Genomic DNA, 143,396 nt, shown 5'->3' with positions numbered 1-143,396 from the left:
TTGAAAGGCTCCTTACACAAAACACAAAAGAGCTTTTCTTCTCATCAGTGTTTTCAGGAGACAAAAGAAAACACATTTTCTGAAGTGTTCCTTGGAGATATTTTGTTTTGAAGTGGTTAAAGAATTTCAAATGTGAGATAAGGGGGAGACACTGGCATGGAGTGAGGATAACAGCTTGTTCCTCCGAGGGCTGGGATTAAATTGCAGGGAATACTGGCACTCAGCCCAAGCTCCACTTCCCTGGCCCCAACACTTGCTTAAAAAGGTAGAACTTGAAACATGTGCTTTGCACTCTCTTCTTATCATCACCCTCCCAGCTTCAACCATTGTTCATGTGCTCTGGCATTCACAAAGCCTGCATCTAGGTTTTGCTCAGGACAGCATTGATAAGCCAGATGATGAATGTGGAAAACTCCTCCCTGAGAGGGTTTGACTGGGGCTGTGTTTGAAATTGCTGGAAAAAGACTCCCTTCTTGTTTTTTGTTCTTCTATACCAAGCATAGGGACAGTCTCATTTTGCAGAAGGCTGCATGACGTGGAATGGAGATGCTCCGTTTGCAGGTGACTCATTATCAGGTTGACAGTGGTTATTGCAGGATTATGTCAGCTCTTGTTTTGACATGACACAACCCAAGATCTGTTCCATGTGCAGTTCCCACTCTCTCTCCTTACCTGCCATTGCTCTTTTTTTCACCAGCAAAAACTTGCTTGCAGACGTTTACAGTTTAGCATTATTTGAGCCAGAAACTCTGTGCAAATCACTCACAAAGTCCTCCCCTCTCAGTTTGCAGGTGTTGCTGACAGGTACGAGATGTTTCACCTGTCTAACCCTCAACACACATGTTCTCACAGCAGATGGGTAAGTGGGGATTTTCATGTACTCTAAGTCAGCGTGGAGTTGCAGATTAGCCAGGTCTGTGAATCAGAAAATACTGCGAGGCTCTTTTTGTGTGCTGACAGAGAGTGTCAAGACCTGTGTTTTCCTACATCCATTTATCATGGCTTGGTATGTTCAAAAATGTTGTTGTTCTTCATTAACTCTTTCATCTTTAAAAGGCCAGGATCTTCATGCTGTCTTTGCTGCCACATTCCTGGGTCTCCCAGGTTAATTGATTAATGAAGTGGAGCTGCTGGTATCTGTGGAAGAGAGTGCATCTTGATTTAATGTGATACCATAGTGATGGTCACTGGAGGCCTGAGGTAAACACAGGGACCTGGTATGCAAAAAGAAAAAGACAGTGCCCTGAAAATCTTATGTGCTAAATAGCAAGGCAGAGTAGCATTTTACCCTTTTAAAGGGAGGAGGTTGGAGGCGATGGGAATGAGGGCAGGAAATACACAGTGACTTGTCTAAGGTCATACGAGGCAGCGGTGGGACTTCTAAGAACCCAGGTTTCAGCCATGTCTCTTAGCCACAAAGAAATCAACCTGCAAATTTAGATGGATATGTCTTGTTAGGTATGTGACCTACGTGTAGACTGCTGGCTTACTCATGCTCTCCTGGTAAGAAATGATGAACAGTCCTGTCCCTAATCAGGCAGAACGCAGTGATGCACACTGAGCCATAAAGTTTTCTGGCTGCCTGCTAAACCCAGCCACTGTAAGTGGGTAAACTTTGTGCTGCTCCCTATCTTGCTCTCCAAGAGCAATTCTGGCATGCCCTAGCCTGTCTGGGTTACAGGTGATTCTACGTCCATGACTCTGCTTTGTCCCATCGTCAGGACAAGTCCCAAATCCAGCATATGTATGCACAATCAGTATTACTGCATGGCTTAGATTTCCCCCGGGAATAAAAGGGAGTTGTAAAGCCTGTTTCCACGTAGGGTGCCAGAATGTACTGGGACTGGACTGGGGAAACAGATGCCCCATAAAAAACAGAAGGGTCAATTTGAACCGTGATCTCCCTATGGTTTGGAAAGAGACTGCTGTGTGTTTTGGGTTGTGTCAGTTTTGTTTTATTTAGGATTTTTGGAGAAAAAACATGGATTTTAGCCTATGTATTTAAAGTAGATGTATCATAGAGTTTGGCCTGTGTTGTCTCTGACATATTGTATACATGCAGCTTTATTTAAGTAACAGCTGGGATATATGCACATATGTCATCTATCAAAGATTGGAGAGGGAAATGCATGAGCTGATGCATTTTTGTATACTTGCTGTCATCACATTCATGTAAAAAGAATTAAGGCTCAAAGAAAAAAACTTGTTGCTCCATGTGACCATGGACATCTTCTTCCTTTAACCTTATGCCCTACATGGTTGAGCAACTAACTGTACAGAAAAGTTTAAGTGGATAGCACAGAGATCAAAAGAACTCCTTCCCTTATAAATTATTTGAGTCTCTTGCACTTCAAAAAAAATAAGTCAGGTTCTGTTTGTGTTCTTGTGGGTTGTTGTTTTAACCTGTTAGTATTTGTTTCTTTAAATTCTTATTTTGATGCTGATTTTGCCCCTCATCCAAAACCTAAGAAAATCATTAAAACAGGGGTTGTAAGCTCTGTGGAGCTAGGACCCTTCATTTGTGTCTCTTGGCATGGTGGGTAGCTGCTCAAGGGTATAAATAGAAGTTAGTGATTTTGGGCCCTTTCATGGATGGACAACCCTTAAGGGACCAAAGTCCCTAGGGAAAACGGTGTGTCTCTATTAAGGGTTTTCCGAAGGTATCAGAATCCCACTTCCCCAGGTAATGCGGGTGATATGGGTGTGATACAGGTGACAGGAGGTCACAGCACACCTTTGTGGGATGGATGAAATTCCACTTGAAGCGAGATGGTGCCTGGCTTTCAAATGCGTTGTTTTGGTAAAATCACCTCTCAACAGAAGCACAAGATCCAAATACCAGTTACAACTTTCTTTAGCCCCTCTCAGATAACAGAAGCAGCTGGACTTTGAAACACTGAATCCAGGTTTGGATACCCTTTGTTCTTCATGCCACATTAGAGAAGTCAGTGAGGCGTAAGGGAAAGACATGAAAATTGTATTTATCTTCTGCATATCTCATCTACAGATCTACAGATTGTCTTCCCCCATCCTCAGAATACAGAAGCTGACATTTTAGAAAAGACCCAAAGCTGATCTAATCCAGTATCTTGACTCTGACAGTAGCCAGTGGCAAATACTTGAGATAACTGCATTAAATCATGACTGCAGGCAAATTTGAAATAATCTTCTCAGAATACTCATCCTGCACTGTAACAGTGAAGGAATGAATTCAGCTCTAAACAAGAAGGTGTACTATCCCTTGAAGTGTACCTGCTGTTGTGATGTGTAATTTACACCTGGGTATCCTTGTTATTGCTAGGAATATATTTTTTGGAATACAGCTAAGCAGCTCCCTGCAGCAGTGAGTGCCTCATGCCTTCATGTGTGGTACCAGGAGATGTTGTTTCCTTTTATACTTACACCAGTTCCTCTGAAAGCCACAGTGCTTTTGTGTTGTGAGTTTGGAGAAATACCTTAGGATGTCTCCCAGCAACTTAACTTCTACCACATTTTCTCGTATTTACCTCGTTTCTCACTTGATACGACGACTGCCTTACATGAGCCCCTCCAGCTTGAGGAGCTTTGCTCTTAGGAACATTCCTCCCAGCAGGGAAGGCTCATATGCATCTCAGCTAACTTCAAGCATCTCAGCAAACTGACCTAAGGAGATATCTCCAGAGGGCAATTGAGATGTCACAGTCATGACCCTGGAAGTGCCATGTTTTCTCTGTGGCTGGAGGGAAAGTTGAGGTTCCCAGTGCCAAGTGTCTTGAGTCAGGGGGGATCAAGGTATGTCCGCTGTGAGTTGGCCTACAACCACCCCTACCTGCAGTCCAGCTGCATGTCGTCTTCTGTTCCTTGTCTTGACTTAGTGGAAACACCATGTCTAACCACACTCTGAGAGCAGGGACATTTCAAAAGGTGGCAGGACTTAAAAACATACAGTAAACCAGTTACAGATTACATTCAGATTTGGTATTAAAACACTGTAAAGCCCAGCAAGTAATACCAGCTGAGTTTTGCGTTCACAACCTTCTTGTGTCCTGAAATACAGCAAGTGACAGATCATGCCTTTCCCTTTCCAAGCTGCTGGGTGGAAGGAGAGCTGTCATGCTGTTCCCCATTAACACCACCACCAGTCTGCTCTTCACACCCAGACTTTCTCACAGAAATCCAGTGCCTTGCATGAGCTGTAGGTGGATTTCTAAGACCTAAATTTCCCTGGAAGCATTTTCATTACTCATAAACAATATTTTCCACAGGCCTATCTGTAACTCGCTCTTTGAAAAGACTTGACACGGATGCCACGTATCTCCACAGGCTTGTTCCTGTCCCAAGCTTGTTTCTGGTAATCTGCTACAAACAACATCATTTCACTTGCGTGCAAGACTCTTCAGCCAAAACCTTAATCTGAACTCACTGCACTGTTTCTGAAGAGCTTCCCCCTCCCTTTCAGCATGTTGGTTTTAACCTCCTGTATGGAAAAATGCTGTTAAACCCATATGGACTGATTTTGCCATCACCAGTGCTCTTCCAGCCTTTATCCTAGTGTGAAATGCTGCCAGATCAGGCCACTGGTGTTATTCTGTCACCCTGCCTGCAGCAACTGACAACACCGGACAGGCAACAGTTCCACGGTTCATGTTTAATTTAATCTGTGATTGTCAAAATTACCAGATACTATCAAAAAACAGGAAGAAAAGAAAGCAAAATCTTACTTCCACAGGGCTGTGGTCAACTGAGTGTTGAAACTGGAGTAGTTGAAAGAGTCTGGATGAGGGAGCATATAAGTAGGAATTAAGAAAAGAGAGGATGGCCCAGGTCTGCTGTGTGTCCCACAGTCCAGGCTGCAAAGCAGAGCTCCTTACAACATTAAGAGAGCATCAGATGAGCAAAGACCTGGGGCTCGGGGCACCAGAGCAGGCTAAGCTCTGCTCAGCTCTGCTCAGCTCTGCTCTCCCAATGGAAACGATGTGGGCAGGGATGTGATATGTATTTCTGGCTCTGCCTCTTGTTGTAGCTAATGTGAGACTTGTGGTAGACTAATGCATTTTGAGGAAGAACCGCTCTGGTTTCTAGCTGAGGTCCCCTTTTGCATCCCTTAACTTTGCTGGAGAAAGCGAGATCCATGGGGTGAAACACTTTGAGACAAGGGGCATATAAAGCCATGCCTATATAGTATGGCTATATATCATCTTCCATACCATGCACAGACCTCAGCATGCTGTAAGCAGTTTTATACCTGTACCCACCCTCCGAAACGTGCTTCCTCATGGCTTTTTATGTTTTAGCAAAATGTCTGGGCAAATAGTGAGCGATGATTTCCTTCAATTGTTGCCGCCATCCTCCACCCTCAAAATTATTCAATCTAAAGGAAATTTAAAAAAGCTTTTGTTTGAGAATTCCCTCCCTCTAATTGAGTGCATTGTACAGAGATCAAAGCACTGTTTTTAGTGGGTCTTGGTAGACAGGAGTTTCTCTGAACACACTCCAAGCTTTTGGTGTAGAATGGGTCAAAATGACCTTTGCTTTCCCCCCCTCCCACATTCATACATTAGTGACTGCTAATTCACATTAGCTGGCATGGACTAGACTTAGTTTCTAGATCAATTATTCTTACAGCCTTATGGTTTTCACACAGGGTGGAAGAGCAAACAGTGCTCCTAAGTTGCACATATTTAAATCTTAGAGTGTTGCTCTAGGAGGTAGAATATCCCTCTCAAAGGCTTTTTAATGGGTACACTTCACCTCTACCAGCTTTCCACTCATAGGATCAGTGGAGGGAAGTAGAGGGAAGACCGAACCTGCAGCAAGCTGCCATCAAAGCAGTCCAGATTTCATGTGTGGGTGAATTTCCTGATACAGTACTCTCATAGGTGGGCAAAGCAAATAAAAGGTCATTTGAAGATAGAACTCAAATGTCAAAGCTTGGCAGAAACATTCATCACAATGAGGAACATGGACTGTTAAAGACCTAAAAAAAAATAAACAAGTAAGTTTTATACATCACCCCTGGGGAAAACCTCCTCCCACACACAAGTGTCAGATGCTAGTCTTGGCTTGACTGTTGCCTGAAATGCTAAATAACTAAAAAGGGAAAGGAGATGGCCACCTTAGCATGACTGGTTTCAAAGCTTTGTGTAGCTAGTGACCTTTGGACAGAGCCATTTGTCACCTGCAGGAAGTCCTGCACTTAGAAAGGCCAACGGCTTATCAGAGGAAAGCAGCAGTGGAGAGAGAAGTATTTAATGGACAAGGACAAAAAAGAAGAGCAGAAGAAGATAATGTGCGGGTTTATTCGTAAACAGATACATTTCTCTGCTGCCAAATCAGCAACCTTACTAATGAGGGTTTAGAGAGTCTCTTGCCAAATAACTAACATTACAGTGTGTGAAAAAGCTCAGGTTTTCTATACGCTTGCCTCTAAATCTCCAGCCAAAACCAGCTGAATGCTTCCTCATTTAATACTCAGTAAAATGTTTTATTTAAATGTCCCACAATGCATTCAGTGTTTCTATTAGACTGAAATGTAATTTGTATCATTTAAATCCTGAAAATACCGCCACTTTGCAGGTTTGTTCAAGCTACCAAATACATCATGGTGCCCACCATTGCTATACTGGGGAGTATTTTGAGGAGAGTATTCATGTTACAGTAGTTTCCCTGTCTCAGAAAATTTTTTTCCCTAATTTTCGAAGTCTGCAACAATCCATCTGGAATTTTACACCCATGATCTTCTGGAAGAACAGGCCTTTCTTTCTGGAAAGTTTGAAGTAGAAATGGACAAAGCGTCTTTGAGACCTGGAGGTTCAACAAATGAGGTGTTTTCATTCTTGGAAAAGTTTCCCAGTTTGTGTTTATTTTGGCTCATCTGATCATATATGGCTAGAGCTACGGACAACCGGGAAGGATCAATGCTTTTCACCAGCTCTTAGTAATGTTGTTTAAAGACAAGGACTGGAGGCCTGGCCTAACAGACGCAGTTAAAAAAATGGGCCAGTATGCTTGAGTTTAAGGCTGAAAATCTTAACATGGAAGATCACCAAGTCCAAGAAGCAACTAAATTACATTCGCCTAAATAGACAAGGTTCCTCATACGGTACTCTGTGTTGGTTTGAAAAGGAGGAAGACTGTCAAACTCAAATTAAACGCGACACAAATTTTCCACTGGATCACTTAGATCTTGCAGAGCTGTCTCCTGAGGCTGCGGGAGATGTCCTGCTAGGCTGCAGCTCTTCCCTTAGTGCAATCTCGCCTTCCCAGCAGTGTAGTTAATGTTCTGCCTCCACTGCAGATCCCCAGCTACACCCACAACCTACCTTGGTTTTCTTTGTTTTTATACCTATTTTCTTCACCTCGTGACTCATTGGGGTCAAATCACTTTTGGCTTTTTTAGCAATTGGAAGTCCATTTCTGCCCCACCAACCATCTATTTGTGACTATTCTAAGCATTGTATATTTACAAAGATGCAACCGGGCTGAGGAAGTCTCTGAACCACAAACTGCTGAAGCTTGTTGCACGCTTACCCTTTTCCTATGTACTTTCTTAGGCGTCTGTTACTGGCCAAGGCTCAGAAACAGGACAGTGGGCTACCAGGGTGCTCTTGTGCTCTTATGCTGTGCTATAGTAACTGCAAATATATGTATACGAGTGATGAGGCTGTATTATTTTCAGGAAAAAGGATGTTTCTTCTTTTAGGTGGAGCACTGATCCATGTGTATTTATACGCTATTCTTTCTGTCTTATCCACACAGGAAGTGAATTTGGGACTGTCTACTCAGCAAAAAGTGTGACCGCAGTCATGATAGCTCAATCTAGGCAGGCTGTTACCAACAGCACTGACAATATGGTGACACCGGCTTTCGCAATGGCACTCTGAGTAAACAGCACAGTCCCAGGAGTGTTCATATGCTGTCACGAAAGCTCTTGCTGTGGGGTCTTTGCTGCTACTGCAATTTACTCCAAACATGTACCGTCTGATTCAATTTTCTGCTGGAAAGCTGGCGGTAAGGACTCCTGCTTTCCCAAGCATCATACCCAGCGTGAGCCTGAACTAAGGGCATCCCAATGGCCAAAGCTGTTCTACACTTTATACAACTTGGTTTCGGGACTGTAGCCTTAACTCAGCCTACAGGCACTGGAAAAGCAAAAGCCCTGCTGAAGTCATGCGATTTCACTTCCACAGGACCGCAACAATCAGCCTTGAACTTTGAAAAGCCCTGTGTCCTTTGTGATGCCAAGATGTTTTGGAGGAGTCACAGGAGGCTGAACCAATTCCTCACCCTTCCTTGCCCCCCTCTGCCAGTAAACAGACAAAAGTTTGCTGTGTCATATTGCCCAAACTATTAAAGATGAGCATGAAATGACACATGGCAAGTGTCCCCTCCAGCCAAAAGATTATCAACATGTAATCATGCGAGATTTGTGTAATGATAGGAAAAGAAAGCAGATACTTTTCTAATGAAAAATACATGTATGCAGCTACACTAATAATGTTTGCCTGACCTTGGCCAATCTGCTTCAGTAAATATCTAGCAAAGTGCCTCCTAGGAAGAGGTCAGGACAGCGAAGAGTTTGGAAAATGCCTAGGATAAATCATAAATAAAACAGCCTGCCCTCCAAATTAAAAGCCAAGCTGATGGAGGGGTACAGTTCCCGAATGCCACGCTCCGTGCTCGCAGGGTCGCCTGTGTTCGGCTGTACACACAGGAGCACTGGTCAAACGGCAAACCGATCACCATGAGAAAACAATCATTTCAGATCCTGGATGGGAGGGTAGATGGGAGAGGAGCTGTATAGTCAAGGCCTGTGTCACTTGATCTGCCGCCTTCTAGGCAATGTACGGCTCTTTTCAATTTACCGCATAAGCTGCCTGGATAAAGAAGCTGTTTCTCGCAGCGCAAGGGTACTCTCTGTCTCTGGAAAGTCTCAGTCACTTGGAAACAGAAGTGGCAAATGCTGGCAGTGTTAGCACAGTCATTTTTCCATCACCCATGCTGAAAGTTGTTTTCTGTCTCCAATCTCCTTGACATGAATGGTCTGATTTTGAAAAAAAATGTGTGTACGCAAAGGGAACCGCTGAATGCAATACCAAGAAAACATGTTTAGTGTGCTCACTTGGGTGCTGTCATAACCTGGGAACTTTCAGGGTTCACAAGATGCCCACTACATAGTTGAAAAATCATATATAAAGCCCTTCAAAATCCTGAGATCATTTTAAAAAATCATGAGATGGTTGAAATATTAGCAACAGATTTTTCCTAATTTGAATTCTAAAGATTGAAGTATCATGGCTCATATTCTCAACCTCTTCTTTGCAACAGCTGCTTGTATTTTTGTTTTCATTAAAAGGTGAATTCTTGTGTAGTTGCCCATAGGAAAACAGTCATAAAAAAATTCATAGAGGCTAGTGATTTTGATTTCATCAGATGCTTACCCAGATACATACCGACAAAAATGTCATGGTCTTACTACATACAGGTCTCGCAATGTTCTGTGTTTTTGCTGAAGGTTCACCAGCTAGAATAAAGTCTCTTTATGTGCATGAAAATTCAGCTTTCAGCTAATAAAAAAATTAACAAACTTCTAGGCATTAACATTACAGAGGAATATTCATATGTGTGAACCTGAGAGTCAGATGGTAATTTAAATCTTAAAGGTATGACTTTTACAGTGGGATGCCACAATTTCCAAGCAAGTCCCTCGGATATGAAGGCCTGGCTCAGGGGTTAGACCATGGGGTTGGGATGTTAACAGTATTCCAAAACACTCAGCTGATCCGGGGAAAATCTGGTCTGGAGTTAGGTGCACAGGCAGGACACTGGTTTATACATGTGCCTCTATTACAGGAAGGAGTGTATAAACACAGACCTATCTGTGCCTAAAAAAAAACCCCTATGTGTTAACAACAGCAAGTTCTGGGAGCATTGAGAAGCGAGTTCCTCCCCAGTCGCTTACACCACCCTGAGGGTGTAATGCAGTGGTGCTGCCGCTCGCAAACCTGGGACACCACGGCCGCAATCAAGAAATGCACAACCTGGATTCCTCTCAAGCAGCTGGGACCTCTGAATCCTCAAGCTGCCATGTGAACAGCAGCACATGGAGTGAGTTCCCAGCGGGACTGGAGCTGCAGCAAACTCCCTTCCTACAAAGCGGGGGGTCCTCAAGCCTCAGCAGGTAGGATTCAATCCCAAATAAAACAGTCTGGACTCAAACTGGTCCTCCCAAGTAAACAGTTTGGCTGTTCATTTCTTTGCTCTCAGAGCCATCCTGCTCTTGGAGGGGGATCCAGGCTTTACACCTTTGAGCCTTGCTGTTTGGAAGGTGACTGTAGGAAGCCAAATTCTGGTGCTTTCAGAGCATCTGGGGGCACCCAGACAAAATCACCTCTCAGCGGAGTCCCAAGCCCAGGTCTTAAAGTAAGAGCTCACGCTAAAGTGGCAATGATAAATCAAAGGCTAGCACATGAAAGCTGAGATTTTGTGATGTATGAATGAATACTTTAAGATCTCTGAAATCTGTTTCCTTTTACCACTCGTATGAGCCACTAACCAGGTTTAAACCTGCAGCCTTTCAATTCCTCCACTGTAAGTACCTGCTCCGTGAGTTATGGTGCAGGTAGCATCTGTCCCCAGTCTCCCCACCAGCGCAGGATGACACAGACATCTGCTCACGCAATTAATTGCAGGATGCATTATGGTGCCAAGCACTGTGATTTGGAATATGTCTCACCATATCAGTGAGCAGCCTACGGACAACCGGAGCGGTGCCTTTGCTTGGTGCCTCTGCTCAGAGGAAACAGGCACCACCTCATCTACAAACACAAGCTAAAGAATTAGCTCTTCTGCGTCAGTCGCAGAGAGAGATTCGCCTGTCTGTATGCAGCATGAATATGGGTATGCAGACCGACGCCAAAAGAAATGTCCGGCACCAGGCTCCTGAGGTAGCAAACTGAGCCCGTGCTTTCCGAAATCTATGGGACAAAGTGGATGAGTCTGGCTATGGAGGGTCAGACCTTTGCTCAGCCCGCAAGGACCTCAAGCAAAGTATCTGCTAACTTAGGTGTCAAATGAGTGAATGATGTGCAGCTCCTCCACAGGGCAGAGGCATGAGGTCATGGCTCTTAACACAGCTATGAACAACACATCGATATTCTCTCCAGGCTGCAGAAGTGCTGGGACTTGTACTGTCTTTGAGCTGGTCCATGAGCACATTCCTCCCAGCTACAGCGTGGCTCCGAAGCCTCTTCAGACGCAGGCTGGAGCTCCCCGCGCGGCTGCAGGCCCGCCAGCAGCAAAGCCAGATCCTGCTGCCGAGGAGGAATGCAGTCAATAGCCTTGGGATGGAGCAGCCTGAATCCATTTTCCCAGATTTTTATTTGGGGGATGTTTTTGTTTATCCAGCTCACCCATTCGCATTTGCGTCTTTGCTATTTCATCTCATAAGAGCTTGCTAAGCAATTCTTCAGGGCTGTGAGCGTTGGCAGGGCGCGGGCTTCCACCAGACGTTACTGGGACTTTTCTCCAGCTCTGCAGTGAGTCACTCCAGCACTCTCCTCCCCGCTTTTCTCTCTCCCTGTGCGCAGACACAAAAGGATAAAAGTCCTCCTGTGAATTTCTGGGTGAGTGCTGACACTTCTTGCCACGCAACTGATAGGACTGAGTTTATAAAAATAAAACTCGACAATAAAGAGCTCGGGAGATTGTTAAACTAGAGAAGAGCCATTTGCTCAGCTGGGGAAGTCTGTCTGGAAACCACCCCCCCAAGGGATTTCACCCTGGTTTCCTTCTTTTGAGCCAAATCACTTTTATTTTGATCAAAGCATGACTTCCAAAAAGGCTTTTAGTGCTGATTTGAAAATGCCTTGTTTCCCCTCCATAGTTTGTGCTAAGGGTTAATCAACCTTGCTGTTTTAATTATTTCTGACATGTTTTATTTCCCCTGTGAATTTGACTGCCTTTAACTTCCAGGCTGAGCTTCTTCATACTGGTTCTTGTTGTGCTGCTCTCCGGTTGAATTTGAAAAGCCTTTGTAGTGCCCGGTATCTCTGGAATGTACTTGGACACTTCATCAAGTCAACTGGTTGTTCAATCTTCCTTTTATTGTCCTATTTATCTGGGGGACAGGAGGGAAATCGGGCCTACAGTGACCACCCCAGGGAAATCACAGGTAGCTGGGGCTGTGTCCAGCTCTGGAGGGATTACCCCAGCAGGTCACAAGCATTCACTCATGGTTTTCTCTTTGCAAGGCAGAAGACCCTGGGGACCCTTCTGGTAAGGACTCCTTCTTCAGTGCCTCCCTCGGGAACCCATCCCTGCCCCAGAGAGCATGTAGGTGGTGTTATAGGGGAACAAAGTGACATGATGGCACAGAGGGAGGACCATGAGCCCAGCCCAGTAACCAAAGCACTCTACCAAAACGTACATTTATTTGTTTTCATGACTTCATTCCCCTTCACATGGTCAATCAGCTTTGCATTGGCACCTTTAACCTCAAGGTCTGTTGTCTTCAGTTTCTTGTCCTTTCTTTCTGATTCGTAGATTACAGACTCCTGGGAGAAGGATCACAGTCTCACTACGTCTACACGGCACCAGAGGAATATGCTGCACAATGCGGCAAAGTCGTGTTCCCAGCGTGAGTCTTGCTGCTCATCGGTGGATGTGGGCCACCAGCCCTTTGCCAGTGCATAGTTCTTCACACAAGTCTGCTTCCTGGCTTGCCCAGAAACTTTCTGTGCAAGCTGAAGTAAGGGTCTGTGCCTCAGTTTCCCCAGCTAGTGAGAGCATTTCAGTGCAGTTATAGTTGTTATTCATGGGGGCACACACTCTCGTGATGGGACTGGGACCAGATGTCTGGTGAAGAGGTGCACTAAGTGGTAGTGCTGAGATATGAAATTGCTCTAGTAGCCTGCAATCCCGCTTTTTATTCTTTTGCCCATGAACTGGTTGTTCCTTAAATTTCACAGGGAAAGGAACAGCCCTCACCAGTGGCAAAAAAAAAGGCACTTTTAGCTGCAGATGCAGAAAGCTCCCATTTTGCAGCCTATCGGCAACTGAACTTCACATCCTTTCGCTCTGAAATGGACCTAGGATTTCTTCCTTCGATTCTTCCTGCCTCGAAATCCAGGTTGGTTTGTTGAAATAAGAAGTAAACATAATGACTTTAATGGGCTGAGCTTGCGGGGCTGTTGGCTGACTGAGGCCACCCAGCTAGAGTTCAGTGTGAGACAGCCTGCACCTTATAAGGCCAAGAGATGAAGGCATTTAAAACAAAAAAATAAAGGATCTGAACATGTTATTTAAATCATGGTACAGGCAATTTTTTTCCTTTTTTTTTTCCCCTTCTGGTTCATGACAAAACCTGAAATATGCAAGTGAATATAACATCTAACATTTGTTAAACCCAGACTGAAGGCCAGCCAGATAGCACTGAAAACAAACTGTGAATATTTTAAATGGAGTGAGATATACATGACGAAGTAAATAAAGGGCACATACCACATAAGAAAAATTGGACAAAGTTCAAATGCTATTCATCTTGGAGAAAGGCTTTCGAGCAGAGCAGCACAGCTTGGAAACATTTGCTCGTGCATTAGGGTCCATTATGGTCAGCCAGCTTCAGGGGGCAAGGGGAGTGGAATCATTAAAAATAAAAAGGGAAGAAAAATTGACATCCCAGGTATTGCGTGCTATTAGGTAATCATGACTCTGAAGAGCTAGGAAAAGAGAATAGGGGTTGTATTAGGCAATAGATGGAAGTGATCCAACATGTCAAGAGTTCAATGCTACTTCTAGGTCTTAAGTGCTAATAAAATAAGCTCCTCAACTGCTGAAGGCACATGTCCAGCCCCACATGCTTTCCAGTTCCTTAGCAGCTATTATTTTTTCTGTCTGGTATAGCATTTTTTACTCTACTTCCCCAAGCCCAGAGACAGTCCCAAATTTTGCTTGTTTTTTCTTTCTTTGGGTGCTTTTTTCGTTGACACCGCTTTGGAAATTGAAACTATTGCACTGACATTCCTGCTGTGAATAATGCCCCTTTCCCAATGTTGAAAAACCTATCTCGCTGTACTTGTGGATTTGGTGTGAATCCCAGCTATGAAAAAAGGCAACATACACAGCACATACAAGATAGAAAACATTGGATGTCATTTACCCATAAATCAGGAGTTTGCTCTGTGCCCAACTCTATGACTGAAGAGAAGTTGTTCACAAGAAAAAGAACTATCCTTCACACACGTGGAGAAGGATCTGAGAACAAAATTAGTATTTTTGGAAACGTTGGGACTGGGCTTTGGAGCTGTCGCATAGAAGTAGTAGCTCAACACCCTGATACCGCTGAAATTTTGAAGCTCTCAATAGAGTTGAAACAAGCTGTCTCTGGAAGTTTGCAAGGAAGTTTATTCTTGTGGGAGCTGGAGACATACTTGCATGTCAGCAGGAGAGTTAACAAAACTCTACCCGTGAACCCCTGCTCCTGAGCCATCCTCGCAGCCTCTTCCCAAAACCTGGTGCATCAGCCTTCTCCCTCAGCCAAAAACTGACAGCTCTTGGCAGCCCAGCTCAGCGTGGCTGTTGGTTTTAATCACATTGCTTAATTTCTGTTTTCACTTCATGCTCATGTGTCTGTTGCCCGTGAACTCTCATTTTAATAGCAGCACTTCAAAAGAGCTGTTCAGATCCACTTTCGTGTATGAGCAGGGAACGCTCATTTGTCATCTTCCACAATATTGGACATCTCTGGCCTGTTTGGCTATCTCCGCGGGACCTGTTTGCAAGGGTGGAAGGCGACAATATTTTTCCAAATACTCTTCTCTCAAACAAATGACAGGGGTCTTTGTGCTTCCTCATGGGAGTCCCTCTCACCCCACACTGCCCTTGGAATAAAAAAGCAGAGAAGCACACTGTTTAAATATGCATATAAAGCTCTGCTGCACAATAGATTAACTGCCATCAGCTTTCTATTTAGTGCGAGGAAAAAACAGTAGAGATTTTTAATTGATAATTCAGAAAGACACCCCATTGAATGGTGTTAATAATTACATCTGCCTATTCTGAGCTCTTCATCTACGCAGGGGTAATAGAGCCTCGTCCCTCAGGGACTGGAGCCCAGCTGAGAAGGCGGGACACCAAGCAAAGGAGTTGTAATTTGTATTTTGTCAACAAAAGCTGCTTAATCCTCCAGAAAGGCATCCTTCAGAGAGGCAAGTCTTTGTCCCAGGGTTTTCAGAGTGTAGGGGGAGGATGGGGAGGGAGAAAAGGGAATTACTGGCCACATGTAATTTATGGTTGAAAAGGTTCATTTATAGCTATCCCACTGTTGTATGCTTAGCCTGAGACCCTACTAGCTTCTCATTCTCTCATCAAGTTTGCCTTTTGTGGCTATACGAATGGTAATGATTTGAGGAGAGGTTGGTCATGGTTGTTAAGAGTCATCTAGCGCGATCAGAACTGAAGTCTCAAATTGATATTCATGTTTAAATATATTTCACCAGCATGAAATTTGGGGTCCCTGCAATAATCGTCTAGGAGCAAGTAATCATGATGCAGTCCTATGCATATATGTATTTATTAGCCACATTTCAGTTTGTTTTCAGTAAGTTTCAGATGACACAAAGGGTCTTTAACATCTGGTAGAAACGATTAAGTGTATATGTGGAATAAATAAATAATAAAAAGATAAAAACTGGAGTCCCAGAGCTGAAGCCCTCTGAGCCCTGGTGATCCAAACACACAGTCTGGTTTTGCTTTCAGGTCAGATCCAAACCAGAAGACACCTATTTCTCACACTGTCATCTGGGTAGAGCGAGAACCCCCTGAAACATGGAGCGGCAAGCCCTGTCACTGCGGCCGCTGCGAGACACTCACACCGTGTAAGGCTGGCACCTCATGGGAATGGACCCTGAAGCAGCAACAGCCTCTTGCCCCACCTGACTTCCAGCCCAGACAGCGTACACAGGTTCCCATCCCAGGAATAAGACACAGTGGTCATATACCCCCACGGCAGGTGTATCAGTGGGGTGGCCACAGGCCAGCAACACAGCGGGATGCAGCTGTAGCTCTGATGTGCTCACCCTGAGCCTTTGCAAGGTGTGATTCCCCACGCGTGCAGCCAGGCGCATGCCCAGACCGGTGCGGTGAGGACCCTCTGCCCCAGGAGGCTTGCTCTGAAAGGTGGAAAACAGCCTGCAGCCACTAACCAGGGAGTGACCGGCAAAGAGGCTGGGCTGCAGCCAGAAAACCCTCTGCCATCCTCAACTTAAGGTCAAGGGCCCAAGTTCTTTCTTGTTGCACCACTTCAAAAGAGCTGTGTAGACGCACTTTGGTATATGTGTATCATCGTATAACATGCCCTTTTTTGCAGTGGGCTCCTCCTGGCTTCAAGCACAAGTCAGAGAAATGCCCAATGGATAAAGGTTGAAAGAGGAAGATCCTCCTTCTTCAGTACAAGACAAAAAATATATTGGTAGAAAGGGAGGTCCATATAGACACGGGGCAGTAGTAGAAATAACGTGCACAGGATTTGATTACAAAGCACAGCCTGGCCAGCAAAGCGTTTGCTCTCCTCTGTTCTCAGGAGGACAGTGATGTGTTCTCCAGGAGTTCAGAACAGGGTGTATAGAGATGTGGCTTAATGCTTGTTCAGGCATTCCATTATTTGAAATGTGATGCCAAACTGCACGTCTAAATAGACCCAGATCTGAGGACACTTGAAATCCAAATGTGCAGCTTGATCTGCATTTTGTCACTGGGTTCTGAGTCGGTGACTGACCCAAAAGCCTCATCTCAACATATAACCACTTCACACCAGGGAAATCAGTCACGCTGAACTGGGCTGGCACTTTGGTCAGCCAGGCTCCAGAACGGAATCGGAACTTGACACTCATGATGAATTCTTACATATTTTCCTTCCCTCCAGCTTTCTCCTTTCTTCCTTCTTCTTTCCTCCCCTCCTGTCCATCTTCCCTCCATCTTTCTAAATGACATGGCACACTCTGTCACATTTCTAGACAATGACTTGGGGTTTTTTACGTCAGAAGCTAACTGCCATAGAAACTCTAAGCAATACGAAGTCACCAGCCTAAGTTCAAGAGTAGTTTGAGGGTTTCCATTCTCTAAAAGAATTTCATTTTAAAGGATGAACAAAAGCAGCAAGGGCCTTTCTGGGACAAAAAGAAAAGGGACTTTATCAACTAAACCAATAAGTATTACTGCAACAGCCTAATCTTTAATTGATTCACATGGTATTTTATCAGTGTACCTGTTCAACAGCAAACTCACCGATCGGGCAGTTATTCTCCTCTGTATAGTACACACCACGGATGATTTTTTCACTCAAAGGCACTCAGTGTTCGGGAGATGGATGGGACTAAGCAACTGTCATGCCACTCTTATTGCACCACCTTCATTGAACCTCTCACTCTCAAAACCTCAGGGACGTACCTGATCAGTACCACCAGTGCTTCTTTACGTCCTGACAGCTACCCAGACTGTAAACATGTTAGAGTGCTTTTTCATCTCACTTTTTAGCAAGTAGAGAGTTTAAGGCCATTACCACATCTCTATATTCTGTCTAGCTTTTTCTCAAGTTTCAGGGCAGATCTGAGTTTCATAAAGGCAAACAGGGACAAATAATAGTATGTGCATCTGGACAGGGCAAAAATCATTTCTGGAGTGAATCCACTGAAGGCAAATACTAATGTAAAATCATTACACAGGTAATGAATTTATTCCTTCTGCATTATCCCTGCTAATATGTGCAGTAAATGCCTCTTAACAAATGTCTCTTAGCGATGGGTTGTCGCGCACCTGTAACTGCGTTTTAACACAGCGGCTTCCTTGCCCGTGCCTTTCCAACCACCTTTGATCTTGCATTGAACCATTAGGGCTAGATTATTACCTGGTTGCTAATCTTGGGTCTGAGTAATTTCTCCATGGCATTACCGGCGTTGACGACTGAATCGTGGAGGGGGGAAAAGAGAGCATGGTGCATCACGTAACCAGGGTGGACTCCTGGGGCGCTTTTGGGTGGCTGAAGTACGTATGGTATTAGTTATGGTACAGTATTGACTGATATTGATGTATGCTTGCGTTGATACGCTGTAGTCGCAGCACCAGGGGTTACCTGTCTATTTAGAGGCGTCACGCTTTGTTTAGTCCCTTTGGTCGTTCGGTAACTATTTGCATTACCTTTCTTTGCCTTATTATTACTGAAGGGGGACCAGTATGTTCTTAATTGTAAAAAAGAGTTGGACAGGTGCCTGAGAAACCAGAAAATCAGGATAGGAACAATGTATTGAGGGAAACTTTCTGCACTATTCTACAGTGACTCAGTAGAGGATCTGCTGAGAGCGGGACCAAGGCCTCCTCCCAGTTATTTCCCTCTGTATTGCCATGTCTCCATGAAGTATGAGAGGTTTTCCTGGTCTGTAAGTAAAACCAGAACCAGAGACCTTTTTTTTTTTGCCTCTCATCATTCACAAGATGCCAACCGAACATCAGATCACTTGAAAACCCATTAAGCAAAAGCCTTTTGCTCAGGCAGGAACAGGATCAGCTTGACCAAAACGCTCTGCTCTGAGCCCATGTTTGCGAGAGGATGACTCCAAATAACGCTTGGGGTTTACTCACAAAACAAAAACAGCTAGTGTTTCTGTTGAGCCAAAGCCTGTTTAAGAATTTCATATGCAGCAGACCAGCTTCAGCCGGAGAGACCGTGCCAGACTGCTGAATTCGCTTAAACTTTTCAGTTTGTCTAAATCAAAAGGGAAAAAAAGGCACTTTCAGCAAGAGAATTAACTAGCTGTGCTAATTTACCCTTACCCCATGTTCCTCAGGCAGTGTCTGAGGGGGAGAGGGGAAGTCTTTGCCCATGTTTACAGTTTTGCTCATGGGGAAGGTAGGAGGAAGAAAAAGCTAAATTCAGCTACATTTATCCTTTCATAACTTACCAAGCACTGTCTGCTCATTGCTAACAACGGAGGTGCTCCCTTTCCAGACTTACAGGGTCATGTTCTATACAGTGTTTCTGTACAATTTCTACATTTCAGTGAAGAAAATTCATATTGTCATCAAGAAATAAGGTTTAGGGCCATTCCCAGTTCTGCTATCTGCTTCTTATATTAACCAGATAAATCATTTTATTGCTACCACACATTTCATTATCTGTTCTTATCTTGTTGGCTGAAATTTTCTCACTGGTTATTTCTGTTCCCTGAGAAATTATTTTCCTCAGAATCAGCATTTTCCCAACAAACTGCCAGCATTGTTACAATTTTCCATCTTTTTTCCTTCCACCCTCACTTGTTACAAAATATTTGCACTGACAGATGAAAGTGGGATTAGCAGGGATGTCCCAGGGCTCTGAATTCGGTCCCCTGCTCTCGACGCATGCCATCCGGGCCAGAAACTGCCCAGCACCGCGGGAGCTCAGCCCAGCCCTCGCTCCCTCCGCTGCTGCTGGAAGCCTGTTGCAGAGCCGTGCTGCTCAGGTGGCTGGAAAACATCTTTTAATTTCCTGACTATGTTTATTAGTGACCAGTTTATATCCATTTGTTCTTGTGCCAACCCTGCCTTTTGCTTTAATAGCTCTTTTCCCTCCTTCGTATTTACTTCCCTGATGTATTTATAGACAGCAATCATGTTCCCTTCATTTTGCTAGGCTTAACAAGCCAATCTCTTTTAGCCCTCTCTCATAAAACAGGATTTCCAGGGCCTGATTATGCTCCGTCCTAGTCACTGTTCTCTGCACCTGTTCCTGTTTGAATTCATCTTTTCTGATAAAGTCAGAACAGTTTAAAATCACCTAAATATCCTACTGACTGAAGGACTGGGTTTGATTGTTTTTCCAGCCAGAAGCATTATAATAGATCTCAATATTATTTCATAACAGTTATGAACAAAGGTTACCCATTTTTTTAGATTCAGGTATAATCTAATTAGTACTTGAAGGACCACGATAGTTAATAAAGTGGCTGTTGTGACTACCCAGGAGACATGTGGCCATGACTGGCATGAAGCAGATGCTTGCTCTGCCTGCGACACGGATCTATTCAGTGCTGGGGGAGAATCTATTTATTTAACTCTACTGGTTAACCTTTATTTTTTAAGGTTTGCCATATCATCCATCAAATTTGGAGGATTGCTTTTCACAGGTGCAAATGAGTCATCACGTGTTTGCCAGCTTGGAAAACATTTAGAAAATTAGGGGCCAGAACTTAAAAAAAAAAAAAAAAAGGAGAGAGAGAAGAAATTACAGTGTCTCACGGCCCTTGCTGGGATGCGGCTGACCTGCAAGAAGTAGAGATGGGTTTTCTTCCACCACCGGTTTACTGCTGGTTTCTGAGATCCTTGTCAGCAAACGTCAGTGGCTCTAAAGCTCAGCCCATCCCGCAATGAAACAGTTATCCCAGCCTTAAAGGCAGGATTAGCTACCCGAAGTGGGGCAGAGAGCCCCTCTGCACTTTTTAACACCTCATGAAGAGATCTGGCTGCCAACAAAAGGAAAATCCTAATGTGTAAAAAATGCATAATAATAAGGACTTTGGCTGAGTGGAATTCCATCACGGATCAGATGAAATTGCCTTGTGCGACTTGCTGAGGGCTTCATGCTATGCTAAATGACCTTTGTACCATGTAAAATGGGCACTGCTGCAGGACGCAGGGAGAACCAGGGGCTGGGCTGCTCTTTTCTTTTCCCCCCCTAAGGAGCTCAAGCTTGTCAAGAATACAACAAAAACGAGAGGGAGAAAGAGGGGGAAGAAATGTCCCATTGAATTTTTCATGAACGATTTTTGTCAGAGGAGAAGGAACATCTGTGTTTATGAAAGGTCCGGGCAGGAGACACAGCGAAAGCAGGATGTGGCTGTCTGGTCCTGCGTACCCAAGGACGCGTGCAATGCCTCACGCAAATGGTAAAACCCAACCTGTGCTGCAATTTTTTAGGCCACAACTGAAAAGTGCCCTGCCTTTGCCCTCTGTGCTGCCTGCCTGAGCTACCCGCTTTGCACTTGTGAAGGGGCAGTGATTCCTGGGAGGTGTCGAGGCTGAGATTTTGGTGTGTGCTGATGCTCAGCGCTCTAAAAATCAGGCCCTTGTTGCCTCAAAATGATGAAAAATCCATGGGCGCTCCATTCATTGGTGTGTCCAAGGAAGGGCTGTTGAGTGACCAGGCAGTGTCATGTCCCTGTCCACATGGGACTGATCGTCACCCAAGGCTGTTCATGGGTACCTGCAGAACTTGGAAGGAGCTTTTATTTCTCCTTTTTTGCTGGAGTTTCCTCACCTTCCTCAGAGGCACCTGACAAGAGCTGGAAAGGGGAAGCAGGGAAGGACATAGGGACTGGTCCTCCTGGAGGTGATAAATACTCCCGGGATGACAATCATCTTGGATCACACACTCGGGGCTACACTTGGCACCAGACTTGGGACCAGGAATCAGTCTCCCCCGGCTCAGACTGGCAGGAGCAGTGGGGCTTTTTCCTTTTGTTTGCAGGAAGGGCTGTGACCCTTTTTGTAGAGTCAAGGGGGAATTTTACTTAACGATTTCCTTCCCATGTCATGACTGAAGACGCTCTTGAGCTCCCTGCATCTTACAATGCAGCTGTGAATCTCTGACTGTAAGTCTGAAGTTTGTTACAGGCAGCAGGGCAGCACTTTTTGTCTCATGGAAGGTCAAGGCATGTGGTATAGCTTTTCAGGCTTTGGGGCTGGACACGTGTTGCAGAGCTGCCCGTAGTGGAGGAGGACAGAGCTCAGCACCAGCGTGCGCATTGTCAGCTCTGCCTCCATCCTGTTTACTCCACTAAGGACTAGTGCTAGGAGCTGTACAAACACAGTGCAAAAGCTTATCCCTGCCGACCCAGAAATATTGCACAGAGAAAGTGCCACTAACAAGTAAACAGCACAGGATGCTCCCTTAATAAAATTTTAAAAAACAATTAGAAGCCAAAGATAGCTCAACAGCCATGTTATATATGTCTACAGAAGTGGGATAAGGACATATGTTGTCATACACTCAGTGGCTTTTTATTTGATCTGGCTATGCATGAAGTTTCAAACTTCCCGGGAGCTCACCACTCAAACTGTGGTCAGATTTCAAAATAAATGTTTTTCACCAGAGCTCACCAGGTCAGCAGCCCCTGAAAGCTTGCCCAGAAGGGTGATGAAGGGCTCTGAAAGAAGCAAGCTGACTGCAGGTACAGAGCGCCCGAAAATCAGCCCTTGAGTTGCTGTCAAGACTTGTATTTCTGATGTTGCCTTCTGCTCCCAAATAATCCCATACTGCCCCACACATGCACACCCACATATCCCGAAGGGTGAACAAGCCTAAACAGGCAGAGATGAGTATCTGCTGAATGGCATTAGATACCTAAAGTGCTTCAGTCTCCTGACGGCTCTCCATGCTGCTTTACAGCTCTTCAAATAAAGATGCCCCAAGTAGAGACACGAACCTCGCAGTACAGCCAGTGTTCCTGAAGGTCAAACGGCCCAGGGGAAGCACAGCCAGAGGGGACAGACAGACCTGGACTGCTGGGTTCTTTTTTTACCCACTCCAGTGCCATTTTGCATAACTTGAAGCTGTTTATTTACTCTACCTCCAAATCTCTTTTCACCTATCTGTGGAATTCATACCGACCTGCCAGGAATTTTTCATGAGTTAATTTGGTCTGGGAACATTGGAAGAGCTGCTACTGAAATGCAAAGGGGATTTTTTTAAATATTATTATTATTTTTATTAAACCTTGTTCCTCCCCCTACCTCTCCCTCCACCCACTGCCCATGGCCAGGAGGTAACTCTGCACCTTCTGAGAGGATCACAGAGCAAGTGCTTCCACAAATCTCCTTGAACTTTCCTCCTGAAGGGCTGGTATCAGATACTGCCAGAGACCTGATCCATCTGGAGATAACAGAAGTAATTTATCCTTTGCAGCAGTTCATGTTCTTGCCAAGACATCTTCAGTGCTGAAGCAGGGTGGAGTCTCCCTCGGAGGACAAGCAGGAGATGCCTCTTTTGCTGGTGGTATCAGCAACATTTGACACCGGTGATGTTCGATGCCCCTTCCCTAGCTGAGATGGCCACTGAGCGGACACAGGGAGCACATGCGTTGTCCTTGCAGCTCTTCCTCCCATGCTAGCATCCCCTTGGAGAGATTTTGTTCTTGATGCAGAGGTGGATCTCTGGGCAAAGACTAAGGCTGATGGAGGTCCCCTATGCCCCATCAGCATTGCTCATGGCTGCATACCCACCATACTCAGTGTGGTAGCACCAGAGTGGCTGAGCAAGGTCCCTCCAGCTCCCGGTCCTGAGCAGCGGCCATCATACCTCTTAGGAAGCACCATTCCCCAGGGCCGTTACTGGACATGCAGCCCTGTTATGCATTTTTTTGCCAGCGTGCTGCAAGCGTGGCACCATGCCCCACCGCGCAGCGTTAATGCTGCTGTTCCAGACCCTGCGACTCCGTGGGCATGGCACGTTTACACACTGCGCAGGGCACTTCTGCACCGCACCTTCCCCCATACCAGCCAGTCCCCGCACCGCAACCCCTTTCTTCTGCAGTTCAAAGTGCTCTGGCACTTCATCTGGAAAATCCTTTAAAATCTACATTACCTCTGCCTTATTTAATCTTTTCGGGAGCGCTGACATCCAGTACATGAAAAAGAGATTTTGGGCCGAAAGAAAAGCTGCCCCTGATCACTTCTTGGGGCTAAGTTTCAAACAGAGTTGGAAACTGGAAAGTGAAAAGAATATGTTACCTTTTAAGTGTCACATTTTCCTCTGCAAAAATGCCTTTTAACTAAGCTGTTGCAGAAGGAGTAGGAATAGCATCAAGCTGCTGCCTTAGATTTTGCACTGTGCTTTGAATGTTCCTAAACAGGTGCCTTTGGTATCTGGCTTTGGTTTTGCGGATATAGAAGCCACCAGGCACATACTCTGAATTTGGAAATCCCTCAAGCTGGAGAAGGTTTACATCCCTATGCTGAAGCACTGAACTGCAAGTGCCCATCGCTTACAACAATTCATAACATAAACCAGGTTCATCCTCAGCATCAGCAGCACAGGAACAGCCCTGGGCACACTGCAAATATCAGAAAGAAAAGCAAAGAGGAATTTGCAGGCAGCACCAATGTAGCTGAGCATCATAAATCTCTATTTATTATACCTGAAAGCTACGAACCACAATGCTGCTTGGAGCTTATCTGGTTTTAACTTGAGGGTTGCAAACTTTGTGTATCTATCTGAGTTGAAGGATGTGCAGCAATTTATTTTACAAACAGTCCCTCCATCCTGCAGCACCCAGGGCAGACAAAGCACTCACATGATCCTGTCTGGATCCCCATCAGCAGAAATATTTTAGGATGCAGTCGGAGAGGACGCGTCCTGGAGCACATCACCTCTCCAGCAGGCAGAGCTTCCTCCAGCTAATTACTGACCAAAACCTATTCGGGGTCACTGTACCCCCAAAGTGTCTTCCTGCATCAAAACATCTATTTACTTAGGGTGGAAAAAGCACCAGCTGGTCCCAGCAGGACTGTGCAGCCACTTATCCCGGTGGGTGTAAGGTTAGTAGGTGCCAGTGACAGAGAGGAGGTGGGCAAAGGTGCTGGGAAAGGATGGGGAGATGCACAGACTTGCTGTGCAGGACAAAGGCAGACAGAGGGACGAGAAAGGCTTGCTGAAAGCAGCTTTCCAGGGCTGTTTCTTCCCTGTGTGTCTCACAAATACCACCATCTTCAACCTCTTTGCCGCACTCACCTCTTCAGCCTGCACTGGGGTTGCCTGAGCAGGTTCGCACCCTCGAGGTCACCATGGGGAAGCTCCTACATGGTGGCTGTCCCCTCGGCCCTTTACACAGGCCACCCTGTCCTCACGTTTCTGAATTTAGCTTCGGACACACTTCTGTCACCCCCATTTTTTTTTTCCCCCAGGACACTCACCTGGGCTGGGACCCATCGATTTTGACAAAACTTAACTTTAGCAGGAATTTTGCCCAATTAAGAAAAAGGAAGCCACAGTTTCCCTCCAGAAAAGATAATCACTGTTGTTTGCGAGTCATCAGACTGTAGGCCACTGATAAGAGCAGCGTAACAGAATAAAATACTATTTATATATCAGACAGGCTGACAAATCCTGATTAAAATGTCTCCTTTCACAATCAAATGGCAAATATAAAGACATATTTTCTTATCTGTTAAGGAGCTTTCATAGCAGTCTAGTCCAGAAACCCTTTGATATTGTACAATACCCAGTAATGACAGCGCTCTTTACAGAAACAAGCACAAGCCTTTGTTGCAGGAGATCTTGGCTTGGTCCTTGCCTCTGACAGCGGCTTGATTTAAGAGGTCCTGTTATGGTTCAGTTCAGCTGCTTGTGCATAAGCATTTAGTGCTGTTGGACATGTCCTTCAGCGTCCCTCCAGCCTCTAGAAGGACACACATGGCCCAAGCCCTTCTGTTGGATGTGCGGGTCCCCTTCACGTGTCTCGTCCAGAGGCAACAGATAACCAGACCAGATCAGACTGAACCCCATGCATCAGGTTGCAGGCTACAAAACTTGAAATACCTTTTCCTCCTTGTTTTTTAGGACAGGCTGCAAGATCTGGGGATGGGCTCTACAGCAGGGCTCCCTCCTAAACAAGCACCATTACGTCCTTCCGTAACACACGTACCGAAAGCACCTCAGAGCAGAGCTCCTTCCCGGTGCGCTGATTAAAGGTTTATCGGCCTTTCTGGGGAGGCAGGTGAACTCCCCGTGTGCGCACCTCCTCCGCGTGCTGTGAGCCCACCGAGCATCAAAACAAAACACAAACAGTCAGGAACAAATTGGTTTTTATTTATGCAACAAAGTTAGGAGGCGTGCGGGGCAGAGGCAAAGGAAGCTCCGTCTCCGGCTGCTGAAGACCCACCCATGAACTCCAGATGGAGCCTGCCCTGCCCTCGGCCCGGGGGGGCTTTATCCCCACCCAGCGGTCCCGGGGAAAGCGCTGGGGTCCAGGGAGCGGAAGGGAAGAGGGGGAAGCAGGGGCTGTGTTTGACCAGAGAGCTGCGGCTGGCACCCAACTAGCTTGTGCGTTACAACCAGCGGCAGATGCACGAGCGAAAACTCAGGAGCAAACACCCCTCCTGAACACCGAATCACAGAATCATTAAGGTTGGAAAAGACCTTTCAGATCATCAAATCCAACCATCAACCCAACACCACCATGCCCACTAGACCATGTCTCAAAGTGCCACGTCTACATGGGGGTTTTTTGTTGTTTATTTTAAGATGCAGCCAGCCTGGAGCTGGCGATGCGCGTCCGCTACCAAACCCACGGGGCCGGGCTGCAGCCGGCGGCCGGGCCGCAAGGGAGGGCTGTGTGCGAGCAGCTCCATCGGAGCAGCCCCCGGACGAGTTCTGGTGTGGGCAGCTCCGATTCACCCGTCCTCCCGGCTTCGTCCTGGAGCAGGAGTGAAGCGCAAGCCCGCACCAGCCCCAAAAGAAAGGTGCGCGTTCCCCCACGGCAGCTGCGCGGGGCTGGGGGCGAGGGGAGCTGGAACCAGCGCTCGCTGCTCTCTGTCCTTCCCACCCCACTTCTTGCGTAGGAGGGATGAGCTTGGGGAGTCCTGCTCACCTCTGGACCTACATCCCAGGATACTTCACGGGGTGCTGGGTGGCAGCAGACCAAGACCAAGAGACTGACGGCACAAAAAGATGGAGGCGAAGCAGGGAGCAGAACATAGATCCCTTGGGGCAATTCACCCCCCCAGCAGGAGACCTCCCTTCTCCTCTGTAAGGGGGAGCACTCCAGCTGAACACCTATTTTTCCAGTGTTTATGCACACCTGAGTTTGCCATTGCCTCTCACCACCGTCGGTGCTTACCTCTCCCAGGGCACCCCAAATGTGCCGTTCATACCTGGAGCTGCCCGAGGGGGTACGGGCTTGGCTCTGATGCCGGGCAGACAGGTGAGCGCTGCTGGTACCGCAGCTCCTCCGGGGGAATGACTACCTGATTTATCTCCAGCCAAATCCTCCCTGATGTAAATTGTAGAAGCTCTCTTGGCAGGGAGCCCCATCCCCTTATATAAGCTGAAATATTGCCCTTTGAGATTTATCCATTACTGCCAGGCTGCTGAGCCGTCTGTCTTCAGCAAGGGCCCCAGAAGAGGAGAGGACAGTTGTGTTTGTACCGTTTTTGTCTGTGCAAGGTAAATATTGTTGCCTATTTTTGCCTGCGGCAGAGAGCCCAGCGCCGCTTGGACAGAGATGCCTCCGCTCTGTTGTGCTGATACACTGGCTCAAATGCTAGGAATTTAACTTGACCCTGTAAATATCTTTCGCAGTTAAATGTTTGATCTTGGTGGGGGGGCGGGGTGTACGCTTTTTGGGAGGACTGAAATTTATACACACACACAGAGGAAAGGATTCCTTGAGAAAAATTGAAAGAGGCAAATCACTGTGTGTATGGGAAATGGGTTTTCAGTAAACTGTAATCCCCCTCTGTCCTTCCTCCCTCCTTCCCACCCTGAGATACACGTGCACACCCCCCCCAACACCTCTGGTCCCCACTAGAGCCGAGCAGACCCCCAGCCCCTGCCCCGCTGCTCCCCCCCACAACCAGCATCTCTCCAGGCGACTGTGCCCCTGTTTTCCGGAGGCATCTGCTCCCCGTCCCCGCGCTGCCGCAGCCGTTGGGTTGGGCTGCCGAGCCGGTTGCGTTTGGAGAGCTGCGCGCCTGAACTGCCACAGAGACGACAAGCCCAGAGGAGGAAGGCAGCTATTCCCTCTGCAGAGCTCTGGTCAGGCCAAGGGTCTGCTTAACAGTCCTGGAGGGGCTGGTGGGCCCTGCTGAGTTTTGAAGTGCTTGTTACACGGCTGCAGATTGCAAAGAGAGCAAAACTTGTGCCCAAGCAGCGTAAACCCAGGGATGGCGACAGGTAGCCTGGAACTACATCGCTTGCCTCTAATTTCACGCAAGCTGCCACTTCCACTTAAAGCTGTTTCCTCGCACTGAAGTTTAATAAGTAAGTGCCCTGTGGCTGTTATCACTCCCGAATCCACCGGCGAGCACCGGCGCGAGGGGAACTGATGCAGAGGGGCTCTCCGGCGGGATCTTACAGTGGGGCCAGGTCAGGTCTTTCTGGCTCAGCGACAATTCGCAGCCCCGAGCAGCAGCACCCACCGAGAGCTGTTGTCCTGGAAGGGACACCTCTTCCCCCTCCGTCCTTGGCCTCCCCATCTCTTGCGGAAAGCTCCGTTTCAGCTCGTCCCGCCCAGCCCAGTGCTCTGAGCTCGGCTCCGCTCTGCTGCTCCCGCACGGCCGAGGCGAAGCGCTGCCTCTCCGAGGGGAAGCCGGCCGGGACGCGCTTTTCTCCGGCTGCAAGGGCAGCAGGGAAGCGAGTCGCCGGCGGTCACAGCACGAATCGCTGCGCCCCTTCCCGGCGCTTCCTCAGTGATGCCTCTCATTGGAGACCCCCTTGCCGCCGGGCTGCCAAGGGCCTCACCTGAACGCAAAGAAAGCAAAACTGGGATTTGAAGCATGAGATCCTGGACTAGGTAAACCCCAGCTTTACAGTAATGACTTACTGTCATTAGCCCCCCGTCCCCTTCAGCGTACTGGCGTGTTTCTGAAGGGCCAAGGACCATTGTTAGAGAACAATGCAGCGTTTTTAAAAAAGAGGAGAGCGCAGTTAATAAGTTCACTAACTGAGAAAAACACAGGCTTTTAATATCTCTCTTTGTGACTCATAGTGTGAGCGCCAGCTGTTACCACTGGAGTGAAATTCCTTGCTGATTAGTCTTTTAAAGGGCTTCCCAGATAATTAAATAATGATTTCTCTCCCCATTCATTCTAAGTGACAGGACAGCCTGGCAAACCCACTAAGCGTGGAAGGGCAGCATGTTTTCCCAAGCCTTATAGGAGCTTAGCTATTCTGTGGCTAATCCAGTGCTTAGACCCAGCCGCAGATCGCCGAACCAAGGGACGGCTGTCCCACCTTCGTGGTGCTCCAGGGGTGACTTGGGTTTTGCTGTCTGAAACTCTGAAACAAGGCTGTAGGCCAGGGCCATGTTTTCGGATGAAAATACGACAGGAAGGATGGCCTCACCTAGGCAGACAAACGAAATTTTTTGCCTGAGCTTCCAAAGAAAGCTTGACATTTCCAAGTCACGGCACAATTCACAGCAATTTGCTCGGGCAAGCATTTCAACCTTACGGTCATGTGGCCCCTCTGGGTACAGCTCCATTGGTCTGATGGCGTTACTCTGGATTTCCACCAAAGCGTAAAAGCTGAAGAAGGACCCGGGTATTCATCAGGTGTAACACCGTGGTATAGCTGACCAACACAGGATTCAGAAGCAGGCATGCCTACACTTGAGTAACTGCATCCTCACTTAGTTTCACTTGTTTGGCTTTTAGAGAGGCTTCATACCTTACTAAATCAGCAGGAAATTTCAGGACTCAATAACCTCTGGAATAATTAAGGTCAGAAATGTGTTACTTTCACCACCAACAGAAAAAAGACTTAACATATTTTACCAAAGAACAAGACTGGTTTGTAGCTTCAGTTATGCTGAAACATTTTTCCAGTGAGCAGATGCTTTTATTTAATTGAAAACCAATCAGAAATATCATCTGACACAGAAAAACATTGACCAACCATATAAATATGTGAAAATGAGCTTGCGAGGTTTGCCCATTCCTAATTGAGAATCTGTTCCCATGGTTAATTGAGAATCTGTTTAGGGGCAAGACAGGGGTGGGATAGATAGAAGGGAGAAAATATTTAAGAAGCAAGAGCTCTATCAGCAACATACTGTAATGAGAGTCTAGCAAAAAAAAAAAAAGTATGCATTTTATTTTTTTAACTAAGAGCCATCTGGCCATATTTGGCAAGAAGAAAAGATGCACCATTAGCAAAAGAGTCTTTCCGAAGAAGTTGTTCCATCCTAAGTGTAACCCACAAGGCATGTTCAGGCACTTGGAAATGTTATGGATTTGTAACGTCCCCCCAGTACCAGCACTGTTTGACCATTGAACTGGCAGGTAAACTGAGGTAGGAGGTGGTTGAGTGGCACTACTGTAGGACAAAACCTGTCAGTGGTAGAGGCAGAAGTGCTTCTCCTCTCTTTGCTCCGACACTGAAGGAAGCATCACCTGACTATATGCAACCTGGAGATGGAGAGAACTCTCTGATGGCAGGAGATTTTGCATGAACTGTCCCCAAACCTGCAGCCATGAAAGCAACGGGCACTGCAAAACTTTCCATGAGAGCCTGGCTGGGGGAGGATTCTCCTATAGAAAACTTGCATTTAAATAGCATTGAGCACTTAGCCTGACAAAAGGCAGGAAATTCAAAGCAAAGGGTGACACTCTGTCTTTAACTTACATTTTTATGCCTTTTATTCCTTTCTTCCCCACAGTGCAAACCAAGGACAGGGGGTCAAATTGATCCCTTTGGGAACTCCTTGCATTCAGCTGGTGTGCCACCAGAAATGTTTAGTGGCCCAAATCATCAGAGTAAACAACTTTCCCTGGGACAAGGAAACTTAGGCACGATCTTCTCATTCACAAGGCAGAAGACTTCCGTAGCCACCCTTGTCCCAGGGGACACAGTGCTGCCCAGCAGCGTGGGTCCCAGTCCCTTGCCCCTGGAGAAAAGGTTAGTGAGACAGAGGTGCTGGGAGACAGGATGAAGCAGGGGATGCTTTGTAAACCGATAATGTTCCCTTTGATCTGAGAAGAGTGAAGGAAGGCAGAACCTTTTTCAGATAAGCCCTGGAAAGAGAGCAGTCCAGAGCATGAAGGCTGAGCTTCAGCAGAGACTGGAAGAAAGAGGGATGTCTTGCTAAAAGATAAATGCTTCAAAACCCCAAAGCTGAGCTTCCTGGGCAGGAGATAGCTTCTCTACTGTCCTCTTTAGTTCAACAAGATATGTTTTTCACATGTGTTGAAACCATTTAAAAAAGTGTTTAAAAAAAACAGCAAAACTATCCCGAGTTCAGAGAATGAGAGCGCTCTGCCTGGATTCCCAAGCATTGGGAAGAAGTTCAAACTTAAGGTCAAAATGCTACCACCCCTAACTCCTTTTTATTAGCTGCGTCTTTAGAAAAAAAAAAGACATTTTAAGCATCACTACATCATTTGCCACAGGAGAAGTCCCTGTTGATCTGTCTGTGAGGTTTCTAAGGACTCCCAGAGCGAGGGCACGATGGGGGACTCTCCTGCCCATCTCACTGGAGCAGTTTAGGTCGCTCTTGCCCTCAGCCCCCTGCCCCTGCAGCACAGCCCTGACTCCGGTGAGCTGAAGGGAAGGGGCAGTGTGAGCACTCGTTAGCCTGCTCCTGTGCGAAGGCAGCCGCAGACCACCGTCCCTGATGCATCAGGAGGAAACTGAACCTTGCTGGCAGCCTTGTTGGGTGGCAGAACCAGCAGTAACCAACATCTGGGAACTAAGGCTGGCTTTTAGGCTCTCTGCTGATTGCAGATGTTCCCATGCCCTTGGAGTCCTCTGTGGGCAGACTTAAAAACCAGGTTGGGATGAGCCATTGCTTTACTCAGGGCTGAAATGGGACAACCAGTTTCCCCCCATGGCCTTACCCATACACTCTCTTTCTTCAGGGAGCTGTGAAGGAATCACAGGGCAGGTGCTGTGGTGTTGTAGCGGCGCAAAAGCAGGGTCATAAGGGTAAATATATCCAGGATATTAGGGGCAAATTTAGGGACTTTGAGAGAGAGGCTGGGGTTGCAATGCCTCTCCATTCCCTCCAACTCATGAGGGAAAACTGAGATAACTGCAGACCGTCCCATCCTGTGATCAGCCAGCACACTGAATAACACGTCAGAAAATCCCCACTATGCTGTGAAATGTGCACTGGGATGAAGTCTGTTCAGTCTCAACCACAAGACCAAATTCTCGTGGCAGGTACATGGGACAACCTCCTTGCTCTGAGCACAGAGTGCCGTTGGGCAACTAAGCAAGGTTTCACGGTTGTGCTGTTCTTGTGCACTGAAAAGTGGATTTTACCAGCAGAAATCTGCTCACCAGAGAAGGATGGATTTAGCAATAGCAGTTTTGCTGCCATAAGTGCAACGCCCTTATGGCACAAGCTTGGCTCCTGCACTGAAAGAACAACCATCAGTTAACCGAAGGGACTTTCACGCCAGCAGGAGAAGCCCTCAAAAGGAATTGCATTGCTTTTTTGAAGAGAGCCTCTGGGTCGATAATTATCCTAGGCTGAATCCTGGCCTTCCCAATCTTGACGGTGCCTTTTTAACGGCACCAGGAAGGCACAGCAGTGCCACAATGAAGCTGTTCATATCCAGATAACTCCACTTCTGTTTACCCACCAAGCGCAGCCCTGACATTGTGGCTGACACTAAAAGACTGATTTTTGGTGCCTTTGACTGCTCGTAGGAAGTCCCCAGCAATCTCAGCTGGAAACGTAGAGATAAAGTGGTGAAACCCCAGATGCAAGGAACAGGATCTACTTCAGCCTGGGGATCTAAGCTGGGTTTGGGCTCGGTTTTGTCTTTTTTTAACTACTAGGAAAAAAAATGATAGTTAAATCTCTCTGCCACTCTTAATTAGCAAAGGGAAAAAGCAGTGCAAGAAATAATTAGCAGAGGCAGCTCTCTTTTAATATGAGACTGCAGTCAGCCACCCCAGGCGATCCAAACACATCTGATCATGCAGGGGCATTCAAAGTCAGCTACAAAAGCAGAAGTCCTCCACATCCAAATGTTACTGCCCTCCTTATATTGCACTATAAAACCGGGGTGTCAAAAAGGCTAGAGATTTTACACTTAGTGTCAGTGTTTTACAGTCATTAGACTAATTATGTTGGTGTTTTTACCACCTTTATTCTACTAATTGGCCTAAAAGCCAAACAGGGACATCATTACTTTACACGAACAAGCAATTATTGGGCTATAAACACACCCTGGTTTGTGTTCCCTGGGCGAGGAGGGAGCTCCTAATGCTCTCTCTGTGGCGTCTGCCACAATAACAGGCATTACAGATGCACTTGACTTTAGCTCTGCTTACAGAGAGGCCTCAAAGCTGCTGATACACGAGAGAAACAGGATATTTGTTACACCCCTGCGAACAGATTAAAGAAAATGGCATAACTCCAGGTTCAGCCCGTGCATTGCCCTTTCAGTGCCAGGGTAGCTTGGCTTCATTTTTGATTGGGATTCATCGTGTATTTGCTTTCCTAGAAAGGGACGCTCGGTGAATGTGGCCAGAATAATTTATGAGACACCCATGAGAAATGTTTTATTTCCAAGAAATTTGGTCTCCTTGCAGGCTACTGGGTGAAGCATTAGCTATGACTTTCCAAACTTGTCATTGCCTTGAGCCCTGTGAAATACATCCGCTTTGTCCAAAAGGGCAGCGTCTTCCCAGGTTACACTCCCTGGCAGTTCCTCACCAGCTATTGCTCTCCCAGCTGGGCTGTTTCAGAAAATGCTTCCAAAAAACAGCGACTGCAATTTGTTCCTGCTTGCATTCCTGGGAGGGACGTATCTGCTGGCTACAGAATTTTGTTCTAAGGCTTGATGTGCTTCACGCATGTAAGCACTGCCTGCCTTTGAAATTAGACTTATTGGGGAGCAAATATTTGCAAGGGGTTAGAAGAGCTGGCAGCAGAACTGCTGGGGCTGGGAGACCTGGGCTCTTCGTCACCCACAGCAAAGCTTTTTGGTACTGTGGGTCCTCACAGAAACCCTACCACACCCATTTCCAGTGGCCGTGTGTGTAAGGGATGTTTCAGAGAGGTATGAAAAAACAAACGTGAAATCCACCCCAATGTTTCCACACTGGCAATATCAGTAGTATCTTGATCAAATGGTTTATTTTATTTTGCCTACAGGGAGCTAGCCCCTCTTCAGGCGAGGTTCTAAACTTGAATTTACCTTCAAGTAGACCAAATGTTGATCCTTCATTGACTTAAAGAGGCCATAGTGATTTTCTGTAAGCACTGAGATATCGGGGAAAGATTAGGACGGTTTGGAAGGGGGAGATTTATCTTCAGGCAAAGCAGGGAATGACCTTGCACCTCCTGAAATTCCCTCCCCCTGGGTGTGATAACCCTCAACACTGATAGTAAATTGAAATGCAGCGTTATTCTGAACCATTAAATAGTAGATGTGCTTCCTACGAGGGAGATCTGCTTGTAAATGTTGTTTGAAACAATCCGTGTGATTACTCTGAATTCGGATGTTGAACACGTCTGTGTTTTGCCCCAAAAAACATGCTCAGAACTGAGTCCTTTTTAGGTTGCTGAAGGGCTTTGAAATCCTTGTGTCCTTACCATGTCACTGGTTTTTTTAAGCCCTTTCCGTGAAGACTTCATCAAGGGCTCTCACTTCAAAACTAATGAAACAATATGGTCCATTAGAGTTAAATTACATATGAAGTGAAAGTCAAATGCTCACTATTTCGCAAATGTTTTCTGCAACACGACTCTGGCTGCTGTATTTACTGAACACATCAGTAAATGACTCTACAGTTTCTTAAACAAGCCAAGTTTTTGTTTTGCTTTGTTTATGTTCCATAAAGCCATTTAAACTGAGCTATAATGGTCATTTTTAAGCTATCTCTCAAATCTCTCTAAGGGACTTCTGTAATATCCAACAGAGCTGGCTCCTCTCCTTTAGAAATAAGAAACTGCAGCTTCAGTAAGTAACACTATCTGAACAAAGTCTTCTTTAAACGGCCCCCAGAAGCACTGCATTCCAACTCTAAAGGGAATTTGCATGTGTTTCAGCATCAAAGGTTGATACGACCCTATCACCTAGGGACTGTCATGTTATCTAAGTGCCCACATATCAGGAGCAGGATAACATTGTGTGGTTCACAGCTGCTGCAGAAACTACATATTTTCTGAATTAACCTAGGCTCAGATTTATATAAACTATCCCTGATAACATCTGCCTAGGACCCTCCTTTGAAAATGTGCAGAGATCCTACCCAGGCGGGCTTGCTTCTGCAGCTGGGAGCCTGCAGCATAAAAACCAAATCAAAACACCTCTCTCCCTGGAAAAGCCGCACTTGGTTTCACGATGCCCACCCCAAGAAACGGTGAAAAAATGTTTAGCGGCGAAGGTAGAACAATGAAGATGTCAAGCAGCTTCTTGGGAGCGAGCCGCTGTGTCTTGTCATGCTTGGACATGAACGGGGAAAAAAATGTCTTTATTACCCAGAACGGTAACCTTGAAGTGCACTGGCTGCTTGATCCTATAACTTTCCCATTAGAAGAGGGCGCCCGCAATCCTAATGAGGCACAATAAGTAGATTATGAGACTCCTTTTGTTTTGCTAAACAGCAGCTTTTTCTGCAGGGAGTATCACAAAGGTGTGCGGGGCCCTGGTTCATGGGGCCGCTGTGACTGATACGCTGATTTGTTTGGTAGGGCTGGGGAGAAGAATTGAAGAAGACAGCACTGATGTGCAGTAGAGCCATGGGGGGCGGGTGCCAGAGCTGCCTAAATTAGACTCATCAGTAAAGAGGCTCTGCCCATTGTATCTGGGCTATAAAGCTGTCAGAGAAGAGCCCATTTGAATGTTCCCTCACTCCTACCCTGGCGCTTCCTCCGCTCTCAGCAGAGAGCTGAGCCCCGGGATCTTTTGTTTGCATGAGAAACCACTGGCATCTTACATTTATAAGGACTTTTAAGGCTCTGCTATGAAAAATAACTTTGTCTTGAAAATACAGGGGATTTTGTTGTTGTTGTTGGGTTTCTTTTAATTGCATGCAAACCAGCTAGTGAATTTGTGTGCTCCTACGAGAAGTTATTTTTACAGAGAGATCAGTGGTCATTTAAGATGCAAAGGAGAGCACAGCTTTCTACCAGGCGGCAATCTTTCCACCTTGCATATTCATTTTGATGCCTGGAGGAGAAGACTGCTCCAGGGGGAAAAAGGAGGGATGGATTCCTGCTTCTGTGAAGGGGCTGGATCTGGTGGAAAGATAAGAGGGAATATCAAGTGGGCCCAACACCCCTGAAATGGGCTTTTTAGCAATGTTCCTGTAACCGTTCCTGTGCTGGATGAACATGGAGGGGGTATTAGGAGTGGTCAAATCAACTTGCAGGCTGAGATACAGCATGCAGAATTGCATTCTTCTTTTCTGTTGGTTTTAATTAGGCCGCCCAACCTTTGAGGATTGAGGTTGTGGAGTTGCAGGTCAAATGAGGACCCTGTAGCGTGGCTCTTGGTGTGAAAGGAGAAAGGCTGCACAGCCAAGCAGGATGTTTCATCACCGCGCGCTCAGATGTTAGTTGGCTGCTTGTCATCGCTCTGGTTGAACTGGAGATATATGGGGAAGAGTCTCTCCTATTCTGCTTTGGCCTCTCCGTGTGAATCTGGCAATAGACAGAGAAAATATAAATCTTGGGAAAGCAAGTAAAAGTAGCCGGGGTTTTGGATTTCTGGCAAGCTCTGCTTTATGTTACAAAGGCACTCCTGGTGCACCTTCAAGGGGGCAAGGTTGTCCTGGTCCCTGGACCTACCTGCCCACAAGGACAGGCTGTGCACATCTGTGCAAACCTTCACTGCACCAGCAAAGTCCTTGAGTGACTGGACACAAGGCATATGCAAGGATTTTCTCAAAATAGAAGGAAACTGTCATGCATTCAGTTCTTCTGATGGATCTGGAATTATTTGCTGGGGAGTTTCCCTGCCAGTCCTTGGTCTGGAATTGCATCTGAAATACTACTTTCTTGTGGATTTAGTAGGTTCTGAGTTTTGTAATTCTCCAGAACCAGTGTGAGTTTTTCTACTGAGCTGGAACACGAAGAGGGAGAGGAGGCTAATTCAGTTTGTCACTGCACGCTCCTTCTTGAGTATGATTACTACTTACTATTTTAATGCTACTATTAACATGTGAACATGTATGAGGACAGATGGACATTGGAAAGCTAGCTCCTTTGCCAGAAAAGGCTGATCCAAGGCACCAATAGCCAAACGTGAAGCCAAGTAACCAACTATGTCGCCACACTCCAAGAGCGACTTTTTCATATCTAGCCATTTCTCACAATCCAGGAAAGAAGATTCAGTTATGTGTTCACACCAGTCAACATCTGAATCAGTGGCTGGGATCTTCTCAGCCAGCTGAGATAAACTACAGTGTAAATGTAATGGAACCAATTAAAGTTATACCAAAAATGATGCACACAGGGAAGGATTTTAGATGTCAGATATTTTGAATCTTCTCCGTGTTTGCAAAAGAACCCAAAGCAATACTTTCATATCTGATCCAAGCAGCTAGTAGTGCTTTTTACCAACACTGAGACATGTTACAGGTGTGCTGTCGGGACCTACCAGTCCTACATTCATTTGCTGCAGTCTTGGTTTGGACCCAAGCTGTAATGATTGACTGAAAAAAGCCCTTCTGGACACATCTTTTCCTTAGACTGTATCAATGAAACTTGGAGGACTTTTCCAAAAGATTTTCTCTTTGATCTCCCAAATCTCCAGTTGATTTTACTTTTTTCCTCCCCATCGCCACCCCCTCCTTGCTCCGCACTGCCAAAGGGCTCTGGAAGCTGCGTCCTTCCAGCACTTGGATGAGGACTCTGCTCAGTCATGGCAAAGCTCCTGCATCTTGGCGAGCAAACCGCAGAGCATCACAGTACAGGCAACAGTGTTTTTAAAACCTCTCTTTCCATAGGATCCAAAAAAACCCATTGCAGCCTGATTTCTAAGAAACCAGGGAAGACCTCTGCAATGCTGAGCTGCAGGATGGATCAGAGAGGGGTGCCCAATACCATCGGAATGAGCAAAAAGGCATTATCCCACTCTCAGGGCTGTACATCCTTTACAAACCACTCCTGCGAGCCCAGCCTGGACTCCTTGGGGACAGCAACAGTTGTTGGGAAGCAGCTGGGGATGTTGCGGCACCAGCATCTTCCAACACACAAAATGCAGCCTCAGGCTGCCCAGTCGCACCCTGGATTTCTCCATGGAGCATCCAGGGATGTGTTTAGATAAAAGATATTGTTGAAAATAAAACTTGCTTTACAACCGTTTTTATTCTTGGCAACGGGTGGGCCATTGGAAAAGAGACTGTTAGAGAACACATCTGAATCTGTATTGTTGGTGAAGGCATAAAACAATTGTCCAAAATAAAGCATAAAACTTGTTAACAAGCAAAGCACACTATCAGATTCAATGGCAACAGGAGCAGGCAAAAAAATATGAAAACCTGCTCCAGGCGCTCTGAATGCAGCCCTTATGAACTAGAACCTTCTCAGAGATGTCATTTTATTTCTTTCCTCTTTTTTTTAAGGGCTTTGTTTTATTTTTAGCAGCAATCCTGTTTTTTCCTTTTTCTGATATTTTTCTGTAAATTGGTTCCTTTGTGGCAGCATTTCCACATCGCCAGTGGCGTGTAGTGCTTTCTTGGAGGTGGCAAGAAAAAAGGGAGTGATTTGTTTCAATGGGTTATTGTTCAGTGAATGCAAATATCTGCAGCCACTGGAGCAAATAGGAGCAGGGGATTAAGCGCAGGAAGCTGGCTGAGTGGCATAGGCCATCTGTCCCGGTCCTGAGAAAAGAGGAATCTCGTTTGCAGTGTATGTTAATTAGTTAGCTGATTGGCTCAGCTGTCACCTTTGCAGTGTGAAAGCGCACGGGCACAATTAAATTCATGTCCATATCTGTTTATCAAAGCACATCTTTTTAGACGGCCTTGGGTTTTAGGTGTAATTTTGTCTTCTCAGGGACCGAGAGGATTCCTTGCTATTGTGCCCACAAATGGAGGGGAGGAAAAAAGGAAGAAAGAAAAAAGAAAGAAGAAGAAAGAAAATACCTTAATTAAGACATGATCTGGATTGTTTGCTGAAGCGTCTCTGGCCGCATTCTTTTATGCACTTGAAATTACCCATTTGCATCAATAGGCGTTAGCTGAATTTATTTCCATTCAAATGTGTTCCCTTGATGTTTCTACAGAAGGTGGTAGGTTTGGAAATACATGTATGGCAAGTTTGGGCTCCTGCGGTGCCCCCATTCAAACACAATGTCAATATCCTACACTTAAAAGGGACCTGTTAGTTAAAGTAAAACACTCCCTGGTTTGGGATGGGTTTTGTTTTTGTTTTCATTACTTTGACATCTCCAAGGCAGCATCCCCAGTAACTTTCCTTGGGAAGAAGTTGTCTGCTTGCAAGCCCCAGGGAGTTATTTCCCATGGTGTCATTTCAATTATTTTTGATTTATTTGTTTACTGTCTTCCAGTCCTTGTCAATGCACAATGGGCCACGTCTCCCCCTCCACGGGCTCACAGGGCCCTGCCTGCGGGGCTTCGGGATGCTGCAGAGCACCGTAGGAGCCACGAACATCTGCCCGGCCACTCGCGCACTTCAGGGGCTAACGCAGAGAGGGCGGGCGGCCGAGGGGAGAGGGCAGGCTGGGGGCGAGGGATCCTCCCTGGCCGGGACATCGGCGTTGACCTTCACAGACAGGCATGAAAGAGCTGCAGAGGCTCCCGGTCCCGGGCTGGAGGAGCAGCCGGAGAGCCGCTCTCCTGAGGCTGCTTTGGAGCAATGGAAGAGTTTTTCCTTACTGGCCTCGGAGGAGAAACCCGTCACTCAGCCCACTTGGCTCAGGGGAGTCCTGGGGAGAGGAGCTGCCTCGAAATGCTCCGAACAAAACCAGCCCAGGGCCACGTCTTCATGCCCTGGGGAGATGCTGTGGCCCTCGCCTGCCTGCGCCTGCCTGCAGGGACTCCCCAGAGGCCAACATGTAGATTCACAAGGCAGGGAGGGAAAATAAAACACCAGGAACCCCCTTTACTGCAAAAAAAAAACCCCAAGCACAAACGCATTCAAAACTCCGGTGGCCAGCAGCAGAAGAGGAGACGTTTACATCCAAGAACCGCAGCTCCTAGTCGTGAGCCACGTAAAGGGAATACGCATCCCTGCGCCGGGGGCTGGCAGCCTGCCCAGCGATCGTGCACTCCATGTGCAGCCTGGGGTGAGGCGGAGGGGGGCATGGGCCACGGCAGGGCTGCTTCAGCCCCATGGGCTGTTTTAAATCCCAGCCTGTTTGAATGCTCGTCTCTGCAGAGATAAGACATCACCCGTGTGCACACAAATTGATAAAACATGTAGCAACCTCCAGGAAAATATATGTAATACCTTCTTGTCCTGTTTCATCAGGCTCACACCTTTTACCTGCTGAGGGTTTCCTCCCTCCCTCCCTCCCTCCCTTCCTTCCTTCCTTCCTTCCTTCCTTCCTTCCTTCCTTCCTTCCTTCCTTCCTTCCTTCCTCCCTTCCTCCCTTCCTCCCTTCCTCCCTTCCTCCCTTCCTCCCTTCCTCCCTTCCTCCCTTCCTCCCTTCCTCCCTTCCTCCCTTCCTTCCTCCCTTCCTCCCTTCCTCCCTTCCTCCCTTCCTCCCTTCCTCCCTTCCTCCCTCCCTTCCTCCCTCCCTCCCTCCCTTCCTCCCTTCCTCCCTTCCTTCCTTCCTTCCTTCCTTCCTTCCTTCCTTCCTTCCTTCCTTCCTTCCTTCCTTCCTTCCTTCCTTCCTTCCTTCCTTCCTTCCTTCCTTCCTTCCTTCCTTCCTTCCTTCCTTCCTTCCTTCCTTCCTTCCTTCCTTCCTTCCTTCCTTCCTTCCTTCCTTCCCTCTCCTTTCTCCTTTTTTTTGCCCTGAGGCACAGACCTCCAGCCATATGGCACCTCTCTGTCCCACTGGAACGGTGAAAAGCTGGGTTGGGCGAAACCGCTCTCAGAGATGCTGAATCCCACTAGGAGAGACACATGGACAATGTCACCAGTATGGCCTTTGATGGGTGACACGGGCTGTCTTGGAAGTACGTTCGGCCCCTGGCAAAGCAAATTAAACACACACGCACATTTAGCCATATTACTCTTCTACATGACTCGTGAGTCCCGGCCAACTATGATATTTCATAATACCTTTCATTGGCATCACAGTCTATGGGCTGCGTGTGTAAAAGTGTGTCTTTTTCCTTTTTAAGACAAAGCACTAAATCAGCTATATTTATAGAGGATCAGCAGATGGCCAGCAAGCTGTGAAAAAAAATTATATTTGTCAGGCTTATAAATCTGAAAGGGGAGTTTAAGCAAAACTCCACAGCACTTGATGCAATTAATTTCTGGAATGATGTTTTGTCTCTGCAAAATTATCCCAGGCCTTCAGTGCACGGGGGGTGCAAGAAGGTATGTGTGCCATAACGGCAGCATCTGAGTGCTCCGGGGGTGTCCTCGCAGCCCCCAGGGAGGCACAGCGCTGCTGTCCCCAGGAAACAGAGGGAGAAGGGCTGGGTCAAGCCTGTGCCGAGGATCCCGCAGCAAGAGGGGGACTGAACACGGGCCAGAGTTTGGGCTGGGTGTGAGGCAGGAGACGTGGCATGAGCACGGTCCCTTCCGTGCACCCATCACCAGGTGCTCGTGGCTGGGGCGGCACGTCCGTGCTGACTCCATGGCATTTCTCTCACTGGCTCTCCTGGATGTTAGTGAACATCCCAGGCCTTTGCAGGGGCTGCAGGAAGCCTGGGAAAAGCCCCAGTGTGAGAATAAAGAGAAAAGCAGGCGAGGCTGGGGAGGGCAGAGACAGTCTGTGGCTGTGGTCCACCAGCAAGGGAAAGGTAGGGACCCTGCAGGAGCCACCAGATGTGCTCCCAGCGTGGTCCCAGAAATGGCACAACTAATGCAAACCCAGAGTTACGCCTTTTTTCTTTCACCACTTTGCGAAATATAGCCAGAGATTCAGTGTTTTCTCTCACATCCTAGCTAACCTATAACCAGTTTTACTCCCTTCCACTACTGGAGACATAGAGTCTGACTAAACAGGGCTTAAAAATGCACATAATGTATTAGTGAAAGTTCCCAAAAGTCGTAATTGTCCTAACATCAGCCCATCAAAGCAACCCCTGGGATTTTCCCCTCAGTAAGACAGCAGGTGCGAAAATATAACTTGTCCCCTCTACAAAAGGCTTTAGGATGCGTCAGCTGAAATGTTTTTAAAATACACTTTTCCTTCTAATTTAAACCAGCCTGCTGCGTCAAGTTGCTTTAGAGTCTTAGTTTTTACAGGCAGAGGGTCCAAGATACTGTTTTACGAAAGGATTTAATTCACAGCAGAGCATGGGATGAAGAATCTGTTCGTCCGTCGGAGGAGGCAGAGCACCGCTGTGCCTGAGATGTGCTGTGCCAGGGAGATGCGCTGTGCCGGCAAGCATCGAGCACCCGCTGGTCCTTCCTTGCAATAACTCCTTTTCCACCGAAGAGAAAAAGTAAGTGCATGTACAAAAACAGCCTGTCCTGCATGGTCATTACTCTTAATTACACTATTACTTGATTCAGGACTACCACAAAATTATCCGGATTTGCCACTGCCTTACGCAGACATTTATACCGGCACAAATTGAGTGCTAAGTGGGTGTAAATCAATACCAACCCCTGAGCAGAGATTTCTGGCGTGGCAGCATTTTACATTCAATTTCTGCAGCAGTAAAGGACACCATATACAACAGTGGAAAATCAGCTCCTCCCTCCCTAATTTTACCTGTGAGACCTGTAAGATAGGGAGCAGCCCCCGCTTGCCAGACCATTCCCAGCAGTGAATGTTATATACCCGCACACGACTTTCCTTGCAAATCCTTGCTACTTCACTTTTTCAACCCTCAGCCCTCACATTTCCAACAATAAGTGACAGCTCTACATCTCCCAGGTAGTTTGTCTCCCGCAGGGATTGGCAATGCTCCTTGTTTCATTTAAGAGCCGCCTCGCAACAGCCAGAGTTTTCCTCTGAAAAAATAAATAAAGCTCCTTTCCCCACCCCTCGGAGAAAAACCCTCCCCAAAACCCAGCAAGAATCAAAGCTGAACTATCCAGTAAAGCTTATTCCTTAAAAAAGACCAGCGAAGTTATTTTGGAAGACAACTGCCAGAGGTCCTGCGTGAACATTGATATCCAAAGCTGTCATAATATTTGACCCGCAGAAAACAGGAATGTCCATCCCTTCGGTAAAATGGGATAATATTAAACGAGGAGAGGAAAAGAAAACACTTGTTGTCTTTCGGAAGAGGGATGCAGGGCTGCAGCAGCGCTCCTCTGCCGAGCGTGCAGGCAACACGGAGATCAAAAGCTGAGCTTCAAGTGCTTCCAGTCAGGAGCCTTTCATCTGCAGCTCTGCAAGTGTTTAGAGATGAAAGTCCTAGAGTTTCACTGGGAGTGACGAAAAACATTCCTTAGGACCTCGCTTGAAAGCGTGGCTGTCTGCAGAAGGGATTTATATTTGGGTTTTGCGCTCTTTTTCTTTTTTTCCCCATCCCTAGGACTTAAATTATACATGCTGGGCCAAACGCAGAGGTCTACCAGCTGCAGGGAAAGGAGATGGTGGTGGGATGCAGGCTCTGCTCCACTGGCTGTGGGTTGCAATCCCAGCCCCCGCAACCACACGTGTGCAGGTAGGGTGGCCCTATTCCCCCCAGGAAGAGGGTCTTGGATTTAACCTTCTCCCTCTGTTGCAGGTCTACAGAGACACGTGGCTGTCTCCAGGAAAGCAGCCGGGGAAGGAGGCAACCAGACTGCGGCTTCTGCGGAAAGCATCGGGTATGCAACTATTCAGTGAATTCTCGCAAATGACGGTTCTGTTCTCAGAAATCAGGATCACTCAGCATACGCTTCACAAACAGGGGGAAAAAAAAGGCAGGGGGGAGATAAATTCATGGGATAATTTATTCACGATGAATAATTCAACCAGGAGAAGTGACTACTCCAAAGAGCAGGTCAAAAGTTGAGTACTTGAATAAATGAATTGCCCTTTCACAAATATAAAAAGCAGAAATCTCAATATTTATCATTTGCAGACACACAAATATTCCAGAACAACATTTTCTAATGAAGTGGGGAGGGGTGTTAATAATAAATTCTATTGATAACGGGAGTTAGAAAAGCAAATAATAACTGACTGGAACATGTTTATATATGAAAAATGACCTTTCAAACAAACTGTCAACAGAGGGCTGCATTATAAGACTATTAGGAAATAGGAACTCTGTAAATAACTTGCCTACCCCAGCAACTACTGAACCTACTGCCAGTAAATAAGCATTACCTTGGAGCACGAACCAAGCTGTCACAAGCTGAGAGGCATATGGCAAAAGCACAAGCAGAGAGGCTTGGGAGGCACAGCTGAGACCAGATGAGCAGCTGACCAAGGGGAAAAATGGGAACCATTGGAGACCTCTCTTGGTGTCACACCCCTAGAGAAGTCACATCCTCTCCCTGGCTGGGTGCGAGATGGGTTTTGCAGCCACTGCTGCCCAAGGACTCTAATGTGTGCCCAGGCAGTGTCCCTGCACAGCCGTGCGGGTCTCCACCCTGGGGCAATCAGAGACACCTACCTCCAACCCAACCAGCATGGGCACTACATCCTTTTCAGCAGGACCAGACACATCAAGGTTTCTTCTGGTTGGGGCAAACACGTTCACCTGTAATGTGCCTGCCCCATCCGCTGCCTCTCTGCAGTAAGATAGAACCACAGAATCGCAGAATCATTAAGGTTGGAAAAGACCTTTCAGATCATCAAGTCTAACCATCAACCCAACACCACCATGCCCACTAAACCATGTCCTGAAGCGCCACGTCCACACGTTTTTTGAACACCTCCAGTGACAGTGACTCCACCATCTCCCTGGGCAGTCTGTTCCAATGCCTGACCACTCTCTCTGTAAAGACATTTTTCCTAATATCCAATCTAAACCTCCCCTGGCGCAACTTGGGGCCGTTTCCTCTCATCCTATTGCTAGTTACTTGGGAGAAGAGACCAACACCCACCTCACCACAACCCCCTTTCAGGTAGCTGTAGAGAGCGATAAGGTCTCCCCTCAGCCTCCTCTTCTCCAGACTCAATAACCCCAGTTCCCTCAGCCGCTCCTCATAAGACTTGTGCTCCAGACCCCTCACCAGCTTCGTTGCCCTTCTCTGGACACGCTCCAACACCTCAACATCCTTCTTGTAGTGAGGGGCCCAACACTGAACACAGGATTCAAGGTGCGGCCTCACCAGTGCCGAGTACAGGGGCACGATCACTTCCCTACTCCTGCTGGCCACACTAGTGCTGATACAGGCCAGGATGCTGTTGGCCTTGGAGGCTGATACAGAGGTAGGAGCTGATCTGGGCTTATCAACTCATTTCACCCAAGTTACTGCCAATCATGCTTGCTCATGGCTGATCTAAGCCATTGCAGGAATTCATGAGTCCTGGGGAGTCCTCTGCCACCTTGCTGGCAGCAGTAACTGAACTTCAGCCAAACCAAGGGGAATTTGATTCAGTGCAGTTTGGACTGATCAAAATTAGGGTGCAGGTCCCACCAGTTGGCTTAATCCAGTATTGAAGTCATGCCTTGAAATCACATTTGGAAACACATAGGCACGGGATGGAGAGTGAAATTCAATTTTTCCTTATACTGTGCATAGCTGTAGTGAGCAGAGCTCTCAGCAGAGGTTGGTCTCTGGCAAATGGGGCACAGGAAAAATTACTTAAGGCACCAACAGACGAAAAAGGGGGAAGGAGGTTGATAAGAAACAGAGGCATGGCTCACTGGGGTTGGAGCTGAGGTGCTGCTTTACTTTTGCAGTGGGGGTGCAGACTAAAAATGTCCCAAATACTGCCTTCCGATGATGTCCTTCACCTGCCCCGAAGAGCAGACATCTCCTCGAACTACCCCTGAAAACCAGCTAGGTGTTACTGAACTACGAAGAAGTGTGAAACACTGCCCAGATGGTTTGACAATGCAGCCAGGATTTATGGCCTGGAGCAGGGCAGCGAAGCAACTCTGCTGGGACGGGGAAGCTGGGAAGGCCGGTGTGCCGAGCATCACTTCGCTCCACTGCAAAGTCCTGCCTGCTGTGGCGAGCCGTGGGCCATGCAGCAATTTGGTGGCCAAGGACTCTTACCCCACTGCTTCAGAGTCCCCATCCTCTCGCTGCAAATGGAGCTCAGCCTCTCCATCTGACCGTAGACCCAGATTGAGAGAAAGTTGGCGTGACTGGATTTTTTAAGATTTTATTTCATTTCTGGAGAAAAAAAAAAAAAGGACGTTTTCAACTTGGCAACAGGAATAACAAATGCACAAGTACCAGAGCTGACAGCTTTAATTTGTGGTTACATTTCTACAGCTTCATCTCAACAAGGATTCTGGACGCAGGGGAGGCAAATAGTGTTCCTACCCTATAAAAGAGGTACAGGGGGGAAGAATGTGGTCCAGTAATTATAGAAATGGTCTGGAGTCAGGAGGACTCCACTATGAGCAATTAAAAGGAAAATTAACCGTAAGAAAAGGTTTTTTTTTGTTTTATAGCTAAACCCACAAATAGAAGAAATACTGTACAGTTGAACTCCAACAAACAAGCATGCCTGATTTTAATGAGCAAAATGAAGGGCTTGTTTTACGGGATATGTAATATAATAGTCCCATGGTAAGGGAGCCTATTTCTCCACTGCTCTGCACTGCATGCAGTTATCCCAAGTGGTGCAAAGTGGGTGTAAAATGCTACCAAAACTGAATTTCTTCCTTGTATCTTCCTTCAGTCGTATCCTACACCCCTTGAATGCATGTGTGCACCACTGTGCTTCGTGCGAATCATCAGATTAAAGAAAAAGGACTAGTACTGTGGTTAGGAAAGGAGGGGAAGGGAAGGGGGGAGGTTCTGGGCTCACCCCCTTGCCACAGACTTCCTGCATGATCCTGGTTGAGTCACTTAATTTCGGCAGAAGATTGGATGGCAGGGTTCTGGGTCCAAACGTCCAAATCACCGATGAAGGCAGGATGCCGGGGGCTGGCAGACTGTGAAGCACGTGTGCCATGGCCGAGCCATGCATCTTCCCACTTGCTGCCCCTTACATGCCTCTGTGGAGCTGTAACTCTGCTCAGGGATGAAACACCATTCCCCGTCCTCGCGGTCATGTTGCGTGCCTACAGCCGTCACAGCAGTCAACTACCCCTACAACAGGGCTGCACCTGAGTTTGTAGCCAAACTTTGCTGTTATTGTGGCAAAAGATACTGTTGTCTGTGCATATAGAGACGAAAAGTAAAAATATGGCAGCAATAAGGACGCAGCCTCAAAATTTCCCCGGGAGAGCTGCGGACAGCTGGGGTCTCTCTGCATGGGGGACCATAAGGACCACGGACGTCGTGTTTTTCCATGCGTGTGAGGGGCAGCCAGCACCATCGCACACAACACAACCTGATCCCTCCCCATCGCACACCCCTGCATTCACTGAGCTCCCTCTCACACCAGAGCAAAAACAAACTAACTATACTTATATCCCCACCACTGCCACCACCCTTTTCCCCGCAGACTAATCTGTTCTTACTTGCCCAAATGTACTGAAATAAAAAGGCAACTTGGTGTTTATAAATGCAAAAGAAACTATATGACTGTTTGCCAGGGAAAAGGTCTTAAGGCTATATAGCAAAAATTATTTCCAGTTGACTCCTTCCACCCCATCAGTTTCAAAGAACCAATTTGTTGGCTACTTTATTGCTTTATTCAAGAAAAAAAAAACTTCTTTTTTGTTTATTATTCTCGCTTTCATATTTCATGTCATTATTCTCGTGGGCGAGAGCAGAGCAGGGGCAATACCAGCACAGAGGAGAAGAGGGAAAGGTCTGACCAGCAGCTGGGTATGAGTGAAAGCAGTAATCTTCAAAGCTGGCTTTCGCCTCTCATAGTCCCTATGATATGAGACAGTGATCTCACCTAGGGTCATGCTCCTTCTCATTCTCCTCCTCCTTCTTTTCTCTCCATGTTGGGAGTTGCCAGGAGAGGCTGCCCTGTTAAGAAACGTATAACCCAGGGTTGCACCCCTTGGGGCATAACACATGGTGAAGTCTGCTGTGATGCTCATGAGCATCCCACGCTGAGCTTTCCAAGGTGGTGACATCCCAGGGCCTTTTACCTGAACGATGCATTTGGCCACACAGCGAGGCCAAATGGCAGGATCAGCTCCAGGCAGATTGCACCACAGGGCCTGAGGGACACAAGGCTTGTGGAAATGGGTTAAACATAATTATCACAACCTCATTTGTCCTACATCTGCCACCAGCAGCATGCTTCTTGCAATTTCGATCAAACCACAAATAGCTCCCACCTGTGTCTGGGAACATGGTTGGTGTTGAGGACGCACATGTTGTGCTGGGTTGCAAACCACATGGCACCCTCTGCCAGGCAGCAGCTGGCTCTGCTGGAACGGCCCCATCTTCTGCAAATGGCCAACGCAACTCCATGTGTAAATGCGTCGCACCAACAAACCCGCTGGAGCTGCTATTCCTCGAGAATTACCCAGCGATACCAAGCAACGATCTCACCAACTGCATCACCCTTCCTACATCCCTGGTTGCTCTGAGCCAGTGAGCAAGTCACCTTCCTCACCAGGTTTGCTGGAGGCTTGGACTGCTGAAGAGGAGGAGAGGAAGGCAACACTGATTTGGCACTCGCCTCCCAGAGCAAGGTAAAAACTGTCGTGATGTAATGATTACAACAGAGACTTCAAAGGCAGAGCTATCTACTGCCCGTGTCCTGGGCCAACAGAAAGTCCATCTCAGCGGTACCCAGCTGCTCTGCCCGCCCTCATCCGTACCACAGCAGCACCCAGAACAGGTACCACAGGGCATTTTTAATTTGTTTTTATTTGGGGTTTTTTTGACTAACAGAAGGTATGCCAGAAGTTAAAGATTTTGGAAGGTGAAATTCCTTGCAAATTCAGGGTGATCTGAGATAATAGTTTCAGCCAGAGGGGGTGGGGAGAAGGAAAGAAAGAGAAAAGAGTGGGAGGGGAATTGTGAAAAAATTTCGAAACACATTGTTTCAACATCTTCTAAACAAAACGGGTTGGTTTTTTTTGAAATACCAAAATGTTTCATTTCAACATTTTCACGTCCATGTCTCAAAACAGCCTTTTTGTTTTACAAACAAATATAAATTAAAAGAAAACAAAGTTAAATGAAAAGGTTAATAAATACAATAAAACATTTTGTGTTTGGACTGAAAAAATATTTGGGGTTGACACTACAGGAATCTTTTCCTTTTTTTCCCCCAGTTTGCCAAGAAAATGCAAATAATTTGTTTTGGTTTGACATGAAGCAATTTATTTATCATTCTTGGAATGTGAAATGCCATTGTTTACCTAGATCAACTCATCAGCTCCCTGGCACCCTTTTCTTGGGGGAATTAGGAAGATCAAGGGGATTAAGGGAGACCACGTTGAGTTGGCTGCGAGGAAGGCTACTGGGGGTCTGGGCTTTTTGATCCCAGTCAGGATGATTAGGTGCTGTCGTAGCCACAGCACCCCGAGGACACAAACCAGATGTGGGGAGAGGTGAGATCTTTTATTAGACCAAAATAAAAGATCTAATAAAAGGTATTATCTATCTGCACCCACAAGACTTGCCTTGCCTGGAGGGTGAGGCACGGTCACTGCTAAGGCACAGCTCTGTCCTGAGAGCACTGTAGCATCCCGACCGAGAGATTTTAGGGTCTTTGGAAAGAAAATCAGGAGGGCCAGGTTTCATGGCTTGCCCCCTGTTTGGGAGAAAAGGCAGCAAAAACCATCCCTGTGCATACACGAGAGATGTCAGGCAGCACAGGGACGATGTGGAGGCCCCAGAAATGGGACTGGCCCCAGGTTGTACTCCTCGCTGCGCCGTGCCGGGGGCTCCCGCGTACATGCTATTGATTTCGGTTGCGTAATGCTGAGCTGTAAGACCTCATCAGCTGCTACTCATTACACAGGCACAGCCCTTCTTGAATAGAAACCATAGCAGAAAATAGATCTCGGGATGTAAAACCTGACATCTTGAATTCATAAACCGAGCGACAGCATTCTTGTTTAGAGTCTGAGGGTGGCCTGTTCTGAACTCGCCTTTTTTTATACCAGATGAGTCTAACCTCAGAGCCAGGATGACTCCAGCGAATATCATTACCCTAAAGCAAAGAAAAGAACATGACTCAAGTCTAGCAGTGCCAGAGTCACTACAAAGCACCCAAGCAGGGGACACCGAGTCTGATCCTGCCATCTGTCCAGACCCATCGACTCTCTGGTGATCTCCTCAGTCCCAACAACAGCAGCGACAAAGGGTGCGATTCTGGGCTTCAGTCACACTGTTTTCTCACACGTGATGTCCCAACTGGGGAAGTGCCTCTGAAAATGCCAGCCACTAGAAAGAGACAGAAAATAAACCAAGAAACCACCCTTCTTCACCTACCCCAGTACCAAACCAGTTTCACTTCTGAAAGCAGGAAGAACTTGTCCCACGGCATGTCCCCTCTCTAACACCAGGCTAAGGCAGGCATGGTCTGAAGTGCTTTTCATCCAAAGAGCAGACCTAAAGACACAAGACTTTTTGAAGCACCAGCATCTCTTGGTGAGGCTGTGACAAAACACCAGCTCCACCGCAGACATTGCATCTTCTTTGCTGCTCTGCTTTGACTCAGCTAAAGAAAATAAATAATTTGTTCACAGGTGGGTAGATGCCCAGCCACAGCTTTCAGAGCATACTGGGCAGGCAGAAAGGCTGAAGGAATCAATACCCATCACCTCCCTGACCCAGAGGCATGTAAAGGAGAGGGGTAAGATGGACAATTTTCATTAAGCAATGGAGGAGCTGAGTCAATCAACACTCATTGATCTCTCAAGGTGTTTTACAACCCAAAGTTTTTACAGTTTCATGTACCTATTTCATTAAGACATGGGTTTGAGGAGATTGGGGTTTTATGTCAGATTTGGTGTATGAGCCCAGGCAGGACGCCTAACCTCTCCCCGCCTGCCTAAAACAGTGACAATGTGTATTGACAGACTCATTCATGTTAGTGAGATACTTAGATAATGGTGCTGGAGACACTGAGGTATCTGGCTGGCCAGCAGGCATGGACAATTTGCAGGCATAACCTGAGAAGGCATTAATGTGTCTCAAATACACCTCATCGCCGTCTCTAACCTGCCCATATCCAATCTTCATCGATGCAGCCACTGACAACAGCAAGGTCTTCTACTGCAGCTCATGCTCTCTCCACACTGTGCCAGCATCACCTTTTCACAGACTCTTTCCAAGATGACTGGCAGTGCAAGTTCCTTTCTCACCTACTCGGTGAGAGGGAAGATATCAAATATACAAGACAAAAACACACCCTATGCAGCAGCTTGGCTTAAGCATGCTCTCACCAGGTTCTGTCTATTTATTCTTTGTCAGCTCTTTCTACTTGCTCCATCTTTCCTCACATATTTCAAATCTGCATCTAATTCAAGAATTACATCCATTTATTTTCTTAATACGCTTATTCCCCTGAACCATGTTTTTATGGTGGGTAGCCATCTTTGCAAGCACAGTGCTGAAATAAGGCACTTATTGGCTGCAGCTCCAGGGATTTTAACCGGATATCTGCCTTTGTTTAAATTAAGTAAATCAGGATGTTTCCTAAACACCATAAGGACAGAAGTTTAGACTTCTACTGAACCAACTTTTTGACCTAAAGCCAGCAATGTTTCAATCAAGGACATTCCGTGGATGTATCCAAGCAGTCTGAAAATCCCCTTCATCAGGTCCCAGGAGCTTTGCTGTTGCGTTAAAGGCAGAGCAATTTGGCAGAAACTAAACCCCCTTGCGTTCCAGCCGATCCTCAGATATCAGAGGGACTGGGGCAGCTGAGCTTAGTTTCTGAGTGATTCCCCAAATCAGCATTAGTTGTCCGGTCACTTCCAACACCTCTGTTGGACTACTACGGGTCCGGATGCACTACTAACATCGCACTACCTGCTCGGACGGACACCTCCTGAACTCACACGGCCACACACAAAGGTACGGTCGCGTTCAGGGACAACACACTCGGCTGAGTCAATCAATAGTGCGATTTACTGAAGCAACAGATGCACAAGTTCTTTTAGATTGTTGGTGACAAATTCACTGTCTGCAAAGCACGTGCAATAGGTTAAATATGGCCGGGTTACACAGGCGTGGGGTAATAAAGCAACTCTCTAGAGATTATTCACTTGGAATAGCTGAGTGCTCAAATCTTACCCAAAGACATCCCAATGGAGGGGAGAGAGGGTCAGCCCGTTGGCAGATCCTAAAGGTCGGGAGAATGGAGTCATTCCTGCGATGGTATCTTCCCTGACATCAGTGGTATCTTCTGTGACCTCCAGCCCTTCTCAAACTATTTTATAGTGTTTTACTTTTCAGGTGGAGCTTGAGTGACTCTAGTCATACATACCTTTATCAAGATAGGTCCAAAATTCTCTCGCTTTGCGTTTAAAGGCACAGACTAGGAAAAATTCAGTGCGCAAGCTCATTGAGGGGTGGTCGCACCTTGGGAGGCGGGTAACTTTTGGGATGGATGTGTGTTTTGGTATTATAATGAGATTATAATAAGCAAAGTTCACTCTGAGTACAGCATTTCATCAAAAGTTGACAGACTGTTGGCCCAGGGTATCAAATGTGCAGCTTATCAATGACACCATGTACCTTTAGATTCCCTTGTAATCACAGAGCGTGGCCGCAGTGTCTCCACTCTGCTCCACCCTCCATGCAGTTTCTCCCAGAGTCAGCACACCAAGTTCCCCTGATGTTGCCAACATCTGGGGTTGCCTAGGGAATTGCCATGGTACAGACTCGTACATTAGCTGCGTTCCACCCTGCTTCAATGCTGTTTTTAAAACATGAATATAAGTTTGATTTCTAAGCCGCCCCCAGCAATTATTCCACATTTGCAATTCACCCTGTTGGGGACACCAGTCCTGCCCCCATTGGAGGGGATGCCTACCCCTATGAAGTGTCTACATGAAGACAAATTTGTAGTCACTCAAAATAATTGATTAAGATACATCCCATCCTTCAAATGCTTTTTTTGATACAAGACTGTAGTTCCTATACTTAGAGACAGACTCATCCGTACTCCCCAAGGAAACAAACCGTCAGCTGTGATGGAACTTTAGACATTGCTATAGCCAGAGCTTCAATAGGGGGTTTGACAGAGCCATGGGCTGATGGGTGTTGTGTTCCCAAGTACCTTCTCCTACAAATATTTTACTTTCAGTTTTTATTAGGTGAGGAGTTTCCAAAGTGTTCAAAGCTGACATGACTCAAAGCGGGAGGGGGATAATATCAGGCTCACCCACGACAAGCTGTGGGATGACACAACAAGGTTAGAGGGATGGCATGCTTGCGAGGCCACTCAGCCTGTTGCACCAGAGAAAGACCTCAGAGGAACCAAAGGAAGTTCCTCTAGGAAGGTGACATGGTCAACAGCCCAGCTGAAGTGCCTCTACGCCAATGCACACATCATGGGCAAAAAACAGGAGGAGCTGGAAGCTACTGTGTTGCTAGAAAGCTATGACCTGGTTGCCATTACTGAAACTTGGTGGGACAAATCCTACAACTGCAGTGTGGCTATCAATGGCTACAGGCTGTTCAGAAGGGACAGGAGAGGAGGGAAGGTTGGAGACATTGCCCTCTACATCAAGAAATGGATAGAGTGCAAAGAGCTGTCTCTGAGGAATAGCCATGAGCTGGTTGAAAGCTTATGGGTAAGAATCAGAGACCAAGGCAACAAAGGGAACCTTGTAGTTGGTGCCTACTACAGGCCACCCAACCAAGGGGAGTCTATTGACAAAGCCTTCTCACTCCAGCTACAGAAGGCACCATGCTCACAGGCTCTTGTCCTGCTGGGGGACTTCAACTACCCTGACAGCTGCTGGACAAGTAGCACAGCATTGCCTACTCCTGTAGGCAATCCAGGAGACTCCTGGGGTGCATGGAAGATTAAGTTCCTGCGCCAGGTAATAGACAGCCCTACCAGAGGGGATGCCATACTGGACCAGTTGGTCACCTGTGCAGGTGAGCTAACTGGTGACATCAAGATTGGAGGCAGCCTGGGCTGCAGTGATCATGCACTGATGGATTTCACAGTCCTGTGGGATAGGGGCAAGCAAAGAATAAAGTCAGGACCCTAAATTTTAGGAAAGAAAAATTCCAGCCCTTCAGGGAGTTAGTCAATAGGACCCTCTGGGAAACTGCCCTCAGGGACAAGGGAGCAGAACAGTGTTGGCAGATCTCTAAGGACGCCTTCCATCGAGTGCAAGAGCTCTTGATCCCCAGGTGTAAGAAATCGGGAGAGGAAGGCAGGAGACCAGCATGGCCGAAAGGAGACATGCTGAGCAAACTAAAGGGCAAAAAGGAAATGCACAGGCAGTGGAAGCAGGGACAGGTATCCTGGGGTGAATATAGGGACACTGCTGGGTTGTGTAGGGATGGGGTCAGGAGGGCCAAGGTGTGACTGGAGCTGAACTTGGCAAGGGATGCAAAGAATAATAAGAAGGGCTTCTACAGGTATGTCAGCCGGCAAAGGAACATCAAATAAAGCATCCCCCCTTGAGGAGCAAGACTGGAAAATTGGCAACAATGGATGAGGAGAAGGCTGAGGTGCTCAACGACTTCTTTGCCTCAGTCTTCACCGGCAGTGTCTCTTCCCACACCTCTCGAGGGGATGGCCTGTAAGATGGGGACTGGCGGAGCAAAGTCCCTCTCACTGTAAGAGAAGATCAGGTTCGTGACCACCTGAGGAACCTGAACATGCACAAGTCAATGGGACCTGGTGAGATGCATCCCAGAGGGATTCCTGAGGGAATTGTCTGATGTAGTGGCCAAGACACTCTCCATGATATTTGAAAAGTCCTGGCAGTCAGGCGAAGTCCCTGGAGACTGGAAGAAGGGAAACATTGCACCTGTTTTTAAAAAAGGTAGCAAGGAGGACCCTGGGAACTACGGATCTGTCAGCCTCACCTCTGTGGTGGAAACATCACGGAGCAGATCCTCCTAGAAGCTATGCTAAGGCAGATGGAGGACAGGGAGGGGATTCGAGACAGTCAGCATGGCCAAGGGCAAGTCCTGCCTGACCAACCTAGTGGCCTTCTATGATGGAGTGACCACATCCTTGGACAAGGGAAGAGCTACGGATGCCGTCTATCTGTACTTCTGTAAGGTCTTTGACACAGTTCCCCACAACATCCTTCTCTCTAAATTGGAGAGCTATGGATTTGATGGGTGGACTGTTTGGTGGATGAGGAATTGCTTGCATGGTCACATCCAGAGGGTAGTGGTCAATGGCTCAATGTCCAGATGGAAATCGCTGATGAGTGGCATCCCTCAGGGGTCCATACTGGGACTAGTACTGTTTAATATCTTCATCAATGACATAGACAGTGGGATGGAGTGCACCTTCAGCAAGTTTCCAGATGACACCAAGCAGAGTGATGCAGCTGACATGCCTGAGGGACGAGATGCCATCCAGAGGGACCTGGACAAGCTCGAGGAATGGGCCCATGTGAACCTCATGAGGTTCAGCAAGGCCAAGTTCAGGGTTCTGCACCTGGGTCGGGGCAACCCCTGGTATCAGCACAGGCTGGGGGATGAAGGGATGGAGAGCAGCCCTGCTGAGAAGGACTTGGGGGTGCTGGTGGATGAAAAGCTGGACAGGAGCCGGCCATGTGCGCTCACAGCCCAGAAGGCCAACCGTGTCCCGGGCTGCATCCAAACCAGCGTGGCCAGCAGGTCGAGGGAAGGGATTCTGCCCCTCTACTCCGCTCTGGGGAGACCCCCCTGCAGTGCTGCGTCCAGCTCTGGAGCCCTCAGCACAGGAGAGACATGGACCTGCTGGAGAGGGTCCAGAGAAGGCCACAAAAGTGATCAGAGGGATGGAACAGCTCTGCTGTGAGGACAGGCTGGGAGAGTTGGGGTTGTTCAGCCTGGAGAAGAGAAGGCTCCAGGGAGACCTTGCTGCAGCCTTCCAGTATTTAAAGGGGGCTTGTAAGAAAGATGGGGACAGATTTTTTAGCAAGGCCTGTTGTGATAAGACAAGGGTTAATGGTTTTAAACTAAAAGAGGGCAGATTTAGACTAGATCTAAGGAAGAAATTTTTCCCACTGAGGGTGGTGAAACACCGGCACAGGTTGCTCAGAGAGGTGATAGATGCCCCATCCCTGGGAACATTCCAGGCCAGGTTGGATGGGGCTGTGAGCAACCTGCTCTGGTTGAAGATGTCCCTGCTCACTGCAGGGGGGTTGGACTAGATGGCCTTTAAAGGCCCCTTCCAACCCAAACTATTCTATGACTCTACGATTCTAGGGTAGTGAATTTGAAGTAAAACAGAGATTTCAGCACCGTTTCTTATGCTGATATCTTTCTGGAAGCCCAGAAGTTAAGCATACAACTTCCACAAGCAAGAACAAATGGCAGATGGTCAAATCTTCCAAGCAGATCCATGGCTTCTGGAGACTGGAGAGTCCCAAAAGTTTTCAAAGGATCTGTGCATCCTGAGACTTGCATTTTTATTTTCTCCTGAAGAAGGAAACAACGGTGGCCCAGATGTGGTCCATAGGCACTCAAACGAACTGGAAAGTACCAGCATACCCAAAGGAAACAGGCTGCTGCAAATATCGATCGCTGGGGGAAGAGGGAGGGTGAGTAATTCCTGTCAGAAATTGGTACCATTATTGGAAATGCTGACAAAAGCTAAAAGCACATTAAACTGCTGTGGTTCCCAGCACTGAGATGCTTTGAGCCAGCAGGAGCTTTGCTGTCCTTCAGCCACAGGCCACTGACAAAGAAAATAGAAACTGCTGATGAAATTAATCATTAATTGTCCTAATTAAACAACTGAGAAAAAGCGTTGTAATCAAATATCCCCCTTCCTTTTGTTAAGAAAAGCTAACACGTTTGCAACACGGGGTTTGGAGAACAAACTCTCAAGGTCACATTTAGATTTCTCATTCCCATTTGAGGCTTTGATGTGCTTGACTCTGTTGTTTCCATGTGAGAGAGCTTCAGCCTCAAACCGTTATCTGGGCTTTACGTTTCCAGCCTCTTTCCCTAAAGTCAGCTGATCTATTTAAGGAAAGAGATGCTTCTGTCTATGAATGATGCTAGTAAAATATGACCAGCAGTACTGGCTGTGGCATATCTGCAGAGGTCACCGACTTAGAAGACCTTGTTAAATACACTTTATTTTTCTCATCTAATGTCAATGTGGTGATTCACCCTGTTTCTCTATGCCTGCAAAATGAATGAGCATCGTTAATGTTTTATATCAAGGTGCAAAGTGCGTAGTTAAATGCCTTCACGCAGACACTGACGTCACACGAGGATGTTTTCCTTCACCTCTCCCCCTTGGCATTGCCCGGGACCTCAGTGGGAGAAGCAGCGTGCGTGGATGCAACACAGGCCTTAGCGGCTCCGCAGCAGTACCCGGCATCACTTAGATTTTATTAGCAGTGCAGTTTTTGAGACGAAAGATGTACTGACATAGAAGCAGAGTTCAAAATGTTGTCCGGATCAGAAAAAAAAGGAGGTTAAATAATTAGCTGTAAAAAAGGCAAACCTAATGAGAAGCCAGGTAATGCCTAACTTGATGTGATATTAGAAAGCAAAGGAATCTAAGTGAGGCAATTTACATATCTTGGCAGCAATGTGCTGCTCAGTAGGAATGTCTGGAAGGAAATCATATCCGCAGTCAGCACAGCAGTGTTAACCAAGATTTGAGCCTCAAAAATCTACAGCTTAAAGTTCCATCACTCAGGCTCCAGTTCATATGTTATTCCTATGTTAACAAATGGGGAGAAAACCAGAAAAACTCTCTGAAGGTCCAGAGAGCCAGCCAAATGGCTTTGGATGCAAACCCCTTGGGAAGAATGATGTATCTGATTAAACAAATTTATTGCAGAATGTGCAGAACTCGATCAAAGGCTCCTCTGTAGTAGAGATAACCCGCAGATGTACCTTCAAGCAGCTTTAAACATTGCATCAACAGCAGCCTAGCCCCGCAGCACCGTGGAGTAACTACCCGCATACCTACCCTGTTCTTCGGGTGGATTTTGCCACTATTCTGAACTTGCATTTGCAGATAAAGATATATGATTTGGATCAATCTGCTTTGTGTTATGGCCACAACAGTGAGGGCAGCGTGTACTTGGAGAGTTCATCAGATCTAAGTCTCCAGCACCTCCCAGTAAAGGAGAGGCACACAGCAGATATGTGCTAAAAATGAAAGCAGAGCATCTGCAGAGGCCATCCTGCCACCAGACAACTGGAAGAAAACACAGATGGGGATGGCTGCAAGCCACTCATCCAAGAAAGTTGAGAGGGAACGTTTATGGGGTTTAAGCAACTCGGAGGACATGCAAAGAGCAGCTCAATCTAGACAGGGATGACCAAGAAGTTGCTTTAAGCGCCTGATGGTGAGGGAAGCATCTAAATTCAGACACTTCAAAGTCTTGTAAGTGGGTAAGCAGAAGCACTGAAGACAAAAGGAAATAATTCATTTGTCAGCTTGTTTCCACTACTGTCCTCCAGTGCCTTCAGAGCTAAATCTAAGTGACTGAAGCTCAGCTGGGTAAACACAAACCAAACCAAAAACCAGCCTGCTTTTTGAAAATATCACCACTAGCTGCTCATTTGCAACTAGTTTGACGCCCGAGCATATGCTGTGAGAGTTTAAAACCTGCTGGCCCCCCAAGGACACGTCTGCATGGATGGCAGCCACGCTCCCAGCTGCTGGAGCAACCTGCCTGGTCCTGCTCACCATACCCCTCGAGGTGGACACGGACAGAGCTGAGAGCAAAGGGCTTCCCCAGCACTGCTCTGCATGATGGCCCTTGAGCAAGCGTGCTTTCAAGGGCAAATGCCTTATCTTTTCTTTCACCTCTTTAATCTTATCAGTACTGCCTAAACCTGGTCTAACAGGCCATCCAAGGGACAGCGATTGCCTCAGGGGCGGACATGCAACTGGAGAGGGACTGCCAAGTATGCAGATGGTTGTTATCTGCAACAGCATTGCTGTGCAACAGGCTGGGCAGGGACACTTGGGCCATCTCCTAAGGAAGAGCAGAGCATGCCCCAAGAGCGTGGTGTTTCTGTCCTTCAGTCTTTTGAATTTGGCCTCTACAGAGGCTGCCTTTGATCAGAGCATCACCAAAGCCTCGCCAGATTAAATTCCACCAGGCAGATCCTCAGCTGTGGTAAATCAGCAACAGTTTCCCCAGGGTGGATGGAGTTATGGTGTAACCCCCCTGCAGAGGATCCAGCCCTGTCTTTCATCCAGCTTGAGCATTAGTGATAAATGCAGCTAGTTTCGAATGCCTTTGTCTGTCTTGCTGGAAGAATGCTGATTGTGAAATGGGAATTTGCAATGCTAACAAAATCCTGAGGAAGGGCTGGGGAGAAAAATAACTGCAAACAGAGACGACCAAACCTTCTTCTCCCTTAGAAAATTCACAGTGTCCCAAGAAAATCATAGCACAGAGGCAGAGACCGACACTGTTTGAACCCTCCTCTTCACGAGGCAGATCTGTGGGCAAAGGGCGCCTGATGCTGCAGAGGTGATTGCTGGCCGCTCTGCAAGACCCTGAAGCATCAAACACCCGAGCTGGCTCCAGCCCAGGATGGAGGTGTCGCACCGTAGCAGTTCGAAGCCTGGGCTGTTTTCTCCTCACATTTGCACTGACTCGGGACACAACCCTTGCCTCTCTGCGAAGCTCTGGTACTGCCTCGGCACATTGCCCCGCCGAGGTATAGCGTTGCGGTGGTGGGTGGAAATGATCCCCTGTGAGGCATGTGTAAGCAGAGACCCGCTCTCCCTCTGCCCACTCAGCTTCTCCCTGTTTTCTTGCACCTTCTCTCATTTCTGAGAAACTCACCCTCGGCTCAGTTCCTCCTCCTGCAACGTCTTTCATCTGGAATTAAAAATAGAGTTGGTGCCGGCAATTTCTAAACTCATTGTGAATATGAAGAGGTGAGAAATGAAAACTAACTTTCCACCAATTCTGGCCCCAGTTGCCTGGAGCCCACTTGTATTTTCTGCTCAAGTGAAAGAGCCATACAGACAGCTTCGAGGACGAGAAGGGTTAGCTTTCATTGCCTTTCCACAGAGCTGCACTCCTCAGGCTTTGGCCTTTAAGGTTTTAGCACCCTCAGGAAGTAAAAAATGTAACACAGACCAAGGTGGGAAACACAGAAAACAGCAAGTACCAAAGCAAGTACCCCAAAATCACCCCAAAAAGTTATTTTTGCAAAGGAAAACTTCCCATTTTAGAGGCCACTTGCTTCTTCTGCAGACAGCATGGATCTCCCAAACCTCTTACCCCAGATCCTCTCTCATAACAGTCCTCAAGATGTGCCTGCGCTCCCCGCTGCCATGGGGCGGGGAATGCTCACCAGCGTTTTTTTTCCCTAACCAACATCACATCTTCTAACTTGGGTTTGCCTGTGGTGACCCAATGGTGGCAGAGCACAGCCAGTTCCCACAGCAAAGAAGCTTTATTTAAATAAAGATAAGTCCGGAGGTGTGACAATGGCACACACTTTTTATTCCCTTTCATGTGGGTCATTGCAAACACCAGGTGAGGTTGAGGCATTTCAAATACAGGCTGGGAACAAGACTGAGCGCAACAGAATAAAAGGAGCTGGAATAAGGACTAGTGATTATTGCACAAAATAACAAAGGAAAAATAACATTTTTTGCTCTTCCTCCATCAAGTACCTTTGATAGGGGAACAGGTAAAGTCCAAACCTTTCTCTTTTTTCCCCTGAATAAGTGTCACGGTCTCTTGGCAGAATTAATTTCACCCTGGAAATTTCACCGACCCCATTCAGTTAAATTCATAGATCTTTTAAAGTTTTCCAACATCATCGAGCAAAAAAAATAAACACTCGCGATGTTAAAAGCGCTGCAGAAGGCTGTTTGATTCGGGGAATTTTCTTTATTCACTCTCAGGCCCAAGCATATGGTTAGCATTTTGGTGTCCGTCGGCAGCCGGGGACCGGCTGGAGTGGGATAGCGCTGGCTCCGCTCAGCGGGCACCGGCCGCCGCTGAGGCTCCTGGTTGCAAACAGCAAGGCAGCCGTTCCCCAGAGAACACAAAACGCACGGCGTGGCAGCAGCTCGAGATCGCTGGAGGAAACGGCCTCCTCCATTCGACGTCGATCGGAAAGGCAAGCCACAACACTGGAAGAAAAGGAGGAGCAAGAGCAAGGAATCCAGATGGCAAATTATTGTTTGCTGCGTTTTAGACCAGGGTTGGACTGACATCGTGGCCCTAAGCTGCCGCTCGCGGCTAGATGAGCCACTGGCGATGAGGCCGGGCTGTCTGCCTGGCGTAACTCGGGTAGCCACAGCAGTTGCCCACACGGGTTGCCGGAGCAGGGTGGGCTCGGGGCAGCACCCGGGCAGCTTTGCTCTCGGACACCGCAGAGCAGGTACACCCAGCTGCATGAAGGGAAATGGTGCTCCCCAGTTTAAGTAGCCCCAAGTGAAACACCATCTCACTTAGCTATAAACTGTGTTTTCACTTGCAGGGAGGCTCTTCTCTTGCTTTTGGCTGGGCGGTTTATTACGATAAGACACAACATCTTATTCTGAGTTGTGTTTATTACCAGTTTGACACTTTACGCTAATATTTATTTTTCAAATCATTCTGTGAAATGCTTTACTGACACAATTGAAATGGATATTAACTCAATGTTCGGCCTTATCAGGACCAATATTCACCAGGTTTCGTAAATCTGTCCAAGCCCGCTTACAAAAGGAGTATTTTTCAAAGCTGCAGTGAGGTACAATCAAATATAACATATTTCACACATTGTAAGAGACCGAGAGGACTAGAATTTAAAGTTAGCGTGAGTCCGTTTCCTAACACCAAACTCACAAATGCTCTCCTCATTTCTCTGAACACAATATTCCTCCTGCAAAACGATCCATTACCAGCCATTTGTCAGGCTTCAGACCTTCCAGTAATGCTTACAATTTCCTCAAAAGTCAACGTTTATTTTCAAGTGGCTGAGTCAGGCCACAGGTAATTTATTGGCTGAAATCAAAATATGAAGTGAGGCATTTTGAAAGCTAATGTATAACCCTGGATGAAATCCATAGTGCCACGATGTGTTTTAGATAGCAATAATATTTATGACAAACGATTGTAATAATTTGTTGTGTTATGCCTCAATTACTGTGTTATGTCATACACTTTTGCATAGTCAAAATCAGTGTTTAATTTTAGAACCGTCTCATGGCATACAGCGAAAAAAATGTATGAAATATAAGTAGCATACTTTAGTCATCTAGCATGTCTCTCCATCAACCTTATCTTTCTTATCTTTAAAGAAAACTATAATTGGATAATCTTTACTTAATGTAAACTTCTAAAAGCTGGAAGCCATTTCAAGATTACACAGATTAACTGTGGCTACCTGTGAGAACATGCTTCAACATTTCTATGAATTCAGGGTGGATAAAATCAAGTGTCTCCAGTATTTATGAAACTATCTTGGCAAAGAAGTGACTGGAAATTTGTCACACAGCCTTCAAGAAAAAATGATAACTTTTCTGTAGTGTTCTTGTCTTTCTTCTTACCCTATGAACCTGTCAGCTGGCTGGAAGCAAATAGTAGTTTTAATTTTCTGTTGGTTTGCAGACAAAGTGCTGTCTGGTTCCCAGGTTAACTTCAGCACTGTCAGCTGCAGAGAGGAATATATTTTCAAAGTTCAGATCGTTTGATTTTGGTATGCTTTTTACATGTACAGATATTCCTTGCTGTCTAGCTGCACAGCTGGCTGCAGAGAAATCAGCCTGACAGTGGATTATCCCCCTTCCACTGTGTAGTAAGTTACAAACTATTACAAATATTTTCATATTTCTATGGTTTGAGGCATCAACAGCCACAGAGAAAATATGCCCTTTTCAACCAAGTTCCTACTTGTGTTCTCAACTGAAAGAGGAGCTAATATATTCCTGGCAATACGCAACCCTTTTGTCTCACCACGGCGTATGATTAATACTACGCCTGAATTTTGGAGGAGGACACAAATTTGCTGTCACAATCAAGTGACTTGTATGAACCAGAGTGGATACTGCAGCCGCCTGCTTGTTGTTGTTTCTGAAGTGCCCAGCTTTGTACAGTTTTCCTCCCCAAAAACGAGGTTTCTGCTCCAGCTAGAGAGGTTTGTAAGACCTGCATTGTTTGCACGCTGTCTCCCGTGAGCTCACCATGAGCGATTAAGGACCAATTTCTGGGTAAACGACATTAAACCTTTTGGCAATTATTGCCTGATTAATTTAAACTCCTTTCTCCCCTCGTTGCATCAAGTTTGGAAACTAATCATTAAGAGGAATAACTTGATTTTATCCATTAATGTTAGTTCCCAGTTACTGTCGCAGTAACTCCACACAGGGATATCACTAAGTAATTGAAAATACCTAAATAACATTTTGATTCAGCCTTGGAGCAAACCTCCGTACCCCTGACTAGCAGGTCCACAGATTCCAGAAACTGCAGAGACTGAAGTAGACGGTCTGTATAAATATATGGCTAAAAAAAAATTAATCCTATTTAGTTCCAGAAGAATAAGCATATAGTAGTTTTCAATCTGTTTCACTGTAGTCTGTGGGTCTCTGGGGTACACTGACTTCTTCTGAATGGTCTACAAAACTTAACAAGAAAAATAAGTCTATTGTGTAGTAGGCTTCAATTTAACTATACAAGGGGCTGAAGCTCTGCTGGAAAAAAATGTGGATGTCTGCAAATGAAAAAGATTGAAAACCACTGACTGAAAACCACTGGCTATTCTGGCTGCGTTTTTTTAAGGAGCTCCAGTGAGTTACGCCATAAAAAATGCCTTCAGAAGTGTCTATTTACTTCTCAGTCGCACCGAAGACATATTTGAGTGGGATTTGCAAAGAAATTGAGATCTTTGGGATTTAATGGTGACACCCAAGTGTGAAATAGCGCTGTGTGCAAAACAGAGGGCTCAGACCCTGACCTAAGGCAAGGTGGTGGTCTGGAGAAATGAAGCCTTCAGCAGCCATGTGTCTCCCACCTCGGACCAGCGCCAGCACTTCCAGCCAGTGCCGTGGGCTCAGGGGGAAGCTGTTTCTCGTTACAGCCCCATAGCAAAGCCTTGAATCTCCCCTCTACCCACAGAAAGCAACACCACAGGCTGCTAAAATGGGGTGAAATCTCGTCCCCTTCAGCAGCCGAGGATCCAGGATCCCTCCATTACCAGCGCAGGGAGACAGGCACCATCAGAAGCAGTTTAAGTTCAAAAAGTCGTATTTTGGAGGCCCCTAGCTCTCTCCGTTGACCGTAAGGACAGCCCAGATCCATCAGGTTCCTAATTCAGGTACTTTGCTAACTTCACTTGAAGTCATGTGGGTTTTTCAACCTGAGTAGACATGGTTGACAAAGTGTTGCAGAGGCAGAAGATGCTCAAAGAGGGTGGGGAGTTTCTAGAGTCACACAGTTAATGGCAAATCCAGGGGTAAACCTTGGGTCTTCTGCATAAATAAAAACCTTTGACCCATCGGTGAATCTTTTACAAGGTGCTCAAGATCAGCGGTACCTGGCATCCAGTGTTTCCAAACGCTTATTAATGATTCATCTGATCCATTGACCTAAAGCAAAATTAGCTGTGAAAAGCATGGCCAAGCCATGCAGGCCTTGCAGGGCTGATGCTCAACAACACATCTGTCCCCCAGCACTTTTCCAGTGACATTTTAAATGACTTGGCATTTTCTTTCAGAACAGATAGAGCTGACCTGTGTTAAAAGTACAAGCAAAAAAACTGGGGCAAAATGCAACCGAGGAGGGGGAACATCACCAAGTTCTGGAAAAATGCATCGCGAGCAATTTCTTCCTATAAAAGGATAATAAAGAAGAGGATTTGTATCCCAGGAAGAGCTCCCAGCATTGACTTCACTTCTCTTCTAAGAAGGCAGCAGGATGTTTGTCCAGTTTAGGAAGAAAGCACTCCCATTTATTCAAAATATTCGTTTGCCCATCTCCCCTGGCGCCAGCAGGACCACCGCCCGCCCCTGCCCACCGCAGCGTCCCAGCTCGGCAGGCGCTGGCAAGGCTGTTTGCACGTTGCAAACTGCACTGTAACTTGGGCAATCAATTCCCTCCCTAGGAAGAGGCTGCTAGAGCATCACAGTGTTCCTGGAATGTTTGGAAATACTTGTCAAAACACGACTCCGGTTTCATTGTTAGTTCTATTAACATTCAAACATTTCCCTTGTTGATTAAAGGCATTGGCTCCATACAACGTCTTAAAGTCAATACCTACCTGCCTCCTATCCAATTTCTTATGTAACTGCTGCTTTCCACACCACAAATGTTTTTCTCTTAATGATGAATGAAATGATTTATGCCATAATTACTACGCAGAGGCCTTTCAGGGCTGAAGGAGGCCAAACCTCCCTGACCACAGGTTGCATTCTTCGTGATGTTTGATCTGGACATCCAGCACGCTGCGTGAGGGGAATCACATTTCTGCAAAAGCACAAGATCCCTGAAGTAGTTATCACTTTATTATAACAGAGCTGGACATGATCCCACAAGCCAAGCTGCAGACCAGGAGTTGGTATTTGGGAAGGCAGTTCACCTTCCCGGGCTTTGGACCATTTGTACCATGGGGGTAGTAACACTTAACTATCGCCTGTAGAGTTATCTCTGTTTGTAAAGTATCCTCAGACCCTCAATTGCTTTTCCACTGCAAAGTGGCTGGACGTGCACATCGGATCTGGAATACATACGCATGTTGCTTCTTATTTCAAAGGCCAGTAAAAGCTATAGAGCCACCCGATTCTGTAACACATCCTGTGTATTTAATACACCGATACGTGTCTGATCCACCCACCCTATCTCTGCAGCAGAATATACCCAAAGCGGAGCCTGCACCGTCCTCTTTGGAAAAACGAAACTCCCGCAGGAATTGCAAGGAGATAGCCACACAGATCAGCTCTAGATGTGGCTGGGCTGGAGTCAGACGCAGCACTGTGTCAGTGCTGGAGCACACAGGCTGTACGAGAGCAGAATTAAGAACGGATGATTTGTCCCTGTATTCGAGCCTTCCCCTGAAGTAAGACAACATGCCACTGAGAAAGAGCTTGCCTAAAAGTTGTGGTAGAAATGCCCTAATATTGACTAAAATCCTGACGTCCCTAATAGACGAAAGCCCTCAGCTCGTATTTATTTTAGGATGGGGCTGTTTATTCTGAGAGCTCCCATGCTGCTCACGTCGCATCCCCTTCCCTACCTCGCAGTGGGGCAGAGCAGGGGAAAAGCCCCTGGAGAAAGGGGGGTAGAGATGTGGCGACCAGGCCCCACAGCAGGGCCAGGACTTGGGGAAGAGCCTGACGTGACACCTCCAAAGGGCCGGAGACGAGGGGTGTTTCCGTACCCCGCTGCTGCGGGTGGACGGGCAGCAGCAGGCAGCCGGTGCCCATGGGTGGTGTCTGGTCGCATCCAGGAGAGAAGACTTTAAGTACAGCCATTGCCTCCCAGAAGCTCGTCTTGGCAGCTTGTGGTTTCTCTTCACAGGCATCAGCCTGCACAGGCGCGTGGGGGATTAAACCGGTTGTGGCTTCATTTCTAACGCCCCCAAAGCAAGGCGTCCTGCTGCACCCGCAACGCTCCGGCTTGGAATGCCCCACATGGTGACGGCACGAATAGGTCTGGCAGGCAGAAGTGATCTCTGTCTTCTCCTCTCCAGGCTCCAGAGAATTGTCTTGGTTCACTCTAAGGACAAGGAACACCAGCCTGTGCTGGCGGTCAATGGTACCCCAAGAGCCGCTCGGGACCCCGGCACAGTCCCCTCGGCTGCGCACACAGCAGCTGTGCTGAGTCAGCATTATTTCAATGTCTGATTTTAAATCTTTACTTCTCACACCCTCCACCGGCTCACTCCAGGTTGTTTGTTAGGTTTTTTCTCTCCTCTTCCTCCAATCGACTGCTTTGCTCTCCAGGCTGCCAGATTATTTTACCTCTGCCAGCACCTCCCCGTACGCAGCTCTTGTGGCAGAGACTCGGGGTGTCTCTCCAGCTCACTCGCTCCTCCTTATTTCACTTCAAATCAAACAACTCGCCCCTTGCAAGGCCCTCTATTCCTCCTCTGGCCACACTGTTCGGTGGGAAGCAAATCCCTTAGGACGAGGTTGTGTCGCAACCAGCGCGCAGAGGGTGCAGGCACAGAGGTTCACAGGGTGGCTTAACCTCTCGCAGCGTTTACCCTGACAATCGGGGTTCTTAATCTTAGCAACAATGACTATCGGCTTGAAATTCAATAAACCTGCCTGGAATCACAGTCCTTTGGGCTGGCGAGCTAATAAAAAATGGTTTAGCCATTCCAATGCACCTTATTGCTAGAAATGGATAGCAACATGAGCTCTGGAAAACGTATCCCAGCATCTGCATCCACTGATGCTATTTAACCCTTGGAGGCGGAGGGGTGGCAGCTTGTGCTTCCGCTCACACACGCTGACACTGATCTCTGAACCAATATTTCAGTCCAGCTTCATGTGAGCTCGTAAAGGTCCGTCGGGATGAAGGAACAGCTCGTTAACAGCACTGCAGGGCAGCAACACTCAGTCTGGCTCACAAGTCCACTAACAAGCCCCAGTTCTGATAAGAAATATTTGGTGATATTTATTGTGTGTACCTAACCCAGTACTACTCAGAGACTCATGTGACCGCACCTCTGATCAGACTTGCCCAGTGTATTAAAACTTCTGCTGAAGTTTCTCCTACTTCATCGCTTTGCTCCAACTCAGTATTGATTCAGGAATCGCTTTCTGCCCGCTAAGGAAGCAAGTTCTGCGAGGATCCACTGACAGGGATGTATGGGGGTACCAGTCCCCAGTTTTTGCAAGATCCTTACTGAGGCCAGCACTGCGTTGGCTCGGGGCGGTCCCTGGGCTCTGCTGCCTGCTTTGCTAAATACGACAGCTCAGATGTGCGGGCGAGCCGCTTGCAACCCTGCAGGGCAGGGATTGCAGGGGGAAGGGAAGCAGCTCATGCAACCACATCCCACCTCATCGCACGCTCTCCTCCAGCAACGTCACCAAAGGTGACTTAAGAGGAGCCTCGGCCCCAAGGGCTTTCAGAAAGGCATCTCACAGCCTGTCCCATCCCCACGTTCAGGGCAGACGCAGAAGGGTCCGCCGTGCCTGAAGCCGATTTTGCTGCCAGCAGCCTGTGTTTAAGTTATTTTGAAACTATGAACAGGTTGCACTTTCAGAGAGAGAGATCAGCAGCCTCCCTCCCACCTAGAGCTTTGGGGAGGCATGAGGGGTTAGCCATTCCAACGCCCCCAGGGCCTGCAGGGACCCCCAAGTCTCTTCTCAGGACAGCTGCTCGCGGTGGCCGAGCCCCCGACAGGGTCCGGGCAGATGGAGGTGCCGTGGGAGCGTGATGGTGACAGGCTTGGACACTGAGAGCACCGCTGACCACGTTGTGTTTCAGTCGCTTGCTCAGCTGCCGAAAGGGGTTTGATTTTCATCACTGACAGCTCTGGATATTAAGGGGATAAACAAATATAAAGTTCTGGGAAGGGAATGTTTATAAAGGGTAAAAGGAGAACAAACACATCGGCAGGGAGTATATCCCTGCACGAAGGGGAGTGCACGCTCCTAGCTTGCAGGGGGAAGGAAAACGCTGGGGCTAATATGCGGCTTATGGCATAGTAGTCCTGAAATAAACGCAGTTGTGTTGTGCAGGCTTTACCAGCCTACGTACGTGGATTTTTTTATAGTAAGAAAGTGGCTGAGACACAGTCCAGAGCCGTAGTGTTTGCTGCACAGCATTACATCCCGGGCTCTGTTATGGTGGCCACCGCAGTGACGAAGCAGCATCAGAAAATCTGCGCTTAATCGGGTCTGTGCTCCCCAGCCCCTCGTGAGTGTGCTGCACCAGAGGTTAATAAACGGGAAACCTAAAAATATCCTACTCTAGGGAAAACTGCAAACCTTGAAGTCCTTCATACAGGACTATCTCAATGCCCCTTTGATTTCCTGTTGTAAAGGCTTCCAAATGTTATAAGCTTTTAGTTTTCTTCCAAATGAAAAACAGTTCAAAACCATTAAAGGGCTGAGCTGGCTTGATCTGAGATGCAGACCTTTACATCTCCCAGCAACCTTAAAACTCCCCGGGTTCGGATCAGCCGTTTCCAGCCTACGACTCTGCTCCAGGAACATCACGAAAGCGTTTGCCTTCACCTGCCACGGAGGAACGGTCACTGTGGCGTGTCTGAAACACAGTCACAGTGTGAGAAACTGCCCTGAGTTCTCACTTAATGTTTCTGTTTTAGCTGTGGGCTTAGGAAAGCTCCTGATCCTCCTTTGCTGCTCTCCCCTTGGAAAATGGGGATCATAACAGTAACGATAACGGGAGTTGCTCTTACCCTGCTGACTCTACATGAGATCAGAATTTGGCCCTGCTTCTGCAAAAAGTCATCTTCAAAATAATGACGGCAACAACTCCCCATGCAGTGTTATAATTATGCTGCTGTTGTTGGTTTTATTTTTATCGATTCTCTGGCACCCCCAACACAGCAGTTGTGAGAGCAAACACCGTGCAGCTTGACACTCTGCCAAGCCATCTCGGTGACGGTGAAATAACCACGTTTTATTTATATGTCTCCTTTTCCCCCCATTGTTTTCATTTAAACCGATGGTGTCACCAGCGAGGGTCTCCGCTGACATGCAGGATTTCCTCGCCGCAGCCCCGTCTCAATCCTTCTCCACACAATGTGACAGTATTGAGATGTCAGAGTCTGTGCCTGATAAAGGTGTCAAGACAGATCCCGGTCGCAGCGACAACAGCGCGAACTCCAAGCCCTCTGCGGCAGCCACACGCGATCCCCGCTGTATGCCCTTGCTGAAAGCCAAACCTCCACACTGCCCCAGTTTTTCCTCTGAGCCGAACAACCTTGGCTTGGCTGTTCCGCAGGTTGGTTTTTTTGGGCCCCCTCTGCAGAGCATTTTCAGCTCCGGTAATATTTGCGTCTATTTTCAGTGAACGAGTTGCTGCGTCAAGGGGGGATTAAAGCAGAGCTGTGACTTCTCTGGATGAAGCAGCCTGTCGGCAATAACCGCTGCATGTCACTTCAGCAGCTCGGCCGTGTCAGGGGTTGACTGCAACATCCCAAATCATAACTATGATAGTGACTAGATTATCGTAATCATAACTAGATACAAGTGCCATTTAAACATATTCGATTAAAGTAGCCGGAGCAGTTAGCGGCGGCAAACATGCAGAGTCCGTGGAGGCTTGTGATTACTCCCATCAACGAAACACACCGATTCTGGGGGTTTGGCAGGCAAAGTCGGGGTGCTCGAAGCAGGTAGCGCGTGGGCGGCTTCTCCGCGGGGTACAACATGGCAACCCTGCCTGGGGAGCGGGTGTGTGGCCCGTTTGCTCTGCCAGTCCTCAGGCTGAGCCTATGCCTTGCGTGCAGTTCCTGGGCCGCCCCGCGACCCACGGATCCCCCTTCAGCCCGCTCCCACTGCCTCTTTTCTACGGCGGGCTACGGGGCCAGAGAAACAAAGCGCACGGCGAGGCTCGCGGCACAGGATGCTACGCCGGGGCCGCCGTCGGGGCGTTCAGCCGACCTGCGTCCCCTGCGCACCCGCGTGTCCGTAGGAGAAGGGTGCCCGTTCACCCCCGGCGCTTGGCGGCAGAGCGCGGCGGCCGAGCCGCTGCCCGCCCCCCCCCGGCCCCTTCCCCCTCCCGGCCGGGACCTGCCCCCCGCGCACCCGCGGGCGGCCGCCGAGCGGAGCGGGCGGCGGGCGCGGCCCCCCGCGGCGGCGGCGGCGGCGGGGCGGGGCGGCGGGGCGGGCGGCCCGGCCCGGCGGGCGGGGACATCGCGGCCGCCCCGCTCCGCGCCCGCGCCGCGCCGAGCAGACGCAGGAGCGCCGCGGCGGCGGCGGCGGGCGGAGGTGGCGGCTCCCGCGGGCGCACTCGCTCCCTCCATGCGCGGTGCGCGGCCAGCCGCGGGGCTTGCGCAGGTAGGCGCCGCGCCGCCCGGGCTGCGCGCGTCCCCCTGCGCTGTTTTGGTCCCCCCACCACTTTTTTCCCCCCCTCCTTTTTACTGTTATTTCTCCCTTTTTTAATTCTCATTATTTTTCCTTTTCCGCCTCCGCGCCGGCACCAGGGGCGAGGGGGCTCCTCCTCTCCCTGAGCGCCTCTCTCCCTCTCCCGGCAGCGCGGCGGCGGAGCGGAGCGGTGAGCGGCGGCAGCATGCGGCCGCGGGATGCCTGAGGCGGGCGGTGCGGCGGCGGCCGCGCTGCCCCGGAGCCGCGCCGGAGGCATGCGGGCGGCCTGGGGCTCCGTCTGGTGCCTGTGCCTGGCGGCGGCCGTCGGCGGGATACCGGCGGCGCGGCGGGGCGGCGGGGCGGCGGCGGAGAGGAGCGGCGGGCAGCCGGCAGGTAAGGCTGCGCGGCCGCGCACACGTGCTCCGCGCTGCGACTCGCGGGGGCGGGGGGGTCCGGCAGCGGCGGGGGCCGGGTTTAGCGCTGCGAGCCCCCCTCTCTCTCGGAGAGGGGCAGCGGGGCGGGCGGAGAGCGCCGCGGCCCTCGCTGCAGCGGGCGTTACAAGCGCGGCAGCGCGCTGGGCCGCGCAGGCGGCAGCCGAGCCGGGGAGATCCCGCTCTCGCCGCGGCCGGGCCGAGCCGCAGAGGTGCCTAGGAGGGCAGAACTACTTTTAGGACGATCCTTGTCTCCCGGGAGCCCTGTCCCAGCGGCGCGAACACCCGCGGCTGCGTTTATAGCTGCGGCTGGGGAAGGAAAGGTGCCTCCGAACGTGTGTAGCGCTCATCTTTAGCGCGCATCTGAAGTGCTCTGGTAGATGTTGTCAGGAGTGGGGAGAGTAAGGAGAGTCCTTTAGATCCACGTCTTGGGAGCAAAACGCTGGGAGCGCGGAAGCTGGGTCACAGCTCAGTCCCAGCTGCGGGGCTGCGAGCGGAGCGGCGGTCCGGGGGAGCCCGGAGGGAGCTCCCCGCGGGTGGCAGCCCTGCAAGTTGCCGGTGAAAAAAAGTTAACACATCGGACAAAAGCTGGTTTGGGAGGTTTTTTTGTTGTTTTGTTTGGTAGTTGTTTTTTTTTTTTAAATATACGGCGGGTTTGAAACGTCGCGCCTCTCTGATACGCCTCAGCTGCTACCTGAGTCCCTGTTTATTTTTTCAAAGCTCTTTAATGGAAGGGAGCCCCCTCGCAGCCCCCGTCTTCGGGATTGCATGTACCCGGCAGAAAGTTTCCATTGTTCAGGAAAGGGTTTGGAGCCTGTTTGCCAAAAAAGTGACAGGGGAATAAATGGGCTTCGTGGAGGCTGGGGGGTGGGGGCATTACTTTCATACCCCTTTTGGTTAAAGCTATAAATCACACCGGGGGTTGGTTTTGTTTTCAAGAAAGTCCTAATAAAACACCAGATTCTTAGTGTAACTCGTTTGGCTCATTTTTCACAGCCAAAAGAATTGATTTATGGGGCAACATCTCAGGGGCTTGGTCAGAGCAGATGAGGTCGGTGTGCGGGAGGAAGCGAGCAGCCCGTGCTGGTCACGGAGCGGCGGGAGGCACCAGAAACGAAGCGTCCCCAATTCTCCCCATTTTAGGCTGAAGTACGTACTGGCGCCATCCCTTTGGGCACTGTTGAACCCATTGGGGTGGGGAGCAACCTCTGTGGCTGCCTCAGCGGTCCCCTGGGTTTCCACCTGCACCTTCAGCCCGTAGCTTGGGGTTGATGATGTGTTCAAGTGGTGCTAAACCCTCCCCGTGCTCTCAGACACCTTTGCAAGTCGAGGCTTTAGGGTGCCGTGCGAGCTGTAGCAAGTGGTGTACCCGCAGCTCGTGCTGGGGGAAGCGTCACTCTGGTGAGGTGTGCGAGCTGAGCCGTGGGTTGGGATTTCCTGGGGCTCCCGTGGAAATCCTTGGGACAGGCTCTCTTACCGCTCCAAAGTAAAGCTGTCGCTGTCAAACCCCGCCTTGTGCTCCCTGGGAGCAGGATTCAGGCCGGGGCGGAGGGCTCCCCTTAACCCCAGCGCCCAGCCTGGGGTCTCCAAGGGTTGACCAGTCGCTGTGGCATGAGCTGGAGGCTCCCACAGATGGGGGGCTGCCAGGGCAGGGGGAGCTTGCGTGGGTCTTCCACCACCCACCACGTGCGTGGGGAAGCGTGAAGCTGGCGCTGCTCGCCCAGCCCCGCGCCCAAGCCGGCGGCCCCGCCAGCGCCGGGGCACCCGCTGCCCGCTCGAGCTGGGGGGGTAAAAGGTTGTGCAAAAGAAACTGTAAAGAATATAAACCTTCAGAGCCAAGTAAAAACACATTTTACTTTTTCAGTCTTTTTGAATTGAATGGTAAAAAGCAAATTCTTTCTCCTAGTCAAATGGGCCATGGGGTATTGGCTCATTACTGAGGGTTGTTGTTCACTGGGCTTTGCGTTTACAGTCCAAGGCCTTATTTTCCATAAAGGGGCTTGGAAGGATTTTTCCCTAGTGATCTAATTCTCCACACGGGGCTGTGAAGGCTGTAACAGCTACTGCTTTGTGCCTATACTCAGCTACATAAAACACACATTGAAGGGAGGCATTCTGGAGGTATGTGTATGTTTGCTAATATGAATACTCGCTATTAGCGGAGGTGGAGGGGGTACAGGTTTTAACATCTCCGCAGGGAGGTGTTCGGCTGTTGGCAGGAAGGAGGCAGATGGCGGGGCTGTTGCTGAATAGAAGCTAAACTAAAAACACCAGGGGCCTCATGTGGGCCGAGTTTCTCTTCTCTCCCTTTCTCGGGGCTGCTGCAGGAAGAACAATGTCAAATTTTGCTCCCCCCCCCCTTTTTTTTTTTTTATGAATGAAAGTAGAGAGGCGAGGCAGGATTGAATGTGTATGTCATTCAGGGGCTATGACAGAGATGATTAGGGAGGTCAGTGAACTCCTTTGCAGCCTTGAGCATGCGGTCACTCTATTCAGCAGCCACAGAATAGACATCAATATAAAAAAGCCCGTCCAATTTGCATTAGTATTCAGATAAAGATATTACTTCGTACGATTTGTGAATGTCAAGTAACGCTGGCTGTTTTCTTAGAGAGCAGACCAACTGAAATGGCAGCGTTCCGCTTTTAAAAACTTATGATAGCCGGCCTGTCTCCTGTAGCTGGTTTGTATGTGTCTGTCTGCATGCGCTATATGTGAAAAAGGGAATTTCTGGGCTTCTCGGGATTTGTATTGCACTATTTAGCTGCTAAAGTGTCTGTGTGCACTGAAAGAGTTTTACAGAGAGCTGCTAATGTTTGAGCAGGTTTGTGCGGGAAGGGGAGAGCTCTCCCAGCCTGGCAGGAGCAAGCACCGAAGTTTCCTTGTACAGCATTGGAGTCAAAGAGAGCTACTGCAGGGGCGGTTTTCAAGCCAAAAGAACGGAAAAGGTGCTGTTTTGGGATTTTGTTGAAGTTGAACGGTGGGGCACACACCAATTCCTGTGCCTTTCCTGCTTGGAAAGAACTGATGGTGCACCGGTTGAGATGTTTTTCTTCATGCAGCTGATGGCAACCGGGCTCTTGTAGCCCTCCAAGCATGTGCCCAGCGGAGGGTCCAAGGTGTAGGGTACGGCGATCCACGTCGCTTGCTTTGTGTATCTGAGCGTTTCAAAGTTCACCCTGAAATTATAAGGGTATTGGAGCGAGTGCCAAATGGCACCGACCATTCCTGGAGCCGGCCTTAAGGTTTACGCGTTAAAACCCTCTAAGAAGAGTCTTCTCTATATTGATGGTGCTTCCTACTTTGTGACTGAGACCAGAAACCCTTTAGATTCAGGGGGCAACTATGAGCGGTATGGTTTTGAGATTAAAAGTTGATCCATTTGTTCTCATTAACAGCAGCAGCTAAAAAAAGCAAAGTCGGTCTTTAATGTTGAGACTAGCGTATTTTACTGAGCAATGAAATAAGAAGATGATGAAATACAGCTTTCTTGGTTAAAAAAATCTCTTTTTTACCTAGCAAGTAGCAAACTAGAAGGTCTGTTCCAGTGCAGAGATGGACTCATTAATGTATTCGATACTAGCTGTATAAGATCACGTCTTCTAACGTGTATTGTTGACAAGGGTCACTCCAATTAAATCTGGGGTTTTTTTATTTTTAATTAAGGCTTTATTAACAACCACTGAGTAGGGAACGTGATGAAAGCAAGTCTGAAAATTGTGTAGCGAAGTGTTGATCTGCTAATTAAATCATGCAATTAAAGTAAGCCACTCTGACCAGCATGTTAACTTTTACAACTCAACTCCAACAAATTTTCAGCGCTGTTCAGGAAAGCGTACCTGTCCCGAAGCCTGCCTGAGTGTGGTTTTTGAAGTCAGGTGAGCACCAAAGAAGTCTTGATTGCTGCATCCCCGCTACATCAGGACCATTTCCATCCAGTGGGACCCAGTCTGCTGCCTGGACAAAGCTGAAATTTTGCTTGAAGCTGGGGAAGGACTTTTTTGCCCTCTATAAGGCTGAGAAACAAAATCTTTTCCTCTTAATATATGGTCAATAAAAATGAACTTTGATATCCAGCTATATGCTTAGAAAGCTGTCCTCCCTGAAAACTTACTGCATACATCTGCTGTTTCAGTTGGAGACCCTGAAAGAGAGGGAGTTGCCTCAGCTTCTGAGCAGTTAATAAAATAAGTTTACAAAAGCATTTGACCAAGACATTTCTGACCATGGTCTGTCAGCTGGCACACAGAGCTGTGACTGAAGGCATTAGTTGAACCTTAATTTCAGCTAAGGTTAGGGCATGGCCTGCCGGTAGGTTGTTCTGGCTGGTCATTGAAGCGTGTAGGATCCAGTGCAGGAGCCTGGACCATGAGCCGCGAGGCTTCAGAATAGGTAGAGAAGTGGCTGTGTTGTCCTTGTAGCTTAGCTTTTGGCAATTTTTGGTATATGTGGAGTAGAACAAGCAGGAATGTTACAAATTCAGGTACTTCTGCTGAAAATACAGGTAAAAGTCCTTCCCCGGTTTCGTGACTTTTTCCCAGCTACGCTGGACCTGGTACACAGATGATCAATTAAACTGGCTTTATTTTTACTCTGTTCCCCTGTTTGAATAGCCTTTTCTCTTCTCCTAGTGTGGTGTGTGCTTGTAACGTTTCCTATGTCCTGGGAGTTTGTCTGGCTCTGCATACCTGTTTCTTCTTTTTTCCCGACCCTTCCAAAAACAAAGAGAAAAGGCAGCTAGAAATTGCCTGCTGACTCAGCGCCCTCCAAGCCATTCGACAGCGAGGTTTGATGGAGCTGTTTCAGTGTTTGCTGTTTCATCTCTTTTAATACTGGTTAGTTAATAAACTTTATTCTCCTCCACGTACCAGGCTGGATGCCAGAGAGGACGGTGGCTTGGTAAAAATTTGCCATGCATCCTTTTTTTTTTTTTTTGCAGCAAATGGGACTGCGGTTCAGCAAAGCCACTCACGGTATGTGAAAGCGGGCAGTCCAGGCTGTTGGGAGGAGTAAATCCGATCACACGCCCTATGCAAACTCCCAAGTTAAAACCATGTCCAAAGACACGTACGATGCCGAAAGCACCTTAAAATACCTTATTACACCCCAATTTTTATTTTTCCTTGGCCTCCTACATAGCTTATCAGTTTACTGTTTGCCCCTCTCTTGGCTGTTTATCTGGTGATCTGGTTAAAAAAAAAATAATTTTTCTGTGAAGTAGAGCTGACTGTCCTGGTGCCCCCTTTCCGGTACGCTCACAGCTCAGGCTGCCAAGTGCCGTAGATAGGATTTAAAGCCCTGGATGTGTGAAGAAGGGCTTTTATTCCCGCGGTGAGTGCGGTATACCTGGTGTGCTTACCCCTAAAGTAGCTGCTCCTTGGCTTGAATGACCAGGAAGTTTCTGTAATATCAAAAGCAAACAAGAACAGTGAGATATGAGCTGAGTAAAACCTTTGGTAAACTTAGTTAAAATGTGAAAGGTAATCAGATGTAAACCTGCCCTATTATTCTGATAGGCTACCTGGGGGGTTGTCGCGCTCAGGTGGATAGTGACTAGCCAGGTAGTTAAATCAATTTTTATTTTTTTTTAATGTGATACTCGGGTTACACAATGTAGCAAAGTTTTCCTTTTTGGAAGAATAGCAGCCCAGTCAAGTACGAAAACATTTCTTCAGTATCTGCTTCAGTTTCAGATGTATTCATCTAAAAAAGGTGCGGGGGGGGGTAGGTCTTGTGTGCTGGCCCTGCTTTCTCAAACCCAGAAAGCAGGGGGAGATAAGATTTGGTTAAATAAAAAGGTTATATTAAAACTTGGAAGCAGATTTCTTTATCACGCAGAACTGTATGCAAAACAATTACCATGTGCTTACACGTTTAGCATCTGTGAGATTTTGGGGCTGTGCCATTCCTGCAGGTTGCGAGGGGTTAAAAGTATTAATGACTCAGAAGTGAGGAGGGTTCCAAGTTTTCGGGTGAGGAAAGGACGCGGTCTAGGATCGCTCTCTGCGAGCGAGCGGAGCTCCGCGGGCTGCGGTGCGCGCTGAAGGCACTCCTCCTCCTCCGGAACGCCGCGGCGCGAGGACCCCGGCGTCGGTGTTTGCACCCAGGGGTCATACTGTGAGCTGTGGAACTACCTAAAAACGTCGAGCTGACACGTGGCAGCCTTTTTTGTTTTTCCCCCCGTTTTCCTTTTCACCCAAGGAGCCAAGCCATCGCAACATCCCTTGGTTGGAATATAAGGTTTTTAGGGAAGGGACGTAACGGGCGATCCTGGAGCACCGTGGCATGCCAGAGAGCTGCAAGGGTGGCTTCCCAGCTTGCTGTTGACAACTGATGAAAGTATTTCTTGGCTTATCTTCATTTAATGCTTTTGTCTCCAAAAACGGAGTGTTTTACGGTTCTGCCTTTGTTGTACCGAGCTACCTTGTGCCGTTCACAAGGAATCTCACTAAAGTATTTCAACTGATGTAGTTAAATCAGTAAAGCTCTGGAGAGCAGGTCCCAGCTAGGGTATAAGGATTGGGCTAGTGCCCAGCAGTAAGGGAGTAAAATGGAGTTGAAGCATTTTGGAGTTGACCTGGGGCGAGCTGGCTGTAGGGGAGTCAGCAAAACAGCCGGGCATTGCCTCGGGGCCAAGCCTTGTGGCGGCTGCGCGGTGCGTCGGTGAGTTCTCGCCGGTGCCCAGGCAGAGCAGCGCGGTGAGGCGGACTCGGCTGTCGCAGGGCTCCGAGCAGGGTGCGAAGGGCGAGAGCATCTCTGAGGCTCCTCTCACAAAACGCAGGCGGCACCAGGCCTCCGCGGAGGTGGGGTGCGGACGGGGTCCCTGTAGCACGACCCGCATCGCAGGAGCCGCCCGGTCCGCTGTGCTGCCGGTGGTGGCTCTGCAGAGGGGCTTACCGGGGGGCTCGCCGTGGCGCGGGGCGGAGGAGGTCATGTGAAGCCCTGAAGGTGTTTCTGCTCTGGACTCCGTGGGGTAGCGCAGGGTAACGTGCATCGCCCTGGACTGACAATCACCCCTCTTACACACTCCCCGGGAAAGGCAAAATACGCTTCTATGAAGGCTTTTCTTTTCAGGAAGAGAGATTCGGGAGACGTTCCTGGATCCAGGACCGGCCTTTATCAGCCTTACACTTTTCCTGTCAAAAAACTGAAAAACTCCCCAAAATTGGATTTTTAATTTTACTGTGATGCTTGGCAGAGCTTGTGAAGATCCTTCACGGCAAGTTTGGCTCCCGCATCGGCAGGTTGTTGCTTTCTTTGGGGGTTTCACCATTCTCTGCTGCTTGTAGTCCTGTAAAAATAATAATGAGGTCCTGATCTTGCACCTATTGAATCCCAAGCAAAAAAGCCCCCATTGATTTCCAAGGCAGCAGGCTGAAGCCCTTCACAGATCGTGGTGGGAGCAGCTATTTAGCATAAGCAGGGATTGTTTGGAAAGTTTTCTAATGACCCAAACATTTTAACAAGCAGAGGAAACTCGGTGAGTAAAAGGGCTCCCCGGTTTGGGGGCGGGGAGGTGCCCAGCGCTGCTTCATGGGGTGATCCCTGGAGCCGGCTCTCCGTGGCCTCCCGTTTCTCTCAGCCTGCTGCAACGCAGACCTTTGCTTCCCATCTTGGTGTTTATAACTCCAGCTTTGATGCAAGCCGGCGGCGGCGGCGGCGCAGCCAAAACGCAAGCGCCGGAGGCCACGGTGATGGCCACCGATGGGGCCCCCTGTGACTCTGGCGCGAGTCCCGCGCGGAGCCGAGCCCAAGCACCAACCGCCGTCCCCTCATGCCCCATCCTCGTTGCCATCGTATCAGTGTCGGCCGGCGTTAGCCCCCAGCGCCGCGATCTTCGAGCTGCACAATGCGCCGGGGAAAGTGTTAATAATCCCCCGCGGGGGTCCGTGGGCGAGCTGCGGCCGAGCCGGCCCTGCCCGCCGGCAGGATGGAGCCGCTTGCACGGGGCAGGAGCCGGCCAAGGAGCTTTCCCGGCACTTCACGGGCAGGCGGAGCAGGGGAAAATGAGTTTTCGCAGAGAGTTTGGGGTTGTTTTTTTTTTAGATCCCCTTCTTTCATGTGCAAGACTCAAGAACAAGAAATTCCCTCCCAACAGAGTATTTCAGCGGCTTGTTTGGAGACTGTAGGTTTTGAAGGAACCCGTGGTTTGATTTTCGTTTAAAATTTTTTAACTTCTCTATATAGCTTCCCCCAGGCAAACGTTTTGTTTCCAGCCGGTGGCAGGGTCTGTGCAAGATGAGCATGCTGATTCCCCGAGATGTGCTTTGGGAGATGGGGGTATCGGAGCTAAAAGTGAAGGGGAAGAACCAGTTGCAATGGGGAGATTAGGAAGTTAAGAGTGCACCCTGACAACTAGCACGTGCAACCAAAGATAAATCCTCCATGAGCCTGTCTTTAATTAAAAGAATGATTGGAATTAGGCATAGTACCATCTCTCCTGATCTGTATCATGTGTATCTGTACGAATAAAGCATTTTTGGGGAGGGAGAAGAGAAAAACACCAGATTTTAATCTTCCTTTGGTAGCCGATATGTCTGCCTTTTGAAAGGGCATATTTCTCCCTGTCTTGGAGTACCCAGGCTTGTTGACAGTAAACAACTGTCACTTGGCAGTTTATGAAAGAAGAAGAATGTTTAAGAAAACATGTCCAGTTTAAATAGTTATGTTAATAGGCTGGGGATTCGTGCAGAAGCAGGGGGGCTGGTAAATGGAGGTGCATAAATTAGCTGGTATTTACTGTGTAAGAGACGAGCTGCGAGTGAATGCAGTTGGAAAAAATAAAATAAATACATTCATTTTTACAGCCGGTGTGTTATGCATGATTTCACAGTTTTCTGTGAAAGCACTATTTTTTTTTTTTTTTTCCAGGGAAAACTCAGAAAGCCTCTTTCTTGCAGCGTGCGGTGGGTTGGGCCCCGGGAGGCCCCTGGGTGGGACGAGCCGCAGGGCTGGGAGCCCAGCACTCCCACTGACCGGCCCTAATGCCGCTTCACGCTCCACGGGCAGCACTTAGACCTTGCAGCCACCCTGACCTGTCCTTAGCCTTTGCTTCGCGGGGGTGATCGGAAGAGGAGGCTGCAGGGGAACTCTGCAAATTGATTAATTACGGAAAGAAATGGAAAAAAGAAGTAGGAAACGGCAGATGGTGTCCCCTCTGCATCCCTGCCCAAAGTTGCTACAAATCCATCACCCACCTTCTTCTGAGTTAAACGCTTGTGAACGTAGCGAGCGACGAGCGAGTGTGAAGCATTTATTCCCGCTCGGCCCAAAGGCATCAGTGTCAAAAGCGTAATGAGTGAGGGCCTGGTGTCAGGCACTCGAAATCAGTAATTAAGCATAAAAATAGGTTGCAGGCTTTCCAGGCTCCTGATTGCCCTGGCTTGGGGAAACAAGGGTGTAAGTGGCTACTGGGGGATGCTGACATCGGTCTTGAAGGGTAAAGCCACCTTCTTGCCCCCATTGCCCCCCCATCCGAGCTGGGATACAATGTAAATGCACTAAATACTGTGGAATTTAAATAAATATGTTGTGGATACTGTATTACAGATACTCAACCTTTCAGCCTCAGAGGGACACACCTTGACAGCGGCACCTTCTCTTGCCCTTGTTTCGGGTAGAGCAGAGAGGGCTGCAGGAGCAAACGGGAACCCCCCGAATACGGATGAAAGGGTCACTCTTAATTGCCTTTTGGCCAGTGGATCAGTTAGTGTTGCCATTACTTGGACAAGGAGGCAAGGGAAAGCCAAACCTGAAGCAGCCTGCCACAGAAATCTTTTGAGATCTGCCCAGGCAAAAAGGAAAATAACTCCTAGAAAATGTTTATTGAGTTGTACTGGGATTCCAACCTGTGTATTATTTAGTGAAGGAATGAGATTTCTGCCTGATTTTTATGTGTAGGCATGCTGGCACCTTGGGATTTGAGAAGACAGTGGGCTTCTCCATTGGGAAAGGCTTGGTGGAGGGAAGGGGACTACGGAGGTGGCTGGGAGGACAGCAGGGCTTCCCCTTTGCCCCCCGTCGCCCTCGGTGCAGGGGCAAAAAGGGGCAGGTTTGTAACCCCCGCTCTGATTCCAGCAGTGGGTCACTGCCCGAGAAACTGGGCTGCCTGCCTGATGCTGGATCCGGTGACTCTGTGCAAGGTAAATCCCTCCTGCGAGGAGCCGTCTGTGCGCTCCAAACCAGGTCATCTGGTGGGTGGAACGTATTAATCCTGGCAAAAAGGGCCTGAAACCTCCTCAGGTGCTTTCAAAACACGTGTAAAAGTTTGAAGTGGAAGTTTTCTCCTCCTCTGTCCTCCTCCTCAAAATGAGGTGTGGGCAGGCGGTTGCAGTCTTTGCAGGAATGACTTCACCCGGTGCTCGAGCCTGGCTGTTTCGGGGATGAGAAGGAGCAGTTGGAGGAGCAACACATGGGCAGGGAGGAAAGGAGATGACCCTGAATTAGCCTCCAGCCCTTGGAAGGGACGGGAGGGGCCAGACCCCAAGCTTTTGGGTCATTCAAATTTTGCATTTGAGACCCCATTCATTTTGGGTCTCACTGCTGTGGGCAGCTCTTGCTCCACATATGGGTGTATACATCAAGGTGGATAAATAGGTATAAATATGTGGGGAGGGTCCAACTTCACATCTTCACCAGTGGTTGGTACGAGGTGGTGGTTCATCCACCCATCCTGCCCAAGGGAGCATGGCTGAAGCTTAGCTTTGGTGCCTGGCTTTCAGACAAATCCAGACCTTGGCTGCTGGGCTCAGGTTTTTTTCATCCACATTTTCCATCTGCTGGAGTCTGTTTCCTTTCTCCCTTGGCTTACCTGTTGCAGTGACCATCCTTACTGTCTCAGCAGCATCCATCTCACTCGGACACTTGGGTGCTCATTCACAGAAAGAGGTTTTAGAAGTGTTTCTGGTGTGGAGAAGGAGAAGGAAGGGAAAAGCTGAGAAAATCAGACTGGAGGACATGGCCGGTGTCCAGAAGTGCCTGTGGAAGGTCCCTGGCTTGTGCAGGCAGGACGCTGGAGATGACCCTCTGCAGAGGGTCTGCATTTCCTTACGGCAGCATTAAAATAGCTGCGTATAGAGGTGTCTAACCTGCTTTGGACATTACTGGAGCCTAACGTAGCACCGTTTGTAGAAGATGATTGTTTGGGGGCATTAAAAGTGCTTGAAGGGAGTGAGAACTGAGACACGCATGACTTCCTTGAACTCTCTCTTAATTTATTACGTGCAGTCCGAAACCCGCCGTAATAGATACGGTTGCAGGGGACCATTAAAAGGTCCGTTCTGGTGAACCTGATGCCCTGCTGTTGCTGCTGGAAATGATAAACCGCTGCGTTTGGGTCGGATGGTATGCGATGCCCTGTGTGTGTGTGTGTTTGCATGGAAGCCGGTAAGTCCTGCTAATTTAGGGCTTGTTTTCCAAGTCTGTTTTCTATAACTCCGTAGACTTAATACAAATAAAGAACCGACTAAGTTTCCTCTGAGAGGCGCAGAACAAACGCTAGGCGTGGGATTTGAATGCAGAAAGGTGAAAACACAAATGTATACAGAAACAGCAAGTCAAACAAGCTGAAAAAATATTGTAAGGTTTATTTAACAGAGCAGTGAACTCAAAGCTGTGTAATCCCTTTAGCAGCGTTCTTTAAAGAGGAGAAATAAAAGAATCTTTGAACATCTACTTTTCTTTTGCCATTTCTCCCAACTTTTTCCAATAATGCTGAAGGGTAAGAGTTGAGTTTAGCACAAAGACAAAGTGTTGCAGCTTCAGTTAGATGTGCTTTCTAAATAACAAGATCTTCGTTTGTCATTTGCTACTTTAGATTAAAATGGATCAGACTTCCCGAAAGGAGATTACGGTTAAACTTCTCCAACTTGGGTACCTGGCACCTAAATCTCGCTTGAGGCACTGAAATAACAGGCTTGGTTTTGAAAGATGCTGAGCCAGGTCAGGCTCTGCATTTAAATCGCTTAAGCACTCTTAGAATCTGACTATTCATTTTGATGCCTAGATATGGATTTCTGGGCTTAATCACTGACCTTTGCATTTCAAATGTTTGGCCTTTGTTTTCTTTACTAAGTATGCAGACAGAGTGGCCCCCAAATTATTATTTTTCCTTTTACACAGCTGAAAAGAGCTAGCAGGGAGGACTTGGAAGTTCTGCATCTTATTACAGAGAAATGGAGATGTTTGAAAAATACCATTTTATGTAACTCAAGGGAAACTTGCAAAAAGGGGAATATTGACTTATTTTCATTCACGTGAACATGATCCATCATATATCTAAAACCCACAATCAGTTGGAAAAAAAAGCCACCCAAACTACCCTAAACCTTTGCCCTCTCTTAATCCGTGTACAAGAGGGTTTTTTTTTCAGTTGTGCCTTTTTCCCCCCTGAAATAGAGGCAATTGATAGGCTCATAAACAAATACCAAACATTAAGTCCTAATCTCCATATAGAGGAGCCTGACCCTTTTTATGGAGAGAGAGGGTAGAGGGAGGAAACGGGGCCAGGAGTTTGAGGTTTAATGCTTATTAAAGTTTTAGTGGGTGGGAAAATGCAATCAATAAATTTTGTTTAATGCCTCGAAACTGGTGTTAGTTTTCACTAGCTACACTGGAGGGTAGTTTTCATTTTGAAACTAGGACACTCGTAGTTGGAATGACAATTAATGTGGAGTGAATATGGTCCCAGTTGGAAGCCGATTTTTTGAATAGCATGAAAACTCCCCCCACCTCCCCGCCTTGGCTCCGGAGTGGGGTAGCTTCCGTTTTTAATTAGCGAACCAGGCAAAATTTAGCTCATTGTGTCTTTCTACTCCTTTGGCCCAGTGGATAGCTTGGATTTCTCCATCTTGCTGTCATGAGGCTGTTCGTTTTTGGCGTTTTTTTCCCTTCAGTTTTGGTGCAGGGAGGAAGGGGGGGGCTTCAGGATACTTAGGATTAAAGTCATTGTTCGGGGGTATTTGCAGCCAGCTGCCTGCATTAAATGAAGATTAGAGGAGCGCACATTAAAAGTGCGAGGGAAATGCAGAGGAGCTGGGATTTGGGAGCTGCATAGCTGTGAACCGAAGGGGAAAGGTTGGGGCTTTATGGCAAATTTTTTCTGATGCCATGTGATCTCAAAGCCTATTTCAGAGAAACACAAGTACCAGAAAAGCATCACAAGGACCAGAAAAGTGTCGCAAGTAACTGCCTGGGCCAGGTCTGGCTGGGAATTGTAAAGGGACCGTGAGTCTTTGCGTCCCTTAAAACGTTCCTCTGAAGTAAACCTAAACTTCTGGGCCTGGTGAACTTAGTATTGCTTAAAAATTCATCTGCAAGTGTACTTAAGAGTTGGTGAACATTTTGGTAGAATTCACTAACCGGCGGAAAACCCACGCTGGAGGCCGAGAACTCCAGAAGTAATGAATTTTTGGAGGATTTTAGGAAGGAAATGATGGTGTAGAGGAGGAGCCCAGAAAATTAATTCAAAAGAGTAATTCAGTAATGCATGCTTATTCTTTTAAGGATTTAATAAGACAGTTTAAAAGTATTTCCAAAGACTGAGTTTCTCTCCTTTCTTTATGATCTGTGGAGCACTCATTTGTGTAATTTGTAGTTCTTGTTGCAAACTTCACTAATTGCTTGGTGTGTGTCACCTACGAAACCACAGCAGGTAGCCTGGTCCAGCGAAGCAGGGGGGTGGCATGGAGCACTGATGCCGAAGAACATAGGTTTGCTCAGGGCCTCCACGCTCTGGCAGGACCCAGTTCCGCTCCAGTGGAGGCTGGAGACAAGCTTTGCTCGGTTCGTTGGGATGGTGGGAAGCCTCACTCTGTGCCTCAGCTTCCATAGCTGCTCCACTGGCTTTGGAAAGGGGTTGTGACGGTTGCTTGCTTGCTGCAATGATCAGGTTTTTTTTAGACTTCCTCCAGCAAGAGGAGCAGGAACGTGAACCATCAACCATTTTGTGATGGGATCTGAGGTCAGGCTGGGATCTGAGGTCAGGCTGGGATGCCTCTCTCTGCTGCATGGCTTAAAAGCTGGGGCTGAGCTGGCCACCATCCTTCAGAGGTAACAAGAGGCAGACATCAAAAGGATGATGACCCATCGGCACAGTCTCTTGTGCTCCACCTCGGAGCAGCCCGACGGTGTCCCATCACTCTGCCTTGAGTAGGGAGCGGTCTGGGTTGACCACATTTGGCCGCCGCGGTTGGGTGAGGTGGGCTGTGTGACGTGTGGGCCAACCCGCTGCAAGGGTGCGCTTGCCCGCGTGCTGGGCTGAGACTGGTGGTGTCCCACACTGCAAGCGTGGGCTGCTGACATCTGATATAGCTCATTGCTGCCCTCCTCTTGAGTAAAGCACAAAGGCTTCGGCACCTGGGAGAGCAGGAAGTGTCTGCGTGGGCAACCTTGACGTGCTTCAGCATGAGCTCGGAGTTCTCATAGGACACGTGGAGCAGCACGGCCTGGGGACCTCAGCAGCCCCACGCTGCCGTGTCTTCACTCCAACATTCCTGGTCTTTAGGGACCGCTGATGAAGAAGTGGAGGACATTCCATATCAGTTCTTTTATTTCTGTTAAAAAAAAAAATGAAGGAGCACGGAACCGTGAGACAAATAGATATGGGTAGTGGTTGCTTCGTTGTTTTGAGTGAGGAACCAAGGAATGTGTTTGATTGCACAGTCCAGCCAAATTTTAAGGAAAACTCCCCATCACTGCCTGTTGCTTTAAGCCAGCAAAGCATCAGCTGAAGGGTGTCCCTGGGACAGGCTCTGGGCAGCAACCAAAGCTTTGTGTCTCTTGGGTTGTGCGTTTCCATTTTTGTTAGGTGTAGCCAGGAGACCCCTTTGATTTGTTTTCTGGGTTGGTTTTTTTTCCTTCTCAGGGCTTTCCAAGTGCCACAGGGAAATCCTTCTGGCCAAAGTGTTTTTGTAACTATTTTAGCTTTGTGACGATTTATTTCTCCTTCTAAGTCTCAGCATCTGAATTGGGTGATCTGAGAAAAACAGTCCATTAAAAGGAGGATACTGTAGAGTCCTGATGAATCCTGTTTTCTACTTGGCCGGTGGAACAGAAAGCTAATTGCCAGTAGTAAATCCATTCAAAGGAGGGCTGGAGGGAGGGAGAAAAGCTAATATTCCTCCTTGAATGCCATTTAATCTCTGAAACCTTTCATGCAGATGTAAATTAGGATTTGCACAACAGAGTCAACAGTTGCTCCGTAGATAAGGCAGATTTGCAACATCTGCTTTTCCATTCGAGAAGCCCTTCCAAAGTTGCTGTCGGGGATAGCCAAGCTAAACACTAGAGATTTTTTTTCCTTTCCATAATCTCTTGTTTATGAAGAAAGCTGCATATGACAGAACTAAACCTGGTTATCGTTCTGCTAATTATCTAGGAAAAAGTTTGCTTTCCTCCTAACACAGATCTAAAAAAAAACCCCACGGGGTGGTAATACAGTGCAGCACACTTGTTAACGTCTTTGGAAGAAATGTCTGGTAACAACTGCGTAGGCCACTGCGGTGGTAATACAGTATAAACAGTTTACTTCGCATTATTTTTAGGAAAGCTAGTTTAAGCTTTTCCAGGAGAACTACCCACCCACCCCCAAGCAAACATGCACAATAGGTGAAAGATAAAGCGGCACCTTCAAATGACGGAGTCAAACCCTTTTCAGACGTGGTTTCCTAAAGGCACGTTTCTCAGTGATGGTTTAGACTTTTACGGGAACAACCAGATTTTTTTATTTTTGCTGAGGTGTGAGCCCCGTTGAGCAGGGGAGATAACCCAGCTAACGCCACTTCGGGGAGCGATGAGCTTCGGCAGAGCATCCCGTGCTGCTGTGATTGCCGGAGCCCCTTCTTCGCGGGATGGCTGCGGCCTGAGACCGAGAAACGTGCTCCGAGAGGGGTCTGGACCTTGGAGGGGGAGGAAAGCAGGGTAAGAGAGGAGACAGGATATGTATTTTATATAATACTATATATAATATCATACACAAATACTATACATAATATTGTGTCTGTATATAGGCATGTATGGGTATATGAAATCTATTTAATATTACATAAAACCACATAAAGCTCTTGTTTTATGTATTTTATATATTCTATTTTGCTGTGCCAGGCTGGCGATGTGCCCTTCGGGGCAGGAGGGTCGTGGCCAGGCAGGCCACTGCCACCGTCGTGGGTGCAGCAGAAAGGAGAGGAAGCTTTGCCTTGCGTAAAGCCTCGCCAAAAATACATATATAAAAAATGCCCCAGTCGGCTCCCCACGGTGCAGTGAGGGTATGCGGTGACTTTAGGTGAGCTCGCTTTGCTGCGGGGGCCGCTCCCTCGATCTTATCTGCCCTGACAAGGCAGGTACTTGGGCAAAGAGGCAATCCCACGATCTTATCGTGCCCATGGCTCAGGGGGGCTGCTGCTGGGTGCAGGGCCTGGGGCTGATTTGGTGGTTTTCAGTATTTCCCCGGGGCCCGTCTGCCTCTCAGGGAGCGGGGACGCGGAGGCGTGCTCGCGGGGAGGTGGCACTGGGGCCGCTTGTCACCCTTCCGGGCTGCTTTTTAAATGAAAGCGGGTCCCAGATGAATAGCAGTCAGCAAGAAAAGTGTTTTAATTCCCTTCTGGGCGACGGGGTTTGCTCTTCCCGGTGCAGAAGTCCCAAGGCGAGGTATTGGGAAAAACACTGTTGTGGGGGTGAGTAATACTACAGGCCCCTATTAACACAGGTGGGACACTTACTTAGAGTCAACCAGGACTGAGCCCGCAGGGAGGACACAGCACTGGTCTGAGCCTGGAGAGAGTCTACGTGCTCTTTGCCATCGTGGCCTCGTTCATCCCAGCGATGCTGGAGGGATACTCCAGCGGTTAGGCACCGACCCGGTGGCTGTGCCCATGATCCCCCTGAGAACGGGACACCAAACCCAACAGTAGAAAGCTCTGGCACGGTTGTAGCTCCGTGATCCTATAATGTATCCCGTCACGGTGGTTTTGGTGCAAAAAAAATGCGTAGGGTAAGAAACCTTTTTGAATTAAACCTGTAGAGAGGGAAATGCGTGGAGTGCTGCTATCTTTCTGCTTGTTAACATGCCAAGTACAGCTCGTCCAGCTGGAAGAGGGGAAGGTATGATCCACTTAGAAATGAGCTGCTTGGTCCATTCCACCACCGGGCTGTGAAACAATCCCGAAAAGCCTCTCCGGCATTGCCAGAGTTCAGGATGGGGTGAGGAGCATCTTGCTGGCGGTACTGAAGGTCGTGGTTCTCGAGCCCCACCTGAGCAGTCCCTTGGGAGGCTCCCAAACACTTTTGACATTTGGAAAAGCAGAATTGTAGGAAGTTATTCCAGGAGGAAAAACACAGGTGAAGAGAAATAACCGCATGGAGTGTCCTGGAGACAAGACCCAGCACCCTGCGAGGTGGTGCAGGGCCCCCACCGAGCCTCCCATGGGCCTTCGCCGCCCAGGACCAGCCCCCGTGCTTTCTGCCGCAGCACCTGGGAATAGTCCCCGAGACCGCGGAGGGCACCCGCCAGGCTTTAGGCTGGCTTGAAGTTTTTGGGGGGCCATAGGCAGCGCAGGAATATCCCACCGCCCTCCACCTCCTTGTCCTTTCGTGCCTGAAAAATAAATAACTGCATATCCTCCTGCAGTTCTTGAGAGCTGCCAGCTTTAAAACCAAAATAAAACATTTCCAGGCTCAGCCAGAAGCAAGTATTAATGTCTAAGAGGAGCAGACATCTGATGGAAATACTGACACACTTAAGCACTTGGAGCTACGAGCCACACAGAAAGTGAATTATTGCTGGGATGAGCCAAGCAGCTATGGAGATGAAGCATCTTATCCTTATAAGTGAATACGCACAAAAGCATTTTAGCGTTGCTGGGCCAGCTGCTCCTCATTGCGGAAGGTGCTTCCCAGCTAGTTGCTGCCTTTTTGCTCCTCTGAACAGCTTAAAGATTGCCTCTGTCTCTGTAGCGTGTTGGCTGTGAGAGCAGCGAAGATGCTGCAAGTGCTGATCTCCATCAGAAGCATCTCTTGGTGATTCCCAACTCATTACTGCTTTGGCTAAACTAATAAATGGTTGAATTTTAGTCATATCTTGGGAGCCCACAAGCCTCCTCCTAAGAACCCATTAAAGCAGCAAGCTCAATAATCCCTGCTCTGCTGGCAAGTGGCAGAGTGGCTCCTGTAACCCCTATACAAGTTAACTTCCCCAGTAATTTATACTGATGTCTGCGTGGCTTTCAAAAAGATGCTGTTAATGACAGTTAGATCCCAAATGGGAGTTTTCTTTGGGAGAGCTGGAGGGGGGACTCTTGCAACCTGACTTGCAATAGAAACACTTTAGGAAGGTTTAAAGGATGCATGAGGATAGCTGTTTGCCAGCAGTGAGGATGTTTTTTTGGGGACCCAGGCCTGAGATCCAGGAGATGTGTATTCAGCCCCAGTAAATCTGAAAACCCGCTCCCCTCAGCGCTGCTTTGCAGTGGGAAGTTTTCTGAGTGCCTCAGTCAAAGCTGCCTGTCCAGATGCAAGACGCAACCGTGTCGGGAGAGCTCGCGCCTGCTCCCCTGTACTGCTTTCCCTAAGATTTAGCAGCGGGAGATGCAAGATGAAGAAGGTGACCAAACCCTCAGGAGGGCTCAGCCCGTCTGCGTTAAACCCTCCCAAGCACAGGCTGTGCGCACAGTTCCTGCCACGTTGTGCACGCCACGTGGTTGGGGATGTAGACTTGCAGATGCAAGTCAGTCTGATGGATGGATGCTTGGCCTCGGAGGGGGCAACTTCATGTCTCCTTCCTGCCTTGGTGTCTTGTTGAGAACGTGTTGGGAACACCAGGCACTTGCAGCTGGAAAGCGGGAAGGAGGTTCTGGGTTCTGGGCAGCCGGTGGGAGATGTGAACCCTGGTTCTTTGCTTTAAACTCCAGCTGTTCTCAGCATGGAAATGAGATTGTCTCCGATTTCTGACCATCATATTTGAACTATATGAGGAATAATAAGAGTAAAATTTTGTTCTCCAAGGTCACAGTTGGGCAAAGTGCTTAAGCGCTTAAGCACACGTTTAAGTACTTTGTGGAGGTCTCCAGCTTGGGTCCCGTTTATTTTTTAAGCATAAGCATATAAACTGAAATTTGAAAAACTGTTCAAAGAAGTGAGATTAAAACCATTAGTAACATTCTCCTTTTAATTCACCACTCCATCTTTCCAGATATTACTCCCGGTCTGTAGGAATAAAGTCACTATGACTGAACTTTGCATTTCACAGGCATCTGCTGGAGACCGACTGGGGAGATTGAGGGCAGAGATGCCAAAATAAAGTTGTCAGAAATGAGAGATGATGCTTCGTCCCACAGAAGAAGTTTCAGACTCCAGTCGTTCTGCTCTGAGTCTAAAGTGAATTTCCTCTTCATTTCAGCATTCCCTAATTACATTTTATAAAAATAGATTGTCACTGTCGTTAACCCAGGTTCATTATGGCTTTCAAAAAAGTGATTTCCTTTTAAATGGCTAAACAGTGCAGTTTGGCTTGTGCTTAGTCTGGGCTTGTTCCTATTTGGTAGGTTTATGATACAAAAGCCAAAATATACAAGTCTTGATCATTTGGCAAACAGCTTGGGTAAAATTGTGTATTTGGTATGGAGGGATTGTGCAGCTGCATGTTTTTTTTTTTTCCAGTAGATTAAATTAGCAAGAGCTTCCATCAGTCAACAAACAAAGATCAGTACCCAGTTCTGCAAGTGCAAAGCTGTATACAGGGCTTTTTAATTGGAAGCTGAATTTGGTACCATTGAAAAAAATCTTTATAGTCTAGAAGAAAGAAGAAAAAAAACTGAAAGGAGCAGTTAAACCGGAATATTTCTCAACTGTATTTTCCCCAAGGATGTATCCCAGTTGGGAAGAGACCAGGGGCAAACACTCAATGTCGCAGCAGGTGCTGGTCTGATAGGAAGGAGATGCTGGAGCTCTGTCTTCTTTTTCTTTTTACTGAAAGTATATGCTTTCAGGGAAAATCTTTTCATTAAAGAAAAAATCCCCAACACCCTACACCTTTGACTGTATGAATACCACAAAATTCTGGCAAAAACCTAAAATATTTGAGTTGGAATTGCTGCCAGGGTATTGGAGGAAAGGTTCTTTGTAACCTCAATGAGTGTGGGCTTTGCCTCCTGTGAGATGACACCTCCTATGAAAAACCGCATTTTCAGGCCTCCAGGATTCCTTATTTCTACCCTGCAAGGCTATTGACTGAAACATTTTTACATTTTTAATTTTTATATTTCCAGAAGAATAAAAACTTGCATGACAAGAAGAGAAAAGCGATACCTTTTTCTTTCATAGCCTGCTCCAACTCTTTTACTGAATGGCAAAAGAGCAGCTTGAAGCCAGTGCCACATCCTCAGGTATTCAGAGCTGCTGTAATTGCATTGGTTTCATAGTCAAATTGTAATCTATGAATATGCTTAAGCTGCAAAATTAGGCTCTCTATCCATATCTGATTATTATTGGAGATCAACTCAGGCCACCTGGATTTGGATCAGAGGATTAGGTTCAGACCTATCTGGCTTGAATTACTTTCTACTTACTAATTATGTAATCATAGCACCAAAGTGTCTTCGTCATGCAGTAGGACCCCCTGTGATACATATTGCACAAAACCAAGAAGAGGGTTATGCCTGGTGGAGCATATGGTCTTGGAGCCAGTGTAAGCCAAAAGACAGAGATAGGGCAATGCCAAGTGAAAATGTTGGTTAGCGTAGACAAGGTGGGGAGAATGGCAGTGTTGCTGTTGATCTAGCTGGGTTGAGGGCAGCTGTAGAGGGCTAATTCTTCTTTATTAAACTGGTCCAAAGGGTGAATAAACCATTCAATGTAAAGACTGAGTTTAAATGTCACTAAAATGAGCCTGAGGACCATCAGACCCAAGAACCACACTTTCAGCATGCACCACGTTCCTCCACGGGGAGACTTCTGAGCTTGAACCTTGTGTCATTATGCTATGGTAAAACAAAATTCTCCAGCCTGTGGCAGGGTTCACTGTCAACACTCGTGGGACAAACTGCCGCAGCTGGTGGATAGACTGAAGAAATACAGCTTTCAGCTTTCATGCTCAGTCTTTGGTTCTGCGCTTCTTTGTTGCACAGAGAGTAACTCCAACAGGGAGCTGGTGGTGGGTTTGCTTATTTGCTGCATCCTCTGTCCAGCTTTCCCCTTTGTTTCTTTCAGCCCACAGAGGCTGCCTTTGGGTCACCCAGAGTCACTTGAGAAATTTGGTTTATCCCCATCTCTGCTTCTTGTACCCCCTCCTTGCTGGGTCTCGCAGGGATCGTGGACAGACTCACAGGCATAAAGAAATCAAGATCCAGAGACTCAACAGTGAACGCTTCAGTACACACTTGTTTCTGCCAGGTGCCCCCCACCAGGCAACACTGGGTGTTGCAGTGACCCTGCATAGAGGTGTGTGCTGCTTGTTTTGATGCACCTGGTGGGGTGGCCATGTTTTGGTCACTAAAGGGTTGAAGCCATCCTTGTAGATCAGCCAGAGACCTGACTGCATGTGCACAGCTGTCTTTCTACATTACTACCTGCCTGGGGCAGGCAAGGCTTACCTCTGGCAAGGAGGAGCTCTGGGCACATGGAAGCAGCAGTAGGGCAAATATAAGAGAAGTTCCTTTTTTAGATGCTCCTTTGTTCTCCGGCACCTGCTCTTACTTACTCATTTCTTTCTCCCTTTGCAGAATACTTGAGGAGTGAGACCGCCTTTCTGGAAGAGTTGGTGTTTGGAAGTGGAGATACCATTGAACTTTCCTGTAACACCCAGGGCTCTTCTGTGTCTGTTTTCTGGTTTAAAGATGGTATCGGGATTGCACCTACCAACAGAACTCATATTGGACAAAAACTGTTGAAGATAATCAATGTGTCATATGATGACTCGGGGCTGTACAGTTGCAAGCCAAGGCATTCCAACGAGGTCCTGGGAAACTTTACAGTCAGAGTTACAGGTACGTACAGATATACAGCTGTCTCGGTGATTTTTTTTTTTTTTTTTTAAATTTTTGCCCCTTCACACGTTCAGCACAGCTGGTGCTTTGCGGTGTTTGTCCGTACTTGGTAGGTTTCTACCTCCCTGGTAACTCCTGGCAGTGATTAGACTGACAAAAAAAAACAATCGAAGAATGCTTGCGTGTCCATACCAAATGCTAAAGCTTGATGTTAATACTGAGGGAGACTTAGAAACGGTGCTAGTCAGATTAAACCCCAAATCCCGCTTAACACTTAAAGAGATGCAATGCTACATGTGCCTTTGAAGTCTTTTGTGAGTGAGTGAACTGTGGCACAGGGAGGTTAAGTGACTTTTTCCACCTTATGTGACAAATCTGTGGCAAAATTGCATGTAAAAGCTGGAGGTTCCTGAAAACTGTTTCCCTGTTGTAGCTGATAAATCTCTTCCCTCCACGCTGGTTATCACAAATTACTAGTTTTGTTTCAGAAATAGCTTATCTGTAAACTCTGTATATCTCAAATATGCGCTTCATCAAAGGTACTTACTGGGAGTCATATATTGCAAACAAGTTCTATGTGACAAAGCACATGCTGTCGTTTGCTTGGCCATGTTTTCCATGATTAGGACAGTAGGACAGAACAGCTACAAGCTGTGCAAGCCTGGATCACTAAACAGAGAGTGCCAGAAAAATCTGTTGTTCCCTGTTAGCTAACTGCTAACGCCGAGATCATCTCCATGATTTCAGGCTGCTGCACTGGTAGGTGGATGCTCATCACAGTGAGCAGATAGAAAGCCCCTGATCACACAGATTAAAAGCCTGAATTTAAAGAAGAGTCAACCCCTTGGGTATCTAAGGTTTTGAAAACTTTCCTTTGCCCTTGTGCTGTTGGAGCTTTTTCAAGCATCCCCAAACAGTAGGTCCCTTGCCTCCAAAAGTTGAGTTCCCTCAAAAAGTAAGGAGCTGTGTCTGAAAACCAAACACAGGGATGTTTGTGATTGTAAATCACATCCACTCCTTAAAGGGCTTTCTCATGCCAGAAACAGGATTTTATGTAAGTGAGAGAATCAAACCATCGTGAGAATAAAAGCTCGTTTCAGCAAGCCTTCACCAACATCTGCTTTTCATTGAACGTTACTGGAGATCGCTGTGAATGCTTCAAGGTCATATCAATTAAATGGTTAAAGAAGTATTTGGCCCTTGAAAGCCTTTCTTTAACTAGGTACGATTATTTGAACTATCTAAGGAACTGCAGGTTGTTAGAAACGTTACTTTTTTTTTTTTTTAAGTGACATTAAAATGCTTTTGAGTTCAAGGGGCAGCAGGGAGGCAGAAGAGGGCAGCTGGTTACACGCTCAAATGAAACAGCTGCCAGCCCCAAAAGTTCGTAAAGTGAGAAATTGTTTTTAATAGTGGAAGGGCTGATAATCCTCTGCTTTTAAAAAGTTTAAGCGCCTGTGTTTTTCCTCTTCGCTAATAATAGCTAATAACAGCTTAAGAACAAGCGAGTAACCTGAACCTGTTTTCTGACAGCATTCTGAGTCTTTGAATCTATTAGCCCACTGTCATTACCACCAAAGTGCTGGTAATGTGGGAGTCTCCGTTTTAGCTGTCAGCAGCCCTTGTTTTAAACTTTGAAGCCCTGCTTCATGTGGCAATAGTGGTGCCTCTCGTATGCTCAGATATTTCTTCATAATTAGTATTGATTGCTCAGCGTGGCACTGCAGAGATGAGATTGTTATCGGAGATTTGTGGTTCGTGTTCCCACTTCTTAAAGGTAATGCCAGCGATTAGCCCGGGTATCTGGTTGGGTGTTTATGTGGGTATCTAATGTTTGGGGATGGAGTTATTCTCTGCATGAAACTGGTTTAAATCTGTATTAGCAAACTGGAATTGCTCTGACCTGTATCCTTAACTGAGCAAAACTAGGCTAGGTATATACACATATAAGTCCCATTTTGAGAGATGCTTTCAGATTCTAGGAGCACATCAGGATTTTCCTGCATGGGGCATGAGTTTTGAGTCTGCAACAAATTGGCTCTTCTGCAGCGACTCTCAGTGTGTACAGTGAGATTCTTGATGCTGAAGGTAGAGCAAGGAGGTGCTGGAGCTGGCATTTCAGGGTTGAAAACCAGGTTGATTAATAGCAGTGTTTGATCTGTTTAAAATGCCTCCCCTGACAGACACGGGCTTGAGCGTTTGCTAGTTTACAAAAAGAAACGTACTGTCCTCGTAAAACCTGAGCACTTGAAGAGGATCACAAATAGAGGCTGCATGCCCAAACTGATCTCCAGCCCCGCTGGCAGAACCTCCATTTCTGCAACCATTTCACACACAGACCAGCCTTTGGATTTAGTGGCTGAGCAGTACCCCTGTGATGAGCATGGACTGCAGGCTGGTACCAGCAAAAAGAGCTTTCATACCCAAAACTAAGCTCTTCAAAACAGCGGACTAAAAAAATGAAGCCCCTTTCCTTTCCATTCACAATTAAAACTCTTTTGAATAGCAGTTCTTGACAATGCCAGTGCTCGTCAACTTCTGAAAGGGATTACTATTTTAGTCAACGAGTAACAAATAGCTTATGAATTTTTAGCCACCTTTTGAAAAAAGTGACGTTTTAGTAACTTGAATAGGACAGTAGCTCTGAACGTGGGATATTTGGTCTTAAAACCGAAGCTGCATCTCTCATCTGAAACTCAAGCAAAGTCAAAGACTTTTCCCTCAGTCTTGTGGAAATGATTTTTGAATTGCTTTAAAAATTGATTCTGCTTCTCTGGTCGTGGTTGGTTCACTGGAAACCAGAAGTAAACTATAATCACATGTTAATATATGGGTAACCAAATTTGAGAGTGCAGGGCTGAGAATGTGCTGGTTTCTCTGTCGATGCTGGTGGGGATTTGGCGCGGTTTCTTCCTTTGCTGGGACTTGAGTAAACCTGCTGGTTCAGCCAAAACACCTAAACATCCACTTCACTTTCAGCAAGCCCCGTGGCATTTCCCTAGTTCTGCTGCCAGCAGGACCTCAGCTGTGGATTTGCAGTTAGATACATGCTTGAAGTCTTCCTTGAGACTTTGCCAAAGAGAAGGTGCAAAGCACGATGTGCCACGGCAGTCTAAAGCAGGGAGATGATTCCTGTGCCACTTGCTCCTGTAGATGGTGAATATGTCTGGAAAATCCTGCCAGATTCTCCAGAGAAGTAATATTTGTTGTTAACTTCCTCATAATTTTTTTTTTCTCTTCTCTTTTTTTTTTTTTTTTTTTTTCTTTTTTCCCCCTGCTTTTACCTCCACTGACCTGGTCAGAAAACAGCAGAAAACTCGAGTGCATCTTGAAATGAAGGAGGTTCTGCCTGGCTTGGTCTAAAGTAGTGCTTTACATCTCTGGCCCAGTGTTGAACACTCATAAAGTTTCCTGTCTTCTACTGTTTAAGGCCAAGTTCTTTTACTGCTATCTCAGAATATAAAAGCTGCTGGGTTGTTAGCATTTTACCTTTATTTAAAAAAGAAATTCCTGGAGATTATATGAATGAGTATATATGAAGTCAGTGATGCTAAATCTTCCAGAGACTGAATTGTACTAAATCATGTAAACTACATCAAACACTAAACTGCTATTTTATAATGGGATTTACATCTCCAGTCATCGTTTGGTGGGGGGCAGAGGGACTGAGACTTCATTGTGGGCAGCTTGGAGAAGGTGAGGTATTAGACCACGTTAAGAGAAACAGTTCAGGATGTTTTGGAGAGATACAGATGGAAAATTCCCACCTGTTAACCTGTATCCAGTTGCAGCCTTGAGGTGCCTGTGTAGGAGGAATATAACCAAAGGGAACTCGTTCACGGAATAGCCATCAAAATGTTGATCGAGAGAGAGGTTTGGTTGCAAGGGAAATTTTAAAAGCTTTGGTCTGAGTGGTTAAGCAAGGAGTTAGCAAGGGGAGACATGGCAGGGGTGTGTTGAGTTAAAAGAAAAATGCAGGGAAAGTGAATTAGAAATACTGATCTGTCATTTTGAGACTTGGTGAAAGAAAAAGTCTTTGGAGTGAATGCTAGAGGGGAAAAAAAGTAAGGGAGAGCTTGTTCTGCAAAAAGAAACTTTCCCTTTTGGAATTGTTTTTGTATTGATGAGGAGAAGAGCACTTCACACGTGCAGAAGTATTTATCATTGGACCTCAGACTCTGGTGGCAGAGCACTGTCAAACTCATGACACCTCTCTCCCACTTGAGAAAGCTCTTGGCCAGTTGTCCCTGGGATGTGGGATGGACAGGCTGGTGGGGCTGCAGGGAAGGGTGACCCATCATGTGGAGGTCCTCCCTCGCTGGAGCCCAGTGTGGCACTAACAGCCTTGTCCAACGTGGTGTCCCCATGTGCCATCCTCTTTCTGCTTCACTTCTTTCTCCTTCTCCTAGATTCCCCTTCGTCAGGTGATGATGAAGATGACGACGATGAGTCAGAAGATACAGGTAATTTGTTTTTCTGGGATATGGAGATGTGGCTTTCTTTCACAGAGATGTGGCTCCCAAGCACAGCAGCTCATCCTGATGTTTTCCTGGTCGGACAGCGGCTTTCTCCATGTTGAAATTGGTGACCTGAGAATGGTGCCATGACGATGTTTATCTAAAAATTTGGAATTAGCTGCCAGAGTGCTATCACTGCTATAATATTATACAGCAGCAGTAGCGTAATTTTTTTTTTCCTGGAGACCTGCTTCTGTGAATCTGGCTTGATGAGCTAGAATTACAAATTCTCTTTGCATGTAAATCCAAACAAACCCACTTAATCTTTTGTTTGTTGTTTTTTAACTACACTGATGTTACACCAGTTTTACACCATTGCAAACCTTGGCCTGCTTCATTTTTAGCTGTTTTCATTCTGGTCCTTACCAGCATCTTGGCTGGAGTCAGAGCATAAAATTTACACTACCCAAGGGCCAAACTTACTGATGCCGTAAGCGGGAGCAACCCCTTTGGCTTTACTGGCTTTTTCTTTTGCTCACGTGGGGAAGGGAGCCCCAGGACGGAGCCTCTTGGTGCTTTTACTCTGAATCTCTTTCAATCCCAGTGCTTGTTTCTTTAAGTGCAATAGCATTAATCAGGATCATTATATGCTTCAGAGGCATTAGTGTTGTGTTTTATTATGCTCTTTATATTTCTGCAAAGCGAGCTGCCTGTGTGTATGTGTTTTCAATAAATAAATGTCTTGCATTTGAGCTCCCAATCAGCTATGTACATTGGCAGAAGTTCAACATGACTGGAAAATTTCTCCTGCCCGTAGCGTTGGACATGCAGGACTCTTTAAAACAGGTTCTCTGCTGTAATAACTTCATACCGCTGTGTCGTGCAGTATGTGGGCAGTAATGGTGAGTTACAGTGCCAGGCGACCCATCGGCAGCAGTTAGTGGCTTTCTGATAGCTTTTAATTAAGGGCCAGATCCTGCAAGGTGACAAGCACCTTTGCAGAGGTGCTCAGGGCTCCTGATGCCTGTCGGAGCCTGGTAGAGGCTTAGCGAGTGTCGGGTTTGGTCAGAATTTATTCCTGCTGCAGACCAGCTTCTGATGAGCACAATTAATCCTTCTGTACTTTTTTTATGTGGTTTGTAGTAAACTCCATCTCTTAGCAACAGGTATCACAAAACATCAGTGGGTTTATGGTACAGAAAGACACGTTTTTCTTCACTGAAAAGGAAAACACGTTTCGCCACATGTATTTATAGCCTGTATTCTGGGTCTTCATGACTTCAAGGCTGTCTCTTTTTTTAGACCCAAAGGTAACCGCTGTCTTTGCTTAAAGGTCTCATTATAAAAAGTTGGATTCTCTTCTGCTTTAAAAACGGTTGATTAGCTTAACATGCCAGCACAGTGAAACCTCATGGCATGTGGTGACATGGATGTGCTTTGTGTTGCTTTGTTTGATGTGAGACCCTTCAGTTAACCTTGACAGATCTTTTGAGTCTGGGGAGCTGTGTTGTTAACCCCGGCACCGCCGCCACTGGGACATCCCTCCAGGGATGGGCTGCAGGACCATCCCAGGCAGGTGGACATGTGGGTATACCTAGTGCCATGTCCTGTGGACAGCCTGAAGACCTGTGTCCACCATCTACTGCAGCAAAAAGATACCCTATTGTTGGGATGTATGAGCCCCTGCTTGGCCATCAGACATAACCATGGTCAGTAGCTAAAGTGAAGGCAATAAACACACCTTCATGCAAGAGAAAAATGTAACCAGTAGTTATTCATATTTAGGGAGAGGTAATCCATCCAGGTCTGGCTCATTGTGTGTTACCACACTGCCATGTCACTGAATAAAAACCCCTTGCGATGATATGTGAATTTTCTGGCTTACTTGTGTTGTTCAAGAGAGTTTCTTATGCTCATATTTATAAAGAAGAGCTTGGAGAGCTGATTCTAATAGCATGATGAGTTTGAAGCCAATCTTGTTAATTTGGGGGTTTTCACCCAAGATTGTTGAACAGTGGGAGCTGGAGATACCAAGGCAAGAGAATGTGAGGAAATCTGTCCTAAAAGAAATGAACATTTGCTGCAGAAACCCTTGGAGAGCACAGAGACGGGTCCTCCATGTGGAGTGCCCTGCTCTGCTCACCCTCCTTTAAGCACCATCTCCAAAGAGCAGTACAGAAATGGGGCATCTCTGAGGGACGGGCAGCAGAAAAGAAGAAAGAGGAACTTCAGCAGCTTCCAATCACCGGCCCGTTTGTTGCAGCCTTGTCACAAACCATGATCCGCCTTGGCAAAAAGGGGCTTTCTAATACCTCTGTTCTCTACAGCTGTTTTTCCTGGCCCTGAAACAAAAACAAAACTCCCTTTTCACACACTGCTCTTCTGCCCCAGTGCTCCCTACCTCTCTGTATCTGTTTGTTTGGAGCCCCCGCTGCGTAGCCCCAGCACCTTCAAAGAGCCCCTATAATCTCCAATTAAATCTGGCTGTGTACTCGGAGGCGTCAGATGGGGAAATTACACAATTAGGGTTGATTCTGTCTGCTGCAGAATTTTGTGGCAGCTCCTAATTGCTAAATGAGCGCTCGGCTGTATTAATTATTCCAAGTATCGCTCTCGGTTTTTTTTAATTGGTCATTCCAGTCGGATGGGTGGCCGATGTCTTTGATGAACAAAACGGACCGTCAGGCTTAGTGTTTGATGATGGAAAAGGGCTGGTGATAATGTTTGTGGGTCCCTTTTTTTTCACACCTGCACATGTAGAATCGTTGCTCGTAATTAATTTGGAGAGAGCAGGTCTAGAAACTTTTCCTGTCTTTCATCCTTCCTCCTTCCTCACTCCTAAAACTCTCTGGAGCTTTGCAAGCTTTGCTTGAAACGAAGAGTTAGCAACATTTTCACCCCCTTAAAAAGCGGTAATGAAAGGACTCTAGGGGCACAGCAAACCGAAAGCAGGGATGTTTTGTTCGCTGCTCCTGCGAGTGAGAACAAAGGCACCGTTTTCAATGTGTAGATGCTTTCTTCCAGTTCCAGTTCAACTTGAGAGTGATGCCCTGGTTGTTTGAATCTTGGCACGTTAATCCAGGGGCGCCCGGTCCTGGCGAGCCCCAAAGCGCATGGAAGAGCACTCAAACGGAGGGGAGGCTCGCAGAGAAGGAGCCATGTCTAATTGCAGGAGGGAGGAGCGGGTTCTGCCTTAGCTCCCTATGGAGAATATCCCTGGCTGGAAACTTTCCTGGGCCCCGTCCTACTCCTCTCTGATGTCCGATGGCAAAATCCCCCATGGCTTCAGTGGCAAAATTTGCAGCCAGTGGGGTTGATGGGTCTCCTGTGAGATTCAGACTCTTTTGAGTGAGAAAACGTGGTGAAACGTCGCCCTGCAGCAGGCACAGCTGGTGTGGAAGGGGGAAAACACCCCAAAAGCACAGTGGAAGGACGAGCCCAGTCCTGGTGAGGCTACCGTGCAATCTAGTTACACCCCCGTGCCTGGGTAAGTGTCACCCACACCATAAAATGGGATTTATTGTAGGCAGATATGTTAATCAAACAACAAAAAGCAGGTTATTCGGCTGCCTATCTTAGCTGTGGCAACGGAGGACTTTTCTGTCCATGCCTGGCCTTTTCCTGAACTCTCCCCTGTAGACCTGTTACCCTCCTGCAAAGTCCCAGGAAATCAGGGTGTGTTGCCAAAAGGAAGCGTTCAGCCAGAAAATAGCCCGTGCTTTGGAAACGAAGGCCCAGATGTTTCCCAACATGGTTTCAGCAGCTCCCTCCTCTTTATCCTTCTCAACACCACCCCAACTGTCCTCCTCCAGACTCAGCCCCCTGCTGCTGCCTGGGCTTGTGCCCAGCCATTGCTTGGTCTCTGCCCTTCCCAATGCATGCGATAGCAGTGTCTTCCTTCATCCATTCTTCTGGTTTTTTTTAATATTTCCCCCCTTTTTGTGCAGTTCTTTCCCATTTTTCTAAGCTTAGATATCAGAAGGCAGATGGTTACGTGGTGTCCCGCTTTAGCCCCCATTATTGTGTAGCATTTGAGGCCTCTCCTTGATGTGCCGTGTGCTCCCAGCGAAGTTTGCTGTAGCCAGGGTTTTGCAGGAGCACGGGAATTGCAGGGATTCCTCCTTTTGCTTTTGTTTGTGCCAGCCATACTCCTGCTCCGGTGCCACCCCAGCACGAAAAGGGCCTTAAGCAGTTTTGTTGTTTAAAAAATGAGGTGTACGCAGCATGGGTGAGCACCAGATCCCTCTGATATGTAGGGCTGACTCCGACAGGCATCGCGGCGTGTTGTGCAAGGCAGTCTGAGGGCAGATGCAAGCCCTCAGCACTGGATTTCCCTCCCTGGGACAGCGTTACTGAGGCCCCTATATCTGGCCGCCCGGCAGCAGAGGTGTGAAAGAGATGAGACACGAGAGCGATGCGCCCAGTGGGGCCGTCTCCAGCAAACGGAGAGCTTCCTGCATGTAGCCCCTGCCATCCGGTTCCTCGTGGCCAGATCGGCTGCACAAGGAGCCACAGGGAGAGGGGACCATGTGGGGAGCGTTAGCAGATGCTAAAAATCAGCGGGTGCATGGATTGCCTTGGTGGAGCTGTATGACCTGGCCTGCAAAATCCTTGGAGCTGAAATGCAGCAGGGAGGCTGCATGGGGGATGCTGGGGACTTAGACCGAGGCAGGGTCATCACTGACTTACCTGGAATTGCAATGGGATGGGTCTCGTGGAGCCAAACACGTCGGGGCTACGTGTATGGGGGAGTGCTGGAGAAAGGGAGCAGCTTGGGTGCATCTCGGAAGGGTGCAACAAGAGGGAGAACTTCGTACACCCTTGTCATTAAGGGGAAGGGAATTGCAGAGGCTTCCAAGTAGCACTGGGGTGGGGCTGTGATGCTGGGTGGTGTTTCTGAGCATCGTCACCGCTGCGGGAGAGGCCAGCAGCGATGCTTTCCTGACAGCCTTGGCATCCATCATGTTCTCCAAGGCAGCTCTTGAAGGACCAGCACCTTCAGTTTGTCTTGGCCAGAAGCACACAGGTCACTGCGACCAGTGGGTTTGGGTACTCTGCGTCTGTGGGTGCTTCCTTCCCATCTGGAGGAGATGCCTGTTGCACTCCTTGGCCTCTTCGCTATTTTGCAGCCCAGGCGCTGTCTGCCCCCATCTCCCTTTGGCCTTGGTGTGGAGCATGGATGCGGCCCCGGCATGCCAGGGGAGACACCCCGTGTGCATCTCTGCAGTGTTTCCTTAAGCAGAAATGAAAGCTTGGGAGGCTTTTTAAAAAAACTTTCTCTTTCTTTCTTCCCAGCATAATGAGTTTGCTGCTGCTGCTGCCTTAATTTGGAGTTAATATGTAATGTTTGTAACACAGCCAAGAAACATCACTGTACTTGAGGCAGATTATAAAAAAGTATCTCATGCTAACGCTGGTGTTTTAAGACTTATCCCTGTTCAAAGGTAACATGAATCTTTAAAACTAAAATCACGTGTACTTAAAGAACATAAACATGATAAACCAGTTTGGCACTGGCTTTTTTTTTTTTCTTTCCTCCCGTTAAGGAGGCTGCACTACATTTGTGCTCACTGAGAAGCAAAGTTTTCCAATGCACTCAGCTAACGCTTTTTTCTCTGCTCCCTTGCTGGCCCATCAACATTTTTTTACAGTTCCAACATCTTTCTGCTGTTCCTACTTCTTGGCTACTCTTGTCCTGAAGGTACATCTGTATCTTTTTACATGCTGAGGCCAGATTCTCATCCCGATCTGGGATAACTCTCCCTGTTGATTTAAAAGCAGCTACTTTAGATTTATACTGGCATTACTGAGACAAGAACCTGGTCGTGAACCTTTCATCACAAACCTAAAATGCAAACACCCTGTCTACATCTATGAGAGCCATTTAGCTGGAAAGCATTTCTGTGTCATTTATCTTAACTGCAGCAGGTAGCAATTTAACTGTCACTCCACACATGCCAAAGCCTCCTCAAAGGCATCTGCTCACCAGCTGATATCCTCGGCAGCAGAAATGAGCCTGTTCAACTTGGTCTTTCCTTTCTCAGGTGTCCCCTTCTGGACCCGGCCAGATAAGATGGAGAAGAAGCTGCTGGCAGTTCCCGCCGCCAACACTGTTCGTTTCCGATGTCCGGCAGGTGGAAACCCAACTCCTTCCATCTACTGGCTGAAAAACGGCAAGGAGTTCAAGGGAGAGCATAGGATTGGGGGCATCAAGGTAAGGCCTAGGTTTGGATCTCCGTTCTTGTCAGTTTTCTACTGTAGAAATGTATAAAGTGGTATTTCACAGTGATAACATTGGTACGTGTAAGAGCATGGTCCCGACTGTGTGGGAGTGGGGGTGTCTCTGCCCCAAAGTGTTAAAAAGGGCTGTTGTCCTTTGGGATTGAGGGCTAATTCCCTCTGAGTTTGCCTATAGTGGTCATTCAGGGACTAGGTAAAAATGAGGCTGGATTTATGGTGTCGTTGTGGACAGTGATGAGAAAGCAGGAGCAAAAACTTCTGTCCTAACTTCTGGAGATCAGCCCAGTGCATTGAGACGTGTTAGACCAAGCTGTAGCTTCTCCCAGTTTTCAAGGAAAACCGACTTTCCATCTTTTGAAGGTATAGGAAGGACCTCAACAAAGACCTGGACCGTCGTGCTGGTGGTCATTAACATTCTTGTGGTATAAACCCCTGACCCTCGGTCAGGTGTTGGATACCCTTGTAGCCAGAGTAATAGCATCTGCTCCTTGGCTGCTTTCTTCTCCCTCCTTCCTTTCTACCATAAGGTGTTCTGGAAAATGCTCTGGCTTGTGTTAATAGGTAGAGCTAAGGGACACAAAACCCCACTGCACTCAAATTATTTAACTAGCCAGAAGTTTCTGTGCTACTTTATATGACAAATTACGGCAGGATTTTATCAGGAAAATCTGCTCTGCTCTGATTTTGTTGTTGTTGTTGTTACTACTTTGTCCTCTTGAGTCAGACTTCTTTCTGGTTTTATTTGGGGAGATAAAATTGGTGGCAGGTGATTATAACAAAGTCAGTGTAGCAGGAAGGACTCCTGAGCAGTGATTTTCGCCTGCACTCTGCCAGCCCTGGCATATCCCTGGGCTACTGCTATGGAGAGAAGGTGGTTTTTAGGAAGGCACCTTCATCAGTACGCTCAAGAGCTGTATGCTGATGCCTGCCACATCTGTAGCATTTTGGAAAGGCATGCAAAGAGGGCCAGGCTTCAGAAACCAGAAAAGGATTCAAAAAAGTCTTCCCTCCCCACAGTTTTGGGCTGTTTCTTTCCTGTTAGCTCAGACCCGGTCCTGAAAGAGCCTTTTGTGATTGCTTCAGTGAAGCCTTTGAAGCTCAGCCTGGACCAGGCTGAGGACACACTCAGGTTTAGATCTTCTGAAAAGTTAAGGGGGGAAAAGAAGTGGGGAAGCAACTCATGTGGGTAAACAGCCTTACGGCAGATAACATTCACAAAGCACAAGTGTCTTTTACTAATTGCAGGCTGTAAGGATCATCATTAAGTGTTTTCAGGCTTGCGTGCACCCTTCAAGCGGCTTTTTACAAAACTATGTGACATGAGTTGCACTAAATTATGCTTGCGGAATAAAATAAAGCTGAAAGCAATTCCCCTACCCACTTCCCGGTGGTTTTAATCTATCCTTGAGTTTAAATTGACACGTTTCATCCTCTGCAACATGGTAGTGAGTCTTGGCATCGCTGTGCTTTGTTTCTCTAGGGGCACCTTCCAGCAACAAGCTGATGCTTAAAGAGCTATTGAAGGCAATGTCAGGCCAATTACAGCAAGATTGGTTTAAGCTCTCTATCTGTCTAGGTGTAGTTCTTTGTCCCTTTCTTGATATAAAGACATCTTTCTCTCTCTGTAATTTTTCTTCCCTTATTTGCTTGCTTTTGCTCTTGAGCTGCAGTTAGATGTACGTAGTCTAATGTACATCTCCTCCAGTACAAATATATCGGTAGATAGCAGCTGCAATTTGACAAGAAAAAAAGATTGAAAACCTGCCCAGTATCTCGTGTATTTACGATTTAAATTCCCTGTTACAACTTAGCTTTATAACAGGATTAGGCAGCTTGAAAAGAATGGGCAAGATTCAGATCTGGCGGAGTTTGGTTGGCTTACTTCATCTTGAGATCTGGTCTTAACCCAGAAATCCTTGAGCTGGGAATGTTCTCATTTGTTTTCAGGATGTGGAAGAGTTTAGACGTTGATTGTGAAAGGTCTATGGTCAGCAGATGAAGGCTGACCACTCTTCCACTTCTGCCTCTTGCAAATGGCATTTAGATCCCGTGTGACTGCCCAGTGTAAAGTCTGCAAGAGAGAAGGGCGAGTGTTGAAAACATGAAGCCCAGGCTAACCTAGTTTTGTTACAGTTCATCTCTAACTGCTAGAGAAAAGAAATTCATATGACTTATCATATGAAATTTTCCAAAGAGCATTAATGGTTAAATCCTTGTTGGAATCTCTAATATCGTAAGCCTGTGTGTGTTAAATGACCCTAGAAGGGAAGATCGAGGGGGAGGGGAGATAGAGGATTATCCCTTCCCCAGACCATTGCACTGACTTGCATACCAGTCTGGCAAACACGGACTGAGATTCCAAGTGTGTCTGCAAATGTTTGTTTCTCAAGGAGCCAAAAATGACAACACCAAATAAACCAGAAGGATTTCCAGTATCTCACCGACTTGATTAATGCCTGCACTAAGTCGCTTCACATTTCTGGTGTTTTATCGAATACGGCAACTATCCTAACTTGGGAACGCCCCTTTTTGTTATCCTTTAAATCTAGACACCAGTCTCAACCTAGAAAAAAAGTATCTTGTTGCTTCTAGAAGAGTTTCCAAACAAGTTCTGCCCCATGAGTCTGTGCCCTCCAGGTTCTCCTCTCTGTTCAGAGTCCAAAGTCCCCATCACAAACCTGACAAAGCGAAGTTACTTGGAAGTGTCATCAAAGTGTCTTTGAAACAACATCCTAAGTAAAACACCTAACTTAGACTTGATTTTATAGTATGGGTCAGACCAGGAAGTCATCTGTGTATCTGGAGCCCCCTTTCCTTGGAGTAAGTCCTGGGGGTTCCAGAGGCAAATGCTTTGCAATGCTGGAAAGTGGATTAAATGAAATCTTTAGACACAACTGTGAGGCAAGCCAGTATGGAAATGAGCCACCGAACAGCCACAAATTTGCATTGAAACTTCCTCGGCAGTCTGGTATGTTCAGCTGTGAACTCAGGGTCCGGGCTCTGTGTTCTCAAGAGCTCCTGTTACCCTGTAATTGCCGCGCTGTTACAGAGATGCGCCAAGTGGGATGTTGGTTCTGCATTGAGCTCCTCCATCTGTGCTGTCCTGGGTGGGCAGAGGGTGCACTCAGACCTGACCAGACGTCTGCAACAACTGAGATTTCTGTACAGACTGTTTAGCCACAGCCTCCTATTACCTATAACCTGAAATGAAAGGAAATGCTATATTCAGCGGTCTCTGAAAAGTGGGGTGCTCAGCAGTGCTGGTCCCAGGGATGCAGAGAGGCTTTGTTCAAATGGCTTTTGCTTGCTTATCTTGCAACTTAGCTGTCTAGTTCTATGACTTTAAACCTTCTCTTTGCAAAATGCTGGCTTTAATTGCAGCTTGGCCCTTTAAAGGAAAGCATGTGGATGCAATTTATGTGTAGCAGAAGAGGTTAAATGACTTCATCTTTGAGTTCACCTGCTGCAGTAAGAAACCTCCAGGAGCAATTACACCCTTGTTTTTCCCATCAGCTCTTGACATTCTGTAGCACAGCATTTTTGTAATCTCCTGCTTCTGTGTCCTTGGAGTCACCTTCAAAATATTTAATAAACTTAAATGTTGTGCTCTGGGCAGCAGAAGGCATCAAATTAATATTCAGAGATTTGGAGACCTTTCACACGCTATGCATCCTGAAGTCATCTATGTTAGTGTTGGTTGCTTTCTGTATTAATTCAAGATTTGCTTTCCATGTCCGTTATTTCCCTTATATTCATTATAAACAAACGTTCTAGCTGGGAGCATAGGGCAACAGGTCAGGGTGGAGACATGGGTTGTGCTTTCCTTTCTGCTACTGAACAACCAAGAACTCTGGACATGAGCCATATCCAGAAAACCAACTAGTATAAAACTTGGTGCCAAAAGAGAAGGGCTGACCAGGCATCCCAGGGACCACAGTTGAGGCTGGGCATGTTTTCTCCTGTTTTTTACAGGGTATTTAGAGGACTAACTTAGTTGTAGATGCCCATTTCTGTTCAGACAGATGCCATGCCCTGTTGCCTCCATAGCACACATCTTTCCAATATGTTATAGATGGGAGAAGAAGTATGATCTTCATTGTTTTCTAGTCATCTTTTGGGTTATATGTAGCAGTTGGTAAAGGTCTGCAGACAGGAGTACGGTATTTTGAGCTGACAGAGTCTCTGAACCAGAGTGGTCTGTCAGAGGGGACCAGTGGATCAGAGTTATCTTAGCTGATGCCTTCTGAAGTTGTTATTCTAATGAGTGTTGTAACCTCAGCATGTTACACTGTGTTGCACTGTTCTTGCATTGGTCTTAATTCCCTTTCACATTAAGCCTTTAATGACCCTTGAAATGGGTCCCTGTGATGTTCAGGCCTACTCTGGGGTCTGTTCATGCTGGCCAAGTATGTGGAAGTTCACTGATTGTTCACTGGTTTGAATGGTCTGGTGATGATGGCACTTGACCACAGGCTTGATGGTTTCTTTTCTCCTTCTAGTTGCGACACCAGCAGTGGAGCTTGGTGATGGAGAGTGTTGTGCCATCAGACCGAGGAAATTACACCTGTGTTGTGGAGAACAAATATGGCAATATTAGGCACACATACCAGCTTGATGTATTAGGTGAGATTTCACTGTTCTCCCTCAACAGCTGATCTGTAGTGATGTTGAACAAGCACATGATGGGATATGGGAAGCAGGAGCTTGGTTTCTTTCCCAAAGGGCTGGATCATGCACCTTCTGAAGCCAACAAGCTTCCTTGGGCCAACGATTCAGCCTCAGATCTGTGATCAATATATTACTTAGCTGGTCTACAGAAGGACCAGAAGGAATGGCAGGCTGAGATGCCTCCTTCATTCCCAGGCGGTTCTTCCCTGATTGGCTTGAGAAGCACTGGGTAGAGGGGTGGCCAGGACACCTAGGTGGGACAACCCCAGTCTGCACCCTTTCTGCTGAAAAGCCAGGAGATGAAGGGTTCAGAGGAGAATCCTTGCTGGAGGAAGGATGGGTAAATTAGGATTTCCTTCTCTTTTCTTTCTTCAGAAAGGTCACCCCACCGACCAATTCTACAAGCAGGGCTCCCTGCCAACCAGACTGTGGTGGTAGGGAGCAATGTGGAGTTTCTCTGCAAGGTGTACAGCGATGCCCAGCCTCACATTCAGTGGCTGAAACATGTGGAAGTCAACGGCAGCAAATATGGACCCGATGGGACACCCTATGTCACAGTGCTGAAGGTTGGTACGCACTCTTTCTTCGCATCCTCAAGACAGTCCTTCCTCTGCCTTGGTCTCGGTGTTACAGAGGCGGCAGCTACGTTGTGGGGATGCTCCTCAAATAAACCCACTGCCATACTCATGGCAAGAGAGATCAGCACTGAGTAAAGGTGCTTACCATCAATGGAAGCCATAAACTTTGTTTACATGTTTATAAATAAGCACTATAACTAGCAGTGCAATGCGAACCGGAAATTCCCAACAAAACATGTTCAATGCTACAGTTCCTGGAAGGGTAATCATTACTTAAATCAGATTTTGGGGAGCTTGAGATCTCATTTTCTGTAATTGTTTTGTGTCTATAAGAAAAAAGTCATGAGAATAAGCCAAGCACAGCTGTTGGGATTGTTCTTTCTTTTAAGCCCGTGCAGTGGAATACTCTGCTTTTTGGAGGGGGTACAGCAAAAGTGTCCTAAAGTTGATGTTCCAGACTCTTCTGTTTGCCAGAGATAACACAACTACTGTAGTGGCACAGATAAGCTAAGTAGTTGTAAGAGCTGAGGCAACTCTGAGAAATGCAGCATAATAAAAGAGAAGCTGTCAGATTGCATTTGACCTACAATTGTAAAAATAACCTTTTTTTTGCAGCTTCAATAGAGGTATTTTCTGGGCTTAATAATATAAAAGGCTCACAACTAAAACACATTCTTCCCTTTTCCAAGTAAACACATTGCAGTGTGCACATAGTAAGTAGTGCTGAACTACCAACACCTGAGAGCCCAGATAGTCTTGTTCCAGCCATGAACATTAGTGAGCATTGCTGTTATCTGTGCTCAGGAAAACCTTTTTTTTTAGTGAGCAAAAAGTCACTTAGTAAGACTCTACTTGGTAAAACGCTTTCTTGAAAGGGAACTTCACATTACAGCCAGAACAAAGCCAGTGGGTCTGGTTTCCCTTCAACCTATGCAAATATAAGAAGTAGAGAATAGAGAGTGAAAAGCACATTGGACTTCTAAAATCCTTTTTCTTTTCTTTTAATAATTAAAGGCGTCCTGTGTTGATATTTATTAAAATATATAGGGCCAAATGCAGTTTTCCTGGCTCTGCAGTTATAGCTGAAAGCAGATTTTGGTCCTGCAGTTCCAAGCTGAGGGGTTGTCCTGTGCGTGGACGTTCCCTGTGCACGTCCTGCTGCACACACCCTTCTCTTTGTATGAAGTTAAAAAAAAAAACACTTATCAGACAGCATCTACAAAACTGTAACTCTGCCAGATATATGATAATAAAAGCCAGAGACCCTGGAAATAATTACACAGATTGAAATAACAGATTGGTTGGAAGAAATGGCTGGAGACAGTTCTTCAGGATTGGCAACAAACGCTTCTCGCGAGTTGATAAAACTTTTTATTTTCTCGCTGTCACTCCAAATGTGTTTGAATTTATGCATATTTGAATTTCCCCCTGGTTTCACAGCCCAGTACCAAGCTCTGAATAGCTGGCTGTGTCACATGCCATCTAGTATAGTCTCCGAGCTCTGTGTGTGGTCCCTGTGGGATAAAGTGCTACCTTTTGGGAGTTTGCAGAGCTGCTGCGAACAGTGCCTTGTGTCACAAGCACAAGCTCCCGTTTTGCTGTGGCAAAGAACATATAAATAGTTCGTATAAATAGTGTTTTAAAATTAAGTTGGAGCGGCACTGGGGTGGCTAGGTAATTAGAATTGCCAAATACCTTCTCTTCTGTGGACAGCAAAGGCTCCACATTCCTCGAAGGGGAGCACAGGCAGGCGTTTGAAAGCACAAGTTTTGTTTGGTTTTATTTTTTTGCTGAATAGGACCAGCACACGTCTATTTACTACTTCTGGTTAATCAGGAATGCTTTGAATTGTATTAATGCCGGCATCAGTCAGCGCTGGGGCACGGAGCATTTCCATTTTGGGATGCATCTTTTGTGTGCCAGTACTCTGGGCCTCCGTAGAGCTGTATCAGGCCCAGCTTTGCAGGGAATTTTTTTTTTTTTTTTTTTTAGTTTTAATGTGTGTGTGCATGTTTTTTAAAAATAAAGCTCTGATAAAATGATCTCGTTGCTATCTTGGGGCCGGTCCGTTGGCTTTATGGACTCGTTCCCGTCCTGCCACGCGGTGCTATTGCTTTGCCCCGGCATCCTGGCCGTGCTGCTGGAGCAGGGCGCTGGTAACAGCCCTTCCCTGCCTGCAGCTGCTTTAGAAAAGGCTCTCTCCTGCCCAGTGCTATGGTGCTATTCGGAGATAAGGCTTTTTTTATCAAAAATGCCCTTCCCTCCTGCTTTCAGGAGATTTTGGGGAGTGTAGGAGCTGCTGTGGAGCAGTTTGTGCATGGGGAGTATCCCGGTCTCCGTCAGACGGAGGGGGACAGGGATGTGCCCAGCACATGAAATTCCCCCCTCACATCTAAATGGGAGGGGGGAGCAAAACCCACCCAGTCCAGATGGATAAAGTGAATGCTGTACTTCCAACCCGTTTTTTTTTAAACAGCCTGACAAAACCAAGCCATCACCTGCATCAGTTCCTGAAAGCCTGGGCTAATTTGTGATCAAAGGAAACCCCTTTTTCTTCGCAGAAGAGCACTAAATGCATTCCAGTTACGGGCGGGGGGGCTGGCAACACTGTGCCCAAGCTTTGTCAAAGGCTAAATTGTGTGTTCTGCATTGAAACATGCCCGATTTAATTATACACAAGGCAGCAACAGCAGGCAGGCACGTTTCCCCACTAGCCAGGAGAGGCAAACTTGCCAGCACATAAGCTCTTGAGATGAGGTCAGGTCAAAACCGGTGGTGGTTGTCATCAGACATGGACACTGGGGCTCCTTTCTGATGCCACCTCTGGGTTCGGTTCCTAATAACCTGTCAGGTCTGGCAGCCCCATTGATTTTAATGGGCTGCGAGTCATACTGGCAGGATCAGGCCCTGAAATCGAAGGCACTGAGGCTGGACTGGAGAGCGTAAGACCAAAAAATGAGAAAACCAATTGTTTTATTTTCATTTCCAGAACTGAAGCTGCTGTTTTTTCCTAGACTTTCCCTAGGCTACTTCTAGGGCCGCCCAAAACAGTTGTGCATTTTCAACCAAAATAAAAACAACTGTTTAGGGAACAAACTGATGTGCTCTTGTGACAGCGTGGAAGAAGATAAATAAAACCCTTGCTTAACAGTCTGAAGTTTGTTTGATTTATATGCACCACTTTATTTAGTAAAGAAGAGGCTCCTATAAGCAGTGGAAAAAATTACAGCTAATTTCTGAAAGGCAAAGTCAGCAGCGAGTTTCAGACCGCCACTGCTTATATTTTGTTTCCAAATTCTATTTTGGAATCTGATAATTGAAACAGTATTTGCCGAGCCGGGTTGCAAACACAAATCTCTGCTTAAGCCCTTCTCTGGTGCTCCTGTCTGCAGGGTTATTAAGAAACTGTAGGGCCTTTGACTGCTGTCAGATGGAGAAGTGGGAAATTGGTCTGTTTAAAAAAAAAAAAAACATCGTATGTGTGCCACTAGTGAAGGGAAGGGAGTTCACTTGCACGTGGTTTGGGGGCCAAATGCAACTTCTCTTCTTCGCCCATGTCCTGGGTTAGGTCTCTCACCACAGGGTGAGCCGGGGATGTTGCCACAGCTGGAAAGAAAATAGCCATGAACGATCAATCCTAGCTGATGTAGGTGCGACGGAGGTATTGTTTGGTTTACTGAAGTTCAGGTTTCTGTCTATTCCTGCAGTCTTGGATCAGTAAAAACGCTGAAGCCGATGCTAACCTAAATCTGTTCAATGTGACAGAACAAGATGAAGGAGAATATCTGTGTAGAGCCAACAATTTCGTAGGCATAGCCGAAAAACCATTTTGGCTCCACATTCGCAAACCAAAACCAGGTAAACCACAGACTCTGTCCCAAGGCCCTGGCAACTGCAAGAATGAGCTATAACATTTTTAAGAAGCTAGTGATTAAAATTACTATTCATTTTGTATTATACCTTGTCAACTGACGCTGAATGGCTTTATCTTATTTTCTTGCTAATTTTTTTTTTTTACAAGAATGTAACGCCTATACAGCAATTGCCATGGAAAAATTCCCACAATAAAATGACTGTCAAATTTTGCTATCAACTCTTCACCCTTTATTCCTTTCCCTTCCTTACAATTGAGTGCTGATAACAGAATTGCATGTTAATGACCTGTGACGTTCAAAGCTTTGGGAAGCCAAGCTGTTTCAAGATTTTCATATGTAAAACTAATAGAATCAGATTTTTGTCCCTTGGAGAAGTAATGGAGAAACAAATATCAACATTGGCTCATGAAAACAAGTGTGTTACATCAAGAGCAGCAGCAGTCTCGTGGGCTCTGGGGTTTGACTCCAGCCTGGAGGGTTTGGCTGCTGTGTTGCTCGCTGTCACTGCAGGAAAGTTCTTTTACAGCACGTTCTTGTAATCGGCCAGCATCCAGGGCTGTGTAATGAATATATGGCTTTGAGATGCCCACCCTAAAAAAATTCTAAAAAATTCTAAAATTCCGTATTTTTGATGAATTAACAAACCAAAACGTTTGTATGTTCCTCTGATCAGCACTTGAGTCTTTCCCCACTACATCTCCCCTCCTTTCTCCTTTCCTTCTGACTTTTCTCTCCTCTTCTGTCATCTTTCTTTCCTCCCCCCTGTACTCACCCTACTAACCCAAAATCAGTCATATTGTGGGGGCAATTTTTCATTTGGATGCTTTTGCTTGCATGCTTCTTTAGTGGGACAGAGTAAGAACCTGGTGAAGGGAACTTTTTTTTTTGCTTTTGACTACAGGTTGCAGAGGGGAATGAATAAATAAATGTGGAAGATGGGCCACTGGAAAAAAAAAAACAACCTACCTTAATCTGCTTTTGAAATTTGCCTGTGGTGTCCTCACACTTGCTGGGAATGTGGCTTATTCTCTGTTTTCCCTCTTTCTATATGTGTGTGTTTTTTTTCCCCTGTAGACGGCAGGTGTTAACACAACGGATAAGGAGCTAGAGATTCTGTACTTGCGAAATGTTACTTTTGAGGATGCTGGGGAATATACTTGTCTCGCAGGGAATTCTATTGGGTTCTCACATCACTCTGCTTGGCTGACGGTGCTACCAGGTATTTCCTTCTGTGCTGGCCTCTCTTTCCCTCTTCAGGGTGCCTTGATGTTTTGCTTTAGAAATGCCAAGTTCCTGCAGACCACCCCTTGCTTTGAAGAGGGGGTGTTATCCAGGGAGGACTCTCCTCTGGGATTTCCTGCAGACCCCTGTTGCACACTCACAGCTGACACATTTTGTGTTGCATCTCAAGATTTAAGTTATTATTGCAGTAATGATAGAAAGTGCCCCGTATGTTTTTTGATCTAGGTAGCAGGGGGAGGTATTCACAGCCTCTGTGTCAAGTGCCAAAATTAGGAGCTTTGTCTTTGCACATTGCCAATGGGAGAAGAAAACCTCCCCATCAGATGATCCAGGGCACCTAAATTGGACATGGACTGTGGATTGTCTTACGACGGAACCTTTCTGTCTAACCTCATATCTTAACCTAAAATGAGATGCAGAAGTGGATGGTGTGAGTACACCCTTCCCTGCCTGTAGCATTATTTCCGCTTCACGGCTGAACAGGCCAAGATAGCGATCTCAAAGAGAAGGTCAAGGAGAGTCATGTGTAGAGAGAGCCCAGGACTCCTGGCTCCCAGGGGCATCAGGCTGCCTGCTCCAGCTGGGATCGATGAAAGCTGCAGTGGGCTTGAAACCTGAGGCCAGAGTGACCTCAATTTTGTGGTCCTTTCATGTGCAAAGCTCTCATGACAATGAAGCCAGCGCAGAATATGCAACAGGGGAGTCTGCTCTCCCAAAGAGGCTGTGCTGTCCCTTCACCTGCCAAATCTGCCTCCAGCTCTGGGACAGGCTTGAGCATGGTCCAGGAAAGCACTGGCAATATTCATATTGAATTTCATGGGTGCTGTGCCTTGCAGACAGTGCAGAAACAGACCTGGAGTGTGTTCAATAGACCCTTACTGAAAGGGCACCCAAAATCCTGTACACCCCACTTTGGGTCACCCAGCCATAGACACATTTGGGTTCATCTTGAAATACATCCATCTCGGGATGTGTTTAGGAACTGAAGACTTTGGCATTTCTAATCCTGACTTTATCTATGCGGGTGATTTGGATGTAATTGCTTTTACTGGGGCTCAGGAGGGTTTCCTCCACGCCCGACCCTGCTGCCGGTAGGATCTGCTGGTCTTTTCTCTGTTTATTTGCCAGCTCTGAAACAGCTGATCTGATTCTGTTTCTGCTTCTGCCATCCACTGGATGAGAAATCGTTTCCTTGGGTTAGAAGACTAATGTCTCTGTTATTTTGAGAATGTCCCGATACCATCTCATCCAACTGTTAACGCTTTTTTTTACGATGTACGAACTCACACCTCTTATTTAAGCAAAGAACAGGCAGGGAGAAAACACCCGAAAACTTGAAGTGGAACTTTATACTGAAGTCAGATGCCGCGAAGGCCCGCCGTCTGTGCAGCAGCAGGCCTCAGAGCGCTACCCACAGAGGGGGTGCAGGATACAGCCCGTCTGGGCACCTCTGCTTGAAAACCGCTGCCCGTGCTGCGGAGGGGCCGTCGTGGAGCAGAGGGCAAGACGGTGTGAGCCGGGGCGGCAGAACCATGCCACCGACCGTAGCGCCTGATCCCGGGAGGCCTGGTAACCCTTCCCCGCAGGACGATACGGCCGCTTGGCAGGACCAGGCCCGGCACAGCTGGCACACAGGCTGGAGCAGCCCCCGGTGTCACCGACAGCCCTTTCTCCATGTCCCCCTGCCCACAGCCACCAAAGACCCGACTCGGAGCCCTGCTGCTGCCAGGGGCAAAGCTCCCGCTGCTTGCCGGAGACGCTGCTGTGGGGCAGCAGTGATGTCCACAAGCCGTTAGCGAGCTAACCCCACCGGCGTGACTTCATCATAAAGTTTCCCACTGCTGACTGTTCCTCTGATGGCAGCACGCCTTTGGGGGACAGAAAGCCAGTCCCACCGTGGCCCCTTCCTCTGGTCTATGTGCCTGTCCTGAAAGGAACAAGGGGAGAGCAACAGATGAGCTTTGCTGGTCCCCAAAAGGTCTTGCTAGCAAGTAGCCACTGCTGATGGGCTCATGCCATCACTCGCCCAGCTCAGCCACCTCTCTGGGCCAGACCTTCCAGCCTCTTCCCAACAGAACTAAGTTTTCATGAAATAATTATGCAGGTTTCTCTTGTGAGGCGTTTTCCCTGTGTGATGCCTTACCCCTGGGTGCCCTTCGAGTCCCTTGGTCCCTCAGGACAGGCACTGGTCCAGTGGAAGCCTTTGCTGGAGAAGCTGAATCAGCAAAGTGCAGCAAACCCCAGTCCTGCAGCCTTTGCACATCCGAGGCATCCAGCTACGTGGCATGGATGTGCGGGGAAAGCAAGATCTGGGTCAGAGGGACAGTGCAGACGCATGAAGATGCCTTCGACCTAGAGCAGTGGTTTTCAGCCTATGGGCTGGAAGCGCTTAGAAACCCCAGGGTTGCATCAAAAGGTAGTAAAATTACCCCAAAAAAGGCAAACTGAACTAATGTTTTAGCTACAGCCACAGGTGGAAAACCACTGGCCTAGGAGAGTCCCCTCACTGAAGTCATTCAGAAAATTGGTGTAGATGAGCAAGTCCTTCCCAAATTCCTTGTTTTGCATGTGTGTAGTTGTGTGGGGGCAGCTGCCCACCCCGTCCTGACTACTGTCTCTTGTCACCCCGCAGCCGAGGAGCTCATGGAAATGGATGACTCGGGCTCAGTGTACGCTGGCCTTCTCAGTTATGGCACTGGCTTTGTTCTCTTCGTCCTTGTGCTGGTCATTGTGATTATCTGCAGGATGAAAATGCCAAACAAAAAAGCCATGAACACCCCCACTGTACAGAAAGTCTCCAAATTTCCACTCAAGAGACAGGTAACAGAAAGTAGATACAAGATTCCTATTCCCCGCTATGGTCGCCCCCCACACCCTTTGAAATTTTCTCTAGATGAGAAGCTCTACCAGAAAAACATTGACCAAGAGAGACATATGTTGGTTGCAGTCTAGGAGTCTAACCCCCTTTTATTCATCTGTTCCTGTTCCAGTGGAGCAGTAGCTGGTGGCAGCTGACTCTGGTTCACGAGCAGCTCCCAAGCAGCCACGTTTCTGTCGCTCTTGTCCAGGAGGAGCTGGCAGTGCAGCCAGGGATGCCACAGAAAGCACATCTTGCAGGGGAACAGTTTAGTCCAGGCTCCCTGGTGGAGCAGGGTTTTGGGGAGCAACGATAACGTTTAATTGTCCTTGGTCCTGCTTTCACGGAGGTCACTGATGACTTGAACCAATCTCTTGGAGGCGGGAGAGGGTCCTTTCTCCATGCAGTTAGAAGTGCGCTGCCGCGTGTAATTGCAGAGAGGCAGGAGCACAAGGCACCGTGTAAAACCACATAGTGAAGGATAACGGATTTCAGGGCTTTGGCTGCAAGCTTGTGGTGGGCATTTTCAGGGCCAGGAATCACTCCATAGCCTGTACGTGCTATGGAGATGGAGACAGAACAACTGAATGTATTGTACCTCCTGCCTGCTTGAGGACACTGGCTGACCTGTCCCGCCTTTCCACCAGCTAAAAACCTGACCACAGGTGCCTAGATCAGTGCATTCCTGCACAGATGGAGGGAAGCGGGGGGAGCCAGATTCCCCATTTAGAAGTTACCAGAAAGGGGTCAGTGAGCAAAGATAGCTCAAACCCCCTCAGTGATTCATCTCGGGCACTGCCTGCCCTGGGAATACAGTTGGCAATAACACTTCATTTGCTCTACCCAAGCAGGTGTCATTGGAGTCCAACTCTTCCATGAATTCCAACACGCCCCTGGTCCGGATTACACGTCTTTCCTCCAGCGACGGGCCGATGCTGGCCAATGTCTCTGAGCTGGAACTGCCTCCTGATCCCAAGTGGGAATTGGCACGTTCTCGGTCAGTCAACGCCCCGGGTCAGGGTCCTCTTGCCTCCTGGGAGTGTCGCCACGCCGGTACCCACTAACGCGCCTGCTTGTTCCTCCCTCCAGCCTGACCTTGGGGAAGCCGCTCGGCGAGGGGTGTTTTGGCCAAGTGGTGATGGCAGAAGCGATTGGGATTGATAAGGACAAGCCAAACAAGGCCATCACAGTTGCTGTCAAGATGTTAAAAGGTATGGGGAGCCTACGGAGGGCAGAACAGCATAGTGCACTGGGATTTCCTCTCATTCCCTCTCTTTTTAGACAAACAGATACAATAGAAGAAAGCAAGAACAGCCTTTCTTCCCCTTCACCCACATAGCCTGAGGGTAAAGGCTGACTCCTTGGAGAGCACGTAAAAGTGCAAATCCTATCAGGAAGAGGGAATGGGAATTAACCCAGTTCTCTGCCAAGGGGTAATAGCATCCCTGAGAAGAAGGGGAACCCCCTTCACTTCTAGCCAACTCGGTGAATCAGCCCACTCCTTACTCCTCCCATAGCCAGCGCTGCCTCCTCTAGCAAAAGTTAATGCAAGAAGCTCAAGTGGAGTTTCCAGAAATTCAATTGACAAACTCCTCTGCCTGTTCTAGCAAAATCTTATGCCAGAAGCTCAAGTGGAGTTTGCACAAATTTGGTTGACAGGTTTCTTCTTTGTTGAAGAAACTCAGTCCCAAACTCCTGAGAGGTTAAAGGGAAGACAAAAATGAGATTCAACGGGCATCTCCAGATGAGTCTGTGTTTCCCATCCTTCCCCCACGCACAGTAACCACAGACAACGCACAGACAAAATCACCCTGAGGAGTTCAGCTGGAGCAAGCACGGCAGATGTTCCAACAGTGAGCAGTGCTGGTTTGAGGTTACATGGGGTGATATCTTTAAAAAAATAATATCTCTTATCAGAAAAAGATTAATTGAATTTACATATCCTTCAGTCCATTCTGAAGCTGTTTTTGGAAAATGGTCCCAAAGCAGACTTCTTTAATACTTATCAGGATGAAACGAAAAATGAAAAGTTTTCGTGATTTCCATATGAACATTACTCTCCATTTATCTGTGTTTTCTTCTTGAGCAAGTATTCTCATTTTTTTGGTGGTAGTAGTTTTTGTTTTTACTTTGATTCTTCTTCCCAATGTAGAATAAATACAAATACTGCATTATTTTGGGTACTGTTTCCCTATCAAAGCCCCACATGGCTATGCAGCAGTTGCATTAACTACTTCACAAAACACTTCCTTTCTTCCTGACCTTTTTTTTGCTTTCCTTTCTTGCTTTCTCCAGATGATGCCACAGACAAGGACCTTTCAGACCTGGTCTCTGAGATGGAAATGATGAAGATGATCGGGAAGCACAAAAACATTATTAACCTCCTCGGCGCTTGCACGCAGGATGGTATGTAGCAAAGCAGCCCGGTGCTCGCAGGGTGGTGGGAGGCTCAGATTTGACTGTCCCTTCTGTGTAATTAGTCACTGACTGCTCAGAATGTCCCAGATGAGGTTTTGGTGTTCAGCTGTTCCTCCACTGGATACTGATGGTGCTCTTTCTTGAAGGACCTCTCTATGTGTTGGTGGAATACGCGTCGAAGGGGAACTTGCGGGAATACCTCAGGGCACGTCGCCCACCTGGCATGGACTATTCCTTCGACACCTGCAAGCTACCCGAGGAGCAGCTGACATTTAAAGACCTGGTTTCCTGCGCCTACCAGGTGGCCCGTGGCATGGAGTACTTGGCGTCTCAGAAAGTGAGTTGAGAAACCTCACCTTGTGTGTTCAAAGGCATGCGATGCTCTGTGAGGGTGTGCATAGGACAACTCAAGCGAAGTGTTGCAGACTTCTCCCTTTAGAGACCAGGTTTTTCAGTATGAAGTGTCATGGGTTTTTTGCAGAAGGCTTCAGCCCTATGCAGAAGTTCCCGTGTGCCATCTGCATCCACAAACCAAGCAGCTGTACAGCCCTCGCTGTCACCTGCAGGCCTGTTAGCATCCCCAAAACACATACAAAAGCACAAGCAACCCAGACCTTGGTTCTGTTCCTCACTGTTTTAACCTCTACCACTCATAGAGTTAATTGGCTTTCAGATGTGCGATCCTGAGGCTTGGGCAGCAGTGGTGAGGGTGAGCATCACACCAAGTTGTGAGCTTCCACCATGGGAGATGTTACTTTAGACAACAGTCAGGAGCTGTGCACACCCCTGTCCCTCCCATCTCCCTTCTGAGATGCAGATCACCCACGAGGAAGGCAAGATCCTGGGTGTAGCTCACATACATGTTTGCAGCCGTCACCAGCTCGGTGGGAGTGGAGCTGGCAGTAGATTTGGCTCGATGCATGGCTGTGCCAGGATTCTCCCTTTACTGGCACTGAGCCAGCTGCTGCATTTGCTTACATCATACCCTCAGGTTAGTCCTGATTTACCCTGACATCAGCAAGTGGAGAATAAGGCTTTGGGTTCAGGAAACCGTGCACCAGTTGATGTGACCTCTTCTTACGGGCAGGGAGCACTATGGCAAGAGCAAGTCCAGCCTCAGGTGTCGGATGTGTTGGTCCTGTGACTGCAGTTCAGGGTGGATGGTTCATAGTGGCTTTAAACTCTGTTTCTGCACAGCGTAGGCTAATTTAGCTTATTTCTCAGCTAACAACTCTGATGTATTTTGGATGTATTTTGAACATCTTAATTTGAGGATTACTTTGCTTCAAACGTCAACGTGTACTCCGCTTCCTGAAGTAAGCAGGTCGGAAAGGCAGCTTCACATCCCCGTAGGCACCCACAGAAGAGGAGGGTTGGCTTTCTCATTTGTGCATCCCTTTTGGAGAGAGAAGACGCGTGGCTGTGTCAGCGCTGGGGCTGGCAATTAGGTGTTGCTAAGAGGTGGCTCCCACCGAGCATGCATGATGGGGCAGTGACACAGAAAGCGAGGAGTTAAGCAGTGCCCAAAGCTTTATGAGGTTGGGAGTCAATGAAACAGCAGCTCATAAACCACACGGTGCTGTTGGTTCCAGGCGCGAGCAGCTAACAAGCCCTTATTTATTGACTTGCTCACCTTTCACAGTGCATTCATCGCGACTTGGCAGCCAGGAACGTGTTAGTCACTGAAGACAATGTGATGAAAATAGCTGATTTTGGCCTCGCTAGAGACGTTCACAACATTGACTATTACAAGAAAACCACCAATGTAAGTACAGAGCTGCCAAGCACGTGCAGTTCTCCTTCTGGCAGGGAATGCGGCCATCCCTGCAGCAAGTTGCCCTTGTCCCACATCTCCCTTTCTAGAGGGGCTTAGGAGGAAGAAATCTGTCAATGGCCTCACCTAGTGAGAGGCTATACCCAGGAGTCCACCCACCATCCATTTTCTACCTGGCAGATACTGGTGGTGCAAGCAGTGTCTCAGCTCTGCCAAGAATGCCCTAGACTAAGAGAAACCAAGGTTTTGACCAAAGGGGAATGGAGCCCTTTCCACTGTGCTCCACTGCTGTTCATAAAGGTCCCAAGGAGCCAACTTGTGTCCCACCAGAGCCCTTGACAGAGGAATGTTATTTTTTGTTTGTCTAGAGCTTTCATGCATGGCTTTCATGCATTTTTTTCTTTTCTTTACAACTGAGCTCCTTGACTCCACTGCCAAGGGTGAGAAGATGGTCCCAGCCAAGGGCTGAGTCCTGGAGCCGTTTGTATTTTCTGTAGAGATGAATTCAGGAATGAAGGGCTAAAGACAATCTGTGTCATGATTGAAAGACCTGCAGCAGATGCTGAGCTCTGAGCAGTCCATGAGACATCTCTCCCCATCACTGTCACGCTGCAAAGGACAAAGCATGTTCCAGTGCTCTGTAGCAAAAGAGCAAAAACCACAATTACAACACAGTGTGGAGATGGCAGTGGAAGAGGTCAAGGGTATTGCAGAACCTGAGGGCCTTGCAACTGCAAGGGGTCTAAATATCCAGGCACAAAGCCCACCATGCCATACTGATAATTTCCAATATCATATCAGAAATCTCTCTTAATTGCCAGTATTTCTTATATATAAATGAATAAAAATTCTTGGGAATTTAATACCAAATGAGATGGATTTCCCCTGCTTGAACTGTGTTGGACAGCTGAGAGCGTAATCCCATTTGTGCATCCTGCCTATGTCCCGTCTCTAATTGTCTCCCCCAGAGAGACAGTGGGTCAGGAGAGGACAAAGCCCTCCCATAGCCAATTTTTGCCTCAAACACAAAACAGTCCTTTCTCACTCCCTCCAGGGGCCAAGGAAGGCCCAAAAGAATTACGATTAATCTAGTCTCTCCAATCTCATATTTCTCATATGTGACAGCCCCTGTTTATGACCCTGATGTAGGATGTTCCCCTGGAAACCTGAGATCAGGCCTCCCCCTTTAGCCTCCAGCGCGGGATCAGGATTTAATTCATAGAGGATCTGGGCATTCCCTTCACTCTTCGAAGTTTCCCTTCCAGTTCAGCCTAAGCAGGGTTTGGACTTTGAGTCAAACTGCTTCTTCCAACCAAAGAGATTGGATGGAAAGTCTTGTCCTATGCTCTGCTGCAGAACTAGTTGCATTTAGGAGCAATGGATGCTGTTCCCATGCAAGGATTTAGATGCTCTGATATGTTAAACCTGCCTTGGCAGTGAAATACAGTCCTCTGTGGAGCGCATTTACTGCAAAGATGGTCAGCGAAGATCCAGGGATCAAATGCTCTAATCTGTTTATATGTGGGCACTACTGCTTTGCCCAGTGACCGGGAAGGCAGATGTGGTTGTTAATGAAAATGTTTCATACTGGATTAGAAAAGAAGATTCAGATGGTGCCGTTGTGGCTGGGGGAATATGCTGATGTGATGTTCCCATTGTCTTCCTAATTACAGGGTCGGCTGCCTGTGAAATGGATGGCTCCAGAAGCCTTGTTTGACCGGGTCTATACTCACCAGAGCGATGTGTAAGCATACCCGCACTTTTTAAAAAAACTTAAATGATGGGGATGTCAGCACCTATAGTATCTTAGAGGCAAATGTAGTGCTAAGCACGAGCAGGGCTCGTTCGCTGCTGCGGTGCCTGGGGATGCAAAAGCAGATGAATCTATTCCAAGTTGCAGCTTTGCACACATGGTTTTATTTAAACTGTTATCTAGTTGCTTTCATCTGAGGATCTCTAGTGAGTTGCTGCAAAATTATTGGAAGGCAGGCAGGTATTTCTTGTCCAGTTTATGGATGAGAGGATTCATCCTGAAGTCAAAAAAAAAAAAAAAAAAGGAAGCAAAAAAAAATTACCCTTGGCTTCTTCCGTGCTTTGCCCCAGACAGTTATGCCTCAGTTGAGTATGTGGGATGAGCTTGACATATTCTGTCCAATGTTAGTAGAGTTGATCAGAGAATATTCCACAAACATGTTCTTGGATTAATTTTGCTGCTTCGTTTATTTGCCTTTATTATTCCTAAATCCTGTCTTGTCCGTTTTGGTGCCTCTGCACGGTAAGCAAACAGCAGAGCTCGCCTTAACATGTAAATCTGTATCACGTCTGAACTTTGCAAGGGCTAAAGTACCTCAGCATGCACACTGGCTTTCTTATTTCAATATTTGTTGGATAATGGCATTTATACAGTAATTCAGCAGCCTGCCTGCCTGCTCCTCCAGGCTCAGCACTTGCAATTGGACAAATGAGTCTTTCTATTTCTGTATTTTTCACATATTTTGGCTTTTATTGATCTTAAATCATAGTTTCCATGCTTAGGTAATGCTGCAGCAGGCATGACAGATAAATCAAAGCTGGAGGATGGGAGAGCAAGCGTGCGTGAAAGGGGAACAGAGACAGATAATCCCTGTTTGTAAAAAAGAAAACGAAGAAGGCAAAAGATATTTTTGAAAAAGAGGACTTTTAACCAGAGCACAGCTGTGGGACTGGAGTGTGTGACATTAGTGCTCCACTGATTTTTGTTGGGGTATTTTTCTCCCAGCTTGGCCAGTGAAATGAGTGTTGTAACAAGCAAGTTTTGGTATCAGCTTGCACAATTAGTGGCCTGTGGTTCCAAGCCTGCAATTCAGTGAAGCTGTGCATGAATAATTTGATTTGTTCCATTCAGTGGAGCTGGTGGAAGACCTAACAAAGAGCTGGGGGTAATAGATGGGCTGTCACCTATCTGATTAAATGCTCATTTCAATTTCAGACTTGGTGCCTGGGATTTCTTTGCTATTGAGTTGGATCAGCAGAGATCTCCAAGTAACTAGTAAAAATGGCCTAGGCAATTAGTCATGCTATTGATGACTTTGTTAGCTATGCATCGCTGCACAGAAATAAAGCCTATCAGGGGGAGGGAATATGGGGGCGGGGGGGGGTGGAAAAAAACCTCATTGAATTTTAAAGATCTTTCTTTGGTTTCCAGCTGGTCTTTTGGAGTGCTACTATGGGAGATCTTCACTTTGGGAGGGTCTCCGTACCCGGGAATTCCCGTTGAGGAACTCTTCAAACTCTTGAAGGAAGGCCATCGGATGGACAAACCCGCAAACTGCACCCATGACCTGTGAGTGTGTGGTGAGGTGTGATCTCCCCTCCTCAGCCCCCTTCCCTCCGTGGCCAAATGCCACTTTGGGCCATGGTTCAGGCTGGTGGGACATCCCTGCCGTGCGACTGTGGGGCTGGCAGCAGGTGGGTTCACCCATCCTGCTGTGTTCTGGCTCAGCCCATGACTGCCGGGCAGCATAACGTGCCTGCCCTTGTTTGGTGGGTGGCGGTTGGGGATGAAGCTCTACTGTGTCATTTTTAGGACTGTTCCTCCTCCTGCTTCAAGAGCATGGACATGCATGAGGTGATAGTAACAAGGAGCGTGGTACCACAAAACCCTCCTCCCCCAAGCTGGCTACGCAGCGAGGCCACCATGGCTGAGGTTGCATTGGCCATAGCTGTCCTCTCAGGCAATTTGGGGGTGGGTGGGCAGGCAGGTGGGTGCTGCTTAGCCCCACCATGGGTGACGGTCCCCTCTCCCCTCATGCAGGTACATGATCATGCGGGAGTGCTGGCACGCCGTCCCCTCGCAGCGTCCTACCTTCAAGCAGCTGGTGGAAGACCTGGACAGGGTCCTCACGGTGACGTCCACCGACGTGAGTGTGGTGGGGTGGGTGCGGGGAGGGGTCCCTCAGTCACTCGGTGGCACCCCGCATTGATGGGTCTGTTGCCCTGGCAGGAGTACCTGGACCTCTCGGTGCCCTTTGAGCAGTACTCGCCGGCTGGCCAGGACACCCATAGCACCTGCTCCTCGGGGGACGACTCGGTCTTTGCACATGACCTGCTGCCCGACGAGCCCTGCCTGCCCAAGCACCCCCCCTGCAACGGAGTCATCCGGACGTGAGGACACCCGGGGCAGACAGACGGACGGATGGACAGGCGGGCAGTGTGCCCACAGGGGCGCAAGGGTGGGGCGCCAAGGATGAAACCGTAGTGAAGGATCTTCCAGTGGAGCGGCGTGGTGGTGCCCGGAGATTGGTGGTGTTGAGCTGTTCAGGGTAAAAAGAAAAAAATTAACTTTTTTTTTTCTTTCTTTTTTTTTTTCCTGTTTGCTGTATAAAAAGTCAAGAAGCACTGTTTGGCCTGAAGGAACTAATCTCTTGCCAAGATGATCTATCATATATGATTTTTTTTTATTTCTTTTTTATTTTTGTGTGGGTTTTTTTTTTACTAAGCAGAATGTTGAACCTGGGGGGTGCTGACCTCTGAGCCTCCATGCTTGTGTTTCGAGTGCCAGAGTAACCGTTCTGTGCCTGCAATACGAAGAGAAAAAAAAATCTTCCTTTTTAAAAAAAAAAAAAACCACAAACAAAAAAAGAGTGTAAAGAATGTAGAAATTCTTTGCTTATGCAATCTGTACATGAACCTTTTTGGTGGAGCTGAAAAGCCACGTTGCCTGCAGGGATTCATATATTTATAAAAATATCTATATTTTTGTTGTCGTCGTTTTTATAGCTTCATGATCGTATTACCCAGCTACATAGAAGGAATCCTTTTTGGAAGAAAAAAAAAAAAGTAAAATGCAAATCATCATGGAGAAAGGAAAAAAAAAAATATAAAAAGAGACAGTCAAGTCATCTGAAACGGCGGCGCTTTGGCCGGGCTCAGCGGCTGCCGGCCCTTGCGTTAGGCTGGGAGCGCCGGGGCCGCGCCGGGGCGGGAGCAGACCCCACCCAGCGGCGGCCGTGGGGGTCCCCGGGCAGGAGAGCACCAGCCATCCGAGAGCAGCGGGGGACCTGGCTCCTGGGGGCCCACACAGCGTCTCAAGCCACATCCCAACCTTTGGGAGCAGCCTTTTTGGGGAAGAAACTCTCGCTTTTCGGGGTTTGCCTAGTTTTGCTTGCCAAGGGTGAGTGGGAGGGGAGCAGCTCCTCCATCCACCCCTCGATGCCAGCGGTTTGGCTCCATCTATGTGCAGTGACTCGGAGAAAGAAGTTACGGGTACCTGTAGGCAAGAGCCTTTAACTTATATCAAAAAGGTTTATTCCAGAGAATCTGTGTATATACCTATAAATATATCCTGTATATATATAAATAAATATATTAAAAAAAAAAGAATGTATAATACTAATGCAACATGAAGCAGTACTGAGAGAGAGTCTCAAAATATGAGCATTGCAATCTAGGATATACTGATCTGGGCGAAAGAAAAGATTTTGTTTGTTTGTTTTATATCTTCACAGTTTTGTTTTAAAAATTGTACCTTAACATGTATATTTGTAAAGTTATTTATAGACATTAACATAACTGTTCATTGGTTTAAATAGCGTAGCGTTACTGTAAACTTTAAATTTCACCAAGCTTAAGGGTGGTTTTTTTAACTTATTAAAAATGGAGAAAAAATATATTAATCAAGTTTTTCTTTTGTGTTTATGGGAAATATTGAAAGAATGTATAGGTGTACAGTCCTTTAACAAATTACATTTAATGTTATAAATATATATATATGTATTCATTAAAAAAATATTAGTTTATCCTGGATTGCAGTGAGCAAAGGTAAGTTTATTTTTCAATAGGTCACCAGTGGTTAAAACCAAACAAATAGCAGCAGAGAGATGATTTTTACATATTTCAGAAAAACAGGGCCAAGAATTCTTCCATCAGTTTAACCACTGTGCATTAAGGGGGCGTGGGTGTTTATTTTTCTATTTTCAAATGAAGGTATTCTTTGTGGTCGTCTTAATAACAAGTATGCAGCAAAGCAAAATGTTGACTTTGGATGATGCGGGGCAATTTTATTTTTTTTTCCCCTTTGCCAGTACCGTTGTGTTTTGGGCTTCAGAAATACCATGTGAGCAAAATAGCCAGAAGAGTGACGCTGCTTGCAGGAGAGATGCAATGACTGCGTATTTCTTTTGCATCCAGCACTTTGGAAAATGCCACTGGTGGCTGATTTTCTGGGTTTAACATGCTGGGCTGTTTTGTTCCTCAGTGTCAGACGGCTGCTTAAAAGCACAGGAGCGAAGTAGGGGAATTTTAGCATGGATCAAGCTGACAAGGGGGGAGATTTGGGCTGGGGTTTTTTTGTGGGTGGGATTTTTTTTTTGTCCAGAAGACTTTCTGTACTACCGGGAAGAGGCAAGGCAAATTGCATCTTGAATTCTTTCCATTTTTCTCTGGTGCATATTACATATCAATGTTTCAGAATAACAGGATGACAGCATCTCATATTAAGTTTTTTTTTTTCTTCTTAGAGCCACAAAATCCTTATCCTAAAATAAATAATTTATAGTTTGAGGTTACTTCAATGGAAGTTTGAGAAGGTAGATTTCTATAGGTTTTTGTTTTGTTGGAATAAAAAAAGAATTTTTTGGTATTTTCTTACAAATGTCTGCTAATTGTGTACATTCCAAGTACTCGAAGCGTTGAGTTTTCCTGTACTGAAAAAAGAAAATGTACAAAACTGTGCATGATTTCAAATGTTACTAGATATTATAAATATATATATAATTTATTGAGTTTTTACAAGATGTATCTGTTGTAGACTTGTTGACTTTAACATTTCTTATTCAATGCTTATATAGTTTTATAGCCTGGACTATTATCTTTAAAAGCTTAAAAAAATTTAAAATTCCAATTTTGTTACATTTTATACCGTTGATGTTACAATCCACAGGTTTGCATAGCGTGATTTTTTCAATGAGCAACTCTGTTCAGTTTATTTTAATACTGTATTTCTGTGCCTGACAGCCGCAGCTGTCGAAGGTGTGAGATGAACACTAAATAAAACTATTCTGCTTTTGTTAACATGGCAAACTTACTTTTACAAAAAAAAAATAAACAAGTTCTTAAATTTTGGGGTTTATTCCCAGTTGTGAGGGTCCTTTGCAAAACCAAGCCTCCTAGGCGCTGGGATTTGTAGCGCCAGGAGGGTTTATTTTTTACGGCGCTGCTTTGCGAGTCCTGGCCAGCACAGGTTTCGTATTCATAATAAATTTATAACAGTTTTGGATCAAGGGCAGTATTGTTAGTGGGTACATTTACAGCCGCGCAAGCCGATGGGTGCGTGCGGGTATAGAGGATTTAACCCCCGTTCTCGGACAGGATTAAGCACATAGCAGTAGCGCAAGGGCAGGAACGGCTCAAGAAACCTCCTGGGGATTTCATCCAGACCGGGATGCCTCGCACCACGGTCGGGTGGTGCTCAGAACGTTGCATTTGGCCCAGCAGATGCTGGTGGAGGTGCAAGGTCCACGAGAGGAGCCCACCGCTAGGAAAGGGGCAAGTTGGGTGCATCAGAGTGGGCACCCAGTGCCTGGTGGGATGGGCACAAGGGACCTCATCCCGCCCGGCTCCCAGGGGGCAAGGGGAGCCCAAGTTTGGCTTTGGCTTGCGCAGGGTGAGCAAGGTTGCTCAGTAAATCCTTGCTGAGCCGGTAGCAGACGGGACGCGGGGAGGTGTTGCAGCCTGGGAAACGTTGAGCCAGTCCTGCCAGCACTTCCATATAATATTACCGGGTTCCCACAAGTGATCCCGTTGAACTGCATCTTGGACACCGCGATTTTTGCGTGCAAGTTTATCTACCTCCATACAGCCTGCCTACAGTAGCAGGCATTTGTAGTTTTAGGTAGCTGGGCATGGGATTGCGTGCATCGGAGCAGGTTACATCTGCGGCACAGGGCCTGGCACCACCACTGTTCCATCCTAATAGATTTTTAAAAATAAATAAAATTACTTGGGTTTTAGGTCATTTCCTTGCCATGGTAAGGAGAAAAAACATTCTTTTAGCACTACTAAGATGCATGGCATTGGGGGAGAAGTCTTGCTACCTGAAATGGGTCATTTCCATGCTTTAAGGACACACTGACGGCCAGCCCCGAGCCCTGCCCCAGCAAGATGATCCCTGGCCGTCCAGGGCTGCAGTCGGAGCACAGCTAAGTATCCTTCTGCTGGCTCACATGCAGATGGCTTCATCATAGCAGGGTGGCGAGGATGTCGTGCACCATTTGCCGCCCGGACTTCAAAAGCAGGAGTGGGATGGGTCGTTCCGCAGTTAGCTGCAGTGTGTAGCAGCTTTATAGCTGCCCCCCAAAAGTCCTCCAAGCACATAGAGAGCACAGAAGTCAAAGTCTCAAAGAGGCAAGACTCTGTCCCAGCACAGGGGTGACCCATGCATGGAGCTGGCGTGATGTTTGCTTTCCCTCTTGGGTTTCGTGATGTCATTCTTCCTCTGCTGACCTTCACCCGCGGCAGTGTTTGCTTGTGGGTTAGGGAGGAGGCAGTAGTATTTCACTTTAGTTGCCCTACAATGCAGCCAGTCCTTAGCCGAGGATGAACATTTGGCTGCAGCATGTGATGGGCATCGGGCAACGTGCAAAACAATCTCAAGGAACGTTTGCGAAGCTGCAGAGCTGGGCTGCATCACTGAGTGAACGTCCCACCACGGCTCATCCTCCCCTTCGGTGGCCGCTGCCTTGCACCCAAACCGTATGCCCTTTCCACATGAAAGAGGTATTTTTCAAAGCAGAACAGATGTCTTTTTTCCTCTGTGGGTGACTACACAAACAGGGCCTTGCACTGGCCCCTGTGACCTGTTTCATAGCAACGTTCAAACAAATTACTAAAATAGTGATTTATGTTTTTTAATGTTTTCCCATTGGTCAGGGCTCCACGGTGAGACAGGGAGGATTTGGCAAAAGGAAGAGAAGTCTGAAGCCCTGCAGGTGTCAGTAAGAGATGGCAACTAGAACTAAAACAGCAAAGTTTCCCAGTGGCCAGCGCCATTTAAAACTCTTGAAGGATGTGTCTCCTGGTGGTGGACTCCTCTGAGCCAGTTCATCCCCCCCAAGAGGCTACATAACCTGCAGAAAGGGAATATGGAAACATAGGTTGTGTTGGTATGAAAAAGGAATATAAAATGTGAGTGATGGATTTGCTCAACACCGCAGAGTTACTAGCAATGGGAAGACATGAGGGAATAGCCAGAGGAGATGCCAGGACATGAAGTTGGCTTTCTAGAGCTTCATGGCCCAGGACCATAGGCTCACCAAAAGACGGGGAAGGGATTTGTCACTGTTACCTGTACCCTCTCCTTCTTCCACTTTCTCAGCCATGCTAGCTCTAAGCATGGTTTCACTTTCTCATGCCTTTCATCACCATCATGTCATTTTTCACAAACAGCATCTCAGGTGTGGGCAATATGTCAAGCAGAAGAAGAAGTGTTGTGCCCTGCCCCAACAAGATTATTACCTAAAACTAGGAAAGAAATGAGTGTCCTACCATGCGGTGATACAACCGGCTCTGAGCCTGCAGGGACATTTGTGCCCACATGCACCACCGTGTGATCAGCTCCCCTGGCTGGTGCCCACCAAAGACCAGACCATAGCCATTGCACCTCTCCCAGGCCCTCTGGGGGCTGTCTGGCAGCATGCCAGAGCAGGGGATGGGAAAGGAAAGTATGCAAGGAGAAGAATATGCAAGTGGGATTGGCCCAAGAATGATTTTGCTGAAGGCCAAAGTCTGCATGCCATCACCCACCGACTATGGCTTACTGCAGATTTCTCAGCAGTGCGGACAAAAGTGGCTTTGCCATCAAGGAAGAAGGACCCCAGCTGGGAGGGGAGACCAAGGAGAAGGGGCAGAGTCAGTTGCATCTTCCACTTGGTTGGAAGATGCAACACAGTAGGCATTGGGCACCAAACTCAAAACAGTGAAAAGCAAGGGGAAGTGTGGCACCAGCAGAGTTAGGTACCTCCACACCTCCATGGCACTGGGATGCACTCCCTATGCATTTGGCTGGAAAATCAGGTCACACAAACTAAAACTGATGCTGGGCAGAACAAGATAGCACCATGGATAATCAGCACACGGCCTCTCCAGTGATAACACACCCTGTATAGCTGTTATTACTGGCGTTTAGCTAAATGCCAGGCACTCTCGCCTCTGGGGCTGCCTCACCACCCACTGCATGCTCCCGGGGCATGCTAGACTGAGACGGGGGTGGAAAGTGGTACCACTGCCTTACATCAAAGGTAGGCACTGCATTTGCGTTCAGTCCACCTGAGCCAAAGTCAACGTGGATGACAGGGTAATCAGAGACTTCCAGATGTTAGAGACTGTATTAAAGAGCAGGTTGAAAGCAGGGGTGGTGAAACTTGTTACCTTTTGACTCATACTGACAAGACCTTTTGATAGGAGAGCAAAACTTGAAGTACTGATGGCAGAAAATCAAGGTTGAGAAAGGCAATAGAAAACGTAGCACATCCCCTGAAGACTCTGCCAGACTGGTAGAACTGGGCAAAAAACACAAACAAATTCCTACCCTCACTAAAGCTGCCTCAAGGAACTATCCGCTTTGGAGAGCAACTTTGCAAATGCAAAACGATCACAGCCTGCACAGACATAGCATGAAGCTCCGTGGAGGGCTGCTGTTGTGCGCTCCTGACATGCTCGTGCACATCCGAAACGTCTGCCTGGACAACCTGGATCCAGCCAGCAGCTTGCCACTTTCCCAGAAGCCAGCGTGTTTGCTCTATGAGATAGCTCTGGTCCTACCAAAAAAGCCTGAACCCAACCCAAGAGAAATCATGTCATGTCTCTCCTGGGTAGCACTACGGGTATCTTTTTTCCCAATATAGAAAATAACTTGTTCACAAAATGATTCTTTGTGCTGACCTTCCATCAGATACTTATCTACTCTGCTCAGCAAGGCAGAAACCCCATTTATTTGTTCCAGACAGTCAATGTCTATTTTTCCACTTCCACACCAGTAATATGGAGGAGGCAGACAAATACAATTTTCTCCCATAGTAAAAATCAGCTAGACTTTGCAGAAGTTGCTTTCAAGTAGATCCTGTAATTAAACCTGCTTTAAGTAGTACTGACAGATAATCTCTTGTTATTGCAGGAGAGAGAGATCTGCTTTCATCCTCATGTGCCTGTCTGCAGCATTGAGCTCTCTCAGGAATTTCTGTCCTGCAGAAGGTGGCAGACTCACAGGTCATCACCTGCTTGAAGGCCATTCTGGAGGAGCAAACTCAATGAGCACTGGTAGGGGCTCATTGCACACCGCCATTACAGGGTCCTAAAACAATCATCTTTCTGTCCTGGAGTGACACATACACATGGGAAGAACACGCACTCAAGTGCTGACATTACATGGATGATGCCCACCACACCTTCACTGTGTACCACCATGAGGGCTGAGCAGCTGGACAGGATCAGCTCTTGAATATGTCTAATTGATTCGCTTTGGCCAGTGGCTTCAGAGGTCTCCTAGTTTTTGCCTAATACAGTTTCCTAGGGATGTCTTCTCTCATTTATGTCAGTGAGGAGTTTGTCTTGTCTTACCAGACAGCAGGCTGGCCTCCACTGCACACCACCTGGCCCAGACAAGGGAACTACAGCAGAAGGTTAACTACGTCACCATGGACCTTGAGCCCTTAGGCGACCGCTGAATAGGCACTGCTGAACGCGTCAGCAGAAAAGCACCGAGATGTTTGGCTGGTCAGGGCAGTATGGAAACCAAAGGAGAAGAGCAGAGACGGGCACATAGATGGCAAAAGCTGAGTCACCTTCATAAAAGGAGGGAAAGGACCAATCTGCCAGATAGTTTCCTAAGAAAGATGCAATACCTTTCCAGGTACTTATGAGTTCACATGCTGGGAATGTTCTGCTGTCAGAAAGGGGTACTCATTTACAGCCTGCACATGAGAATTTTGGAGTCATGGCAGTCTGAACGTCATCTCAGAGCTCTTGTTATACAAGTAATTCAAATTTCTGGTGATTATTCTTCCTTGGACAGAAACCATGCAGCCAACTCTAACCTACACAAGAGGTGGAGGAGAAAATTTTAGCACTGATTGATCTGGACATTGTAAAATGCATTTCTGGAAACACCCTCATCAGTATATACATTCCTACCTAATGCTTCTGTTGGAGGTTTATGGCTTGCACATGAAAAACTTCTGCAAATACCTCCCAAAGGCATTTATGGTCAAACTGTTGACGAACACCAGGAAAATCCAGAATTAGACCATCTTAATGAGACCCTGCAGAGTCTCCCTCTTCAAAAAAGCCATTCCACTCAGAATAACCCTCATCACCTCAGCCTGCGGTGTATAAACACCCACCTAAAAATCATCTGCCAAGCAGCCCTTTACAAGCTACCCAGGAAAATATTCATACCCACCAGGAGAAATGACAGAAACACCTGAAAATCAGGTAATGCCTTTGCAAGTATTATCACCTTCCAAATAGCCCAGGAGAGAGAAGGAGAGGCTGTGCCATATACCCCTGACAACCAGGGACTTTCATCTGGCAGGGCAACCACAAAGGTCTGGAACCATCATACTTGGCTCCTGAGCAGCACAGTGACTACTAGATAAAAAATGCAGATAAAAGCAACAACCGTCGTGAGGCTGATGCTAAACAAACAGCAAGATCCAGACAGGGATGCAGGTCCCAGGCGGCAAGTGAGGAAGGTGTAGGAGCTTCCAGCACTCCTTGTACAAGCTGAGCAAAGTTGTTTATGGTGGGTGAGTAGAGCTGACCAAGCTCTGGAGCTCCTCCAGCCCAATAATAGCAAAAACCTGGCATTTCTGCTAAGATCGATGTCTGTGGAGAGGGCAGGCTGGTGTAACCTGGAGCTGTGCCAGGTGGGCATCACTCCCCTTTTCCTTGCAAGAGTGGGTTTTTTTCTGCTAGTTAAGAAATACTTAGTTATTAATATACAGTTGAATCTATATGCTTGCTAGTTACAAATTTAGCATACAAAGAGTTCTGCTGTTAGGTAAATATTCTGGGAGAATGGATGCTTTTAATATTGCTTACCAGTTTCATTGATGTTTACTGCTAAGTTCGTAATACTGCCTTAAATTGGAGGAAGTCTCAGATGGGCTGAAACATTTCGGATAAACCTCTTCCACTTCCACCTATGCCCTCTCTAATGAGCTCGTGATGAGATTTTTCATCGAAAGGGCCTTAGAGCATAGGAGATATGTGCACACCTGCACCACGTTTTATTTTTATTCCAAAATATTATTTATTTGTGAGCATCTCATTTTTTTTCTCTTTTTAAAAAATAAACAGGAATTAAGAAACCTGAGCCTTTGGATACCAAGTCCATTTCACACAAAGCCCTACTATCAGCTTTCACTCTTTGAGAGTGATTGTAATGACATTTTCAGGAATTAGGTTTGCAAATGCAAGGCTGTTATTGGATATTCAGGAAACAGAGAGGTAAGTGCTGTATTCATTACAACATTACAATGTTATATTGGCACAGAAATAGTCATGACTTTTCCATCAACCTTGTACTTAAATATAGAATTTAAGAAATCTTTACAAGGTAGAGAAAGGGCAAGAAATTATTGGCAAAAGGGGTGGTTCTGAGGTTACAGAATCCAAAATAATTTTGGTTGGCTCATCAAAAGTTAGCCAATTTTTCTGAATGCACCACATTCCTCATGTAGGTGGTACTAACTCATACTTGCCTTGCCCAGATCGGTGTATCACATAAATTTTATGAACAGGGAAGAACATAAGAGCAGTATGAGCCCAAGGAGAGTGGGCAGCTCTCCAAAAGGGAGACACTCATCCCCAACATTAAAGTCAATCTTAAGAAACCATGTAGAAGGCCATGATTTTAGTTGTTAGGCAAAATCTCCAGCAAAGCCAAGGGACGTTTGCTTGTGTGGGAGGGAACGGAGAAGTAAGGCCTCCGTGCATGTGTGAGCCTGTAGAACAGGGCAGAAAAACAGTTGTTTATGCAACATTGAAGTTGAGAAATGAAGCAGTCAAGAAATGCAACGTCAGGGTTGAATGCTCAGCTGTAATGTTACCTCCCAGTATTTAGGTGTCGGCAGCGGTGGTTTTGCACATCGCTGTGACTCCATGCAAGAGGCAGGATCTGTGAAACATGCCACAGCTGGGGTTGTTCAGTGACGAGTCAACCTGGTGCAAGGGTCACTTCAGACTCTCAGCAACAGAGTTATGCCTAAAATAAGACTGTACTTTGGCTCACTGCAAAGTGTTTCAGTCTGGATGCCAGCATCCAAATAAGAGTCTAAAGCTGCTGCGTTTAGCTCCTGCCTGCGCTGCAGATGGGTGCCGGGGAGCTGTGTCCCTCCCTGCCCATGCAGCCCTGCCCACAGCACATCGCGGGACCAGCCTTTCCTATTCAGCATCTCCTAGGGAAGCTGTGTCTGTACCGCAGTACCTGATTTTTCATCATTCACAGTAATGAGCTGTTTTGTCGATCTTGATCTAGGATGCTTCTCATAGCTGACACATATCAAGCCAACTGTCCTTTCCTGCAAGCACAGGCAAACCTGAAAATGGTGCTGCAGATACTCCCATACAAAATCATAGAGTCACAGAATCATTAAAGTTGGAAAAGACCTCTAAGATGATCAAGTCCAACTGTCAACCCAACACCACCACGCCCACTAAATCATGTCCTGAAGTGCCATGTCTACACATTTTTTGAACACTTCCAGTGATGGTGACTCCACCACCTCCCCGGGCAACCTCTTCCAACGTTTGACAACCCTTTCAGTGAAGAAATTTTTTCTAATATCCAATCTAAACCTCCCCTGGTGCAACTTGAGGCCATTTCCTCTCGTTCTATCGCCAGTTACTTGGGAGAAGAGACCAACACCCACCTCACCACAACCCCCTTTCGGGTAGCTGTAGAGAGCGATAAGGTCTCCCCTCAGCCTCCTCTTCTCCAGACTAAACAACCCCAGTTCCCTCAGCCGCTCCTCATAAGACTTGTGCTCTAGACTTTCACCAGCTTCGTTGCCCTTCTTTGGACACGCTCCAGCACCTCAGCATCCTTCTTGTAGTGAGGGGCCCAAAACTGAACACAGGATTCGAGGTGCGGCCTCACCAGTGCCGAGTACAGGGGCACGATCAGTTCCCTACTCCTGCTGGCCACACTTTTTCTGATACAGGCCAGGACGCTGTTGGCCTTCTTGGTCACCTGAGCACACTGCTGGCTCATATTCAGTTGGCTGTCAACCAGCACCCCCAGGTCCCTTTCCCCCGGGCTGCTCTCCAGCCACTCCTCCCCAAGCCTATAGCGTTGCATGGGGTTGTTGTGACCCAAATGCAGGACCCAGCACTTGGCCTTATTAAACCTCATACAGTTGACCTCTGCCCATCGATCCAGCCTGTCCAGATCCCTCTGCAGAGCCCTCCTACCCTCCAGCAGATCAACACTCCTGCCCGGCTTGGTGTCATCTGCAAACTTACTGAGAGTGCACTGAATCCCCTTGTCTAGATCTTTGATAAAGATATTAAATAGAACTGGCCCCAATACTGAGCCCTGGGGAACACCGCTTGTGACCGGCCACCAGCCGGATTTAACTCCATTCACCACAACTCTCTGGGCTCAGCCATCCCGCCAGTTCTTTGCCCAGAGAAGAGTAGACCTGTCTAAGCCACGGGCCACCAGCTTCTCCAGGAGAATGCTGTGGGAGGTGGTATCAAAGGCTTTACTAAAGTCCAGGTAGACAACATCCACAGCCTTTCCCTCATCCACAAAGTCCACATCATCTTTCAGGATTCAGCTGTGCAAGACAGGCAGGTCAAGCACAGTCCCATGGCTTATGATGGGACTTTTCTCCCTTTGAGAAATGAGAATCTGTGGCTACACAGGGACAGATCTTCCACATCCCTGTGCCTTTCAAACTTTCAAGATTATTTTGCATATAACTCCAAATGAACAAATCTAATGCTGATCTGACCTTCATTTATTTTTCTTTCCTCAATATCTGAGTGATTCGTTTGGCTCAGAAAATGGATTTAACTATCATTTCAAATAACCGCTAATTACAGTGACTGAAACCTAAGACTTCATTCCAGCCTCAAAGGAGGCAATGGTTCACATTAAATATCAGATAAGGCGAAACATCTCAGTTTAGTCTGGCTATACATTTGTCAGATTTCTGTGCAGAATATACGCATGAGCAAGATACAACCAAGACAGAGGAAATCAGATACCACCAAGCTCTCAGTAGGACTCAAAGAGTCATGTCATTCATCTTAGGTACCTTGAAGTTCAGGCACCAATGAAGCAGATTTCAGGTGGGACATCTAGAGCAGGAATTTCAGCAGTGAAATAAATTATTAATCATCAATCTCTCTATTTTCACATCTTAAAGGTGCTGAAGTGAGAAGGACTGTTGCAAATTCAGTTGAGCAAGAGCAATGCAAGCTCAAGGAGCAGAGTGAGCTTGCAGCTCATCTCCCAGGTACACAGAGGGAGACGGGATGCAGTGACAAGTGGGGACACAGGAGTGGCTTTTCAGATCTCTGTGTAATCTTTTAGGACGGTGCCAAACCTGCCAATCTTGAGATTACCGCAGTTTACAGACACTGAAGCAAAGGCACATGTTTTAAGAAGGGCTGAGAGCTCAGGTTGCCAGTATGGTGTGAATTAAAGCAGTAGCTTCGTTAACTCTCTGGTTGTCCCTGCAACACATTGCAGCAGTAGCCCCAGGAGCTGGGGCATGCAGACCACTGGCATGCAGTGGAAGTTTAGATTCATGGCTCCTCCACCTTGCCTGGCTGAGATGGCAGAGGTATTTCATATTTTTCAACCACTCCCTAAAAATTATAAGACTTACAAGCCAAAAAAATGGCATTTTACTATTGCCAACTAACATGTGGATTTAGCTGGCTCATCTTCAAATGCTCAGGTTTGAAACTTCTTGCCTTTACTTTTTGCAGGCATTTTGCTGCCTGACATTAAACCTCACATTATTCAGCGTTTGCTTCAGAAAGCCAAACACTGCCATTTGAGGGAAGCTACAACCTGGACACGAATTGTCCCAGTAATCCCATGTACAACCATCCCAATCAGCTTCCTCAGTGGGAAACCCCCATATGCAGCATTTCACAGGGTTCGGGCACATCCCAGCAGTTACTTTTTCCTGCAGTCCTGCTGCATCTGTGACTCTTAAGCTGGAGTACGCCTAACGCATCCAGCTGCCCCGGAGCCAGGGCTTTACCTGTGCTCATTCACCATAAAACCCTGTTGTTTTGTGGGAACATCTGCTCATTTGTGCTCCACCCAAACACCCCACACATTCTTCAGAAATTTCTCTTTCTACAGGTCTGGTTGCATTTTGCCAACAGCAATGTACACACTTGACGTGCTAAGAAAAAATATTTAACAGGAGGGAAAGTGCGTTCCTCATAAATTATTCTCACTGCAGGATGAAGAGGAGCAAACTAACACTGCTGTACTTTAGGAAACCCATTTGCAAAAAGAAAGGATCTTAAATGAGTCAGTTAAGGTGAAATACCTGCCATTCCCTCTCCGTAATATCCTTCAAAATGCATTTATGATAATTTACCCAGTTCGCTCCTGGACTAAGTGACTGAGTGGCTGCACAGCACCCTGGGAACCACACTATCCCCGTGTGAATCCATGCTCAGTGAGAGACCAGGGAATGGATTTCTACCTGTGCTTCCACCTTGGCTTCTGTGAAATGGGCTGTGAATTTGGGGCTGGTTGCTGGCCAAGTAGGACAAATCTCTTTCCTTAGCTCCCTGGTGGTGATCCATACCTGACACCAAAGACTGAATTTGCACGAAAGAGCAAGAACCCTGCTCTGGTGGGCATGGAGGAGGACACTGTATTGTGCTGGACAAATGCAGGGTATGGGGTTTATAGCAGTTTTCTACACTAATAGACACCCACATTGGCAATTCCAGCCCAAAGAAGCAGGACATTTATTACATTTCACTCTAAGTCACCCGTTGGAGCTGTTTTTATTTGACTTTTCATTGTTGAATTTGAAGGGTACTTTCCAAGGACCGTTTACAGCCTTTCTTCACCACTATAAAATCTAAACACCATTTAATATCACAATCCCAGCATCTGAGGTTTCAAAGAAAGGAAGCAAACACGATAGTTACCAACTCTGCTTTTCACTCGCATTTGCAATAGTGTAAAATTTTAGTTTGTTTTTTTAAAAGACAGTTTTCAGACATGAAAATATCTATAAGTTTTGCAAAACTAGCCAATAGTTCAGTTTGACTGCAGCTCCTCACCCTTCCTCCACTCTGATGCTGGCGTTACTTAGAGTAGAACAGCCTTTTAGATGTGTGGTGGTGACTGGCCACTGAAACCTCTGTGAGAGCTGGTATTTTAGTCATGTCTGTGCTTCACACTTCACATCTTCAGCCATATGAAAGTAAGTGACTAATACGTTAATATTTTATGGCTAGTTGTGCTGGATTTGTTGCTAGAACTTCTCTCAGATGACCCAGCATTCTTAGTTGGAGCTTAATTTTGAGTTTGCAGTTTCTGTGTGTTTCTCTCATCAGGATGCAAACAACAGTCTCTGAGCAGACATGGGCAGAAAGCTTTTCCTGGGCTTCTTGGTTTTAGCCTCGCTACTTAAGTATCACAAGACTGAGATCCCATGGCATCGGGCAGTGTACAAATGCATAGCACCCAACCCCTTGCCTCCAAATGGCTGCTCTGGCAGGGGCTGAGATGGAAAACCAGGCTGTAGACAACACCAAAGGGCATGACCCTCCAGCACCCAAAAAACCCAGATCTGACCTCCAGACCCTTCTAGTTACATCTCTGCAAGCGCCTTTACTTAGTCCTTTGCAGAGTTACCCGGCCTGAGTGTTAAACAAAATGGGGTCATTTGTAGGAGTCAAGCCAGCTGGTTACTCAAGAGTTGCCTCTGGTTAGATGCTCAGTGTCAGAGAGGCTTGGTGGACAAATCTTCTGTAAAAGCTGTTCAAATTACAGCAGTGTGCTGCTTCCCTTCACTTCTGCAGTTTCAATTAATCTGACTTGATTTAATCTCTCATAACTGTGCAGTGTGTTTTTATTTAAATTTGCCTCCAGTCTCCTACCAATTAGTATATCCATGCATAAGTGATGTTGGTACCTCAGACCTCGCCGCACTGCCTTGCTCACTGTTTATCATCTTCTAGCTCCTAAAACACTCCGAGTGGCTGCCAGAAGCTGAGCAAGGGCATTTCTCCCTCAAATTCCAGACCATCTCGTGAAAAGCCTTTTGTGATCATGAGGACTGCCCTGAAACAGCTCTGCATGCAGGGAAGCCCTATTAAATCATCCTCGGAGCCATGCGTCTTACCAGCCATGCTTTTCTCCTGCGACTCTCAGAAGCGGTTCACATAGGGAGCGATGGGCTCATTTTGGCTTGCAGGAGAATGTTAAGGCTGAGCAACTGTTATCAAGTTGTCTGAACGCAGTTCTAGCTCCATCTCTGCCATGTTTAATAACCTCCATAAAGCGCTTAATTCCTCTGTAAGATTAAATGGCTGGTTATGCATGGCTCTCTGTGGCTTCCCTGGTACCAGAATGGTAACGCTGGAATTTCGACCGTGAACTGGGATGACCAGCTGATAACTGCCATCCAGGTACAGGCTACGGATGCATGTAAGGGCCCTTGTGCCCATGTTGGCCTTGGTTAGGGAAAGAGTTTAGTGAAACAATCATCAAAACCCACTTTCCTGACTTCTTCAAGTCCCTTAGAAGTGTATGCATTGCACAAGGTTAGGCCAGCAAAAGCAAGGAATGAGCGGCCAAGCACACACTTCCCAGCTCCTCACTTTATGCCTACAATGGCCTTCACTGCCTTCATACTGCCTGCATCCCACCTGCTCTGATGTTGGAAGCAAAATTGAGGGAGCAGCAAGTTTTTATCTAAATTCCCCTACTGTTCCCACTTGTTAAGATAAATTGGTCAATGCTCTCCCCTCTAACAAAATTCTCCATAAAAGCGTCTGGTAATTACAATCATAATGAGCACAGACACCAAGTAGAGATGAATCAGTTATGTACTCTTTACTTGTCTGGAACTACAGATTATGTCTACAGTTGGAAAGTTCATCGTAGAAAACATATTCGTTAGCATTATTAGGTCAACACCACCATGGTATTCAATATTACTTTGCCTTTGGCAGCAGCAAGGACAGCTGGGCAAAGCAGCATTTAACGTGATGCTAGTTAAGGCATGTCAGATAATATACTTTCCAGCACGAGGCAGTCTCCCACAACAGACAAGTCATAGCAAAGGAACCAGTTTCAGCGGTCACTGAATAAATGAAAATCTTTCTGAGGTTATACATATGGGATGGGTCAACACCCACCCCAGTAAGGAGCCTCTCATAGCAAGGGCAGTCCTATGCAATGGCAGCTTACAGGAACAAGCCCTAGAGTTCCTGGCATCAACAGGAACTTTGCACACTCCCAGCAAAGTTTGAAATATGGAATTGGGCATTGTTGGCAGATCTATCCTGTCTGGGGAGCTCTTGGAAGTTGGTTTCCAGCTAACTAGCAAGGCACAGCCACTACAAAAGGCTTCTTGGACACCAGATCAGTCTGTGTCCATGCTCTTGCCACAGCCCTCCTGTCTATGCACTTCCCCAGACCTGGAGGCACCCTGGTTTCCATCAAACTGTGCTCCTTCCATTCTGGTCATGCTTTCTCAAAGGTGATGGTTTCATTTGCAAATGCTGTCTCATATTATTCACTTTAAAAGTATTGTTACTTTCATTCCCTCTCCGGTGGTTACAGGCACTCTGTGCAAGCAGGTAGTTGATGAGGTGCAAATGCTGTAAGTGACTATCCCATACCCGTAAACAGTTTCTTGGTCTGAAGGAGCTAACAAATATTGCTGTGCCTGTAAGATGTTTCTTCAAGTTGCTCCTTATACTTACACAGGGACAAGTGAAATGCATCTGTTGTTAGGTCAAAAACACACATACACACCCTGTAACCCATATGGTTCATGCAGAGAGACAAAAGATCACAACAGTGTGTTACTGCAGCAAAGAAACTATTCTTCAGCCATGACAGAGATCAGCACAGGTCGGTCAACAGAGCAGCATTAAAGCAGCATTGGAGACCCAAGCGGTAAGCATCACAACCATTTGGGCTTCACTCAATGAGCCAATGAGACTGTGGAAAGCCAACTCTGCCAATGCATAGGCCAGCATCAGTCTCCAAAGGTTGCTGTCATCTGAACTACTTCTATATAAGCTCACTTATCATGCGTCAGGATACAGGCAGCACTGGCACTTTCCCCAAATGTAATCCAGTCCAGGTGTTGGCAGTGGGAACTATCCTGCACTGACTCTGCCCCACCAGAGGATTCCCCAGTCCATGGGAACCCTTTCCCTTAGCAGCTTAGCCAGTTTTTCTGGTTTGCTTTGCATTGCCATGGTGGAACAGAGCAGCTGGTATGGCTACTCTGGCTGACTGACTCCTACCCAGCTGCTTAGGAAAAAAAACTCTATCATGGAAGCACACATGAAAGTCAATGTTCCAGAAAGATTTGCCCTGGCTTGAGAAAAGCCAGAGAGCTGGTGTTGCAAAAAGCCTGGGCCTGAAAAGACTGTTAGGAGAGATTTCCAGCCAGCATTTCAACCTTTGCTTTATCTGCCAGCCTAGGTGCTTTTATGGATCCCCTCAAGAGAAGATCTGCACACTGCATAGATATGCCTGGATTAGTGCTTTCTCTTGTCTTCGTTTTAAAGATGGCAAATTGAAACATAGGCTAGACTAGATAAAGGATGAAAGACTCTAAAAGAGCCTGTAGCAGAGTGGAGATGGGAACTCAGCTGAGCACCACTGCAGGACCCCCACCCAAAATCCATCTTTCCTCCACAGTGGAGTGCCTGAGCACACTGCCTAGATACCTGCAGACCAGGTTCCCATCTGTAGGCCCAAAAGGAAAGAAAGTACTCTACAAATCTTTGTGAACTCTTTCTGCCTATAAAAGTAAGTAAACCCTGCATTT

The 143,396-nt window shown here is 47.2% G+C and overlaps 1 protein-coding gene across 2 annotated transcripts; it reads left to right on the top strand.

Annotated features, from left to right (window-relative positions):
• The first annotated feature begins 70,981 nt into the window (after window positions 1-70,981).
• On the top strand, window positions 70,982-126,218 carry FGFR3 (fibroblast growth factor receptor 3). Of its 2 annotated transcripts, XM_081999350.1 has the most exons (17): window positions 70,982-71,232; window positions 92,981-93,244; window positions 97,654-97,707; window positions 103,746-103,915; window positions 108,441-108,564; window positions 108,985-109,175; window positions 114,137-114,281; window positions 116,937-117,124; window positions 118,010-118,158; window positions 118,251-118,372; window positions 119,457-119,567; window positions 119,726-119,916; window positions 121,222-121,344; window positions 123,027-123,097; window positions 124,538-124,675; window positions 125,147-125,252; window positions 125,336-126,218. In XM_081999350.1, exons 1-17 carry the CDS (start codon window positions 71,058-71,060, stop codon window positions 125,498-125,500), a joined length of 2,487 nt encoding a protein of 828 aa, XP_081855476.1. In that variant the 5' UTR covers window positions 70,982-71,057; the 3' UTR covers window positions 125,501-126,218. The 2 variants fall into 2 exon arrangements, with proteins under 2 accessions (XP_081855476.1, XP_081855477.1); XM_081999351.1 differs by lacking the exon at window positions 70,982-71,232 and having other exon boundaries at window positions 92,876-93,244; window positions 118,013-118,158.
• Window positions 126,219-143,396: the final 17,178 nt, after the last annotated feature.

Source organism: Phaethon aethereus (assembly GCF_964289735.1).
Source record: "Phaethon aethereus genome assembly, chromosome: 4".
In the NCBI taxonomy this organism is placed as follows: Eukaryota; Metazoa; Chordata; class Aves; order Phaethontiformes; family Phaethontidae; genus Phaethon; species Phaethon aethereus.
Note: the sequence above shows the minus strand (reverse complement) of the source record. Positions and strands in the feature narration are given on the sequence as shown.

What these genes read in the sequence shown, in the direction of transcription:
- FGFR3 (XM_081999350.1), top strand. Translation starts at nt 71,058, where the DNA reads ATGCCTGAGGCGGGCGGTGCGGCGGCGGCCGCGCTGCCCCGGAGCCGC. An exon ending in TTGGCTGACGGTGCTACCAG is followed by an intron (nt 114,282 to 116,936) that starts GTATTTCCTTCT and finishes GTCACCCCGCAG; the next exon opens with CCGAGGAGCTCATGGAAATG. An exon ending in TCACGGTGACGTCCACCGAC is followed by an intron (nt 125,253 to 125,335) that starts GTGAGTGTGGTG and finishes TTGCCCTGGCAG; the next exon opens with GAGTACCTGGACCTCTCGGT.